This window comes from Meles meles, chromosome 7 (assembly GCF_922984935.1).
Source record: "Meles meles chromosome 7, mMelMel3.1 paternal haplotype, whole genome shotgun sequence".
NCBI lineage: Eukaryota > Metazoa > Chordata > Mammalia > Carnivora > Mustelidae > Meles > Meles meles.
Window position 1 is genome coordinate 105,023,981 of NC_060072.1, and position 133,625 is coordinate 105,157,605.

At 51.4% G+C, this 133,625-nt stretch overlaps 10 protein-coding genes across 16 annotated transcripts; 2 read left to right on the forward strand and 8 right to left on the reverse strand.

Annotated features, from left to right (window-relative positions):
• Positions 1 to 14,282: 14,282 nt before the first annotated feature.
• On the forward strand, positions 14,283 to 17,131 carry SPSB2 (splA/ryanodine receptor domain and SOCS box containing 2). 3 transcript variants are annotated; one of them, XM_046013157.1, is made up of 3 exons: positions 14,283 to 14,384; positions 15,055 to 15,798; positions 16,728 to 17,131. In XM_046013157.1, the coding sequence occupies exons 2-3, from the start codon at positions 15,135 to 15,137 to the stop codon at positions 16,853 to 16,855; spliced, it is 792 nt and encodes a 263-aa protein (XP_045869113.1). In that variant the 5' UTR covers positions 14,283 to 14,384; positions 15,055 to 15,134; the 3' UTR covers positions 16,856 to 17,131. The 3 variants fall into 3 exon arrangements, with proteins under 3 accessions (XP_045869113.1, XP_045869112.1, XP_045869111.1); XM_046013156.1 differs by lacking the exon at positions 14,283 to 14,384 and adding an exon at positions 14,689 to 14,795; XM_046013155.1 differs by lacking the exon at positions 14,283 to 14,384 and adding an exon at positions 14,716 to 14,908.
• Positions 17,132 to 17,232: 101 nt separating this feature from the next.
• Positions 17,233 to 20,772, reverse strand: TPI1 (triosephosphate isomerase 1). Its single transcript, XM_046013158.1, has 7 exons — positions 20,532 to 20,772; positions 19,233 to 19,356; positions 19,036 to 19,120; positions 18,829 to 18,961; positions 18,447 to 18,532; positions 17,924 to 18,011; positions 17,233 to 17,834 (listed from the first exon to the last, which is right to left on the reverse strand). Exons 1-7 carry the CDS (start codon positions 20,755 to 20,757, stop codon positions 17,716 to 17,718), a joined length of 861 nt encoding a protein of 286 aa, XP_045869114.1. The 5' UTR covers positions 20,758 to 20,772; the 3' UTR covers positions 17,233 to 17,715.
• A 755-nt stretch (positions 20,773 to 21,527) lies between these two features.
• On the reverse strand, positions 21,528 to 34,832 carry USP5 (ubiquitin specific peptidase 5). 2 transcript variants are annotated; one of them, XM_046011399.1, is made up of 20 exons: positions 34,449 to 34,832; positions 31,386 to 31,511; positions 31,050 to 31,116; positions 30,721 to 30,854; positions 30,418 to 30,563; positions 29,998 to 30,182; positions 29,412 to 29,506; positions 28,390 to 28,583; positions 27,667 to 27,738; positions 27,293 to 27,380; positions 27,040 to 27,165; positions 26,395 to 26,548; positions 25,930 to 26,104; positions 25,228 to 25,316; positions 24,482 to 24,604; positions 23,742 to 23,885; positions 23,518 to 23,663; positions 23,155 to 23,308; positions 22,817 to 22,901; positions 21,528 to 22,178 (listed from the first exon to the last, which is right to left on the reverse strand). In XM_046011399.1, exons 1-20 carry the CDS (start codon positions 34,656 to 34,658, stop codon positions 22,085 to 22,087), a joined length of 2,607 nt encoding a protein of 868 aa, XP_045867355.1. In that variant the 5' UTR covers positions 34,659 to 34,832; the 3' UTR covers positions 21,528 to 22,084. The 2 variants fall into 2 exon arrangements, with proteins under 2 accessions (XP_045867355.1, XP_045867354.1); XM_046011398.1 differs by having other exon boundaries at positions 24,413 to 24,604.
• A 170-nt stretch (positions 34,833 to 35,002) lies between these two features.
• On the forward strand, positions 35,003 to 37,530 carry CDCA3 (cell division cycle associated 3). The gene is made up of 6 exons (XM_046011403.1): positions 35,003 to 35,516; positions 35,737 to 35,912; positions 36,160 to 36,289; positions 36,534 to 36,827; positions 36,951 to 37,054; positions 37,181 to 37,530. The coding sequence occupies exons 2-6, from the start codon at positions 35,793 to 35,795 to the stop codon at positions 37,337 to 37,339; spliced, it is 807 nt and encodes a 268-aa protein (XP_045867359.1). The 5' UTR covers positions 35,003 to 35,516; positions 35,737 to 35,792; the 3' UTR covers positions 37,340 to 37,530.
• A 1,194-nt stretch (positions 37,531 to 38,724) lies between these two features.
• GNB3 (G protein subunit beta 3) lies at positions 38,725 to 44,312 on the reverse strand. Its single transcript, XM_046011401.1, has 10 exons — positions 44,264 to 44,312; positions 43,929 to 44,015; positions 43,612 to 43,650; positions 42,301 to 42,407; positions 42,156 to 42,219; positions 41,873 to 42,035; positions 41,717 to 41,783; positions 41,421 to 41,622; positions 40,171 to 40,387; positions 38,725 to 39,324 (listed from the first exon to the last, which is right to left on the reverse strand). The coding sequence occupies exons 2-10, from the start codon at positions 43,983 to 43,985 to the stop codon at positions 39,218 to 39,220; spliced, it is 1,023 nt and encodes a 340-aa protein (XP_045867357.1). The 5' UTR covers positions 43,986 to 44,015; positions 44,264 to 44,312; the 3' UTR covers positions 38,725 to 39,217.
• A 1,544-nt stretch (positions 44,313 to 45,856) lies between these two features.
• On the reverse strand, positions 45,857 to 56,103 carry P3H3 (prolyl 3-hydroxylase 3). The gene is made up of 15 exons (XM_046011400.1): positions 55,566 to 56,103; positions 54,468 to 54,620; positions 53,972 to 54,173; positions 53,741 to 53,872; positions 53,152 to 53,288; positions 52,610 to 52,699; positions 51,366 to 51,418; positions 51,172 to 51,239; positions 50,942 to 51,066; positions 48,072 to 48,173; positions 47,587 to 47,737; positions 47,254 to 47,371; positions 47,099 to 47,174; positions 46,165 to 46,305; positions 45,857 to 46,026 (listed from the first exon to the last, which is right to left on the reverse strand). Exons 1-15 carry the CDS (start codon positions 56,061 to 56,063, stop codon positions 45,859 to 45,861), a joined length of 2,214 nt encoding a protein of 737 aa, XP_045867356.1. The 5' UTR covers positions 56,064 to 56,103; the 3' UTR covers positions 45,857 to 45,858.
• Positions 56,104 to 57,070: 967 nt separating this feature from the next.
• On the reverse strand, positions 57,071 to 63,112 carry GPR162 (G protein-coupled receptor 162). The gene is made up of 5 exons (XM_046014025.1): positions 62,672 to 63,112; positions 59,777 to 61,072; positions 58,888 to 59,077; positions 58,116 to 58,273; positions 57,071 to 57,810 (listed from the first exon to the last, which is right to left on the reverse strand). Exons 2-5 carry the CDS (start codon positions 60,641 to 60,643, stop codon positions 57,259 to 57,261), a joined length of 1,767 nt encoding a protein of 588 aa, XP_045869981.1. The 5' UTR covers positions 60,644 to 61,072; positions 62,672 to 63,112; the 3' UTR covers positions 57,071 to 57,258.
• Positions 63,113 to 63,715: 603 nt separating this feature from the next.
• CD4 (CD4 molecule) lies at positions 63,716 to 102,370 on the reverse strand. Of its 3 annotated transcripts, none has more exons than XM_046014039.1 (10): positions 102,214 to 102,370; positions 95,689 to 95,789; positions 95,422 to 95,586; positions 69,099 to 69,257; positions 68,380 to 68,643; positions 67,691 to 68,023; positions 66,705 to 66,905; positions 65,995 to 66,107; positions 65,582 to 65,649; positions 63,716 to 65,210 (listed from the first exon to the last, which is right to left on the reverse strand). In XM_046014039.1, exons 2-10 carry the CDS (start codon positions 95,735 to 95,737, stop codon positions 65,180 to 65,182), a joined length of 1,383 nt encoding a protein of 460 aa, XP_045869995.1. In that variant the 5' UTR covers positions 95,738 to 95,789; positions 102,214 to 102,370; the 3' UTR covers positions 63,716 to 65,179. The 3 variants fall into 3 exon arrangements, with proteins under 3 accessions (XP_045869995.1, XP_045869994.1, XP_045869996.1); XM_046014038.1 differs by having other exon boundaries at positions 65,995 to 66,119; positions 102,214 to 102,369; XM_046014040.1 differs by lacking the exon at positions 65,995 to 66,107 and having other exon boundaries at positions 102,214 to 102,368.
• A 9,984-nt stretch (positions 102,371 to 112,354) lies between these two features.
• LAG3 (lymphocyte activating 3) lies at positions 112,355 to 118,492 on the reverse strand. 2 transcript variants are annotated; one of them, XM_046012591.1, is made up of 8 exons: positions 118,103 to 118,492; positions 117,647 to 117,794; positions 116,985 to 117,268; positions 116,082 to 116,339; positions 115,414 to 115,689; positions 113,325 to 113,567; positions 112,934 to 113,061; positions 112,355 to 112,588 (listed from the first exon to the last, which is right to left on the reverse strand). In XM_046012591.1, exons 1-8 carry the CDS (start codon positions 118,158 to 118,160, stop codon positions 112,412 to 112,414), a joined length of 1,572 nt encoding a protein of 523 aa, XP_045868547.1. In that variant the 5' UTR covers positions 118,161 to 118,492; the 3' UTR covers positions 112,355 to 112,411. The 2 variants fall into 2 exon arrangements, with proteins under 2 accessions (XP_045868547.1, XP_045868546.1); XM_046012590.1 differs by having other exon boundaries at positions 116,985 to 117,271.
• Positions 118,493 to 119,976: 1,484 nt separating this feature from the next.
• On the reverse strand, positions 119,977 to 126,108 carry PTMS (parathymosin). The gene is made up of 6 exons (XM_046011844.1): positions 126,082 to 126,108; positions 124,285 to 124,821; positions 121,238 to 121,309; positions 120,908 to 120,986; positions 120,704 to 120,765; positions 119,977 to 120,533 (listed from the first exon to the last, which is right to left on the reverse strand). The coding sequence occupies exons 1-6, from the start codon at positions 126,106 to 126,108 to the stop codon at positions 120,483 to 120,485; spliced, it is 828 nt and encodes a 275-aa protein (XP_045867800.1). The 3' UTR covers positions 119,977 to 120,482.
• Between the last annotated feature and the right edge of the window lie 7,517 nt (positions 126,109 to 133,625).

A 133,625-nucleotide genomic window follows, 5' to 3' on the forward strand; every position in this document is an offset into this window, starting at 1 on the left:
ATTGTCGTGAAGAATAAGAAAGGAAATGTGAAAACACTCAGGAAGGTTAGAAATGTGAGGCAAATGAACCCAACTGTATTGCTGGAGTGGGAAAGGAAAAGTCCATGTGGTCTGATGTAGCTAGAGGGAAAGACTGTGATTTTCCTTGGCCCATAAGAAAGAAGACATATTAGGTGGAAAGAAAAGATATGACAGAAGGATGAGGGAAGTATCATCGAGCCCTGCTTTTGTTAAGCACTTACTCTGTGCCAGGCTGTGAGTACTGGGCACCCAAGGACAATAAAGGGCAGTTCCTATCATCTGGAGCCTCACAGTCCACTGACAGGGTTAAGTAAACGAGTAATTCAATATAATGAGACAAATGTTATAATAATGATACCCGACACTAGCAGAGCTTTCACTGAGTGCCAGGGGATAATTTCATAGTACATGTATCTAGATAATATCATATATTCAGGGCAGAGATTCCAGACTGAGGAAGCACCTTTGGTAAGTCCTGGAGGAGAGGCCAGTCAGTACCCATGCAAAGAAAACAGTTTGGGGCGCCTGGATGGCTCAGTCGGTTAAGCAGTTGACTCTTGATTTTGACTCAAGTTGTGATCTCAGAGTCGTGGGATCGAGCCCCATGTTGGGCTCCACACTCAGTGTGAAGTCTCCTTGTCTGTCTCCCTCTGCTCCTCCCCCTTCTCTCTCTTTCTCAAACAAACAAACAAATTTTTTTTAAAAAGTGGGTAGTTCTGCTGGATGGAACAGGAGGCTTAGGGACATGAGATAGGAGCTGCAAACAGAGCTGAGCTTACTGAGGAAGCTGGACTTTATCCTAAAAACTGGGAGGAGCCACCAGAGGTTTTATTTTGTGTTTCGTTGACGAGGACTGAATCTACACTGTGTAATGACAGCTAGATACTCCATGTCCTCTCTGATGACATCTTTCCTCTAGAATGGTCTAGATAGAATCTTCTGGAATTATAAAAGTAATATTTAAACTTAAGTGTATATAGAGAAACATACAAGTCCATGAACTCTCAGCATCACTCTAATTTATGATAAATATGTAGAGTTTGGGGCGCCTGGGTGGCTCAGTCGATTAAGCATCTGCCTTCAGCTGAGGTCATGATCCCAGGGTCCTGGGCTCGAGCCCTGCATCAGGCTCCCTGCTCAGCGGGAAGCCTGCTTCTCCCTCTCCCACTCCCCCACTTGTGTTCCCTCTCTCACTGTATCTCTTCTCTATCAAATAAATAAATAAAATCTTTTAAAAAAAGGAAAAGAAAAAAATCATTTCAAATCATTTTTCATGTTCCTGCAAAGTTATTAATATTTTAATTGATTTTAGGAACTTGGATTTGGAGATTAACTGTGGCAAAAACTGCACGTTGCCTACCTGATATTCAGTCTACCCTTCTTCCTTCCTAACTGAACTGTTTTTGAACAGTGTTATTTTATTTTATTACAAGATTTTATTGCCCCTGGCAACCACTAATTTACTTCTTGTCTCTATAGATTTGCCTATTTTGCACATTTTATGTAAATGAAATCATATAACATGGGGTCCTCTGTGACTACCTTCTTTCACCCGAGCATCAGACCTCCAAGGTTTGTCGTGCTGTAGCATCTATCAGGACTTTGTCCCTTTTGATTGCTGAGCAATGTTCCATTGTGTGGTTTATGCCACATTTTATTTTTTTCATTCATCGATTGATGGTTATTTGGGTTGTTTCCTTTTTTTTTTTTTAAGATTTTATTTATTTATTTGGCAGAGAGAGAAACAGCGAGAGAGGGAACACAAGTAGGGGGAGTGGGAGAGGGAGAAGCAGGCTTCCCATGGAGCACGGAGCCCAATGCAGTGTTCCATCTTAGGACCCTGGGATCATGACCTGAGCCAAAGGCAGACGCTTAATCAACTGAGCCACCCAGGCACCCCTGTTTCCATTTTTTGGCTATTATGAGTAATGTTGCTATGAACATTTCACGAACAAATTTTTGTGTGGCCATTTGTTTTCATTTCTCTTGCTTACATACCCAATTGATATCAATACAAAAATAATACTTTTGGTATCAAAATATTGAATTCTGTGCTATAATGAAAGGATTCCAAAGGAGAATATCATCCTTTGCCCTGTGGAGATTTCATTCTAAAATATTTACAGTATCTGGGGTGCCTGGGTGGCTCAGTGAATCAAAGCCTCTACCTTCAGCTCAGGTCATGATCTTTGGGTCCTGGGATCCAGCCCCACAGCTGGCTCTCTGCTCAGCGGGGAGCCTGCTTCCCTTCCTCTCTCTCTCTCTCTCTCTGCCTGCCTCTCTGTCTACTTGTGATCTCTGTCAAATAAATAAATAAAATCTTAAAAAAATATATATTTACAGGGGCACCTGGGTGGCTCAGTGGGTTAAAGCCTCTGCCTTCGGCTTGGGTCATGATCCCAGGGTCCTGGGATCAAGCCCCACATTGGGTTCTCTGCTCCGCAGGGAGCCTGCTTCCTTTTTTCTCTCTCTCTCTGCCTGCCTCTCTGCCTACCTGTGATCTGTCTGTCAAATAAAGTCTTTTAAAAAAATATTTACAGTATCAATATATTCATTTAGTCAAGTATATATATTGAGCACTTACTATGTACTAAGCCTTTTGGTAAGAGCCTAATAAAATATTGTATGCTAATGCTCAGAAGGAAACTATTTTCATTTGGAAAATCTTACAGGGGGGCTTGCCTGGCTCAGTCAGTAGAACATGCGACTCTTGATCTTGGGGCTGTGAATTCAAGCCCCCAAGTTAAGTGTAGAGATTACTTAAAAATAAAAAAATCTGGGGTGCCTGGGTGGTTCAGTGGGTTAATCCTCTGCCTTCAGCTCAGGTCATGATCTTGGGGTCCTGGGATCGAGCCCCGCATCGGGCTCTCTGCTCAGCAGGGAGCCTGCTTCTGCCTCTCTGCCTACTTGTGATCTCCCTCTCTCTGTCAAATTAAAAAAAAAAAAAACTTTAAAAAAAATCTGTAAAAAGTGAAAAAATCTATTACGATTACAACCTGACCTCAGACATGTCAATTTAGTTTATAGGCAAATTTTTCCTTACAAGTGAAATTGCTGTATGGTATGATAACTTTATATTTAACCTTTTAATGAACTGCCACACCATTTTCCAAAGTGGCTGTACCATTTAACATTTCCACCAGCAGTGTCTGAGAGTTCTAATTTCGTCACATCCTGGCCAATAGTTGTTGTTATCTGTGGTTCTTGACTATAGCCATCCTAGCGGATGTGATGTGGTGTTTTGTCGTGGTTTTGATTTTCATGACTCCGATGGCTAAGGATGTTGAGCATTTTTTTATGTGTTTATTAGCCATTTGTGTATCTTCTTTGGAGAACTGTCTATTCAGACTATTTTTTAACTGGGGTTTTCAGTCTTGTTATTGAGTTAACAAACAGAACTTTTATATTCCTGGGGGAAGCGTTGTGCCCAGCTAAAAAAATTTCCCAGCCTTCATTTCTGGTAGGTCAATGACATATTAGTGAAATCACTGGGGGAAACTTTGAGAGGGTCCCTTTTTCCTGCTTCCCTTTCTCTTACTTACTGTCTAAAACAGGAATGTGATGGATGTAGTCCTAGCAACTGTGTGGGACCATGCCATGACCCTGAGAATATAAGCCACGTGCTAAGATTCTAGAACAAATGTAGAGAGCAGCCTGTGAAACACAGAACATCATGAAGCTGTTATACCAACCTTGAACTGCCTCTCAAGATTTAATTTTACAAAAGAGAAAATAGTTTACGCCACTGGGTTTGGGGGTGGATCTATGTTGTCGCCAAATGCAATTCTTCCCTGATGATAACCAGTTATCTCAAAACTTAGTAGCTTAAAATGACATTCATTATCTCAGTTTCTGTGGATCAGGAATCCAAGAGTGGCTTAGCTAGGTTTCATCCAGCTGTTGGAAGGGGCTACAGTTATCTGAAGGCTTGACCAAGGCTGGAGGATTTGCCTCCAAGAAGGCTCACTGCTATGACTGCTGCCAAGATAGTTTCTTGCCGGGGTGCCTGGGTGGCTCAGTGGGTTAAGCCTCTGCCTTTGGCTTAGGTCATGATCTCAGGGTCCTGGGACCCAGCCCCACATTGGGCTCTCTGCTCAACGGGGAGCCTGCTTCCCCCTCTCTCTCTGCCTGCTGCTCTGCCTACTTGTGTTCTCTCTCTGTGTCAAATAAATAAATAAAATCTTTCTTTTTTGTTTTAAAAAGATAGTTTCTTGCCATATGGGTTTTTCTATAGGGCCACCTGAGTGTCTTTACAATATGGCAGTTGGCTTCCCCCAGAGCAAGTGATCGGAGAAAGAGACCAAGATGGAGCCACTGTGCCTTTTATGACTTGGTCTCCAAAGACACGTGCCCCTTCCACTTTATTCTGTTCTTTAGGAGCTAGTTGTTAAATCCAGCCCACACTCAAGTGGAGGGGAATTAACTTTCACCTTTTGAATGAAGAAGTATCAGAGAATTTGTGGGCATATTTTAAAACCTTACCTGGATACAGTAATGTTTTGTCCTTTTTACATGCAGTGTATCTTTTCCTAATTGTCCTTATACTTGGTTTATAGTGGCACCTTACAGAAATTTGATGTTTGTCTGTGCTCTTTACTGCCAACTGCTTCAGTAAGGCTTCTGAATTGTGTGTCTGGTTTAGGAAACCCTTTTTCACCCCCAAGGTTATGAAAAGATTGTATATGTTCTGGTATTTACATTTTTTTAAAAGATTTTTATTTATTTGAGAGAGAGAGTGAGATAGAGCAGGAGCAGGGGGTGGGTGCTGAGCAGGGAGCCCAATGCAGGGCCGTATTTACATTTTTTGAAGTCTTTAATTTTTGTATAGTATATTTTGTATAGTAATAATTTTTGTATAGAGTATAAGGTAGGGATCTAACATTTGCCAAAAGAGGGGCCAATTTTCTCAGCATCATTTATTGATTAATCCCATCTTTCCCTACTGATGTGAAATGATGCCATCTTTATCATATATCTATGTTATAAATGATATATATGTCATATTTGTATATATAGTTTCTGGACTATAAATATCTTCCATTGATTGATTGATATATATATATATATATATATATATATATATATGACAGTACCACACTGTCGTAACTATTTTTTCCCTATATGTCACATATCCTCCTACCTTATTAGTTCTAATAATACAATAGACAGCCTGTCTATTGAATAGAGAGAAGTGGAGGAATACAATAAATTTTAAGATGGGAAGTTCTTAAAATAGAAAAAAAAATATATATATACACACATTTATATATATATATGAGAGCTATATGTAGTTTATCATATACCATACACCACATATATTCATATATATGTTTCCCATTTTTCAGATCCAAATTATATTCTAGAGACTAAGTAACCCCTATAGTTGTAATGTGCTATTAAATGTTTAACAACAGGCACTCCAGGGAGAACAAAAAGCCCTCATCTTTACCATTTGCCAATTTCTCTGGTGTAAATACTCCCACCATGACTAATTTCAAGAAGTAAATAACTTCAAGGGCATAGATAAGAGTAAAATTATTAGGGGTTGAATTTGACCCCCTTCCATCCATATTTTGAAGCTTTAACTGCCAGCACCTCAGAATGTGACTGTATTTGGAAATAGGCCCTTTCAAATGATGATTAAGTTAAAATGAGGCCATTAGGGTGGGCCCAAATCCAGTCTGACTGGTGTCAGTTTGAGAAGAGGAAATTTGGACACACAAGTGCAGTGCACAGAGAAAAAGACTATGTGAAGACATGAGGGGGCACCTGGGTGGCTCAGTGGATTAAGTCGCTGCCTTTGGCTCAGGTCATGATCTCAGGGTCCTGAGATCTCTGCTCAGCAGGGAGCCTGCTTCCTCCTCTCTCTCTGCCTGACTCTCTGCCTACTTGTGATCTCCCTTTCTCTGTCAACTAAATAAATAAAATCTTAAAAAAAAAAAAAAAGACATGAGAAGGAGTCATCTGCAGGAAGAAACCTGCATATTTATTTAAATATTAAATATTCAATATTAATTAAATATTAAATTAATTATATTAACATTAATATATTAAATTAATTAATAAAATTAATATTAAATATTAATTAAATATTAAATATTTAAATAAAAGTATCTTTTATTTTTAAAAATTATAATTTATTTAGGGGCACCTGCCTGGCTCAGTCGGTAGAGTGCGTGACTCTTGATCTCTGGGTTGTGAATTTGAGCCCTATGTCAGGTGTGGAGATTACTTAAAAAATAAAATCTTAAAAAATAAAATAAAATTTATTTAAATTATGAAATTAAAAAATAATAGCTGCCTTGGGCACATGGGTGGTTCGGTGAGTTGAGTGTCTGCCTTCGGCTCAGGTCATAATCTCAGGGTCTTTGGATTGAGTCTGCTCAGCAGAGAGTCTCACTCTCCCTTTGTGCTCTTTCTCAAAAAATTAATAAAATCTTTTTTAAAATGGCTGCCTTTAACATCTGGCTTACAGAATTCATGAAAATTTATTGGTTCTCACAAGCCTGTGCAACCCAGCTTCAGCATACCACTGCATATTCTGCTGAAAATTTCTATTTTCAACCAAGAACTCTTTTCTCATTGCTGGGCTTATATAGCTAACCTCCTACTTCAACATTTATGTGACTCACAGACATCTCAAACTTAACAGATCCAAAAACAAGTCCTGTATCTTTCCCCCTAACTCTCTTTTTCTTCAGTACTCCCTGTATCAGCATTCAGATGTTCAAACCAGAAACCTTGGGGGTCATCCTTGTCTTTTTTTTTTTTTTTTCTCCCTCAATGACTCTTTTCCCCACTGGCCTCCCTGTGAGAAGTGTGACTCCATCTACTCTCCCGACTCCTGGAATACCTTTCTGACCTTCGTTATTGCACCCAGCCACCCTTGGACCAGAGAGTCCTCTTTTCAAGTCTTCACACCATGAAGCCCCCTCCTTCTTCAGGGGATCTCACTCCTCTGTGTGGAAGTCCTGCTCATCATCATCTTGGCCTCAGTTAAATGTGACTTCCTCAGAATGGCCTTTCCTGATCTGGAATTTGGGTTAGGCTCCCCTCTTATAGTTCCTGGCTTGTCTCTGATAGCAGTAAACACGGTTCGTCTTTATGTAAAAATTTGTGGATCCTCAGGTATGCGCCCTTCCAGATGTCATTAGGATTCACTAGGAGTAGACACCCTGAAGGATATAAAGGTGGACAGAAAAACTGGAAAAACTCGAGTCTGTATTTTTAAAATTAGCAAGGATAAACAAAAGCGTATTAGATTTGGCACGAAAGGGTTTGGGTGGCTCCATGGTTAAGCGTGTTCCTTTGGCTCAGGTCATGATCTCAGGGTCCTGGGATCATGCCCCACATTGGGGGGGGGGGGGGGTCTCTGCTCTGCAGGAAGCCTGCTTCTCCCTCTCTCTGCTGCTCCCCGTGCTTGTGCTCTGTCAAATAAATAAAATCTTGAAAAAAAAAAAAAAAGATTTGGCAAGCAAGACATTTGATGACTAATCTAGGCGAGGTTGGCAGAATTAAAGACGTTGTGGTTGTTATAATAGGTGTGTGTGCTCCTTTATACTAGTTTCTAACATAACCTGGGTGTTTCCTACTGCCGGCCTCCCCCCTCCAAGGTGAACAAAAAAATTCTCTCTTGTTGAGGGTGCCTAAACCTCTTCCCTGACAGCTGCAGGAAGACAGATGGGGAAGCAAGGAAAACTGAGGGATGGACAAGTGGACCCTTTACATGTAAAGAAACGGGGCTGTAAGCCTCGATTCGGAAACTGGCAGAAGCACTAGGCCCTCCCACCCCACTCTGGAATCCCGGACCAGAACCGCCCCTCCGCGTCCGGGTTAACAGCCGCTGCCCGCCAAGCCCGGGCTTTCAGCTTCGAACCCTCGCTTCCGTCCTAGGGCCTTTGTTCCGGCGCAGAAAGTTCCAGACGCGCCGGAAGGCGGTTGGCGGGAGGCGGGAGCTGCAGTGCAGGGGTGGGCCCTAGCTTGAGGGCTCTGGCCTCGGAGGTGGTGGGTGGGTGGAAGCGGCTGCGAGACAGCGGATGCGGCCGCTGGGGGGCGCCCGAGCCCTCGTTCAGGCAGCCCCCGCCGCCCCCGCCGCCCCCGCCGCCGCGCGCCCGCTCACATAACCGTCCACATGACCGCGGCGCGTTCGGGTGTCCGCGTTCCCGCCTGCCGCGGGCTCAGCGGCCGCTACCAAACGAGCACCCGGGGCGGTGGCGCGGGGCGGGGCGTGTGGCCCAGGCTGACAGATCTGCGGTCGCCATTTCGTCGCTGCCCCAGTGTTTGGCGAGTGGCTTCTCGTTTCTAAGTCCTGATGCTGCCGTTTACCAGCTCTGTAGTCTTGGGCGGGTCGTTTAACGTTCCCGAGCCGCGGCTTACGAATCTGTAAAAATTGGCATATCTTGGTCGGGAGGACTTAATAACATACAGTGGGAGTTTCATCGTAGACGCACTTAAGTGGACTGGTTAAATAGGGCAGAAGCTTGCCAGCCACTATTCCGTGCGAGTGACAGATGGGAGACGAGACCATGTTCTCTGTGGCTCCAATTCTGCGCTTCTCAGTGCCTTTTACCTTGGGATGCTGACTGAGATTCTAGAATTGTGTTTTTAAAACTAGGTTCTAGAGTTTTCGGATGCCTCTTTTCTAATAGGACCCGTGTGAAGGCAATCTACCAATTTTACCAAGGCCTGGCATGTCCTCCCCCAAAATGGCACATAAAGGACCTCAAGAAATCCACATGTGCAGTCAAGGTTCAAAAAACTTTGGAACCCGGGTCATCAGTTTCTCGCCTACCTGCTATAGTGACAGCAAAGTACATGTGATAAACCTTTAAGGAAGACTGAAAGAGCACTAAACTTCGTGGGAGAGAGGAACCAGGTATGTGAGCCTAACTAAGAATGGCAGTACATGGCGGGAAAAGAAGAACTCTTGGTCTCAAGCCAGAGTTCAAGCCTCCTGCCAGAGAAGACAGCTTCAGACGGAAGGATTTCAAAACCACCCGAGGATGTCATAACATTTAGAAACCACTTCAACTTTTAAAATGTGCAAACCATTGGTGGGGCTGTATCTGTGGAGAACAGGGAATAAAACCCACCCAGAGCTACTAAAATAAATTACTGGCCAAATGGCTCTTTTCTAGAATATGATGAGGCTGGTAGCTTCTGGGGGGAAAGAGCCCAACTGTTTTTATGTTTCCAAACTAGAAACACAAGGCTCTGGATTGAAAACAATGACCTTGTGACCACTTCTGTCTCCCTCTTTCATTGTGGTAGCGTAGCCCAGTATTTAATAAGCCAAACATGTTCCATGGGGATACCAATGCCAGTACCCTAAAAAACGAGAAAACAAACAAAAAAACCTGCTTTCACTGCAGCGATTAAATGCAAAGTGCTAGGTGACCACCGCACTTTCCACGATTGGGATTTACAGTTCTACATTCTAGAAGTCAAGTAGGACCTCATAGTGAAAGGCCTTGACTTTAGTGTGGCTCACAGACTGCACTGCCATCCGACGTACCACACTCCTTAGAAGCGTGCTCCTGAAGACATCAAAGGCTACCTCTCCCCAACATTATCCGTGTCCTTCACTTTGCTGACCTAAGCAGAATCTGCTATTTCAAAGCCACATACATGAGGCTGAGTGAGATTCTCCCCTGACTCCCAGAGCCATGAGTGCTGACCCTAATCTAAATGTGGTAATGAGTTGGAAGGGTTGGACATTCTTCTGTGTTGGCCAGTTACATCACTTATAGTAAACAGTCATGGCAACAATCAAACTTAAAACAGATCATGCATGTTGAGAAGAATGTATTTAGGATTTTAAGGGTTTTCTATTAACAAAGAAGGGAAGGGTGCCTGCGTGGCTCAGTGGGTTAAGCCTCTGCCTTCGGCTCAGGTCATGATCTCAGGGTCCTGGGATCGAGCCCTGCATCGGGCTCTCTGCATGGTGGGGAGCCTGCTTCTCCCTCTCTCTCTGCCTGCCTCTCTGCCTACTTGTGATCCCTCTCTCTCTGTCAAGTAAATAAATAAAATCTTTAAAAAAAAAACAAAACAAAGAAGGGAAACATTGTTGGAGTGGCCTAGCCAGCCGATCGTGTCAGCTTTGTGGGAGAAATTGAAGAACTTCTTGAGAGCGACAGAGAAATACTAAAAAGGATGAGGAACTGATAAAATCATCCCAGAAGACAAAGATATGAGAAACAGGAAGGGAAGACCAGATCACATCTTTGTAAATATATTAAAATTTCTGCAAAACTGCTGAAATACCTGATTTAATCCCCTAGACTCTACACCCAGTGCGGGAGCTGGAACTCACAACCCTGAGATCAAGACCTAAGCTGAAATCCAGAGTTGGATGCTTAACTGACTGAGCCACCCAGGCACCCATGATTGACTTAATTTCTGAATAAAATCTCTCCGTGGAGAGAAACCAGAAAATTAAATGTGGTTAACACTGTATCCTTATAACTCAGCAGTTCAGTGTATAAGTATGCACCCAACAAAAATGTGTGCCCAGGTCCACTAAAAGACTTATATAATACTGTGTGTACATACGAGCTTTTCCTATAACAGCTAACAACCAAAAACAACTCAAATGACCATCAACAGCAGAATAAATTGTGGTATGGCCATACAACAGAGTAATGTAAAGCAATGAAAATAATGAGCTACCGTTTCATGCAACAAGATAGATGACTCACCATCCTAATGCTGAGAAAAATAAGTCAGGCACAGAAGAATATACTCTCTATGGTATTTTATGAAATTGAACAGGCAAAGCTAATCTATACTAAGAGGTCATATAAGAGTTCCCTTTAAGGATGTGTCAGGGAAAGGGCAAGAAGGAGCCTCTGGAATGCTAGAAATGTTCTGGATATTTTTGGTGAGGATCACACAGCAAATGTAAAAATTCATTGAACAATTTAAGATGAATTGACTTTATAGTTGCTACAGCTCAAATAAAAAGTAATAAGATAAAACTACTTGTAGCATTATGTAACATTTGAGCGAGTATCAACAAGTGTTTGAGCAGTTCAAGATTCAGTGGTAACAACTGGTGAATACCATGTTTTAAGCAACCAGCCCCTGAGCAGGGGCACTTCCCAACCTCGAACTAGAGTCAGCCATGGCTATGAGCTTTCCCTTTTTGCCCTAAGCCTTCATCCACCACAGTCATGATGTCCTTTTTGTTATTGTCACAATGACAAGAATATCCAGGTTGGGTGGATGACAGGTTTTAAGGTTCACATCCTCCTTTTGATACGTTTTCTTCGTCTTCAGTTAAAATTACGAAATTTTATTCATGCACCATTGTATGATACTCCTGCTCCTGTATTTTACACAAAACAAACAGCTGCTGTATCTGATAGGTTCAGTAAGGGATTTTCAAGGGTAATTCTGAGACATGGCTGTCACCTTATTTCTCCCAACTCTCTCTCTTTGCCCTCCTGTTTTACATAGCATAGTGTCTGACATACAGAAACTGCCAGGTCAGCCTCTTCGGCCTAGACTCCCACCTCCCACAACCCACATGAGCTCTCCCATCAAAGTTGCCAACGACCGAAAAAATCTCATTAAGTAGTCAAACCTGAATTTTCTGCTCATTCTGTCCTCCTTAACCCTCTGCTCACTCTACATGCTCTCTCTAGGGCCCCTCTCTGATTCTCGTAGTTCAGCTTCTGACTAAAGAATGTCACACCTCCCAAATTTACTTCTCCAGCCCAGGCCCCTTACTACCCCTCCAGACCTGCAATTTTCATGTGTGTGCCGGATGGTTCCATCTGGTTGTTGCTCAGACACCTCAAAAACATGTAAAGTGAACTCACATCCCTCCCCCACTCCCCTGCCCCTTTCCAATGGCTTGTCTTTCTGTCATCTCCATCATCATTAGTGGTACCCCCTTCCAACAGTCTTCCATACTAAACCTTTTCTCTCACTTCAGCATCTAATCAGCCACCATAACTTGCAGTTCCATCAGTGTTTCTTGAATTTTTTTCTTCCTTATTTCTACAGCCTCATTTCAGGCTCTTGACACTCGTCACCCAGGCGGCTGTAACCAGTCTCTTTGCTTGTAGTTCTATTTCCCCCGAAACCACCTTTATGTTGCTGTGCCAGGGTGGTTTAAAAAAAAATTTTTTTTTTAAAGTAATCTCTACACCCAGCATGGAGCTCGAACTCATGACCCCAAGATCAAGTGTTGCATGCTCTACCGACTGAGCGAGCTGGGTCCCCTCATGGTGGTTTTTCTAAAATGAGTATCTGCCCATGTTTCTCTCCTGTTTCCTTTGTATGTGTCTCCATTACTGGCCTGTCCTACAGGAGAATATTTGCATTCCTTAACTTGGCCAATAAGGCCACTGTCATTTGGCACTGACTTCTGTAGGCTTGTCTCTCATGGTTTCTTTCTAGTTGCAGGAACCCTGAAGTCTTCAAACTTCCCCAAACCCATCTCCTGTTTCTGGCTTTTTTCATGCTGACCTCTCGGTCTGGAATGATTTCTTCATGTAGCAACCCTAACCCAACCCCCATCCTGCAGAACTACCTCCTGGGCCCTTTCTTAGTCATTCTTTAAGATTCCGCCCAGTGTAACACTCCAGGACACCTGCCTAACTGCTTGATCCCTGGTTAGGAGTCCCATCCTTTTGACTCCCATAAGACTTTATTCCTCCATAATTTCATCTACTACAAGATAAACTGTTTTATTTTATTTATTTGACAGAGAGAGATCACAAGTAGGCATAGAGTCAGGCAGGGAGGGTGGGGCAGGGGGGCTGAGCAGAGAGTTCGGATTCCCCAGGACACTTGGATCATGACCCGAGCCAAAGGCAGAGGCCCAACCCACTGAACCACGCAAGCACTCCAATAAACTGTTTTATAAATGTCTTGTCACCTCCTTGGGGATTCACAGTTGCATCTTCCGTGCTTAGCACAGATGATTAAATTTGGACTCGAACCTGCTCTGAGCTCACATGTATATAACCTCACCGAATCTTCACTATGGCTTATGCAGTAGATACCAACAGTATCTCCATTTTACAGAGGAAGAAACAGGTATTGGGGAAGTTCAGTGGTTTGCTCAAGGTCACACGCATACTGGCCTTCAGGTATTCACACCTAGTTAGCTTGGCTCCACATTTGGCATCTTTCATCACTATATTACATTGCCCTTTTTTTTTTTTTTAAGATTTTATTTATTTTGCAGAGAGAGATAGCACAAGCAGGGGGAGCTGCAGAGGGAGAGGGGGAAGCAGGCTCCCACTGACGCGGGCCTCGATCCCAAGACCCTGGGATCATGACCTGAGCCAAAGGCAGATGCTTAATGACTGAGCCACCCAGGTGCCCCTACATTGCCTTTCTATGGAGTGGACACCTAGTAAATGTTAACAGTAATAGTTATTCTCAGTGATTGTATAATAGGTACCAGATTCTGCTAAGTGCTTTACCTAGATTATTTCAGTTCCGCAACAATCCTATGAGGTAAGTACCATCATATTTCCATTTTACATAAGAGAAAACAGATTTGGGGCACCTGGGTGGCTCAGTGGTTTGAGTGTCTGACTCTTGATTTTGGCTCAGGTCATCGTCTCAGGGTCCTAAGATGGAGACTCTAGAGGCCCGGGCGGGGGTGGGGGGTGGGCAGTGTCTGTGCTCAGCAGGGAATCTGCTGGAGATTCTCTCCCTCACCCTCTGAACCTTCACCCCTAAAATAAATAACTCTTAAAAAAATACTTTATTTGACAGAGATCACAGGTAGGCAGAGAGGCAGGCAGAGGAAGAGAGAGAAGGAAGCAGGCTCCCGACTGAGGAGAGAGCCAGACGCGGGGCTTGATCCCAGGACCCTGGGACCATGACCTGAGCCGAAGGCAGAGGCTCTAACTCAGAGTCACCCAGGCGCCCCCAATAAATAAATAACAGAAAGAGAGAAAACAGGTTTAAGTTTGTTAAAATCTCCCCCAAGGTCATAGAGCTAATTAGTGACATAGCTTCACTCACAACCAGAGTCTTAACCATTATACTCCGCCATATGAGACCAACAGTTTGGGAACGGACTGACATCCAAGATGAAGACTAAAATAGTTCTGAGCCCTAGGACACCTACCTCTAAAAACAGAGTTCAGAACCTCAGGCATAGAACAGACAGACTCACAAGTGGGGCAGAAAGAGACCAGTCCAGAAATAGTGACCCAGAATCAAAGGGACACAGAAACAGATTTCAGCACACTGAAAGCCCCTCCTTGACCCCATGCCCTTCCTCTCTAGGAGCTCAGGAGTCGGTTGCTCAAGCGGCTCAAAGGTCTCGACGATGGAGAACACACTTCCCGGGATCCCAAAGCGGTAAAGAGTTCACTGGGAGCCTCAACTACCAGGTGCAGACTGGTTTGCGGCCGAGAAGGGTTAACCAGAGGGGAGGGCCTCCCCGCGGGGGTGGGACCTCGGGGCGGGGTCCACAGGTTAACCGCCCTGTATAGGCTTTAGGGGGGCGGGCCCTTGGGGCGGGGCGCGCCCTCCACCCCTGCGGTCTGACTGAGGTGTTAACCGCCGGCGAGGAACACCCCCGTGGGGGCGTGGCCTCGGGACGGGGCGCGACCTGGGGCGGCGACGAGAGGGTTAACCGCCCGGGTGCGGGGGCCGTGGGGGCGGGGCATGGGGGCGGGGCGAGACCGGGGGAGGTGCTGGAGGCGGAAGCTGCCTGCAGTCTGTGCCCAGCGCGATTCGGCCACCTTTGGCTGAGTTCCTATTGAGACCCGGTGACCTCCGGGCCTGGGAAGCCAAGCGAGGTTCGGAGGCGGTGACTGGGCACGGGATGGGGAAAGGAGACGGCCCTGGGGAGGTCCAAAGGGGGCGAATTCTCGAGAGTCTCGGGAGACCGAGACAGATGGGCGAGGGCAAGGTGATGGGCCTAAGGGCTTTGGGGGAGCCAAGAGGGAGGGGAGGGAAGTGGTGGGCAAACATGCGTGAAAGGATGAGGAACCTGGGCGAGGAGCCCCCGCCGGGATACCGCACTTGAAACCCTCATTTCTCCCAACTCCTTTCTAGATCAATCCGGTGCGGGAGCTCAACTTTCAGAAGAGAGGCGCCCCAGGAAGACTCGGGGATTCCTTCAGCTCCTCACCTTCATGGGCCAGACGGCCCTGGCAGGGGGCAGCAGCAGCACCCCCACCCCACAGACCCTGTACCCTGACCTCTCTTGTCCTGAGGGCTTGGAGGAGCTGCTGTCTGCTCCCCGTCCTGATCTGGGAGCCCAACAGCGCCACGGCTGGAATCCCAAGGACTGCTCAGAGAACATCGAGGTCAAGGAAGGGGGGTTGTGCTTTGAGCGACGGCCCGTGGCCCAGAGCACTGATGGGGCCCGGGGTAAGAAAGGCTACTCGAGGGGCCTGCACGCCTGGGAGATCAGCTGGCCCCGGGAACAGAGGGGTACCCACGCCGTGGTGGGCGTGGCCACGGCCCTCGCCCCGCTGCAGGCTGACCACTATGCGGCGCTGCTGGGCAGCAACAGCGAGTCGTGGGGCTGGGACATTGGGCGGGGGAAGCTGTATCATCAGAGCAAGGGGCCCGGGGCCCCGCAGTATCCAGCCAGACCTCACGGTGAGCAGCTGGAGGTGCCGGAGAGGCTGCTGGTGGTTCTGGACATGGAAGAGGGAACTCTGGGCTACGCTATTGGGGGCACCTACCTGGGGCCAGCCTTCCGCGGACTGAAGGGCAGGACCCTGTATCCGGCAGTAAGCGCTGTCTGGGGCCAGTGCCAGGTCCGCATCAGCTACCTGGGCGGAAGGAGAGGTGAGCCCTGGGGCAGGTGTGGGGAGACTGTTCTGTTACTGGTGGCTGTGGCATGGGATGGCAGTTCGCTGCACACCTTATAAGAGCAGAGGGAATGGGCCTTCATCTGACCTGCCTCCTACTTCTCTTCAGTGCCGGGAATGGCAAAAGGGCTTCACAGCTGTTACTTAACTGTATCCCAGCAGCAGTAGAGATGAAAGTGAGGCTCGGGAAAGCCATTTGCTACTTAGTGGTGAGTGCTCAGAACAGAGTGAGGTGCTCCAGGGCTTTCCAGCAGATAACAAGCTCCTGAAGCAAGAGGTGCATATAGTTAAATGGATGCTGGACTAGGTGTAGGAAGAGGATGGACAGTGCCAAGCACCCAGGGTGGGGACCAGATCTCCTGGGATCTGACCTGTCTGTGCTATTTCCTTCTAAGGGGCCTTTGAGGCCCTGGGCAGCTGGAGGGAGAGCAGGGAAGGAGGCAGGGTGTTCGTGTGGGGCCTCCTCTAGAAAGGATGGGGCCCCCCCGGCTTGGGGCTGATGGAACTTCACCCTGCTCTGCAGTTGCATGCTCGGCAGAGGGTGGGTACCTCTCCCAGATGGTGAGTGGATAAGTGCCATCCTTCCTCTCACCTCATTATTCTCAGCTCCAAGGCTCTATGGAATCCAAGCCTGGATGAGCTCCACTCCCATCCAAGCTGCCTTGGCCTGTTGCTTTTTGGGCAGGGGGGAGCTTAGCTAGAGCTTCACCCCCAGTGGACTGGGGATGCATGAGATCAGTGATGCCTACCACCGCAAGAGCAGGTGTGGAACTTTGGGGTGCCTTAGATCCTCCTCTCAACCAACTCTGAGCAGGAAAGCAGAAGGGAATTTGGGCAGGACCCTGTAGTTTGAGGTCTGGCTGGTGGCTACATCCGAACTTACCTTCCCCTCCTTCTCTCTCCCAGTGGAGCCACACTCCCTGCTGCACTTGAGCCGCCTGTGTGTGCGTCACGCCCTGGGGGATACCCGGCTTGGCCAGGTATCTGTTCTCCCCTTGCCCCCTGCCATGAAGCGGTACCTGCTCTACCAGTGACTTCCTGGACACCACAGATGGCGCTGAGGCTTTGAGGCCACCCCTCCCCTAGGGGGTGGGGCAGCAGCACTGCTGGCCTAGACCAGCTGCTTTCAAGCCAGTGAGGCTGGGGAGGTGAGGCTGGGCCCCTACCCCAACCCAAGCTCTGGGGATCCCAAAGCTCCTGAGCCACCCAGAGGGGTGGATGGGAGGGAGCTATTATTCGAGGTTACGGCCTCCTAGTACGCAAGACATTTTTTTCAAGTAAAAACGGTAAGAGATGTGCTATTGCAGAAACCTGTTTGTGGTGTTTTTCTGTACAAGTGTTCTGTGCTGCCTCCGAAAGGAAAGAAGAGATGATACAGGCAAGTACAGCGAAGGAGGACACACCACAAGGCTCAGTGCCAGGTGTTTATTGCCCCCCCCACACGTGGGATTGCTCACATACACAACACACACAGGCGTTGGCATCATGGGAGAGAGCAGCGCCTCTGGCCTCTGGGCGAAGGACAGGGCGTTCTCTTAGCCCGGGCCTCAGGGAGCGAGATGGGAGACGAGGATGGCTTCTCTCTCCTGCCCTCACTGGGGTCTGAGGGGGCCCATGAGCAAATGCCACCCCTTCCATCTCTCAGCCATGGAGAAGCCACCTTGGTGACATGTTTCGTTCCAATCGCTTGTTACGTGGAGAAGGGATTGGCCTGGTCCCAGCCATTATAGGGGAAGGTGTAAACGTTAAGGAAGAGGTATACTTTGGCCACAAAGGGGGCGACACCATCAGAAGCATGTGTGGGGTGGGGGGTGGGGGAGGAGCACTGTTACGAGCTTCTGAGCTATCTAGTCCCTGGCTTAGCAGGAAGAACAGGGAAGACAGCCGGGGGGGCTTATTGTTTGGCATTGATGATATCCACAAACTCTGGCTTGAGGGAAGCCCCGCCCACGAGGAAGCCATCCACATCAGGCTGGCTTGCCAGCTCCTTGCAGGTTGCTCCAGTCACAGAACCTGGGAAGGGAGAAGAAAGAGGGGAATAGTCAGGGATGGGCTAGGAGGTCCGAGTCCACCCTGTATCAGTGGGAGCCAAACCCACTTACCTCCATAAATGATACGGGTGCTCTGAGCCACGGCGTCAGAAACGTTGGACTTAAGCCATCCACGGAGCTTTTCGTGTACTTCCTGGGCCTAGAACAAGAAGCCAGATGGAAGTAAGCCTTTTCCTGCCTCTCACTCAAAGGCTAAAAGACCCTGGGCCCCAGTGAAGAGAGGCAGTGTGGTTTCAGGGCAAGAACCCTGAGATCTGAGTCAGAATGCCACAACTCCAGTACCACCCAGGCCCTGGAACGGATGTCCCTGGACAACTCACTCTACTCTGGACTTGGGGATTCCTGTCTTTACCATTATTATTTTTAGGTTTTTTTTTTAAAGTAATCTCGACATTGAGCATGGCGCTCGGACTCCCGACCCCAAGACAAGAGTCGCATGCTCTACTTACTGAGCCAGGCAGACACCCTGGGGGCTCCTGTCTTTAAAATTAGGGGTTGGCTCAGGGTGATCTCCGTTGCAGTCCAGTCCTGCGCAGGCAGGTAGGGGAGGGGCAGAGCTCCTGGGCTCCGTTACCTGTTGGGGTGTCGCAGTCTTGCCAGTCCCAATGGCCCATACAGGCTCATAGGCCAGGACAACCTTGCTCCAGTCTTTCACGTTATCTGCAGGACAGAGATCACAAATGGAGGGATGAACAGGAAGGAGCTAGCCAGCCCTGCCCAGGGGATCAAGAACGGTGGTGGCCTAGTGCCCCCTGGTGGCTGTTGGAGGAACTCCAAGTGGCATCTATACCATCTGGGCAGGAACAGAAGTGATATGGAGGATGCAAGGGTTCTCACCCTCCCCCTTCCTGTATCAGCATGGGATGGGGATCAAGTCAGGCTGCAGGGCATCTGACCCCACCCTCTGTGCCTCTGTAGCCCTGGTCAGGCTCAAAGGTCCCCTTTTCCAGAGTTACCTGCGATGACCTTGGTTTGCTCAAAAACAACCTTCTCAGTGATGCCAGCTTCCCTCTCATCTAGCTTCTCCCCAATGCAGGCAATTACTCCAAGTCCCTCTGCCAGGGCATGGGCCACTTTCTGCCCAATCAGCTGTTGAGGAACAGATATGGTGACACTACCCTTTTGGAATAAGGCATCTCTTACCTCCCCTCCTGGTTACTAACCTCATCTGACTCCCCAAAGACATGCCTTCTTTCTGAGTGCCCCAGGACTACCCACGTGGCTCCACAGTCTTTGATCATGCCAGGGCTAAAGGAAGAGAGAGAGCCATGTTTCAGCCAAGAGCCCACCTGTGGCTTTCCCCTCAAAAAGGGAAGTGAGGGGAAGGTCCCCACAGGCCCCCCTCCTGCCTGCATCTCACCTGATCTCCCCAGTGAAGGCCCCGTTCGTTACTTTGTAGCAGTTCTGTGCGGCCACAGCAATCTTGGCGTCCAGCTTCTGCCTGGCAAAGTCGATGTAGGCGGTGGGGGGTGCACAAACCACTTCTGGAGAGTGGCAATGATGGCACAAGGGAATGAGGTCACAAGGAAGCCATTCTCCAGGCTCCATCCCGTGTTCTGGAGGGCCCTCGCCTTCACCTTATTTCTCAGTTCTGCCTTCCAGCCCTTTTCACTCCAGCAAGATCATCTTTGTCCATTTCCCAGCCCGGGCTGGGCCATACCCAACTCCTTGAGCCTTCCAGGTGTCCCTAGGAGGCCACCGCCCTCGCCCTGCCCTCTGCTCTTTAACAGCTGTGGTTCTGATTTCCTCAGGCTATTCTGGGCCCAGGCACCTCCTAGACTCAGCATTCTCTTGGAGCCAACCACGCCTCCCTTCTAAAATAATCCATCCCTACCACCCCCAAGCAAGGATTTTTAGCAAAAGCAAAAAGGGCCAACTCCTGGGGTTTGTATTGGGGTCTTTGGGGGAATAAACCAGGGCTCCTTTTGATCAGGTCGGTGTTTCTGTGACTGAGGAGTGGGAGGGTAAGGGCCGAGGACAGCATTCTTTGCCCGTGGGTGGCGGGAGGGTGACAAGCGCCTTGCGTTTTCCCATTTTCAGCCTGCAGAAGGCTGTAGGATCGCTCCTCGTTCCCCAGTTGCCCATCTTGTTTGGAACCTGCTCAGCCCCTTCGTGGGAAGGCAAGCGCCATCCGGGCCAGTGAAGGATAGAGCGGAGAGCTCAGGAGGCCACCGCGGCCCGGGGGTGGGGGGACTCGGCCCGCCCAGCAACGCGCGGGGAGGAGTCGCCGGCTACGTGCGGCGGCGCACGGAACAGAAGGACGAGGGGGCAGGTAGCTGGATCCCCGCACGCAGGCTCAGCCTCCACCTCCACACGGCGGGGCTGTCGCCAGCCTCCAGTGATCGTCCGCAGGGGCTCCGTTCCTATTTCCGGCTCCCGTAGGGTCCCGGGCCCAAGTTCGCCCACAGTGACCCCAGAAATCCTCTCCCGCCCCACGATCTGAGGGCACCCTTACATGTAGCCCGCCTTTCCTCCCCTCGACACACCCCCGGTATTGCGGCTGCGGGGTCAAAGTCTCGACCCCCACTCGCCCTCGCGCCCAGTCATGCATCCAGGTCCACGCGGACACCCGGCTAAGCGGGCTCGGGAGAGGGCGCTGCCACGCCCGACCTCCCCCAACCCCGGCCCCCTCCCCCGCCCCCGCCCGGGCAGGGCTTACCGGTGTCGGCAGGCACCGTGGCTGCGTTCAGAGTGGTGATGAGCTCCCCCAGGTTCTTCTTCCGCCCGTTCATCTTCCAGTTCCCCCCGACGAAGAACTTCCTCGAGGGCGCCATGGCGCTGGATCCGACACCCTGAAGGTCAGAAGCAGCGCGCAGCCGCTGCCACTGGCCGCTTATGTAGAGCGCCGTGAGGCAGAACTCCGCCTCCTCCCCGCCCTCGGCCATGGTTAGGCCAGCCCCGCGCCTGGAAGCCCCGCCCGCCGCCGCCGCCGCCCGCAGCCGCTGTACCAATGCTGGGATGTGACCCCTCCCCCCTTATTGTAGCAACGTTCCAGGGGCGTCCGGGGGCTCGGGCGCTTCGACCCCATCGCCTGGCTTTCGGGGGGAGGTGAGAACCCACCCTCGGAGGAGCCCCACTTCACGACTACAGCCCCCCAGGGGCCAGAGGTGCTTCCAAGAGGAGCCTGGACTCCCGGCTGCTTGGCCTGAGATCGCATTGCTGGACGGGACCGAGGAAGCTCTGAGGGGGCAGGTCTCCAACTCTGAGAAAAGGACTTCTTCCCTCCGCTCCCCCCCCCCCCCCCCCCCGCCCGAGTAGTTGCATCCCTGATTTCTGAGCCGGCACCTTTGACCTATGAGGGGAGGGGGGTAGTCCCACAGCTACGCGGCCAGTAGGAGGGTTCAGAGGGGGAGGGGCGGCCCTTGGTACTTGGGACCACTCTGGTGTGACCGCTGAAGGGACGGCGGAGTTCTTCACCCCCATCTTTGCTCTGTGTCACCCCACTTCACTGCCCCTGATCTGACAGTACCCAGCCCCTAGCTTTCTTGCACTGCCCCGGTGCTTGCTCCCCTGCCCCCATCTCACAGCCCATTTCCAAAGAGCTCTAGAAATAGTGAAATTAGAGAAATAGTGAAAGTAGAGAACGGCCAGCTCTCCTGCTGGCCCCAGACAAGGTCGGTCTCCCTCGACGTACCAAACAGGACACAACTTAGCCATTGTACTTTTTATTCACATCGTGTATTTTGGCATTTTCCAGAGAAGGGCAGGGAAGAGACGGGGTGGGGAAAGACAGGCTGGAGGGCGACAGGGATCCCCATTTCCCTCACAACCCTCCTTGCCTGACCACACAGGGAGCAAACACAAAGAGGGAGGGGAGGCACGGACGCCCCCTCCCCGTGGAAGAGGCTGCACAAAGCGACACCCAGGCGCACACACAAACAAGCCCACCTCCACATCAGGGGCCGGCAGGGTTACACAGAGAAGCAGAGCACTGTGGGTTCAAGGGGCGGGGAAAGCAACGAAGTCTCCTCACAAGACAGGTGGCCGGGCCCCCCCCATCCCCTTCCTGCTCTATCCCCAAAGTCTCTCCAGTGTCCCCCGCTTTGCTTGGCCATTCTCCTGTGGCCTCGAGCTTCTTCCCTGCTGCTGAGGACAAAAAGAAAAAGGGTACAGAGCAGGGGGGGTGGTGGCTGAAGTCCATCCCTCAGCCCCTATCCCTCATGCCAGATGGTCTGTCCCCTGTCCTCAGTGGTAAGGGGTCAGTGCAGGCTCTTAGCTGGCCACTCTCTGGTAGAAGTAGATGTAGCCCAGGTCCTTGGGTGGCTTCTCAGAGGCACACACTTTCTGGTCATTGTAGATCACCCACCTGGGGAGGCAGGCGGGGGGAGGGTGGAGAAGGATGAACAGACTGGGCATCCACTCTGCATCAGCTTAGTCTCTGACACAGCCCCTGGAGTAGATCCCGATGATGCTGGGGCAAAGGTTCCCCACATTCTCAACCTGGGCCCCTGCACCCACAGGTTAGCTGCTACCTGCCTGAAGGGAGCATCCCAATCCCATTCCCTGCTCGGTCCTCAGATCCTCCAGCACCTCTATGGCAGCCCCCACCCACTCCTGCCGGGCCCAGGACCGCCAATTTTTTCTGGAAAGGGCCAGCCAGTAAGTAGTTTAGGTTTTGCAGGCCATCCGGTCTCTGACACAATTACTCAACTTTCCTGCTGCAGTGTGAAAACAGCCACCAACGACATCTACGTGAGTAAGTGTGCTTATGCCAGTAAAACTTTATTGAGAAAAGCAGGTGGCCTTGAGCTCTCTGTCATCAGCTGATCCCTGTGGTCAGGCGTTCTATGCATTTCTGGTGTCTCTGTCCCCTCCGCGCCCCCCCCCCCCCCCCACCGCAGCAGCCCTTTACCTTCTCCCACAAATATCCTGAAGACTTCAGGATGCCCCCACTCTTCCCCACCAGCACTCCCCGGTTCCGAATGTGCCCTGCCAGCCCCTCACCTGCCTTCCTTCTTGATGTGGCAGACATAGTGACCACACATAGTAGAGGTGCCCATGTGACTGATGAAGGCAAAAAGCTGATACTCTAGAGGAGACAACGAGAGGGGTCCCTGAGCGCCAGCCCAAACTCAGGACGCTAGTCTCAGGGACTGGGGGGGCAGCGACTGGGTCACAAGTCTGTCTCAGCCTCCTAGAATCCCAGCTTCAGAAGCCACGTCAGTGGCAAGAAGCTTCTGCCCCCTCTGCTTCCTGAGGGAAGCAGAGCTGCGGGGGAATGAGGAGCTGGTAGTGGACTGGCTAGACTCCACTGGCCCATCCTGCTTCCCAGGGACACTCACTTCCAGGCCCATCCCGGACTTTAGGTCCCACTGGCACAGACTCGGAGATGGAGTCGGCAGCCGAGCGGCCCTCCGAGATGTCCATGGCGGCTTCTGCATCCAGGTCATCAATGTGACTGAAGATCCAGTCCACAGCCCTTTCTAAACTATTGTTCTTGGAGAGGAGGGAAGCGTTACTCTTTCCAACAAGTTCAGGGCAAGAAAAACCACCAGTGAAGGCCTCAGTTCCTTCAGTGCAGCCATAAAAGGGGGGAAGCCTCGGCCTTGGCCATCCCACAAAGGTCTGGCTCACAAAGGATGGAACCTCACCGCCACCCGTTCTTCCCCATGGGCCCCCAGTCCTCAAACAGGGGCAGCCCATACCGTGGCCCGAAGAGCTTTCAGGGCCTGGTCCCGGGAAAAGCCCATGGAAACGATGGTGCTCACGCAGTCCTCCGGTGGGGGGTCAGCTGCTGCACTAGTGGAGCCAGGCCCGCTGGAGCCAGGCAGGATGAGGGGGTTTGCAAAATCTGCGGGGGTGAAGGGGTTGAAGTGTGTGTGTGGGAGGATGGGGGCCCTGTCCCACCCTACCGCCCAGCCCAGCCTACCTGGATCATCCATATGTGACATGACCCAGTTCATGGCGGCCTCAGCCCCACTGTTGCCCGTGTAGTAGACAGCCTTGCGGCAGGCATCCATAGGGAAGCCCATCTCCACCAGCTGGATGATGACCGATTCGTCCAACATGGGTGCTGTGGGGGGAGAAGTGACGGCACGGTGACCCGACTCCCTGGGCCGCTATCTGCCCCTCCTGCCTCCCACGGTCCAGCCCCCCGGCCCCCTCCCAACTCCCCCACCCCCATTCCATGCATTTTCCTTCCATGGCCTGGCACCTTACTCCAGAACCAAAATGGCGGCACGCCTTGATGTGGATCCCGCAGTACTAGAGACACAGAACTGAGGCTAAAGCTCTTCCGTAGATCCCCCTCCTCACCCATTCTCACAGAATGGGCCCCGTTTCTGGAGTATGATGCCTGCCTGTCCCCACCCCCAAGTGATGAGGTGACAAGGGCAGAGAGGCAACTGGCCAGTGCTACTGCCATCCACACAGAGAATGTGGCTGGGAGTGCTCTCGTCAGTCCCCACATCCAACAAGAGGGCAAGGCAGATTCAAAAGGGAGGGCAGGAGAAACACAAAGGACAGGGTCAAGGGGAGGCAGGCAGAAAAGACCCCCATCGGCAAAGAAAAGAGAGATAGGCAGGAAGAAGAGTCACTAACATGTCGGAGAGGAGAAGTGAGGGGAGCAGAAGGAGTCTTCATCTTCGTTGCCATAGAAACCAAGGCTACCTTTGGGCTCATCCGGAGTGACCAGGGGTGGGGCAATGTCAGGCAGCTCCTCCTCTCCAGGCTGCAGCCCTGCACCCCTCAACTGGGAGATGTCCAGCTCCTCCGGCATCTCAATGGACACGTCTGTGATCGCAACAGTGGGAAAAGGGTCACCTTGGCAGCTCCCTGGGGCCCTCCCGGAGAAAGCACTTGGGGTTCCTCAAAGCCCTGCTCCACACCGTGGCACTGCTCTGTAGTAAGGAGCTGCTCAGAGCGGTTCCAGTTGCGGGGACCCCGGTGTCACGTAATGGTGGGCCTGGGAATCAGGAGGCCTGGCCTCTAGTCCTAGAGCTACTTGAGATACGCTACGGACAAGGACGGGGGCCTCTGACTCGTACAGCGCAACGATCTCATACCTCTGTGGGTCTCGACTTATCTAGGACATGAGGTGAAATCAGTAGTTCTCAAAGCCGTTGGGGGCAGTAAGACTTGGGAGAACCGTTTCAAGATTATCTAAATGAGAACCTCTTACCAAGTATAAAAGTAACACCGTGAGAACCGCTTTTGGTTCTGAATCATCAGTGTAAAATCAAGTGCTTTACTATTTTTAGTCCATGCTTTTCAAACTCGGCTCATTTTGAAACACTTAGGGTAATGTTTTCCTCCTTTAGAGGAAAGTTGGAGAAATGCTAGGTTACACATGGTAAGGCCCCTTCTTTTTCTAGCATTTTCTGCTTAACCTCCCTTGCTCATCCCAGCCACCATACCCAGTTTCTTGGGCACCCAGTCTAAGCCGAAGGTGAACTTCTTGATCTGGATGACCAGGTAGTCAGGGAAAGAGGCAAATCGTGTGGTCCTAGGGAAGAGAGAACGTTCTGGTACCCAGAGAATCCCAAAGATCTCTTCTCCTAAAACCCCCACCCTGGGGTTCAGCCTCTCATGGGTAGAAGACCTGAGAGCCCAGAAGACACTTCAGATTCTTATCTTGCCCTGGGCAGACATCAGAGCATCTGCAGACAAGGAGCAGCAGAAGCCAGGGGCCTGTCAAAGGGGTGGGGGTGGGAGGGGGGAGAATGGCTGAAATCCCTTAAGACCAAAGCACTCTTTCAGATCTCAAGCCTATGCCAACGAAAGAATGAGGCTCAAACTCAGGCCATTTGCTAGAAATCCAAACTCTGTCCAAAATGCAGACTATGTGTCTTTGCCCTCACGAGTGGACAGAAGCTGCACTAGAACGTGACCCTGTCCCACAAGAGAAGACGGCGTGACAGGGACAGGACAAGGGGATGTGGCAATCATCCACATCGACTGCTGCTGGGGCCTCTCGCTTCCCTCAGGGCCAGCTCCAAGGGATACAGCCCTGAGGAGCCAACCAGGAAGGGACGGAAGACTGGGAACGAGGCAGAGGATATCTCTGGGATCACCCTGACAGTGGCCCGAAACCGGAGGCGCAGACCACCAGGACTTACTTGACAGCTACGGATTTGGCCTGCAGGGCCGTGCTCCAGAAGTCGTCCACCTGCTCTGGGGCCCCGTAGGCCTCCAGGCAGGAGCTGAAGGGTACCTGGGCCCGGACCAGCTCTGGCAGTGGCAGTTTCTCCTCCTCGGCCTGCCGCTTCTTCTCCTCATACTCGAGAAGCTCCTCTGTGACAAAATTGGTGGGTGAGTTCTTCAGAGGCTACGGCCTCTTGCCCTCCTTTTTGCCTTGCCAGCTTGTCAGCTGCCCCCTACTCTCCAAACCCACATGACCCATGCACGGCTGATCTCGCCTTTTGGCCCCAGCACAGCGCTGACAAGCCAAGGTGCTCCTACCTCCCTGAGACAGCCCTGCTCTGGACTCCCAGCTGCGGGAGCAGGGCACCCCATGGGCGTCCTAGTGCCCCTCCCAGGCCTCACGGCCCCACCACACCCGGGCCTCGCTGGGAGCAACCTGCCTTTGTTAAGGGCTGTGTCCATGGGCACAGGCAGCTGCATGATATAGTCAACTCGCTGGGTGTACTTGACCTTCTCTGTGGCCAGGCACTTGATCTTCTCCTCCACCAAAAAGCGGAACACCTCGTTAGGGTTTTCAGAGCTCCGACAATTCCTCTACAGGAAAGAGGCAGGGTGGGGAGGTCTGCGCGGTCAGGGAGGGGAATAGGGGCCTGAAAGGGTCACTAGGCACTCAGGGAGAGAGAGGAAAGGAAGGGAGTCTGCCCTGAGCAGGCACGCGGATATAATAGTAGATCCTTCCCTAATTAACTGCCCCTCCCCTCGCCCCGGTGCCATCATAGGAGACCGCGGTGGAACGTATCGGTATTTTTCTATGCAGGCAATAAGCATCCTCATCTCATTTTCTCTGGGTGTATCCTGCATTCAGCTGCAAACCCATTGAGCAAAAGGATCACTGCTTAGCTTTCCCAGTCTCCACGGGGGCACCTGCTACTCACGGGGAAGACCCGGTGCACGCAGACCCCCCGTGTCCCGGGGAGGGCCTGGCTGGGGCTGACTGGAAAGAATGGGCAGGAGGGAGACAGGCGAGAGCTGCAGGCAGAGGGAGGGAATGTGGACGGCCTCCTTGCCATCTTGCCAGCTCTTACCTCCACCATGTTGATGAGGTGAAGAAAGAACTCTTGGGCATCCTGCTGCCGGTTGGTGGAGAACTCAGGGTGACCCTTGCCAATGAGGGCCTTGAACATCCGAGGGGCGATGCCATCTTGAACTTCCTAGGCAGAGCCAGCGCAGCGATTCAGCTGGGGCTCAAGAGGCCACAAGGGGCCTTGTTTAGACATCTCCCAGACCTCAGTCTCCCCTTAATTCCAGAGCCTGAAAGGGATAGAGTCCCAGACTCACCTTTTGGTCTGGGACCTGCTCCCCATCGCCTGATTCCGGGGCTGGCTTGGAATACTCTCCCGAGAGCAGGCCGTGGCCCAGTTTGGCCCTGCGTTAACATCCAAGAGAACCATTTAGCTTCAGTCCACTAATGACCATCTGGCCTCTCTCTGTGCCTTTCCCCCTCCCAACTCAATCTCTGCTGATGGCCCTTAGGCAACTCTCTACAATGTGAAAAACCGCAGACTCCCCAGGAGCCCAAGTCAGGGCAGGCAGCACGGCCGGAGGCAAACCCTACACTGCTGCCCCCTCCAGGCGGTGGTCGTGGAGGAGAAAGAAGGCATGGGGGCGGCGAGGCTCTCAGGAGCCTCTGTACACAGGACCTGGCTACATACACCTGGGTGCTGAAGTCCTGGGTAGGGTCTGTCGGGGCATTCTGGAAGATCTTCTCCAGCTTATCCACATACCTAAGAGCCAAGGGAAGCACAATTAGAGGTGCTTTGGCATGCTCCAAGGGAAAGGGGAGGGAGTATTACCCACTTGCTCAAGGAATAGGCTCCCTCCAGAGTGGGGAGTTACGGGGTTGAACCGTAGAGTCCCCCTTCTTCCCGGCAACCTGCCCTTCCTCCCCTTCCCACTGTGCCAGCATCCGTGCACTCCGCTACCTTCTTTCCCGGTCTCCTCCCCAGGAGTGAGCCAGGGGAAGGGAGAAGGCAGCCTAGGAGAAGGGTAAGGGCAGCTCCCATTATCTGGGATGAAACAGGTCTCTCTCCTAGTGTCCCAGGTCCTCCCCTTTCCCCGGGGCTCCCCTATGGCCACGGCAGGTCCTCATCTGCTGTCACTGGTCTCAAGTAGAGAGAGCATCCCCTCCCCACTGAGTCAGGCAGGAGGCCAGGGAGTGCCCTGGGATGGGTGTTCTGCCCTCAGTGGGACCCATGGGGCTGGGGGACAGTGCTGCTCAAACTGACGGGAGTATGCCAGCCACAGTGTCACAGGAATGAAGACTGAGCCAGAACACAGAGGTCCTGACGGTGGCTGAAGGAGTGTGGCCTAGAGGCTGGCGTCCAGCAGAGCTGTGGGGCAGGGGTCCACAGTCATGGGGAGGGGGTGCCACTTACTTCCTCTGGAAGTCGGGGATGCTGAAGAGCACCTGGACCACCGAGTTGAGGTAGCAGCTGTTACCCAGGTTCCGGATGCCCGTGTAGCCAGGCCCAAACAGGGGCTTCAGGGGCACACCCAACTCCTGGATCAGCTCCCATTCACCAATCCGCTGGTTCATATCGATCTCCAGTTCCGTCATCGTCTTGTCCGTCTGCAAGGAAAGGGGCACTTCAGACCCGGTGAGAAACTCAGTCCTGGATTTTTCACACTGATCCCTCACAGAGTCCAGGACAGTCCCCGGCCGGAGCTTCAAATGTGTTTGATTACGGACTCTCATACAGGAGACACACTGGCTAGTCCTAGTCCCAGTTCTCGAAGGTCATGCGCAATTATTCCCTATGCTTTGAGTCATCAGGCCTCTGCCCAGGTGACAAAAAGAAATGAATAGGATTCCCTCCGCTTGAAGTGTTTTTTCCATTCTGAAGTTACCCCTTCTCACCCCTCAGCTCTGCACGTAGGTATCACTGCCTCGATCCCCTCGACCGGCCTGGTCTTCCTGGTGTACACTACTCCTGCAGCACCTGTCGTTCTGTGTTTTGTTTTGTTTTTTTTAAGTAGGCGCCACACTGGGCATAGAACCCAACATGGGGCTTGAACTCACAACTCTGAGATCAAGACCTGAGCTGAGAACAAGAGTCAGATGCTTAACCCACTAAGCCACCCAGGTGCCCCCTAGGTCTCTTTCCCAACACCCCTCGGTTTGTGGTTAGTCACTCATTCACCTGAGCAGATGATAAGTGTCTGCCTTTCCATCTAGAATATGAGTCTGTCTTAGTCACACAGTGCCTAGCGTATAGTAGGTACTCAGTAGTATTCAATGAGTGAATAAATGATTCTAGAAAGCTTTTCAAAGGAAGCTCAAATGTCCTGGGGACTGGGATAACTGTGGCAGCTGCCGCTGACACACCGCTTCAGCCTCAGGCTGGGACGGGCCTGGCAGGGAGGGATGAGGAGCATCGGAATCCGAAGGGGACCTTACCTTCTGCATCTTTAGCATGTCAATGCCAAAGTGGGACAGGTGCTCAGCCAGGTTGGGGTCCAGGACCATGTCATCCTCATCATAGGAGTACACGTCTAGGGCAGGAGGCAGGAGGCAGGAGGAGTGGGGTCAGAGGGGGTGGCCCTGGATTGGCCAGGCCTCCAATCCCACTCCCTGCCCCAAGGGGGCGCTGGTGGGACAGAAGGATGAGCCTGGAAAGTCAGCCCTCTTGGCGGTCCTGAGGGGCAGTGCGGTCATGGTTATGGTCACCGATCACCGGCCCTTCCGAGACTGGCTGTCAGGGATGATGGTGTGAAAGAGAGCAAGGGCTAGAGTTACTTGTCACTCTACTGGGCAGGGTAGGGTGGTAGGCTCAGAGGGGTTTGGAAGGATACTCATTAAACAGATAATGCTGGTAACCTCTAAGAAAAGGACTGGGATTTGGGGGGTTAACTGAAGATTTAGTCTCATCTGCAATATTTTCATTGTTCATCAAGAGAACACACGGACATGTTCTGTCATATGCACCGAGTAACAGTTAAGACACACTCCAGCAGGGAGGAAGCTGGGGGAGGGGCGGGAGTACCGGCTCCATCAGGTGTGATGGTGCCCAGCTTGACAGCTAACGGGTAGCCCGTCTCCCTGTAGTGCTCCACGGCATGGTTGTTGCCCCCGCTGCCGTCGAAGTAGCGTCGGCCACAGAGAATGGAGCCATCTGTCAAGTTGAGCCACAGGTTCTCTCTCATGTCACACTTGGAACACTTCCAGCCACTAACCCGGGGAGAAGAAAGTCACTGAAACAGGGGTCAGGGGTAATGGCATTGGCCCCCTGCCAGTCCAACAGCTCCCTCTTCTCTCCTTTGGACGTCCCTTTGCTGAGTTCATCTCCCCCAGTCCCCCTCCTTAGCCTGCTCCCAACCCTCTCTCCCACCAGATCCCCCGGGAGGGTGGCCTCTCTGCCATGCCCTGGGGGGTTGTACCCCAAGGTGGAGGGGCCAGGCCTCACCAGGGAGGGATTCGAGCTGGGTTGTCCAGCTGCTTGAGGTTGAAGGCATGCTTAGACACCTGTCGTACTTCTCCATCCCAGGCCTGCACCTCCTGCTTGCGGGAGGCTGAGTCAGCTGACAGCAGGGCCTCCACCGCACTGGTCACCTGGGGGAAGCAGAGGGTCAGAGATGGCACCCAGCCCTCCCCCATCCCCTGTCCCTCTAGCCCCTCAGTCTCCAGCTTTCTCAGGGCTTGCCCAAGACTTCACTGCTCGGGCCCTGCTTGCCCTAGAGTCCCTGGTAGGGTGGGATGGTATTCATACCCGATCTCTGACAATGTCAGGCAGTCCCCCCAACCCATCCCGGGCAATCTCCAGGTAATCCGGCAAGATAACAATCTTCACATCCTCATCATATTCAAATTTCTCCTCGCTGAGGTCAAATCCGCCTTCCATGCCTGGTAAAACAGGGAAGAGGAGGGAGGGTAGGATGACCACCACAGGTAAATGTCCCTCCTTCCATACAGCATCTCCTTGTGTCCCCCTCCAGAGCTCTAGGGGCACTGATCAGGCCCATTCTTATGGGGCTTTCCTGGAATGCCTGAGAGCAGGGAAGACAAGTTCAGAAAGAATGGGACCATAATGGAGCTCACCAATAGCCAACCGGGTGGGCTTCTTACGGGGGGGATCTCCAGTGCTTGTAGTAGTGTCCTCTTCCTTCTGCAATCAGGCAGGAAGGGCCAGGATCAGCAAAGAGTACCAGGGAAGGGATAAATGGGGAGGATGGACAGGACAGAGTGGGTTAATCTTAGAAGGGAATGGAATAAAAAAACAAACAAACATGGGTACTGAGTTCTAATGATACCAACAGAAATAGGTGAGAGGGGGAAATTGAGGCCAATAGGAGATCAGAACGAAAGCGACAGATTCAAAATGGAGGTGCAGTGGTGCCTCAATGTCCCCCCACCTCGCCCCAGCCTTGTCCCTACCGGGCGCCGGGTCCTCCGGAGGTGCAGGTAAACTCGCTGGCCCGTCTTGTTGAAATGTCTCTCCACATACTGTTTCCCAAAGCCCAGGAATGTGTTCATGCAGATGTACAGGCCACCCTCAGACTCCTGTAGTACAAGAGGCAGGGGGGAAAGTACAGGGAGGATGCAGCCTGGCCAGGTGGGGAAACCAAGACCCAAGGCCGGACACTGCCGGTTTCCAAAAGAAAGACCCTGTTCTCCAACATCACGTGGCTCTCGGGAAGTCATTTAGCCTTTTAGGACCTGGTATATGGTGAAGATTCTCGCCCCTCTCCTATGAATTTGATAACAACCAAGGATACCGGGGCGGAAAAACATCTGTCATTCACCATTCCTCTTCCTTCTTGATCCTTCTTTGAGCTCTGGAGCCTTCTAATCAATTGCGGAGAAATCCTTTTACTTTTTTTTTTTTTTTTAAGATTTTATTAATTTACTTGAGAGAGAGAAAGAGAGAGTGTGCACAAGCAGGGGGAGAGGGAGAGGCAAGTTCCCCGCTAAGCAGGACCCCAGGTTCATGACCTGAGCCAAAGGCAGACGCCTAACTGTTGGAGCCACTTAGGCACTCCCCTTTTTCTCTTTCCTTGAGGTAAACTGGAGTCAAATACTATGGATTTCCAGGGCCAGTGATTATATTCAGAGGGAAAAGGGGTCCTTTCCCAGGAGAGGAAAGCCCTGCATGCCAGACACAGAACCTAAAGCAGGGACACAATGCCAAACCCTGTCTCATCTCCAGGACTCAGAAAACCTTCCAGACTCGAGGAGCAGAGATGCTAGCACCCAATTCCTGAGCTTGCCAGCAAGCCCAGACTTTTCCTTTACCACATCCTACTAGGTCATTAAACCTTGGTCCACGCTGGGTCTTCTCCCTCCTTTCCTGCTAAAGCCTAGCTCCAGGGTAACAATGCCTTGTCCGGGGCTCACTGCTATACCTGGGTCTCGTTTGGCAGGGACATGAAGACAAGCATTCTCCAGCCACTACCCGGCTGCCTCCCCTCTGACCAATAACTAAAACCCCCGCTGAAGTCCATCAACTGCCAACCTCAAAGCCATTCCCCCATAGAATAATCTAGCAGCATCTGCTAAGACAGCTAAAACACATATAACCCAGGAAGAAAATAGGGAAAAACAAGGGTCCACCCCAAATCACAGCTAAGAAGAGAGGATGAGCTTCTCTAAAATGGAACAAGTCTGCCAGTGCCTTTGTGAATAGTGATGGATAAGGTGGAGGAGGTAATTGGAGAAAACAAGAGTCTTGCCTCAGATCTGAGCTACGACAGGCGTTTTCTGCCTTGAATACACGCCTCAGTGGCCTTGAAAAATTCTCTGTGATATGAAAAATAGGGCACTCTCTAAGGCAGTTCTTGGTCCCATTGATTGCTCTGTACCACTCCCTAGAACAGTGTGGGTTACAATGTTGATGAGCAAACGGGACATTTTTCATCAGGGAGGTCAAATAAGCTCCCTTCCTACCATGAACCCAATCTGAAGATAATCAAACATGCCGGAAGTCAGTTAGGAAAGCAACTAAGCCACACTGGAGATCTCCTGATTTGGGATGAGAGGAGGAAAGTATTACAAGCTTACAAAAACACCATTTGGATTATTTGAAGCAGTCACTAAGAAGAGACAGACAGGAGTGTGAAGAGGGACCCACTGACTTCTACCATCTGTTGGTAATTAAGAAAAACCTTTCCCTCCTGAGAAAGACAGTGCTTCACCCGGCACTTGATGAACTGGGTGGCATGTGGGAGCTCCCCGGTAACCGAACTCCTTGGTTAGAAATAAAATACACTGGTTTCCTCAAGGCTTGGGAACCCTGGGGCTCTGCTCTGAGCCGTCCTCTTTTAGCTTTGCCAAAGCCAGACTCCAGAGAAGCAGGACATTGTCTGAGGCTCACATCAAAGCCTAGCAAACCAAGCAAACCACAAATCACAGTGATGATCCTGAACTGGGCCTTAGATCATGCTGCTATACTCAGCACTGGCGATGCATTAATGAAGCCTTTCCACTCTGACTTGCAGTTTTCCCAGCTATGAGCTGGTCTGGCTCAACACCCTGGGCAGGGCCCAGGGGCCGCTGGTCGGGAGGGGTAGCGAGGGGGGCGGATCCCAACCCGGCTGCTGCCCTCTCAGTTAAGGCTCTGGCCAGGCCAAAGGCTAGTCTCCGCTTGACGGTGACACAGGAAGGCAGAACTGCAGGAAGGGAGGTTCCGGGTGGAGCCTGCAAAACGTGAAGCATGGTGTGGGTGGAGGCTTTGTCTAACTAGTCAAGAGTGGGAGCGGGATGGGAAAGGGGTCTTAGTATCCTCCACGAAAGACACCGTCTCTCTGGGAATACTTTTAAAAGGGTTCCCTCTGCTCTCTGTGACGGGCGGGAAAAAGAGAGGGGGCTGCAGTTCCAGGTCACCTCAGAGAAACGACTAGAGCTTTCCTCCCTTCTTCTCTCTCTCCTCCCTACCACCAATGACCCACCTCCCCGCCCCCTGTCTACATTAACCATGGGTGGAGTCTCTCTAACTCGGCCCTTCTCAGAACCGGCCTTCTTCACGGTCACCTCCAGACTACTAGGCGCCCACAAACTGCAGTCCCCACCCTCCAACCCTAACCCCGGCCCCGGACCGTGCGGGGTCGCCCCATCCCTCCCACACGAGACTACAAAACCCGGAGGGCCGTGCGCGGCAGGCAAGGCCAACTCCCAGGCTTTCGCAGGGGTCCACTTGGGGGATGTAGTCCGACGATCGGATGCGCCTCTACCTTGGAACGGCAATGAGGGGAGAGAGCGACTACGATCCCCACAGTGCTCCACGAGACGGGGAACGGGCGAGGCAGGCGCGGTGGCTTCCGGGGGCGGTAGTCATACGACAGCTCCGGCTAATTAAATGCAACGGCAGGGAGGAGCGCGGAAGACTACAAGTCCCATGGTGCATCGCAGGAAGGCGGTAGCCCAAGCCTTGCAGGCCCCGGCAGAATGACCAGGGCGATGGAAGGAAGTCGTGCTCGCTGCGGGCGTGGGGAATGGGCTTACCGGTGTGTCGAAAGAGAAGGCGCACTCGTCTTTGTGGACCCGGTCTCCAGCCTTAGGAACCCGGATCGTCGGTAATACTGACAGCAGCGCCTCCTCACTCAGCTCCGCCATGACACCGGCAGCAGCTCCTCCACACACAGCGGCTCCCACCGTTCCCAGTCCCCCACCCCCTAGGCTTGCCGTCCAATGAGCACTACTCGTTAGGTGCATGCGCTAAAGGGAGGACGCGCGAGAGTGGCAGTTGGACGTAGCCTGCCTACTAGTGCTCCGCCCTCTGCCCTACTCTTGACTAACGCCAATGAAAAGCGCTTCTAATGCAAGCGATGGTCGAGGGAACCAATCCCACGCTCCCAAGGGCAGAGCGCATGTAGAGCAGCGAGGAGGGTCCCGGAATTTTGGATGCTCGGATTCTGGGACCCCTAGTCCCTTCGCGTGTCTTCTATCAAAGAGCAGGAACTGACGGTTGTTTAAACCAATCAATCCCAGAAACTTCCCTGGGTCCTGTCCAATCGGAAAGTAGAAGGCCCGTAGTACTCTTGGTATTTGAACCGGGGCTGTCCAATGAGGCGGAGTATGAGGGGGGTCGTGCCGAGTGATTGATAACCCCGTCAGCCAATAAGGATGACTAGCTCTGTCGCCTCAGAAAAACCTTCATAACCACATCTCCAGTTGGATCTGTACGAAATCGCGTAAAAACTCATGACTCTTTTTTTTTAATAAAATTCTTTGGGTTTTGAAACTGAAGACGTTAAAAGCGAAGACCGGCACGCCTCAACGTCTCACGACGGACAGCTCGGAACCCGTTGCGGAACAAAAGTCCCCTGAGCAGGGCGGTGTCAACCCTGGGCCAGCCGAGCCGCTGCTCTTTGGCCCCACTGTTCTCATGATAGACGTCGCCCTCGCCCAATGGCGTCCCGCACTGGAGGCGGGTCTCACAAGGAGGCCCAGAGGAGCCTGCGTCGGCTCCACCAATAGAGTCAAAGCAGGGGGCGTGGCGGGAGGTTTGAAACTCGGCGTTGGGAGTTGAGGCTCCTGCTGCGGTGCACCCAGAAGAGGAATCGGGGCCTGGTAAGTGATTTGAGTTCGTTAGCGTCCAAGTTAGCGAGTAAGTTAGAGGGCCCAGCGGAATGAGCCGGCCTGTCAGCTGCACCAGTCATTATCTCCACAGAGGCCTCTGGCCGGGCGGCCGGGAAGGCTCCTTGTCCGGGAACCGGGAAAATCGGGTGGTCTGCAGTCAGAGGTCAGACGTGGTCGCGGTAATGGCTGAGACCTGAGTCATTTCTCACAGGCGTTCCCTCCTCGCCCCCGGCCGGGCCCTGCCCCACCTTATTCCTCCTGGTTGAGATGGGCTCAGCCAAGAGCGCCCCGGTCACCCCGGCGCGGCCTCCGCTGCACAACAAGCTCCTGGCGCGGGTGGCGGACCCGCGTTCGCCCAGTGCCGGCATCCTGCGCACTCCCATCCAGGTACGCCGGGCCGGGTGGGGGAGGCAGAGTCGGCCTTCGTGGGCCTCTGCCTAGCCTGATTCTGAGAAAGCCCTCACGCCCTCCTCTTTCTAATCCGAGGCCCTATTTTCCACTTTCTTAATCCGGATGGGGCAGGCTGAATGCCCGAGGGCTTTGGCCTTGCCTGCTTGGACTATCCACCAGGGCCTAGAGACCTGGGAGGGAAGAAAGAGTCCGGGTCCAGACTTGTAGCCTTTGGTTCTGCCAGGTGGAGAGTTCTCCACAGCCCAACCTACCAGCAGGGGAGCAGCTGGAGGGTCCTGATCAGGCCCAGGACTCAGATCCCCGCTCTCCTACCCTTGGCATTGCACGCACACCTATGAAGACCAGCACTGGAGGTAAATGGTGGGCCCAGGAAACTCTGGTAAGGCTGTCACCTAGGATCCGTGGGTTGGGCTAATAAAGCCATCTTCTCCATCCTCTTGCTTTTAACCAGTCTTACTCTTCTCTCAACGTTTCTCCTCTCACCTTGATTTCTCTCTTCCTGATCCCTTGCCCACCAGGGCATGAATCCTAAAGCTCCTGTATCTTTTCCTCCTTGATGAATGATTTGTCACTATCTCACTTGACTTCTCCCCCCAGAACCCCCAAGCCCACTGGTGAAGCAGCTGAGTGAAGTATTTGAGACCGAAGCCTCCAAATCAAATCTGCCCCCAGAGCCTGTTCTGCCCTTAGAGGCAACTTCATCTTCTGAATTGGACTTGCCTCTCGGCACCCAGCTTTCCCTTGAGGACCAGACGCCACCCTGCAGCCAGACTGAGTTCCCCTCCAAGCAGGTGTTCTCCAGGGAGGAAGCAGGACAACCCTCAGAAACCCCCATGGCCGGCCAGGGCTCGGACAAGCCCTCAAGAGACCCTGAGACGCCCCGATCTTCAGGTACAGAATCTAAGGGCAAGGTAGAGGGAAAAGAAACAGGGATAATGTCCACGGATGAGTGTAGAAAGAATAAACTGTAAGCCCCTAATTTTGGCTTTTGCTTTAACCCCATACCCACCCTAGGTTCTAAGCACAATAGAAGGAAAGCAAATGGCAAGGTACTAGGGAGATCTCCCCTCACCATCCTACAGGATGACAATTCCCCCGGAACTCTGGCACCACGACAGGTAAAGGGGGAGAGGGTGAAAACTTACTGACCAAGGCAGGCTGGAGGGTGGGAGGCCTTTTTACCCGATCTTCCCTCTCCTGAACAACCTCCCTCCCTCCTCCAAATCACACACTGCTTTTGGCAGGGTAAGCGGCCTTCTGCCCTGAGTGAAAATGCTAGGGAGCTAAAGGAAGGGGCCATTCTGGGAACTGGACGACTTCTGAAAACTGGAGGCCGAGTGTGGGAGCAGGGCCAGGACCAGGACAAGGAAAATCAGCACTTTCCAAACTTGGTGGAGAACTAGGTTGAGCGTGGCCCCAGCACTGGCTTCACCCGGGGCCGGGTGATATTGCGTCCCCTCCATCCCATCTTTTCCTGGGAGACTGGAAAGGCTCGTTGCCTTCAACCCCCCTACACTCCTGGCTCGGGGACTCAGCGCTTTCTTGGGCTTTGTGTCTCATGTGTTTCTTGTATATTAAAGAAAGTGGTTTTAAATGATGTTTTTCAGTGTTCTACCTAAACCTTGCAGAGGGCTACTGTAGGTAGAGAAGCATCCTGGGGAACTTGGGTTCCCTGTCCTCCAAGCCACTTTCACACTCTTCCCATAAGTCCTGGTATTCCCCAGAGCTCTGTCCTTGGCCTTTTCCTCTTGCGCTCCCTAGGTGTGCACTTCTAGAGCTTTAACTATCATTTACTTATATTCTGGTAATTTCAGGTTCCTCCAACTAGCCCTGACCTTTATCCAACTGCCCTGTAGGCACTACAGAGTCAGTTTGTCTAAAGTTGAATTTGTGCTCTTTCCCCCCAAACTCTTCCTCATACCCTATTCTCTATCCCTGGGAATAACAGCATTATCCCCCCTGTTGCCCAAACCTGAACCTTGGCCATTATCTTGAATGGCTCTCTCTTAATATCCCATACCCTAGCACTAAATCCTGGTGATTCTGTTATCTTTCATCTCTTCCCCATCCCTTTCCTTGCCCCCCTGTCCTAACGCTCTTATTTTATTTTATTTTTTTAAAGATTTTATTTATTTGTCAGAGATTGAGAGAGAGAGTGCCCAAGCAGGGGAAGCAGCAGGCAGAGGGAGAAGCAGGCTCCCTGCTGAACAAGGAGCCTGATGCTGGACTCGATCCCAGGATTCTGGGATCGTGATCTCAGCCAAAGCCAGCCAGCAGCTTAACCGACTGAGCCTCCAGGGGTCCCTCCGGGTCTAGATTTCTTGCCATCTTCCTCCTGCCTCATCTCCCTTCCCACCATTTCATCAACCTACACTGCCGCCAGGGTGACATTTCTGAGAAACACAACTGACCATGTGACTCCTCTGCTCAGAACTCTTCAATGGCTCCCCACTGCCCTTAGGATAAAGTCTCCGCTGGTATTCAATGTCTGCTGTAATCAGTTTCCTTTTCAGCATAACCTTCCTATACACATGCAGGTGGGCCGGTGGTAGTGAATCATTGGACAGATGCTCTGCTGGCCACCTAGTGAATACCTTCTCCTCCTGATCTGTCTCACGCCTTCTCGATGAGGCTTGGGCTTCCACCTCCCCCCGTACTTTCTGCCCTCAAGCTGTTTGGTACCCAGCCTTTATCACTGCACCTGTAATACCTCATTACTTAAGTTGGGCCTGTGTCTTTCTGCAACAGAAGTGGGGCAGAAGCCAAACATCGCAGACATACACCGGGCACTACGGTTTATTGCAGGTCCTTTAGGAGGGAAATAAAGAAGGTAGAAAGTGGAGAAAACCTGAAGAAGAGGGCCAGGATCCAAATGTATGCCAGAGCCATAGTCACAGGACTGAGCACCCTCTGCCACCCAGGTCTGGACAAAGGTAGTGGCTCTGGGGGGGGCGGAATTCCAGGGTCTGGGGCCTCAGACCAGAAACCTGCCAGGCTCGCCCAGGGCTGGAGAGGGGCCAGTTATCCTTGCTCAGGACAGGAGAAGCTGCAGGACCATGGAGAGGGGAGGCCATGGGAGGAAATGGGGCAGTTCTTTGCCCCTGTGTCCCTGATGCTGCCTCCCAAAGGCATATTCCCCATTTTCCCCACTGCCCTCAAAGGACAAGCTGGGTGGGGATGGCAGCTGGGGCATAGAAGAAAAAAACCTTAAAAGAAAATGGGGCAGGGGAGGGGGCCGCTGATTGTCTTCGTGGCCTTTTACCTCCTCTCCTCCAGCCTCCTTAGTTCCAGACTTTGAGGAAGCTGTCCCAGGAGCCAGTGGCCACAGCCATCCCATCAGCTGTGACCCCCAGGCAGCTGACCCTGTTGTCATGGCCAGAGAGCATGCCTGAGGAAAAGGGAGACAAGTCAGCCTGTTAGCCTATGCTGCTTTGGCAGAGAGCACATGGGCATCCGCAGGAATCCTAGGTTACATTGGCCATGGACTCTCAGCCTTTGGCGGGGACTCAAAGAGGATTACCCTAAGGGGCAGGGTTTCTCTTGAGACCAATCTCTATGGAGGGCGGAGTGGCGGGCCAGGAGGGACAGGAGAGGTCGGCCACACCAGTGTGCTATGAAAAAAGCAAGGAGCACCTTGATGGGCCCTAGAAAAGGGGGAGGTAGCTCTTTTGTCTCATTCCTGAGTTTCCAAAAGAAGAGACTGAGGCCCAGAGAGAAGTGACTTGCCCTCAGGCGCTCAGACTCTAAGCAACACAATTCAGATTTGGATCCTAACTCTCTGGCCAGTGGTATTTTCATTCAGCACCTGGCCTCTCCCAAGAGAAGCCACACGATCTGATTCAGCTTCAGATCAGGGTAGTCCTCGTTAAGCCTTGGGGTGGCCTTGATTCTTATTACAGTTATTACAGTTCCCCGAGATTGCCCCTTCCTCCAGTGGATGGCCCTGACACTTCAGAGGCCCTGGAAATCCAGAAGTGACTGGACATTCAAGGTCCACGGGTCTCGGGTGACACGGAAGCTCCTTTGGCAGAAAGCAGCTAGAGTGCTGGGTGGTGGAGACAGGCCTCTAGAGACGATGGTCCTAGGTTGGGAAACCAAGGGGGACTGGATTCTAGGGGTAGAGCTCAGAGTCATTCAGTAACTAGGGCACAGGGGAAAGGGTCCCAGAAAAGGGAGCTAGTAGGAAGGTCCTTCCCGCTGAGGTGGCAGTGGGGGGGGCGGGGCTGGCCCTTACCCACACGCTCGCACTTCATGGAGTCCCAGACGTTGCAGTTGAAGTCGTCGTAGCCTGCAAAGAGCAGGCGGCCGCTGAGGGAGAAGGCCACAGATGTGATACCACAGATGATACTCTCGTGGGAGTAGGTCGTCAGCTCCTGGTCTGCCCGCAGGTCAAACAGGCGGCAGGAGGCATCGTCGGAGCCTGTGCAGATGGCCTCTCCATTGGGGAAGAACTGAGGATACAGGCGGCAAGGGGGGGTGACCTGAGCTCCAGGGCAAGCGCTTTCCCACAGCCTCTGCCTATCCTGTCCCCGGCACTCTTCACCGATGACATTTGTCCCACACCAGCTGCATGCCAGTGGCTGCCCTACACCCTTCACTCGCCCCTCGCTGCCGAGCTGAGCCGCAGGCAGGCATTATTTCCACGTTGCCAGCCGGAACACGAGGCTGAAGGAGGGCAGGCAGCTTGCCCAGGGTCACATGGCTAGAAGGGCGGAGGCTGTCCCCGACTCCCGGCTCCCGGCTGGATCAGGGTGTGGCTGGATCAGGGTGTGGACGTACAGGGCCAAGGGCAAAGGCATGACCTGAATCTCCTCATGCGGAAATATAAGATAAACTCAAAGGGACGCAAAGCTTCAAGAAAATGGGGTGGCACTCTTCAAAGAGGTCAATGGCCCGAAAGACAAAGAAAGGTAGAAACAAGTTTTTCGGGTTTAAAAGAAAGTGAAAAGATATAATGAGGGAATGCAATGCATGTTCCTAGTCAGAAAAAAACATGGCTTTTAAGGATATTCTTGAAATAACTGGTGAAACGAGAATAGATATAGGCTGTGGACTCTACTGTGTCATTATTCAATCCGATTTTAAGAATTATACTGCGACCGTGTTAGAGAGTGGCCTTGTTTTTAAGAAACACGCACTGAAGTATTTAATGGGTACAGAGGCATGGTATCTGCAACTTACTCTCCAAAGAGGAAAAAAAAAAGATGATAAAATGTATCTAGGTGTCTGTGTCTGTTTCTCCATCCGTCCCTCCCTCCATCTACAGAGAACGATAAGGCAAACGTGGTCAAATGTCAGCAGTGAATATGGGTGAAGGGTAGATGAGAGGTGTTTCCGCGACTCTCACAGCCTTTCTGTAAGGTGAAATTATTCCCATCAGGAAAGTTAAAAGGAGAGGCGGAGGGAACTAGGGAAGGAGTGAAGGATGTTTGTGGGGGGCCTGGTGAGGAGGTCTCGGGAGCTGGGGCGCAGAGGGGTGCTCACGCAGATAGCATTGATGTCTGACTCATGGCCAGTGAAAGTCTGCCGACAGGTTCCCTCCCGCACATCCCAGAGCTTGGCGCTGGCATCACAGGCTCCCGAAATGAAGAGCTTGAAGTCAGGAGAGACAGCCAGACTCATGCAGTCCCCCGTGTGCCCCACAAACACCGTCTTCTGCTGCCCGGTCTCGATATCCCACAGAGCACTGGCGGGAGGAGGGGGGACGCTGTCACCTGTCACAGAAAGGCCAGGACAGAGCCGCACCCCAAGCCCCGGCATCCACAGCGTTCAGTCCTCACCAAGTGGTGTCCCCGGAGCTAGTCACGATGTTGTTGTCATCCAGGAAGCGGCAGCAGGAGAGATAACCTGGGGGTGGTGAGGACAGCGCCCTGGCTGCAGGGCCGATTCCCTGGGCCTCCCCCAAGAGGGATGGGAAGAGAGGGTCCCTCACTCACCTGTGTGAGCAGAGAGCTCCCGGCTGACCTTGACATTGCCCTCACGGGACTTGAGGCTGTAGATGGAGCACATGTTGTCCAGCCCCCCACAGGCCACAAAGTTCCCTGATGGGGCGTAGGCACAGGTCATGACCCAGGAGGAGCGCAGCGGGATGGCATGCACCTGCAGGAGGGCGGGCAGAGGCAGGAGCTGAGCTGAGCTCCCGGATGGGGAGGATGGAGGTGAGGAGGCACAATGTCCCCCAGGAAGCGGAGGGCAATGAGGGGCTGGCGAGGCCAGTACCTTATTGGTGGTGTAGGTGTCCCACACGATCAGCTTCCCGTCTTGCGAGGCACTTACCAGCAGCCTGGGAACAGGGCAGCCCACGTCACCTGAGCATCTCCTTTCTGCCTCCCATCCCCACCCCTGGGTGGCCCTCAAGCCTCACTTGGAGTCAGTGGCCCAGTGCATAGCATAGATCTTGGCCAGGTGTCCCCTTAATGTCCGCCGTGTCCGCATCTGGACTCTTCCCACGACCTCTAGGCCCGACACTAGCTGCAGAAAAGGGGACACTAGAAATCAGGGCACATGCCTGGGTATCAGTGTCATGGCCACCAATCTGGACCAGGTTCTGTTCTGTGCCAGGCTCTGGGGTCAGGCCCCCAGCCTTGGAGAAATATGTCCCTGCCCTGGGGCAGCTTCAGCTGAGGTGGGAGAGACCAGACAGGGCCAGTGGCACATTGCTAAGTGTTTAAGAAGCATCTCTCCAGTGTGGGCTGGTGGAGAAGATGGGGGCGGGAGAGAGCTGTCCATCATGGAAATACTCCCACCTTGACCAACTTCAAGCTGCCAGCATGAAGTCACTGAACACGGACTTGGGAAGAGAGGCACACATCCGCTGTCCAGAGCCCCTAGGAGGCCCGGTCCCACACGACACTGTGGCCTGGCTGTCTCTTCCAACTGGCTTCCCTGGGGCAGCCAGGGCAACCCTGAACTGCACCTCCTGAAATTTGTGGTCCTATGGCCCTTACACTCCACCCAGTCTCTCGATTTAGGCTGGGGCTCAAGTCCATGGCCCTGACTTGTCATTTACTTGCTTTGCTGTCCTGGGCCAGTTGCTTACCCTCTCTGAGCTTGTTTGCTCATCTGTTGAATGAGGTTTATAGCATCAACTTATGGGGTTGTTGTAGAAATTAAATGAAATTATGTATTGAAGCAACTTAGCCCAGTGTGGGGCTCATGGCAACGGTTCGAGGTTCACTCTCACTATTAACGTATTTAATCCGACATGAGATGCTGCCAACCCCACGAAGCACCATGCTTTTAGGTATCGCTGAGAAAGGAAGAAAATGCTGCCAATTCTAATTGTAAGGCATTGCCTATTTTGGGCTGCATCTCGATCTCAGAGATGTCAAAATGTGAAAATATGTGACTTAAAATTGATGCAGTACACTATTAGGAGACTAGAAATCTCTCGTTAAGTCCATCCCTTGCTTCCTCCTCGCCACCCTGCGAGGGGGTATAACCATTCTCTCCTTCTGGTTGAAGACAGAGACAGCATCTGCAACCTTAGCTTCCAATAAGGGGCCTGGCCCAGAGCAGATCTCACTAAATGTTTGTTGAATGAATTAATTAATGCCATTCGTCATGCCAAGGACACACCGTACTAAAGCTCGGGCACCAGGCTGCTGCTGGTCAGGGAGGTCCCCTCCCTTCCCCTCCCCTCCAGCCCTGCCTCAGGGGGACAAGGAGGTCTCACCTCTGCCAGAGTAGTGTCAGCGCAGGCCTTCCGGGCATCCTGGGAGGAAAGTGGCCATCAGGGGGGCACAAGGGCAAGGTGGGGGTAGTGGGTGCATGGGCCTCTGAGGTGGGTGGGCTTGGGCCTCTAGGGTTTGGGGGGCATCTTAAATATGAGATCCAAGTTCAGAAAGTCTTTGGTCACTTCCAGGTCAGGGGTCTCTACGGTGTTGCTCAAGAGCTAATCTAGCCTCCTTCCCCCACCCCCAAGTCCACACTCCCTCGTGTCCCGGGTTCCATGTTTTCTAGGGTCCCCTGGCGGGAGAGTTCTGGGGTTACGGCAATCTGCTTCTTGAGCTGCTCCGCTTCCTGCCGTAGTTGCTCCATCTCCCCCATGGCTGACTGGTTGAGGGGTAGCTCCGGCTCCTGTCAGGAACATGGGGTAGGAGTAGGTGGTCCCCACCCGGCCATGTTCCTGTCCCTTGTGCCCACTCCATACTCAAGGCCTGGAGTCCACTACAAGAAGTAGAGAGATGCCTGGGGCGGGCTGCACCAGCTCCCACGAGCCCCTCCACGTCTGGAGTCCCGTACAGCCAAGCCTGGTCCTGCCCGAGCCCTCCCTGCAGCCTGCAGCCCCCAGGCCCAGCCCCAGAGCCACGCCAGCTCCCCCTTACTTGGACTCTGACTGGACCTCTCCCGGGTTTCCAGCTCTGCTTCCAGGCACTTCTTCACTCCCTCAGCGGCGACGCCAACCTGTCACCTGCCCCAGCTCTGCTGCCAGAAGAGCTGGCCTGGCCTGGCCCCAGCTCTGGGTGGGGGGGTTGGGGGGAGCACTGACAGAGAAGGTAGGGCCGACGACAACGACGTCAGGCAAATGAAATCAGCTGGCAACGGCGGAGGGGGGGACGGGGGGAGAGGGCGGGAAGGGAGGTGTGTGGCTTCTAGAGAGACTTGGGCCCAGCTTGGGGTGGGGGGGGGTGAGTGGGAGCAAGTGTGGGGCTATAGAGAGGAGCAGTCCCCCACCGGCCCTGGGGGGAGGAAGGGTCAAAGGGGTGCTTCTCTGGCCAGTCTCCTCGTAGGCAGAGATAAGAGCATCAGGCCCCATGGGATTAGAGCAAAGCTGTGAGGATTAAAGGTTGGGGTCTGGGAGGGGTACAGAGGAGCAGGAGCAACCACAGCTCCAGTGCCCCCCCAGCCCCAGCCCCCACCAGTGCTGATGACAGTGGCAGTCAGGGCCTGCCTAGCAACCGGTCCAGGAGCCGGAATATGAGGGTGAGAGGTGGCCCATTATCAACACCCAAGATTTTGTCTCTAAGTTCAGGGTTGTGGGGAAGGGGGTTCGGGTGAATACGGGGAGGGTGCAGGAGCTGAGATTAGATGGGACTGATCTGGATAATCCTTCTTCTCAACAAACCCTAACCAGCTGCCCCTGGGTCTGATCCTGGGGGGTTGGGGGGGATGGGGCAAGGTACAGGGGATTCAGAGAGAAAGACTGGACAGGGTTGCCCCTGCTTTGAGTGGACCAAGGGTGGGAAGTGGGGCGCAACCCCAACCCGGCTTCCATCTGGGTTTTGCCCACTCCTTGCCCCCATGACTCACAGAGTCCTGCCAGGGTTGTGAGGCTGGAATCAGAGGATCAGGCTGCCCTACGTCTTGGCTGAGCTCAGAGAGGGAAGACAGGGCTTAAAGTCGGAGGCCCAAGGAGCAGCTGTCAGGGGTTTGGGTCCATTTGCATGTGGAGAGCAGGTGGCCGAGATTTCCCTGACAAATCACAGGCTTTGAGAGGCCCCGCCTCTGGGAGGCCCAGAGACACCTGTCTCCTCCCAGGCCAGCCACAGCCGCTCCCCGCTGCAGACACCACAGAAACCATGATACCCTTGACTGGCCCTTGACTGAGGGATCTTCGGTTCTTTATTACAGGCTGGGACAGGGCCCTGGGTTTAGCCTCCCTCTCATCCTCCACACGTGAAGAAGTGAGGCCCTCACCCCTGCCATTTCTTTCTGGGGGGGGATTGTGTCCTCAGTCTGTCCTAGGTCTTTCCTCAGGATGGAGGTCCATCAGCCAGGCCTGGTGTGCTTTAGGCTAGTCAGTGCAGTGTCCTCTGAGTCCAGGGCTGGACAGCCCTTGTGATCCCCAAGGTAGGAGGGGTGCAGGGACAGAGAGCTCACTGTTCTGCTCCCGTCACATGGGGGCTTCTCATGGGTCCTGGCATCAAGATGGCCCTTCACCAGTCAAGTGGCCACATCCCCGAGTTGCTGGCTCAGTCCCTCACAGTTCCTCTCGGACCCGAGGCGGTTTCCCAGCCTTGTCCTGGGCCCGTGGAAGCCTGCGGCTGGGGGGTTCTGGGGAAGGGTCTCTGCTGGGCATTTCTTCCTCTTCCTCCTCCTCTTCCTCCTCCTCTGGCTCCTTCAGCAACTCTTTGGCTTCTGTCCACTCCTGGGCGGTTGGAAGGAGAGCGTGGCCCAATCCTCTGCGTCACCTTGCCCCCAGGACCCTCCCTGGGACATCCTGGCCCCGCCCCTCATCCTTCACACACCAGGAGGGAGAGACCTTCCTGCTTCCTCTCCTCCTCACCTGCTCCCTGTGCTCAGGTGCCCACGTGTGCCACAGGGCCAGGGCGCAGCGCCGTCCCCGCGTCACAGCCCACACACCGTGGGGATTCTCTCCACCGGAGCTAAAGGCCACGAGGCGTCCGCAGCGAGGACGAACCTGAGCCTAAGAGGTGAGAGCAGGTTCAGTGCCACAGAGGGGGGCTCTCAGAGAACTTGCCCTTGACTCCCTAATGCCAGGGGGCGGGCCAGGGCGCAAAGAGTCCAGCTCTCCTGCCATCACTTCCCAGTCCTTAATTCAGGGACGCTCCTGGGGGGAAAATGGGACGTTGGACTCAACTTGGGAAGCACAAACACCAGACTGAGGCTAGAGGAGTCGGAGCCAAAGGAAAGGGGCCTCCACGAAGGGCCTCCCAACACCCTACCCAGGCCTTGACTTTTCCTGCCCAAGCTTTGAACCCCGGGTGTGATGCAATCTGAGGGCACGAACGCGGTATCAGGCTCTGGGGATTGAGGATAAGGATCTTGGGGACATTCTTCCACCTCGGGGAGGCCATGGGTCATCGGTAGCTGGTGGCAGTTAGCAGAGAAGGAGGTGGCTGGGTAAGACAGAGCAGTAGATGACAGACAATCACTGCCCCACTCCTTCTGTCCAATTCCAGCCCCTGGTTTCTACCTGGACTAGGGTCTTGGGGACATGTGTGCTTTACCCACCCTCCTTGAGGGAGTTTGGAGGGGCTTTGGAGGGGCCACTGCCATCTCCCGGGGAGCTGTAATCCACCTCCACCAGAACCCCCAAACACAGACAAGTGGTGGAGAGGGCTGGGGAGGCCAGAAAAGGAAAGGGTTAAGGGGGACCCAGCCATTTCCCTGTATTTGCCTCTGGGAAGCTTCTGTTTTGAATTCAGAGCCCACAGCTGGGCTCTCCACCAAACCCCCATGCCCCCCTCCCGGCTTACTGTGACCGTGAGGGCATTGGGCTGTGTGAAGAACAGGTCCCCACCGTGGAAGTCATCGTTGAGGTAGAGAAGCCCACTGCAGAGGGAGAAAGGTGGCAGGCAGTGAGACCCCAAATCGGGTCCACCTGCCAGGCCGCCTGGGGGGGGCTGCCCACCTGTAGTCTCGATAGGTGTAGGCTGGGGGCTCCCGCCAGCACTCCCCAGTGTCGGGGTCCAGGACGCAATTGTCTGCATGGACCGGGTGACTGAGGTCCATGCGCTGGTCTTGCTCGCCTGGGAAGCAGAGGCGCCTGGTGAGTGCTCCCGCGCCCATCCACTGCCGCTCACACTCGCCCTGCACCTGCCGGGACGGCAGCTGGCTGGGGCGATCGCCGGCCCTCACCCGGGCAGGGGAGTCAGAGAGCCCACCAAGGGTGGACGCGGAGAGGGTGCAGGGCCCAACCCGGGGCCGGGGCTGGGGAGGAGCATCTAGGCTCCCTGGTAGTCACCTTCTATGGCGCTCCGGCACACCAGGTGGGTGAAGGAAAGATGCAGGGGCCGCTCCGGGGAGAAGTAGGCCTGTGTCAAGGTCCTCACGCGCTCGCTCACCTCCAGAAGGAGCTTAGCCCCCTGACTGCCCACGGCCCCAGCCTGGGCCAGCTGCAAGCCAGGAAAGGAAGGGCAGGAAAGGAGGGGGCCAGGGAAGGGCGGCCCTGCCCCAGCCCCTGCCCTACTTCCATTGCTCTCCACCCACGGGTTTGGTCTCAGCGGCCAGCTCTGTCATTCACCCCGAACTGTTCCTTCCATTGGCTCTGCGACCATCACCCAGGTCCCTAGGTCTCAGAATACCTCCCCTCCCGCCGCCCTCGACTCTAGGCAGGGGACTCAGGCGCTCTCAGTCCACAGGAGATGCCCAGGCCTGGGAGCCCAGCCTCCTGCCTACCCTCTTCTCTGGTTCTGGGCATCAGCCCAGGGCACGGGGGTCTCCTCTCACCTGTGCAGCCTTGAGCACCGTGAGCCCCTCGAAGCGCTCATGGGGGGTGTGAGGGGAGCGGCGGCCACGATAGCCAGACCTGGCTCCCGCCTTGGCAGCGTCCTATGGAGGGAGAGAGGTGGCCGGGGTGTCTCACTCTCTGGGTCCTAGGCCATCCCCCACCTCACTGTCCACAGGGCTGCAAGACCTTCCTCCAATCCCCCAACTCCCCAGAAGAGGCTAGAGGCCCCCAGGGTTCTCTGCTGGCTCTCTTCCCTGAGCTGCTGCCCCTTCCCACAGAGCAACTATTTCAGGCCTATATTGTCACTCTCTGGTAAAGACCTGGAAGCCCACTGGCCTAGGGGGCTGTGCCCAGAACTCTGGAGAACTTCCTACAGCAGGGAAGGGGTCTCTGAGAGGGTAAGGCCAGTTGGGGAAAGGGGGCAGGAAGGGCTTGATCATTCATTCCCGATGACCCAAGGATAGAGGAGTCTTTCCAGAAACAAGGCCCCAGCAGGAAGTTTGACAGGCCGGATCCTGGTTGGCTCAAGGTGGGGAGACAGCATAGGCCGAGGTGCCTCTCTCTGACACCCTTGACACACTCTTGGAGGATGTGAGAATCCTTGATTCTCAGCCCCAACTACCACCTGCATGAGTCTCATTACATGGGTGTCTCCTGGTATTTGAATGTCCCTTTCCAGACACCTATTCTTTTGGCTGCTTTTTGCAACCACTACCCAGTTACCCTGTGTATAAACCCCATCTCTGAGAGACCACCTACTCACCCAAACCATCTAACCTTCCATTCTTATATTTATTCATTCAATAAATTTGTACTGAGCACTTCCTATATGCTAGGCACTGTTCTAGGCACTGAGGACACAACCGTGAACATGCTCTCACGCAGTTTATATTCTGAGTAAAGAAACAAACAAACCAGATTTAAGGAGCCACTTGAATACGTGAGAGAAAAAAATGTTTCAGGCTGCAGAAACCACAAGTGCAAAGGTCCTGAGGCCAGAATGAATTTAGTGTGATGAACAGAAAGGAGGGCCGATCCTTGGAGTTATCCCTGACTCCAACCTTCCATTGTCTTCCACTTAGATTTAGCCCTGAACTTCTCTATATTTGACTTTCTAAATATTTCTCATCTGTCCACCTCTCTTCACTCCCTTGAAATGAGGACCTAACCTAAAGCGGTGGCACTCCAGCATCACCCCAGAAGCCTCTCCTCCTTCCTTTCCCACTGCATTCTCCACAGTGCCACTAGAGGGATCTCACAGGTTCCTCAGGATGGTGACCCCAGACCCTACTCCATCTAATGCATGGGGATAGAAAACCTAAACCCTTCTTGAATTCTCTTATGAGCTGTCCACCGCCGACCAACTCCTTGGGAGGGGACAGAAGGCCCTTTGTCACCGCGCCTGTGCCTCCACCTCTGGCTTCTCTCCCCTATACTTTCTCTGGATAACATATAGCCTGAGGACACAGCAAGCGCTAGTCCTGAGCACTTTTTATATTCTCCAAAAGTGTTACCCAGGACTACCTGGGTAATAACAACCCCAAAAGAACCCACTGTAGTTAACCCCATTTTACAGATGAAGGAACGAGGCTCAGAGACATTAAAATACGTTGCACAAGGTCACCCAGCCAATCACTGCTGGGGCTAGCACACGTTCTTTACTCCCGGGCTCTGCCTCAGGGGTCAGCGGCCCCTCCATCTTCTTCCTTAGGGCCTGGCTCTCCTCCCCTTCTCTGCCTTGTTAACTCATCCTTAAACCTGAGCTCAAAGGGTGCCTAGGAGACTCAGGCGGCAAAGCATCTGCCTTCGGCTCAGGTCACGATCCTGGAGTCCCCAGAATCAAGTCCTGGGATCAAGTCCCGTGGCTAGCTCCCAGAAGGCCAGGTCCCCCCGCTAAACGGGGAGTCTGCTTCCTCCTCTGCCCCTCCCCCACCTGCATGCACGGACATGTGCACTCGTGTGCGTGAGTGTACGCCCCCTCTCTTGCAAACAGATACATAAAATCTTAAAAAAAAAGACAGTTCAAATGCGCCCCTCCAATGCCCCCCACCCCCAGGAAGCTTTTTGTGACTGGGCATTTCAGCACTTATATTTGGCTGGGTACATGCTGCTGCTTTTTTTTAAAGATTTTATTTGACAGAGATAGAGATCACAAGTAGGAAGTGAGGCAGGCAGAGAGAGAGCGAGCAGAGAGCCCAACACAGGGCTGGATCCCAGGACCCCGAGATCATGACCTGAACTGAAGGCAGAGGCTTAATAACTCACTGAGCCACCCAGGCACCCCAAGGGTACATGCTTCTTGTAGCAACCCCCCCCACCCCCGTCTACCAATATGTCTCCGTGTCTGATGCCTCCTCCAAGGAGCTCCTGAACGCACATCTGAGCTCACCTACCTCCCCCCGGAACCCAGCAGTTCTGAGTACACAGCAGATACTCAGTAAGTGTGTGTAGAAGGCAGGCTAACCTAGAATGAAGTTGGAAGCTTCCTGAAATGGCGGACTCAGCCTGGTCGATATGGATCATTCCACCCAAACTCGCAGGGGATTCAACGGGTGGGGAGAGTAGCCCGTATGTCCCCTCAGCCGCTGGCCAAGCTGTAATTAAACTCTGGCCAACCCACCAAGGAATCCTCACCTGCACACTCACTCTATTTTATGCCCTTCTGTTTTGTTTTGTACTTTCTAAGAATTTCTCGCAAAATCCTTCTGTAAAGAGTGTCCATCCACCCTATGCCGGCTAAGTTGAGAGGAACAGAACGTGTTCCACCGCGGTGGGGAGAGGGGCAAGCACAGTAGCCGCCGGAGAACCAGAGAGGGCGGGGTTGGGGGAGCTGTGCCAGAGGGCACCACCTACTCACAAGTCTTCTTACCTTGGCCAGCTGCAGCAGGACCCCGCACTCGGCCGGCGTGAGCAGCCCGTCCAACACCACCCGCTCTGACCCATTCAGCTGTCTTGCATCCTGGGTCAGGGTGACTCCCTCCAGGAGGAGCACATCTACAGGGGAAGGGACAGGGCAGAGGGGGGTTGAGCGCCCCTTGAGGGCAGACCCAGCAGGGCGGACCCTCGAGGCTCCTGCTTCCCGCTCTCCCAGGGACCTACCCTTCCAGTGAGTCAAGGGCTTCGGCTGTGGCGGCTCATGGTCCCAAGGCCTCTTCTCTTGATCCTCTCTCAGGGGTGAGAGATATGCTCAGTGCGCGCCCCGGTCTTCCAGTCCCATCTTCCCCAGACCTCCCAGGACCCCTCCCTCGCCTTCAGCTCAGGCCAGGCCCCTCCTACCATAGGGCATCTCCTACCTGAGCTTTTCCCTAAGTGCCTCGGGGATGACAGCTGCTGGGGTCCAGGGATCCTGGGAGAGCCAGGAAAAGCGCCATCACCCACCAAGTCCAGCCTGAATCCCTGACATTATTCGACTCCAAACTACCACACAGAGGTCCTCCTGCTTCCAGGGAGGAAGGCAGAGGTGGGAAAAGCCCTGGCCTCATTGTCCGGAGCCCTGGGAGCTGGGCCAAACTCCACCAACATCTGCTCGCGTGGCACTACTGATCAGTGGTTTTCTAACAGCTTCGTCCACAGAAGCGGAATGCATGGAGATTTTTCATGTAAGGTTCACAACAGTCTTACGAAACAATTGTATTAATGTGCCCATTTTGCAGTGGAAGAGACTCAAAGACACAGAGAGGTAAAGTAACACGCCCAAGATCACACAGCTAGCAAGTGACAAAATTGGGATTCCGACTAGCTTTCGAGGGGTACTGGGGTCTCAGTTGGTAAAGCATGTGACCTTGATCTTGGGGTCCTGGGTTCCAGCCCCATGTTGGGTGTGGAGCCTACTTAACATACACACATAGATACATAATAAACCAGCTTTAGAGTCCACACTTGGAACCAGCGGTTCTCAACCAGGGAGAATTTGCCCCCCAGGGTTAGGCGATGTCTGGAAATATTTTTGATTGCCACGACTCAGAGAGTACTATTGACATCTACCCAGCAGAGGCCAGGGAAGCTGTTGAACGTCCCACAAAGCCCAGGCAAAGAATGATCCCCTACAAAGAATGATCAGGTCAAAATGTCAATGGTGCCAAGAAGGTCAGGAAAATGCTTTATGTTATCGTCCTAGCAGAGAATAAACCCTCTGCCCTTCAGTTTCCTCATAACAACAACAACAGTAACCAAAGCAGTAGGAACAGAGCCTTCCCTACTATGTAGCAAATGATATGGCTTCAATAGCGCTATGAGAAAGGTCTGATGCACCCATTTTACAGGCAAGGAAATTGAGGCGGAGGCAAGTGAAGGTTCAGAGCTTATTTATGGCAGAAAAGAGACCAACATTTAGGCCTGCATGACCCCAAAGCCACCCTCTACTGCGGGCACCCGCCTCTGTCCCTGAGACACTGCAGACTCCTCTCCAAGTGTCCCAGGGGTGTGGGGACTGGGAAGCCTTGTTGCAAACTGCAGTGACACAAATGTACGGTATCATTGTTCCCTTCCTCCTGGGGGAGCACCAAGTGGCAGGATGGGGACAAGGGGAGATACTCACAGGATCCTTAAAGCTGGCCCCCAGGTGCTCCATGGCATAGTACAGCTGTCTCTTCTCCCCCAGGGATCGTAGAATGAAGCGCTGGATGTCCTGAGGTAGGGTGGGCGTCAGGGGGAAAGGGGTGAGGCGAGGAGAAGTCACGTGGAGCAGGGAGGTTAAAGCATGGCAGGCCCAGGTTCTAGGGGTCAGCCTGCACGCTCCTAAACCCTTCCCTGTGCCTTCCTGTTCGAAAGTTTCAGGGCATCTGTGCTCAATGTGTGTGTGTGTGTGTGTGTGTGTGTGTGGTTGGGGGAGGGAGTGCCTGTGGCACAGGAAGGCACATGAGGGAGGGCAAGTAGGGGTGAGGTGAGGGCAAGGGGGGAAGGGCTGGCACTTGGACTCAGAAAGTCAAGTCTGCAACGGGGAGCAGGGAGGGGAGACAAGACAGATGCTGGGCTTGGGGTTGCCTGTGGTGCCTAGCTGTGGGGACAGAGTCCAGGCTTCTGCTCAGTTCTATTTGATTTAGGGTTACCTCATAGGGTAAGCATGGGGCAGAGGGTTACCTCTCGTGGACCGAGGCCAGGTCTCGGCTCTCCCAGCTGGGCCTGGTACTCATTCAGAGCCTTCTTGGCAGCCTCGTCCTCCGGGTAGAAGAGCAGAACACTCAGGACATTTTCCACAGCCTGGGACAGATTCCCCACTGGAGACAGAGCAGTAGGGCGGGGTGGGGCACGGAGATTGAGAATGACAGTGGTCCCCGGGCAGAGGCAGGGAAGACGGGTGGACAGAGGCAGAGCCAGAAAAGTGGTCTCCCGATGCCAAACAACTCCAAAACCCCCATCCCACCGGGCCGACGCACTCAGCCATCGCTTCTTTCCAAAGCTCACTCAAACATACCTGGGCAGGATAGGCAGAGTTCAAAGGGAAGGAAGAGAGGAGGGAATTAAAGAAGATGAGAAGCAGCAAGGGCAGAAGGACCTTTCCATAACGGTGCCAAAGGAGAGCCAGTGAGAGTCCTCCTGACCAGCTACAGATCCAGAGACAGGTGGGAGGGATGGAGAGAATGAGGCTCAGGATATGGACAGAGACAAACCTTCACTTCCCCTGTTTCCAACCCCGGTCACCCCCAGGGCTCACCCTTCCCCAACTGACCCTGAGCATGGGCCTCGTGCAGCCGCCTCAGCTGGCTGGGAAGGAAGTCAGGGACAGGGAAGCTGCGTCCAGGACGCGTGGCCATGTCTCCCACACAGCGCTGGCGGCACTGCAGGACCCGAGTCCAGTGGCCTGCAGACAACACACGTGAACCATTCTGCAGACAACACACGTGAACCATTTGGCTTGCAACGCTCTTCTCCGTGGGGCCATGAATCCCCAGCTCCTTACCGGCAATGGTCTCATAGAGGCCCCCCTGGTTCCCAGCTCCTTCTTCCTCTTCTTCCTCCCTCTGCTGCTCCTCGGGCCCCTCACAGCCAGCCCGGCAGCTCTCCATCTGGGCCAGGCTCTCCTGCAGGGCCTCCTCCAGCCTAGGCAGTGCCAGTCCTGCCTCCTGGCGCCCCAGTAGCTCCAGACCATCGTCATAGGCTGCCTGTGGGGGGAGGGGAGTGGACAGTCACCCGAGCTCCCGGAGGCAGGGTGCCAAGCAAGACTGGGAAGCAGAAAGAAGGGGAGGGGTATTGGTCACATCTGGGACATGGACTCCAGGTCCCACTTCACCTTGGGGAATATAGGGCCTCAGGATCAGAATGGGCAAACAAAGGACTTTAGGGATCCTTGGGAAGAAAACTAAGGCCCAGAGAGGGACTCTCCAGGCAGGGTTACCGAGGACAGTACACAGGTCCCAGTCCAGTGAGTCCTGTCTACCTGGCCAAAGGTGTCTCACCCAGTGTGGCGGTGTCTCCAGGTCCCGGAAGCTCTGTGGCCGCACCCGGGACATGCGTCTGTACTTAGCCATGTCCTCCCGCATCTGCAAGTGTGTTGGGTTTGCTACAAAGAAGGTGTGTGCTGCAGCTGCTGCCAGGTCCAGCTTCTTCAGCTGAGAAGCAGGAGGATGAGGGAGTCAGTGCCCTCCTGCAGGGGTGTCAGACCTCTGCCCCACTCACTGGCCTCCCCCCACCCCCGCGCCACACACACACACACACACACACACACACACACACACCTGGAAATGCCCCCAGAACCTTCTGGAAGACTTGTCAGTCAGAACTGATCACTTCCCAACCTCCAGAGCCCCCAGAAACCAGTACACTGGGGAAGCTCAGGAAAGAAGGGTTTGAAGACTTTAGAGTGGGTGCCATACCGCAGAGGCAACTCGGTGTCTCCCTTAGGGGACAAGGCGCAAGTGATGGCTAAGTGATGTGGGGAAGTGGGGGAGACCCGAGCGACCGGCAAAACCCGCAGGTCTCTAGGACCCTGGGCTGAGGTGTGTGTGACCAGCCCCCCCAACCCCAGCCACGTAGGCAAGAGCTACCCAACTGGTAGCTGCGCAGTGTCCACTGCCCGCCCAGCACATGCCCGGCCTCGGCCTCGGGCTGAGGAGTCGTGCCCCTGCCCCGCAAAGCCTCACACTCAATTCCCCCCTCCCCGTGCTTCCCGTGCCGCCGCGGGGTTCCTCCATCCCCTCCACTTCACTCCTAGGAAGAGGCGGCTATCATTCCACGTAGATCTCCGGAAGACCTAACGTTTCAGGCCCCTTCCCTCCATCTCCGATCTGGTCCCCCCCCCCACTCAGGACCCCATCCAGCCCCGCTCCCACTCTGCTCCCACTCTCTCTTAAGCTGTCCCTCGGCGACCTCAGTGGGTACTTGACGCCGTTTGGATGGGACAGACTCAGAAGGAGAGCGCCCGCTGGCCGCCCCCACCTCCCAGCCCCACCCCGAGGCCCGGGCGCCGGCATTCCGCCCCCTCCCGGCGAGCTCCGAGTAACAGCGCAGCATGGGTCAGGGCAGGACCCCCGAAGGGGCCCGGGCCGCTCCCGCACCTGGTAGTAGGCCCTCTGCAGGTAGTTGTAGGGTTCCCGGCGGCGGAAAGCGTCCCGCAGCGCGCTCCCCACGCGGAGCCGCGCCGCACCCCCGGGGCCCAGCCTCTGCGCCCCGCACTGGGTCAGGCACTCGGCCCGGCGGAGCGCCGCGCGGAGCAGCAGCCGCTCCCAGGCCCCCTGAGCCGAGCCGGGCCCGGAGTCAGGCCCCGGGGCGTCAAGCCACACGGCGGGGAGAGCGGCCCCCGGCTCGGCCGCACAGCGCGCCCCGCAGTCCTGCCGCGCGCGGCCCAGCGCCGCCTGGCTCCGCAGCGCCTCCCGCAGCAGCGCCACCGCGGGCGCCCAAGCCCCGGCCGCGTAGGCGCGCAGCCCGTCCGCGTACAACAAGTCGGGGGCCTGGGGGGGCGCCCCCGGGGACAGCGGGACCAGGCCCGGGGGCTCGGGGGAGCCCGGCGGGGGCAGCAGCAGCAGTAGCAGCAGCAACCGGAGGAGCCGGAGCATGGTGCCAGGGACGCCGGCGGGCTGCCTAAGCAGAATGCGGGAGCCGAGAGGGAGAGAGGGGGAAGGGGGGAGGGAGAGGGAGGGGAAAGGAAGGAGAGATGGAGAGGAGGGAGGAGAGGAAGAGAGAAGGAATGAGCGGGGCCACGAAGAGCTGATGCGGCCCAGACTCAGCCCTGGGAGAGGCCAGGATGAGAGCCAGAGAAGTCGGGAAGCCTGGCACAAAGTGGAGAAAGCAGTGTTTAAGACGAGGGACAATGTGGGACGAGGAACAGGCCCTGAAGAACAGATGGCAAACGGCTGGGACTGGAGTGGGACTGGTGCTGTGGAAAACATCCTGGGAAACCTCTTAGGACCCTTGACTCCGTCTACGGCCATACCACCCTGAACGCGCCCGATCTCGTCTGATCTCGGAAGCTAAGCAGGGTCGGGCCTGGTTAGTACTTGGATGGGAGGACCCTTGACTCCAGCCTCTGGGCTCATGGGGTCAGAGTAACTCCTGCAGCTGTGTTCCCCTCTGTTCTGTGCCTGCCCTACCCCCACTCTTGGGTCCAAGACAGGGAGAGTGGATGCCTCCCCCACACCCACCCACACACACTTTTGGAAAAAGAGCCTTAGAATGCAGCATGAGATGCGGGCCTGTGACACCAGCTCAGGCCCAAATCCTTTCCTGCCTAGAAAGTGAGGCCTAGGTGGATTTGGGGGAAGGAGGAGAGTTGGGGCATGGCACATGGAATCACACTCTGAAGCTACTTCCCAAATCTGGACAGAGATCCTTCACACCCCAAAGCAGCAAACTCGAGTGTCTCCCCATGCCCACGTCCGTGCCCAGCACAAGATGTTCTTATAAGCATGTCCCTCTACATGTCTTCATGTTTGAATTTGTCTTTGTCCGGGCATATTTCTGTGCCTCTAGTCACTGCCCCTGCTCTATTTGGTCCTCTATGAGCCATTCCACCCCCGAGCCTCCCATCATACCTTCTACCACCCTAGCACACAGCACACCGAGGTTTCCATGGTAACACTTCAGGCTTTAATACATTTTGCTAAGAATGATGGAAGGTGAGTAGGACATCTGGTCACTGAGATGGGAGACAGCAGTGGGCACCAGGCCCCAGATCCGATGCCCATCTCCACGGAGTCTGGAGGTGTTACTCACCCAGGGCCCCTCCTCTAAGTCCCGCGGGCCCACTTGGGCTCAGAGGGTCAGCTGGGGGAAAATGGGGCTACCTGGGCCCCAGGATCCTCCCCAAGGTCTTGCACTCCCCTCACCTCCTGTCAGGGAGCAGCGTCTCCCTGCACTCAACCCCAAAGGAAGTCCAACGGCTCTACTGTCAGGGGACCCAAGGGAGAGCCTGCGGGGTGAGAGGCCCAGGGGTCTGGGCCGGCGAGGAGAGGGCCCTGGCGAAGCAGTCGGAGAAGGCAGAGGTGTCTCATCGATGAAGGTGGTGATCTCTTCCCGGAAGAAGCCAGGACCCCGTGGGGGTCCCCCACCTGACCCCAACATCCCACCCTCCAGGAATTGGCGAAGGCTGGCCAGCCCCCCACCTTCAGCTTCTTCCTCATCCTCCTCATCCTCCAGCCTTTGTCTTCGCCCCAGGTACTCAGGAGGGCCCCCCAGGGCTCGGCTCTGGGCTGGGAGGACCCGGATGTCATCAGAGGATGACCACTTATGCAGAATGGAGCCTGGTGCCCGAGGAGTAGAGAAGATGTTGGTCTCATCGTGGGACAGACGGCGGGACAGAGGGACCTGGGGAGAGGAGCAGGTAGACCCAGAGGTGCTATAGGGACAAAGGGGGGTAGAGGCAGGAACCAAAGCGGGGACTTGGCAAGATGCCTCCACCTCCTTAAAATTTCGCAGAACATCCTCTGATGGGCAAACCTGGTTCTGAGAGGTCTGAAGGGGAGCGTCTCTTGCCACACCTTTCTTTCACCTACCCCTTAAGGGCCCTGCAGGCCAGAGCTAGGGAGTGGGGAGTCAGGATGGTCAGTAGAGACTGGAGACAAGTAGTAAGGGGGTACCCAGAGAAGGAGGTACACTCCCTAGCCCCATACCTGTAAGTAGTGGACCCTCTCAAGAGGGGGAAAGAGCATGTGCCTTCCAGGCAGCAGCTTCACCTGGGAAGGGTCCCTGCCCCCTGGTCCTGTGGCACCATTAGCATCAAAGCGCACTTTGCACACTCGGCCGTCTGCATAGTCATCACAGCCTCCATCTAGGAGAGAAAAGGGGCGGCGTGGTTACAGACAGGGAATGCCCACGCCCTCCCCGGCCCCCTTTAAAACCTCCTGCCCCCTTATAAGCTTTCGGGAGAATCCTGTTCCCACTAGTCTGTAAGCTCTAAGAGGAAAAGCAGGAGTGTCTAAGGTCTGCTGCTGCTAAGTCCCTAGTGCTTCATACATATAGACAGATTCACTGAAACAGTTACAACCCCGCCCCTAAGAACTGTCCCTATAGCTGGTGGGTTCTCTGTCAGGGAGCTTAGCCTCCCCTTTGTACCACAGCCTTCCTTTAGGGTTGTCTTAGGACTCTGGACTGTTTCTCAGGCAGTCGACCTGGAGAGCGGAGGCAGAGCTGGGTAGTGTGGGCTTCCGGAGGGAAGCCGCCGCCGGGTGCAGGGAGCCCTCGGTACAGGAGGAAGCAGTGGGTGCACATCGGGGTGCGTGATTAGGGCAAGGGGGAGACTGGAGTCAGCCCAGGGGCGGCGCAGGTTCCGTCCAGCAGGGGGCACTCCAGGGCAGCCCGTCCCCGCGCAAGGAATGGCCGGTAGAAAAGGGCAGGAAAGGGAGCCGAAGCCGGGGAAAGCCAAAGCCCAGGCCCTCCTCTGACCGTCATCGCCATCCTCTTCGGACATGATGGCCACGCACTGCTCCCACACGGTGCGCACGTCAGCGCGGTAGCGCTCGCAGGACCAGATGAAGGAGGGCAGCAGCAGCGTCTGTGCCATGGAGCACCACAGCACCGCCAGTACCATCCAGGGCGGAGCCGAGTCCGACTTAAGGGAGAAGAAGCTCACCACCTAGCGGGAGGATGGGGAAGGGAGCGGGTCACCACCGGGGGCACAGAGGTCCCACTTGACCCCAGATCCAGTATTCTAGTGCAGTGGGTGGGCAGAAGGGAAAGGATCGCCCAGTTCTCAGAGGATCATGACAGAAGCAAAGTCGGAGGTGGAGATGGGATGAACAGAGGGGAAGGGACTGATTCAGAGGAAGGTCAGGGGGCAGGGACCGGAGACAAAGCCCTGAGGTCCAGAGGGATGGAAGCAGACGTGATACAGAAAACTTGAACACAGACAGAAATTCGGGAATCGGGACTAGACAGGGATGCAAAAAGCTGGGGTGGTGGCGGAAGCTCTCTGGGTTTTCCACTGGAGTGCTCAGAGTGCTCAGAGACCCTGTGGTTCCTCCCCTAGAGCGTTAGGGACTGGGGACTGGAGCTGGGCTGCTGGATGGTAGGTCCGGGGGCTGAAGTGTGGAGCCACAGGATAGATGGAGGACGGGTGGCGGTGTGAGCACTAGAAACCGGAAAACAGACGACGAGGCTGGGGGTAACAGGAATGAGGAGTTGGATGATAGAGGTGGGGGGGCTTACGGATGTGGGGGGGCAGAAGAGAGGAAGGCGGATGGCTAAGCTGCTGTATGGCTGATGGGCTGGGAGGTCAGGTGAATGTGCTGGGGCCTGGATATCGGGGAGAGCAGGTGGGGGACCCCAATCTCACCAGGATGGGCACCCCTGTGAGCGAGTCATAGAGAAAGACGATGGCGCTGACCAAGTTGGTGACCTGCAGGGATGTCTTGGCCGACTCGGAGCCATCCAGCGAGGACCGCCGCTTCCCTCGGGCATCCTCCACCACGATGGCTGGCACCTCGAAAGCAGGCCGGGTCCCCAAACCCCCGGCCCCACCCCCCTTGGCCCCACCCCCTGCCCCCGCTCTCCGGGCCAGCCGCGCCCTTCGGGGCCTGGCCCACAATGTCTGGTAGAAGGTGATGGCCACGCAGACCAGCCCCATGACAATGCCCCCCAGGAGCAAGAGGCTGAAGCAGACGCCAAAACCCAGGCCAATCTTGGAGACTATGAACTGGCAGCCGCGGGCGTAGTAGCGCTCGCCGTTGTTGTGCCAGCCAATGGAGGGCAGTGTAGAAAGGATGAAGCTGACCATCCAGATGCCCATGACTGCGTGCAGCGCCTGCTTCTTGGCGTTGCTGAGGCGGTAGTTGACGGGCCAGCGCACCATCCACATGCGGTGGTAGGAGAGTGAGGCGACTGTGAAGCAGGTGGCCAGAGCCAGGGTGTAGTAGGTGGACACGAACACCTTGCAGATGCTCTCATTCCAGTCGTAGTCGGAGGAGGCCTGGCGCCGCAGCTGCACCACGGCGAAGGTGGTAAGGGGCACGGCCGCCATGAGTATGTGCGTGCCTGCCAGGAAGCAGAGCAGTAACTCCAGCGGCTTGTGCTTCTGCTGCTTGGCCGAGATGCTAAGAATGATCCAGGCATTGGCCAGCAGCGCCAGGAGCCCGCAGGCCAGCCAGGACAAGGCGTTTGAGCGCAGGGAGGCCTCCTCTGCCCCTGCCCCTCCCCGAGCCATCCTATCCTCGGCCCCCCCACCCCCCTTTGGACTCCTGGGGGTCTCACCCAGGAGCCCCACTCACACGCACAGCCATGATGTGTACAATCCCTGCCCCTTGGTGAAGCAGACCATCCCTGGGTCTACCCGGCTGCTCAGCATTGCATGACTGACCCAGCTAAGGGGCAGTGTGGAGGGCAGGGTTGGGGGGAGACTGAGGGTCAGCAGAGGTGGTCCTCAGCCTCCATAGTGGGTGGGAACCTTCCTGAAGTACCCCTGCCGTTGATGCGGGAGGCAAGCTGATTGCTTTCCCAGCTATGAGGCTGGCTGAGCGGCTCTGGTCCCCATGCCGGGACTTCTGGGTCTCTTCGTCCTCTGATTCTTGACCAGTCAGGGATCTTCCGCGTACTCCAAGGGATGTGGGGGGTGAGGCTCAGCCACCCGGACAAACTACAAGGGAGAAAGGACAGGTGGGAGAGGAAGGGCAAAGGCAGGGCCTAGGCTGGTCTCCAACAGATGTCTTGTGCCCCCTTCTCTGGAAACTACAGAAATAACTGATTACTAGGGGTCATGGGGCCATTCAGAACATTCTCCTGCCTTAAGTTGGATGGCCAGTCACACAGCCCACACAGAGCAAGAGCCCTGCTTTCCAAACCAGCAGGAAAGAAGGTATTCTGACCTCCTGTCTCCTATCCCTTTTAACCCCTTTTCCTCCCTCTGGCATTCCCAGGTCCCTTCTTATATCCCCTGCTCGGTACTATTCAATCCCTATCTCCATGTCCCTGAGTCTCTCTTCAGACCTACTGCTGGCAGGTGCATGACTTGTTTCTTTTTTGAGGTTCCTGGTAAACTGGGATATGTATGCTATCCCAGTTCTTCCCCAGAGTTCCAGCTCCTGGGCCCAGGGGTCTTGGTGCCCAGCCCCATGTCCCCAAGCCTGTGTGACCCCCCTCCAGTTCATGGGGGATCTGGGAAGATGGGAGAAAGGAGGCTGGGACCAAGGGGAGGGGGGGCTAGGGAACCCGAAGGCGGGGAAACCGCTGACATCAGAAGCATCCAGAAATGGAAAGATGGGGAACTAGGGGGAAGGAGGAGAGTTTGAGCAGAAGAGAAAGAAAGAGGGGGCAAAGTGATAGTATCTGAAAATAGAAGGAAAGCCCCAGAGACCCCAGGAGAGGAGGCTTGGGGAGGAAGAGGGGCTGTGTGAAAGGAGGGAGCAGGAAACAGGGAGGCTGAGAAGAAAAGCCCAATGTTCAATAAGGTGCTGACTCCCACCCATAGACCTCTGCTCTTTCCTCCCCTGCCCAGCCTCAGTTTCCCTCTGATAGGAAGAAAGATAGTCCTGAATTTTGAGAAGCTGAGCTTCAGTGATCCCTGGGGAGGGGGCGAAGAGGAAATCAGGTGAAACCCTGAACAGAGTGGAGGCAAGAAGGATAAGCTAACGACTTTGGGGGGAAAACAAGGGTAAAAATGGGGCACAGCAGTAAGAGGGTCTACTTCCTGTGGAAGCCCTCAGATCCTTGCCCTCCCTGAGAAGTCCTAGTCCGCCCCCCACCTTTGTTCCCTCCGGAGCCCAGTACACCCTAGTTGCCATGGCAATGGCCAGCCGGAGGGAGGTGGAAGGAATTGGTCAGAAGCGCCCCCCCCCACTACTCTCCCCTACAGCCTCGCACCCCTTTCCACCTACCCCCCAACCAGGTCCAGCGGGTGGGCTGTGGAAGAAAGAGATGGGGAGTCAGAGAGGAGGGAGGCAGGAAGGATGTGAAGGACAGAGAGGAGGTGAAGGACAGAGACAGATCAGAGGACGGTGGGAGGAGGATCTGGGGGACTCCACAGCGGACAGGGGTCCCTCGCCCTTCGGGGTGAAGGGGTAAGGTCAGGCGGCTCCTCCCTCCCGCCACCCACCGTGTACTCCCGGGCAGTGACAGCAGGTGGCTGGGGAGGAGGGGCCGGCCGGAGGAGAGAGGAGGCGGGTGGGGAGGAGGGGGCTGCGGGGATGGGGTCCGCGGGAATGCCGGCCGCGGGGGGACAGGGCCGGGGTCGTCTTACCTCTGTCTGAGCCCGGCACTGCCATGGAGACCGCACTCCCGACGCGGCTCGCCCGGGCTCCCGCCGCCTGCCGGCTCCAGCCCGCCCGCCCTCCTCCTTCCCTCCCTCCTTCCCTCCGGGTCTCCCTGCCCCCCCCACCCACCCTCGGTCCCAGCCTCCCGGGCTCGGTCCGCCGCTCACTCAGCCTCTGCCTCCCACCCCAGGTCTTTCGGAGCACCCCCCACCTCCCGGAGGCACGCCGCCCGTGAGCCCCGGGTCAGGGGGCCTGCAGGCAGCTGCTCCGGGGGCGCGGGGGCGAGTGCGGGGCGGGGAACTGGACGGCGGCGACTTGGAGGGGGAGGGGCAGGGAAGGCGCCGGCAGGGAGGGGGCGAGGACGCTGGCGGGGAACCGGCTTCATTGGTGAGACGGTTCGTGTCCTGCCCCCACCCCACCCCGCTTTTCGACACGAACACCAGCTCAGAGAGGCAGCTGGTGGTGCTCGGGGAGGAGGAAGCGTGTGTGTCACTGTGTGTATCCGTGAGGGCTGCGCCCGCCTGGAGTGTAGAGCGGAGGGGCAAGTGCTGGAGCGTTTGCTGAAGCTTGGGCTGCTGGGGCTGCTGGGGCGGGGGCGCGACACAGGTCTCAAAGAATGCACCCCCCCCCGCCCCCATACACACACATACCGCTTCCTCCTCCTGGAACACAAACTCTCACTTCTCTTGGGGATGCACACAATTGGCAGACATGCATTACAGTTTCTCTTGGTCCTTTTTCTCCAGCACACACATATGTGTGTAGAGCACACACAACCTTGCCGCGTCTCCCCCAAAGTCTGGGCCTCCTGCACACACAGGACCCTGTGGGGTGGGCAGTGGGGAAATCGGGCTCCAAAAAACCCCCTTCCCCCCCAAGGGAAACTTCACCTCCTTCCTCTGGAAAGCTTGGCAACCTCTCCTCTGGGCCTGATCCCAAAGATCAGAAGATCCTGGTCCCCAGAGAAGAGTCTGTCTGTCTGCCTGTCTCTCTCACATACACATGAACACACAGAAAAGAGCATCTTCTTTATAGTAAGTTTATTGTATTTTTCTGTGGCAGGGGCTGGAGTGGGCAGGAATACCAAGCAAGCAGTGGAGAGGGAGTCCTCCTGGAAGGGGCAAGCTGGAAAGAGAAGACTAGGGAAAGGGGGTCAGGACTGAGACAGGTGGTGAGAAAGGAAAGGAAGGAGAGACAGAGGAGGCTGGGGATCCTGAGAGAAATGGACCAAGAAGAGGAAGAAGAAGCCTCTTGTAACCCCAATTTTCCTGTATCCTGGATGGTTTGGGGAAGGGATGAAGGAAAGTACAGGGCAGGGAGATGGTAGCCTGGCTCTGTCACCCTTTACAGGAGTCCCTCAGAGGGTTCCCTCTCCAGCCAACTCCCTGCCCCCTTCCCCTGACAAAGCTCACCTTCCAGAAGGTTCTGCAACAGGGTGAATGGTAGGTCACTGGGTACTCTCTCTCCCACAGGGCCTATGGCTCCCAGCCTGTGCTCTGATTAGGAGAACTAACAGCTTTGTCCTCTGGTAATAGGATTCTGCCACCGGCAGGTGAATTGTGGAGGGATTTCAGACAGGGGGGGCTCCTTTTCCGTGTTTCTGAACTCTCTGAGGCAAGCCCTGTCTGGGGTGGTGTGCTCTTATGAATCCAGAGCTGGGTCCTGGGTATCAGTGACTAATCAGCTGCAGACATCTACGTGGTACTTGTCTCTGTGTTTAAGGCATAGCCCTGGAACTAGGGGTTAGAAGACCTGGGCTGGTCCTTTGGCACTGACTAGCTGTGTGACCTTGGGCAACCATCTGACCTCTCTGAGTTACATTTCTGGTCTATAAATTGGTCCCAACACTCCCAGCTCTACACTATCTTCTTAAGGTTTAAACAGACAAAGAATGTGAAACCGGCTCATAAACTGACACATACGGCTTGGGGCATAAGGAATTGTGTCAGTGCACAAGTACACTCTGTACACACGTGTGGGTCCAGGGGTGCCTGTTGGTGCACAGGTCACGATGTGAGTCTGTGTCCTGCCAACATGGATTGAGAAGCAGACCAAATGGAGCTGTGGAAGCTGGCAGTCAGGAGCCTTCGGATCTGGATCTACCCTCCTCTGGCTGTGTGATCTAGGGCTGGGGTCTGCCCCCTCTGGTCCCAAGGTCCAGACCAGTAAAATCACAGTTTCATGCTTCAAATACCCAGCCTTGCCCTCCAAGCCAGGCAGGGTTGGTCCCACGTGATTCCCCAGGGGACCAGTGGGCCATGAGGGAGAGAGCTGGGAAGAAATCATCCATAGGGCTAGGCTTGATATGAAGGAAACCGGGAAGAAATGGTATAAGCCTCAGCAGGAGGACGCCCAATGCCAAGGAGAACGGGAGAGGGCCGGAAGTGCTGGGGTCTGCTACATTCATCTGCTCCACAAGCCTAGGAGCCAGGCAGCAAAGGCAAGGGAAGGCAGCTGGGGAGGCTATGAGCCGGAAACTCCCTTGGCCCTGCGCCTCAGATGAGATTGCATGCCTTCTGGAGCCGGCTGGAGGAACAAAGCAGAGCAAGTTTATTCGTCTCCAGACTCCTTTGTATCCTCGAAGCCCACGGCTCCCAGTCTGCACTCTCCCTTCTTGTGCACTGGCAGCCAATGGGCCCCAGCTGCAGGCTGGTCTCCAGAAAGATCCCCGGCTTGCTGCCCTCTCGCCTCTGCTCTCCACCCTCTCCCTGCTCTCTACCTCCTCAGCCACCCCTTTGCACCCTTCTTTGCCCTCTACCACCTCCCTGAGCCCCCATCTTCTCACCTCCATCCCACCTCTCTTCCCTCTCTTACCCCCAACACCGGCCACCCTCCCCTTTTCCTCCCTCTCCGCACTCCCCCCCCCCCCCCCCCCCCCCCCCCGCCAAGTTCCTTACTGGGGACATTGGCAGGTCTTCTTCTCACTGAGGAGTCTCTTGATCTGAGAGATCCGTTCTGCCTGCCTCTGTCCAGGAAGAAAGGAGAGTCGTGAGGGTCCCAGGCCTCCAGAAGGGAGGCGCCCCTTGGAGGGGGGAGTGGGGAGTGGTGAGAGCTGGGAGAGAAGAAGCAGTTACTGTGGCTGAGGCCATCTGTCCCAGAATTAACTCTTTGCTCTTTCCAGTCTCTCCCTTGGCATGGGATCTGGGACAGGGCCCAGTCCGCTGTGAGGGAACCGGCTGGGCAGGCTGAGGGACCAGGGCAGGAGTGGCTCACATGTTCAGGATACTGTTGTTATTGCTGTTGTCTACAGGCCCCAGGTGCTCGGATGCCCTATGGGGAGTGCAAGGGGAGTCTGGGGCGGCTCACTCACCCTGCGGTGCTGGCACTTAACACAGCAGAAGATGCAGAGCCCAAGGAGAAGCAGAAGACCTAAGATCCCGCCCAGCACAATGGCCAAGAGCTTTGGCCCGGCCTTGGTGAACACTGGGGACAAAACTGAAAGCGAGAGGGAGAAAGAGAGAGAGATGTTTCAGCTCACTGCCCTCCATCGGGGCACCGGCCATTCTGGAGGGCCCCAGGAAGGCCTCACTGCCCAGCTCCACTTGGGGCTCAGCCTTGGGCCGGGAGAGCAGGGTAGGGTCCACAGGGTTCTCACAGGCCGCCAGGGCTGAAGGGGAAGGGCTGGGGCAGGGGTTTTAAGGTTTAGAGACTCCAGGGCCCTCTGGGGAACTGGAAGCAGCGGTTTCAGGCTGTGCACGGGGCATGCGTGTGTGCATGGGTGAGTATGTGCGCGTGTCTGGGTTTGGAAAGGAGCCAGCGGAGGCGGAGGCTCTTAGTCAGAGGGGCCCCATTCCCGGGCTGTGCATCTCAAGGCGCAGGAACTTGTGGGGTTACGGGTAGGAACCACACCTCGCCTTACCTCGTTCGCCCTGTGTGTCGGGGCAGCAGGAGAATAACCCACCCCTCTCGGAGGCACTGGGAGGCCGGGACGCTGGGTGGTGTCCCCTGACCCAGGGAAGGTCCCACAACTGAAGAGCAAGGGGCTCGGGGTTAGACCACGGAACCTAGGTCCTCACTTACCCTCAGCCTTGGAGGCCAGCAGGACTTTGTCCTTGTCACTCAGTAGGCACTGCCACGTTCCGTCCTCAGGCTCCACCACCGACACCAGCGTCTGTTGCTTCGAGACCCTGGCAGCCTGCTCTTCCAGATTCAAGCTCAGCGTCAGCTCTGGGGAGGTGGGTCCCATCACCTCGCAGGTCAAATTGTTCGGAAACCTCATCACTACAGAGGGACAAGAGCCTGAGGCTGGGAGCCTGGATCTCTGAGCTCCCCAACACCCCCCATGTCCTAAGGGGCTTCAGTAGAACAACAGTCAAAATAGTCCACATGAATCCCCCTCTTTGAGCCTCTCAGAGCACATTTTCAAGCAGTTACACAAAGACAAGACAGGTTTCGAGGCCCAGGGTCTTGGACTTGAATCTTAACCCCAATGCTTACTATCTGTGGGTCCCTGCCAGTGACTCGACAGCCCAGCCCCAGACGTTAATTAAATACACAGTAAATTCACAAACACATGTAAAGCTCTTGAATGGGTCTGGTGCGGAGGGAGCATCCAGATTTAGCCATTATTATTTGTGGAGTCACGGTGATGGGGGAGATAAGGAAGTGAAGAGCTCAGCACAGAGCCTGACATTACGCTGTCGTACTAAGAGCAGATTCTGTTCTCCTCGTTAGGAGAAAGAGGCCGGCAGAGGCAGGGGGCTTAGGGAGAGCCACAGAGGGCTGGGCAGAGGCAGAATTAGAGCCCCGGTTCCCAGCTCAGGCCCTCTGGGGATTCTCAGCAGAGCCCACCCCGGGCTGGCTCACAGATGTCAAGGAAGGACATGTGGCTTCAAGTCTCAGTTCAAAACCAGCTCCAAACCAGAAGGCCCCGGATCAGCTCCATCAGGGAACTAGGGCCAGGGCCGAGGCCTCCCTGTTGGGGCCAACCCTGCCTCAGAGGCAACCCTGGGCCATGCCCCTCCACCTCCCACCCCCGTCCTCCCTTTCTCAGTCTAGTTCCTCACCTCGCATCACCACCAGATTCACTTCCTGCTGCAGTGTCCCCTTGGCAAGACTCAGGGTCAGGGTTCCAGAACCAGCACACTGAGACGAAGCCTGGGGCAGGATAAAGCTGAGTGGGAGCGTTTCCTTCAGCTGCAGTCTGGGGTGGTGGACCTCTTTGACAATTAGCTTCTTGTTCTCCAAGGTGAAGGAGCTCCAGAGCAGGGAGGATGGAGTGCCCACTGCCTGCCACCTCAGCTCCCCGCTCAGGTTTTCAATCTCGAAGCTAAGTGGGAAGGAGAACTTCACTTGCTCCCCTTCTCTTGTATAGACTGTGTTAGAGACCTTCTGGAAACCTGGAGTTGGGAAGAGAAAGAAGCTGGGTCCGGAGATAGGAAGATGAGGGTGTATGGGCTAGGGTAGGTATGGGCTGGGGACAGCCAAGGGATGGAAGGGGAGGGACCATGAGTCTAAAACCCTCAGGTCGCCATCTACCTCTCCCATCCTCTCTGGTCTCTCCACCCAAGATTGTTCCCAAGGCAGCACCTCCTCCCCCTTGGAAGTCCTCTTAGAACAGTCTGGCTCCAGAGGGGACTGGAGCCTCCCTCTGTGGACCAGCAGCAGACCCAGGAGCAGAGCAGTGGGAGCAGCGGGCGGTTGTGTCTGCCACTGAGGCAGAGGGGAGACTGCAGGGGAGAGGCGCCCCTCGTACCCAGCACCAAGATGTTTATGTTGAACACCACTGTCTTCTGGTTCTGGGAGATGGTGCATGTCCAGGTCCCGCTGTCCTCCAGGTCCAGCCCAGACAGAGAGAGTCTTTGGCCGCTGCCCTTGCTTTTATTCCCTGGACCTTTCCATTGCACGGAAGGGCTGATACCAGAGGGGGCCTCCACGGTCAGGGTCAGCTGCTGCCCTTGCAGCAGGCGGATGTTGCTGCTGCCGCCGCTGCTGCTGCCGGTGTCCCACTTGGCAGTCACTGTGGAAGGAACAGGCCACCTGTGTCACACACACGCTATCCCCAAGGGGAAGGAAGAAGCCAGGAAACCCAGAGTGTCTCTCCATTACCCCCACTAAGACCCAGGAACCCAGCCCTAGCCCGAGGCAGAGATTCCCTCTCTCCTCCTCAGGCGGGCTTTCTTCCCTGCTGTTGTTGCTTTCTCTCCTTCCTCTGGCTCCAGCCCTTCTCCGCACCCCTCCACCTCCCAGGTTTCTTCCTTTCCCACTGTGAGACCAAGACCAAGACCAAGACCAAGACCAAGACCAAGACCGAGACCACGACCCGAAGCCTAAGGAGGGTTTGAGGAGACGCGGGGGCCAGTCTGAGCCATCTCAGGACTGTGGAGGAGCCCCGAGCAGCTCAGGCCTGGTTTTGGTGGCGGACTGGGAGTCAGGGAGGAAGGCGGTTGGCAGGAGGGCCCCTCATCTACTCACGGTTGAACACCAGCAGCTCCACCTCTTGCTTCTTGCCTTCTACGTCACAGAAGTAAACCCCTGAGTCTGCTGCTTCAAGATCCTTGATGATCAGAGGGAAGGATCCTTGGTCCCACAGGTTTTTTTTCGATTCCACACGATGCTTCAGCTTGGAGGCACCTGGGAGCAGAAGTCAGATGGAGGAGGCTGGGGTAGCCTGAAGGCATGACATCCCTGGGGAGGGCAAGGCCCACGACTTTTCTGATCTCAGTCCCTAACTTCTTGCAGAATCAGAAAACCCCAGACCCGTGAGGCGGTCCCATCACCCTCACTTAACTGGCCAGGACAGTATCGCCTTAATCCGAAATAAAATAATATCCTTATTTCCAGAGCGCCACCTCCTACAGTGCCCAATACTTTACGTGCATCATCTCAAGTAATCTTCACCATTCCAAGAAGTAGGCGCCGTTTTGGCTTGTTTTGTAAGTTGTGTAGCTGCCTCACCTCGTACTTAGGCCTTGTTGGCAAGAACATGAACCAGTCCAATTTCTTCAGAAGGTAATTTACAATATCTACCGGAATTACAAATGCACGCACAAAAATACCCTTCCACCAAGAAAGGATAGGTCAAGTGAATTATGGTTCACCCCTTCAGTGGAATGCTGTACGAGAAGGAGGAAGCTATCTGCTGAATGGAATAATAGCTAAGAAACATCATTAACTGAACAAAGCAAGATATTAGACAGGCTACCATTCGCCTACAAAGGAGGGAGAAATTTACCTATCTATAGCTATCTCTTCGCAGATGCTGGGTATAGGAACACGTATTTCTAGAAGTAAACAGAAGAACAGGGTAACTTTGGGTGCCCCTGGGGAGAGGGAATGAATACCCCCCAGGACAAGTGTTGGGGGGGCTTCTCACTACATGCTGTTTTCTACCTTTTGGATTTGTTAATAGGGTACAATATTAGACCAAAAAAAAAAAAAAAAGTGATGGCTGCGTGGTGAATGTCTGGCAGAGGGTTCTAGGCCAGGTCCAATGGACTAGGGGCTGACATGTACAAAGCAAGGGTCTGGAAGTCAGTATGGAAGCAGGTGGAAGAGAAATCCAAGTAGGAGGGACTGGGAACAGAGAGAATTGCCCAGAGGCTTCCTCTGTAATCCAGGTGGGGGAGTTCTGTGGCCAAGCCTAATGAAGGTGCCATTCGCACAGGAACAAAGAAGATTGTTAAATAAAAATTCTGGTGCCTGGGTGGCTCAGTGGGTTAAGCCTCTGCCTTCCGCTCAGGTCATGATCTCAGGGTCCTGGGATCAAGTCCCGCGTTGGGCTCTCTGCTCAGCAGGAAGCCTGCTTCCTCCTCTCTCTCAGTCTGCCTCTCTGCCTACTTGTGATCTCCGTCTGTTTGTCAAATAAATAAATAAAATCTTTAAAAATATAAATAAATAACAAAAATTCAACTGAATGAATTGTAGAGATCATTGGCTTTATTAATGAGCTCATGAATTGGACAGCATCCCATCTTGCAAGTAAAGGGGAGCTCTGAAGGACTGCAGAGAAGGAAAGCATTTGTTTGTTTTAAGGTTTTTATCTATTTGTTTGAGAGAGAGCATGGGGTGGGGGACAGAGAGACAAGCAGACTCCCCGCTGGGCAAGACTCTGTTCCGGGACCCTGAGATCATGACCTGAGCTGAAGTAAGACACTTAAGCTTAACTCATCGAGCCACCTGGGTACCCCTGAAAAGGAAAGGTTATTAAAGGTGGGGAGGAAGTGGAGAAAAGGGAATTATTAGCAAAGATCACCCTCCTAAGGGAACCAGAACAGGTCCATCAGTAAATTTCCTAGTGCTGACCAGGAAATTCCCATGTTGACTGGTTAAATGTCACATTTCTGGGGGTTGAAACTGCAGTTAGGTTAGGTATTAAGTCTTGGTTTACTGACTTGGGGCCTTAACATAAGTGACACCATTTTAGGCCTGTTGCTTTCATTTTAACAAGATGAAAGAGAAACACACTTTCAAAGGAAGGAATAGCCATCATGGGTGACTGATAGGAAACCAGGGATTGAAGTAGAGGAAAAAAAAAAAAAAATCCTGACTCTCTGGTTCAGAAATTGGGGGAGTCACGGGAGTCAGGAGAGTCAGGGATCAGGAAGTTGAGAAGGCGAGCTGTTCTGGAGGAAAATCAAATCCTAGAAACAGAACAAAAACACTGACACAAAAGGTGAGAATTTTTAGAAAGGAGAACAGTGTTTCAACCTCACAGGCAATCAAAGAAATGCAAATTAAAACAACAATGATATATTTTTCTTTTTTTTTCTTTTGAGATTTTATTTATTTGACAGAGAGAGAGATCACAAGCAGGCAGAGAGACAGGCGGAGGCGGGGAGGGGGGAGCAGGCTCCCCCGCTGAGCAGAAAGCCCAATGTGGGGCTCGATCCCAGGACCCTGAGATCATGACCTGAGCCAAAGGCAGAGGCTTAACCCACTGAGCCACCCAGGCGCCCCAACAATGATATCAAATTAGCAAAAAGAAAAGAAAAAGAAAGGAAGGAAGAAAAGTGTTAAATAATACTACTCAGGGCTGGCAAGAGTGCTAGTGGAAAAGGCACCGTTAGCTAGACTTAGTGTAAATGGATGGAACCTTTCTGGAAGCCATCTTGGCAGTATATACTATCTATTATTAAAAACTTATACCCAGGGGGCACCTGGGTGGTTCAGTGGGTTAAGCCACAGCCTTTAGCTTAGGTCAAGATCCCAGAGTCCTGGGATCGAGTCCCACATCGGGCTTCCTCTGCTCTGCAGGGAACATGCCTCTCCCCTTGCTTGTGCTCTCTCTCTGTCAAATAAATAAATAAAATCTTAAAAAAAAAACCAAAACCCGTATACCTTTAATTTCATTTCCAGAATGTTATCCTTAAAACAATAATTAAAAAATGCAAACCAAAATGTAGAAACAAATATAATAGTATTGTTAATAGGGTACATTAGACAAAAAAATAATGTTTGTATATTATAGTATATTAATTTGGAATATTAGGTTGCAAATGACATATCTGATTAAGAGTTAATATCCAGAATATATTAAAAATATATATAATATATTATATATAATATATAAAATAATATATAATTATAAAATATTTTATAATTATAAATTTTAAACATAATATATAATATATAAAATATATAACTATTTATGTAAAATATATACAATATATATTTATGTATATATATTTATAAATATATAAAAACCAAATAATTTTTTTTCCTTCTTCCTATTTAACCCATCCCCCTACCCCTACCCACCCACCACCTCTGGTAAACATCAGTTTACCTATAATTTAGGTTTATAAACATCAGTTTACTCTATAATTAAGAGTCTGTTTCTTGATTTGTCTCTCTTTCTTATTTTTTCCCCTTTGCTGATTTGTTTTGTTTCTTAAATTCCACATATGAGTGAATTTATGTGGTATCTGTCTTTCTCTGAGTTATTTCACTTGACATTATACCCTGTAGCTCCATCCATGTTGTTGCAAATGGCCATATTTCATACTTTTTTATGGCTGAGTAATATTTCATTGTGTGTATATGCCACACCTTCTTTAGCCGTTCATCTATCGATGGACGTCGATGGCTGCTTCCATATCTCGGCTGTTGTAAATTAATGCTGCAGTACCTATGGGTGCCTGTATCCCTTTGAACTAGTGTTCTTGCATTCCTTGGGTAAACAGTTAGTTGTGCAATCCCTGGGTCGTAAGGTAGTTCTAGTTTAAACTTAAAAAAAATTTTTTTTAAACATTTTATTTATTTATTTGAGAGAGAGAGTGAAAGAGAACATGAGAGGGGAGAAGTTCAGAGGGAGAAGCAGACTCCCCATGGAGCTGGGAGCCCCATGCGGGACTCAATCCCAGGACTCCGGGATCATGACCTGAGTCGAAGGCAGTGGCTCAACCAACTGAGCCACCCAGGTGCCCTATTTTTAACTTCTTGAGGAATCTCTGTAATGTTTTCCTCAGTGGCTGCACCAGTTTGCATTCCCACCCACAGTGCAAGAGGGTTCCTTTTTCTCCACATCCTCACCCAACTCTTGTTGTTTCTCGTGTTGTTGATGTTACGTTTAGCCATTCTGACCGGTGTGAGGTGATAAGACATTGTGGTTCTGATTTGCATTGATTTGCATTTTCCCCATGATGGGTGACCTTGAGCATCTTTTCATTTGCGTGTTGGTCATCTGTCTGTCTTCTTCAGACAAATGTCTGTGGTCTTTTGCCCTGTTTTAGAAAGGATTATCTGCTTTTTGGGTGTTGAGTTATATCAGTTCTTTGTATATTCTGGATACTAACTCTTAATCGGATATGCCATTTGCAAATACCTTCTCCCATTCCATAAGTTGCCCTTTGGTTTTGCTGATGGTTTCCCTCACTGTACAGAAGCTCTATTTTGATGTAGCCCCAATTGTTTATTTTTGTTTTTATTTCCCTTGCCTCAGGAGACATTCTTGAAAGAAGTTGCTATAGCCGATGTCAAAGAAGTTACTGCCTGTGTTTTCTTCTAGGATTTTTATGGTTTCAGGTGTCACATTGAGGTCTTCAAGCCATTTTGAGTTTTCTTTCGTATGTGGTGTAAGAAAGTGGTCCAGTTGCATTCTTCTGCACGTGGCTGTCCAGTTTTCCCAGCACCGTTTGTTGAAGAGACTGTCTTTTTCCAATTGGATATTCTTGCCTTCTTTGTCAAAGATTAATTGACCATATATTTGTGAGTTTACTTCTGGATTTTCTATTCTGTTCTATTGATTGATGTGTCTATTTTTATACCAATACCATACTGTTTTGATTACTACAGCTTTGTAATATAACTTGAAATCTGGAATTATGATGCCTCCAGCTTTGCTTTGCTTTTTCCAGATTACTTTGGCTATTTGGGGTCTTCCATGGTCTATACAAATTTTAGGATAGCTTGATCTAGTTCTGTGAAAACTGCTGTTGGTGTTTTGATAGGAATTGCATTGAATCTGCAGATCGCTTTGGGTAGTACAGACATTTTAACAATATTTGCTCTTCCCATCTGTGAGTGTGGAATGTTTTTCCATTTCTTTGTGTCATCTTCAATTTCCTTATCAGTGTTTTGTATTTTTCAGTGTTTTGTATTTTTCAGAGTACAGGTCTTTTACATTTTTGGTTAGATTTATTCCTAGTTATCTTATTATTTTTGGTGCAATTGTATTAAAACAATTTTTAATGAAATGGAAATATTATAGTAATAACATATTTTATATAACATATTTTAACATATTTTAAAAGTAAAATAACATATTTTATGTGTATATGTATATATAAAATAAAATATTTTATATGCTATATAAAATAACATATTTTGTGTTATTATAAAATAACATTTTATAATAACATAAAATAACATATTTTAAAAGTTGCATGAGAATAGTCTTTACTTTTTAGTTGTGAATTACAAAATTTATACAAGCTCAGATCTTCCCTTTTCCCTTGCCTACCCTTCTAATATTACTATAAACAGTTTTGTGTGGATTCCTCCATACTTTTTTCTTTGCTCATACAGACATATGGAGTTTTAAAATTAGAATGGGATTGTTTTTGGGGTAACTGGGTGGCTCAGTCAGTTAAGCATCTGACTTTTTTTTTAAAAAATATTTTATTTATTCATTTATTTGACAGAGAGAAAGAGCACAAGCCGGGGGAGGGGGAGCAGCAGGTAGAGGGAGAGGGAGAAACAGACTGCCCACTGAGCAAGGAGCCTGACACAGGGCTCTGTGTCAGGACCCTGGGATCATGATCTGAGCTGAAGGCAGTCACTTAACCAACTGAGCCACTCAGGTGCCCCAAGCATCCAACTGAGCGTCAGCTCAGGTCATGATCACATGGGTCATGGGATTGAGCCCTGCATTGGCCTCCAAGCTCAGCAGGGAGTCTGCTTGAAGATTCTCTCCCTCTGCCCCTCCCCCCACTCTCTCTCTTTCAAATAAATAAATAAATCTTTAAAATGGGATTATATTAACATACACTCACTCCTCCCATTTAAAATATGTTAGATATCCTTCTAAGCATATACATATGGAGCTTCATTTTTTGTTTGTTTTATTTTGAAATTATGAGAGCTAATCTTTTTATTCTTTTGATCTTTTAAATCAAAATTTTTATTTCAATATAACTATAGGAAATAATACAGAAATCTCAAGTACCCTTTACCCAGGTTATCGCAATGGTAACAGCTTGCAAAATTGTAGAACATCACAACCAGGATATTGGCATTGACACAGTCAAGATACACAACATTTTCAACACCACAAGGATGTTGCCTTTTTCTAGCCATATCTCCTTCCCTCAAACCCAGACCCTAGATTATCTGTTCTCCATTTCTATAATCTGTCATTTCAAGAATGTTATATAAATGTATTACACAGTATTTTACCTTTGGTAGTAACTTTTTTTTTTTTTTGGATTGACTTTTTTTTCAGGTTGCTGTATATATCTATAGTTCATTCTTTTTACTGCTGAAAAGTACTCCATTATATAAATATAGTCATCCACTGAAGGACATTTGGGTTGTTTCTACTTGTTGGCTATTATGAGTAAATCTGCTATAAACAATTATATACAAATTTCTGAGTCAACATAAATCTTCATTTCATTTCTCCAGGATAAATGCCCAGGAAGGCAATTGTTGGGTTGTTGCATGTTTAGCTCTTAAGAAACTGCCAAACATGGGGTGCCTGGGTGGCTCAGTGGGTTAAAGCCTCTGCCTTCACCTCAGGTTGCTATCCCAGGGTCCTGGGATCGAGCCCTGCATCGGGCTCTCTGCTAGGCGGGGAGCCTGCTTCCTCCTCTGTCTCTGCCTGCCTCTCTGCCTACTTGTGATCTCTGTCTGTCCGATAAAATAAAATAAAATCTTAAAAAAAAAAAAAAGAAAGAAACTACCAAACTTTTTTTCCAGAATGGCCGTATCATTATATACTCCCCCAACAATGCCAGAGTAAACCAGTTTCTCTTCATCTTCACCAACATTTAGTATTGTTACTATTTTTTATTTTGGTCATTCTGTGTAATGATACCTCATCATGGTGCCGATTTGCATTTCCCTAATGACTAATGATGTTGAAGACCTTTTCACGTGCTTTTTCTCATCTCTATATCTTCTTTGGCAAAATATCTGTTCATATCTTTTGGCCATTTTCTAATTGGATTGGGATTTGTTTTTTGAGGGGGGGGCTTGGAATTGAGTTTTGAGAATTGTTTACATATTCTAGGTACTAGTCCTTTGTTGGATAGGTAGTTTGCATATATTTTCTTACATTTAATAAATTATCTTTTCCTCTTCTTAGTAGACTTTTGCAGAGCAAAGTTTTTAATTTTGATGAAGACCAATTTATGCATGGTTCCTTTTAGGGATTGTGCTTTTGGTATCAAGTTTAAGAACTCTTTGCCCAGTCTAGGTCCTGAAAGTTCTCTTGTATGGGCTATAACTTTACATTGAAATTCATAGTCCATTTTGAGTTTTTAAATATGGGTGAGACTTAGGTCAAGGGTTTGTTGTTGCTGATGATTGTTTTTACCTATGGATGTCCAATTATTCTAGCACCATTTGTTGAAAATGCTATCTTTCCTTCAATACACCTTTGTATTAAAAAAAAAAAGTCTGCTGGATGTATTTATGAGGATCTATTTATGGGTTCTCTATTTTGCTCCATTGATCTATGTGTCTATCCCTCGACCAATACCACATAACTTTGATTACTCTAGGTATATAATAAGTCTTGAAAGCAGATAGACTGAGTTCTCCTACTTCATTCTCCTTTTTCAAAATTGGCTTAGTTCTTTGAGTTCTTTGGTTTTTCCCTATAAATTTTTTAATAATCTTATTTATATCTACAAAAGAAATCTTGCTGGGACTTTGATAGGAATTGTGTTAAACCTGTATATCAATGTGGGGAGAACTGACAAATTTACAGTGTTGAGTCTTCCACTTATAAATATGGCATGTCTATTTGTTTAGATCTTCTTTGACTACTTTCATCAGTATTGTGTAGTCTTTAGCATACAAATGTTGTGCATGTTGTTACATTTACCCAAGTATTTTTTGAGCATTTGTAAATGGCATTATTTTTAAAATTTCTGTGCACACATATTCATTGCTAGGATACAGGAAAGCAATAGATTTTTGTATGTTTCTCATCCTTTGTTTTTTAAGATTTTATTTATTCACTCGACAGGCAGAGATCACAAGCAGGCAGAGAGGCAGGCAGAGAGAGAGGAGGAAGCAGAATCCCCTCTGAGCAGAGAGCGCAACGTGGGGCTTGATCCCAGGACCCCGAGACCATGACCCAAGCTGAAGTCTGAGGCTTTAACCCACTGAGTCACCCAGGCACCCTGCTCATCTGTTCTTCTTTTTTTTAAGATTTTATTTATTTATTTGACAGAGAGACACAGCAAGAGAGGGAACACAAACAGGGGGAGTGGGAGAGGGAGAAGCAGGCTTCCCACTGAGCAGGGAGCTGGATCCGATTGGATCCCAGGATGCTGGGATCACAATCTGAGCCCAAGGCAGGCACTTAACGACTAAGCCGCTGAGACGCCCCTCTCTTAACTTCTGTAACCACACTAAACTCATAGGTTGATTCTAAGAGTTTTTTAAAAAATATAGATTCTTTGTCATTTGCAAATCAGAACAGTTTTATTTCTTCTTTTCTAATCAGTATTTCTTTTGTATACTTTTTTTTGCCTTATTGCACTGGCTAGGGGTTGCAGTACTATGCTGAAGACAGGTAGTAAAGTAGATATCTTTGTTCTGTTCTGGATCTTAGAGGAAAGCATTCAGTCTTTCATTATTAAGTATAATATGAGTTGTAAGATTTTTTTAGATGCTTTTTAAATTTTCACTCAGTTTGGGGCCCCTGAATGGCTCAGTTGGTTAAGCATCTGACTCTTGATTTTGGCTCAGGTCATGATCTCAGGGTTGTGAAACAGAGCCTCCTGTGAGGCTCACTCTGGGCATGGATCCTACTTAAGATTCTCTCTCGGGGCGCCTGGGTGGCTCAGTGAGTTAAGCCTCTGCCTTTGGCTCAGGTCATGATCTCAGGGTCCTGGGATGAAGCCCCAAATTGCATCAGGATCTCCTCAGTGGGGAGCCTGCTTCCCCCTCCCCCTCTGCCTGCCTTTCTGCCTACTTGTGATCTCTCTCTCTGTCAGATGAATAAATAAAATCTTAAAAAAAAATAAAGATTCTCTCTCTCCATCTCCCTCTGCTCCACCCCCAATTTCCTCCCTGCTCTCTAAAAAATAAATAAATACAATCTTTTAAAAAAATTTTTTTTACTCAATTTGATGTGCTTTTCTTTTTCTCTTGAGACTTTACTACTGACCCACGTAATACTAAAAAGGTGTTGTTTTCAAGTGTGTGGAGATTTTCCTGTTATATTTCTGTTATTGATTTCTGGTTTGATTCCATGTGGTCAGAGAACACATTGCACAATTTCAATTATTATTATTTTTTTAGATTTGATTCATTTTTACTTGACAGAGAAAGACAGCGAGAGAGGGAATCTATAGGCTAAATATCTTATCAAATTTGGGACATTTCAGCCATTTGTTTTTCAAATGTTTTTTCAGCTCCATTTTCTTTTTCTTCTCCTTATGGGACTCTATTGACACAAATACTAGATCATCTGTTATAGTCCCACAGGTCCCTAGGCTTTGTTCATTTTTTTCCTGTTTATTTTCTCTCTGTTGATCAGATTGCATAATTTTTTTAAAAGATTTTATTTATTTGCCAGAGAGAGACACAGCGAATGAGGGAAAAAGCAGGAGGAGTGAGAGAGGGAGAAGCACGCTTTCCGCTGAGCAGGGAGCCCCATGTGGGGCTTGATCACAGGACCCCGGGATTATGACCTGAGGGGAAGGCACACTTAACGACTGAGCCACCCAGGCACCCCCAGACTACATAATTTCTTTTATTCTATTTTGCAGCTCACTGGCTCTTTCCTCCATCCCTTTCATTTTGTTGTTGAGTCCATCCACTGATCTTTGTACTTTGGTTGTTATATTTTTCAGTTCCAAAATTTCCATGTGTTCTTCTTTTATTATATCTTTTACTTCTTTGTTCATTGGTTTCAAGTATGTTTGTAATTGCTTGTTGAAGGATCTTTTACTGTGACTGCTTTAAAATCCTTGTCACATAATTCCAATATCTCTTTCATCTCAGTGTGGACATTCACTGATTCTTTTATTCATCCCACTTGAGATCTTCCTGGTTTTTGGTATCATGAATGATTTTTTAAAAATAACTTTTTTTTTTAGTTTATTTATTTTTTTAGTAATCTCAATACCTAATGTGGGACTTGAACCCATGGTCCTGAGATCAAGAGTCACATGCTCCTCTGACTGAGCCAGCCAGGTGCCCTTCATGAATGACTTTTTATTGGAACCTGGACATGTGAGTGTTATGTAATGAGATTTTGGATCTTATTTGAGCCTTCTATGTTAACTGGCTTTCTTTGACATCACTCTGACAAGGGAAGAGAGTGGTGCCAGCTTACTAATGCCAGGTAGAGATAGAAATCTAGGTTTCCCTCTCATTCTCCTTTGCCACTAGAAAGGGATGCTCCTTATAACTGGGCAGGGGTAAAATTTCTAGCTGCCTACATGGTCTCCATAAATCCTATGATTGTGGCTTTGTTATTGCTGAGTGATGGTCAAAGTCTTGACTCTCTACTAGACCTCCTCTGAAAACCATCCGACAAGGAGGTGCCCCATGACTGCTGGGTGGAGGTGGAAATCCAGGCTTCTTATGTGATCTTTACTGACTATGCAGGGAGTTGAGAAAACTTGCCACTGGCTGAAGGGATTAATGGCCCAGGTTTCTACTGGGACCTGTGGGGGTATTGGGGTGCCTCAATCGTCCCAGGAAGGTAGAAGTTTAGGCTCCCTACTCAGCCTCTTCTGGATGGGAAGGAGCCACTGTTTTTCTTCTGGTGATTGACAGAAGGAGAGCAGTTATTATCTAAAAGTATTTTGTCTTTCTAGGTTGTTCCTTTCCTGGTCCCCTGGTTAGAGAGAGCAAGCAGGCTTTTTGTTGAAGCTTATTTTTGTCTGTGTCCATTGAGGTTTCCAAGCTGCTGACTTCTTTAGCTCCAAGATTCGAATATACAAGGCAAAATAAAACACACCACCTTGTTGTTCCTCAGACACTGGGGTCTCTACTAGTCTGTCCTCTTCTCTACAGCTTCCAGAGTCTTCTTAAGTTAGTTCTGTGTGTAATGTCCAGGGCTTTCTGTTGTACTTAGTGTGCTTAGCACAAAGTAAGTTACTATGGACTGCATTGTATCCCCTGCCCCCCATTGTAGCTTGAACACTCAGTGTGCTGGTATTTGGAGATGGGGCCTTTGAAAGGTAATTAGATTTAGATTTATATGAGGTCATGAGGTCCTCGTGATGGAATTTGTGCCCTTATACGAAGAGATGCGGGAGAGCTTTCTTCCTCTCTGTCTCTGCTATGTGAGGACACAACAAGAAGTCACTACCTGTAAGCCAGGAAGAGAGTTCTTTCCAGAACCCAACCGTGTTGACACCCTAATCTTGAACTTCTTGCCTATAGAACTGTGAAAACATAAATTTCCATTGTTGGAGCCCCCTAGTTTATGGTATTTTGTTATGGCAGCCTAAGCTGACTAATATATACGTCTACTCCATTCTCCTGAAAGCCCTTATTTTTTCATTACCTGAATAATTTTCCATCATTGTACCATAGTTCAATTCTTTCCTCATTAATGGATATTTAGTTGAACTTTATTCTTGTATATTATAAGCAATGCTTATAACAACATCCTTGCACAAATATCATGAACTATTCACAATTTTATTTCTGTCAAGTAAATTTTCCAGAGTAGTTATTACTACATAAAAGAGTTATAATTTTGTATTTGTTAAACTTTGGCAGATTATTTTTAAAAATTAGTCTAATAATTGATTGTCCCATCGTGATAAAATGTTATGGAGGAGTAAGATAAAAGGTAATACAGCATGATATCATCTATGTAAAAATATATCTATTACATTATCCACACTGAACAAAGCTTGGAAAGAAATACATCAAAACATTAACAGAAGATATCTCTGAATGGTGGAAGTATGCATGCACTTGATTCTCTTCCTTATTCTTTTTTGCATTTGCCAAATATTCTGTAATGAGTATGTAATACTTTTTAAATGTGGAGGAAAAAAAACCAGTAACATCAATAAAATTTGCATAAAGGAAGTAATGTATTGGAAGGTGCAAATTAATATATAGTCAAATTGTATAGCAGATGCCATTTGAAAAAAATTTGCATAACACAAAGATATCTAAAGATGAAGCTGAGCTGGTCCACCAATTTCACTTCTAGGAATTTATCTTATGAAGACACATTTGCATATGTGTTCAGAGATACCCAGTTTGATTCACTGTTTGTGATAGCAATATAAACTGAAAACAGCCTGAATGTGCGACAATATGGGTCAGTCAAATAAATCATGGTATAATTATGAAAAAGAACTACGCAGTCACTGAAAAGAAATGAGGTAGAAATAGAGACAGACAGATGTAGATATATAAACACACACGCATATGAATGTAGAACAACCTTCAAAATATCTGTCTAATTTAAAAGAAAGAAAGCAAGGTTAGAACGACTACCTGAATGTCTCTTTTGTTTTCCACTATATTATGTCCCCAGCATCTAATATAGAACATTACTTGGTACTTGTAAGCACTCAATACATACATATACATATATACATACATGTATATGATGAATTTATTATTTTATGTAAGAGAAGAGGGGACTGTGTACATATATGCATATATCATCTCTTGAAGGAAACACAAAAACTGGTTAAAAGTTGTTTCTGTGGGGCACCTGGGTGGCTCAGTGGGTTAAGCCTCTGCTTTAGGCTCAGGTCATGATCTCAGGGTCCTGGGATGGAGCCCCGCATCGGGCTCTCTGCTCAGCAGGGAGCCTGCTTCCCCCTCTCTCTGCCTGCCTCTCTGCCTGCTTATGACCTCTCTCTCTCTGTCAAATAAATAAATTAATTAAAAAAATCTTTAAAAAAAAGTTGCCTCTGGAAAAGGTAACTGAGAAATAAGATCAAGAGTAGAGAAAGATTTGGGACGCCTGGGTGGCTCAGTGAGTTAAGCCTCTTCCTTCAGCTCAGGTCGTGATCTCGGGGTCCTGGGATCAAGCCTTACATTGGGCTTTCTTGCTCAGCAGAGAGCCTGCTTCCCCCTCTCCCTCTGCCTGCCTCTCTGCCTACTTGTCATCTCTATCTCTCTGTCAAATAAATAAATAAAATCTTTAAAAAAAGGAAGAATAGAGGACAATTTATTATTACTTATTAAAAATGAGACAAAAGGCCCAAAACAGAGTCACTTAAGCCTAATCCTCACATCTGCCAACCAAGACTCTCCTAGGAAATGTAATCTTTAACTAGTCAGTCTGGAGTTACCTGGTCAGCACTAGTAAGGAAGTCTGCCTGATACACCCTTTCTGTCCCTCTTAGGAAGGTGACCTTGCCTGAAACTTGCACTCTCTGCTAATAAACTTTTTTTGCCCACTCTCTGCCTTTAAAACCTATCCTTTTGTATAGCTCCTTGGAACCACTTTCTTTCTTTCTTTTTCTTTTTTTTTTATTTGACAGAGAGAGACACAGCAAGAGAGGGAACAGAAGCAGAGGGAGTGGGAGAGGGAGGAGCAGGCTTCCCACCCAGCAGGGAGCAGGATCTCAGGACCCTGGTACCATAATCAGAGCCAAAGGCAAACGCTTAATGACTGAGCCACCCAGGCGCCCCAATCTTAGGTTGTTTTTAGTAAGATTTGGTCACTTTCATAAACATGTATGACTTCTGGATCATAGGATGTTCACTCTCACCCCTTTTATTCAACATAGTACTAGAAGTCCAAGCCAAAGCAATTAAACAACCTAAATAAATAAAAGGCATCCAAATTGGTAAGGAAGAAGTAAAACTATATGCAGATGACATGATGCTATAGATAGAAAAACCCAAAGACTCCACCAAAAAAAAACCCACTAGAACTGATAAATGAATTCAGTAAAATCATAGGATACAAAATCAATGTACAGAAATCTGTTGCATTCTTATATTCTAATAAAGCAGCAGAAAATGAAATTAAGAAAACAATCCCATTTACAACTGCACCAAAACCAATAAAATATCTCAGAATAAACTTAACCAAAGAGGTGAAAGACCTGTACTCTGAAAGCTATAAGACACTGATGAAAAAAATTCAAGATGAGGCAAAGAAATGGAAAGACATTCCATGCTCATGGATTGGAAGAACAAATATTGTTAAAATGTCTATACTAAGGCATCTGGCTGGCTCAGTCGGGAGCATGCAACTCTTGATCTTGGGGTCATGAGTTCAAGCCCTATGTTAGGTATGGAGATTACTTAAAAATTAAATAAAATAAAAAATATTTTTAAATAAAAAATAATAAAATTTTTTATTATTATTATAAATTTTTTATAAAATATAATAATTTATAAAATTATTATAGATTTTTAATAAAAATAATTTAAAATTTTAATGAAAAATAATTATTTATTTATTTATTTAATAAAAAATAAAATTAAAAATTAAATAAAATAAAATAATTAAATAAAATTACTTAAAAATTAAATAAAAATTAAATAAAATTAATAAAATAAACAAAAATTTAATAAAATAAAATGTCTGTACCACCTAAAGCAATCTATAGATTTAATGCAATCCTTATGAAAATACCAACAGCAAATTTTACAGAGCTAGAACAAACAATCCTAAAATTTGTGTAAAACCACAAAAGTCCTCAAATAGCCAAAGGAATCTTGAAAAAGAAAAACAAACCTGGAGGTATCACAATACCTGACTTCGAATTATATTACAAAGTGGTAATAATTATAACAGTATGGTACTAGCATAAAAATAGACACACATCTAAAAATAGATCAGTGGAATAGAATAGAAAACCCAGAAATAACTGCAATTATATCCTCATTTAGCTGGCTCAGTCAGTTGAGCACCTGCTTTCAGCTCAGGTCATGACTCCAGTGTCCTGGGATTGAGTCCCACAACAGGCTCCTTGCTCAGCAGGGAGCCCGCTTCTCCCTCTGCCTGCTGCTCCCCCTGCTTGTGTTCACTCATGCCCTCTCTCTCTTTCTGAGAAATAAATAAATAAAATCGGGTGCCTGGGTGGCTCAGTGGGTTAAGCCTCTGCCTTTGGCTCAGGTCATGATCTCATGGTCCTGGGATCGAGTCCTGCGTCGGGCTCTCTGCTAGGCAGGGAGTCTGCTTCCTCCTCTCTCTCTCTCTGCCTGCCTCTCTGCCTACTTGTGATCTCTCTCTGTCAAATAAAATCTTTAAAATAAATAAATGAATAAATAAAATAAAATCTTAAAAAAAAAGGTCCTAAATGTGAGACTTGAAACCATAAAAACCCTCCCCTCCTAAATTTTAATTTAAATTCTAGTTAGTTAACATATAGTATAATATTGATTTCAGGAGTAGAATTTAATGATTCATCAGTTACATATTACACCCAGTGCTCATCAGAACGAGTGCCCTCCTTAATGCGCATCACCCATTTAGTCCATCTCCCACCCACCATGAAACCATAAAAATCCTTGAAGAGAGCACAGGCAGTAATCTCTCTGACCTTGGCCATAGCAACATTTTTCTAGAGATGTCTCCTGAAGCAAGGGTAATAAAAGCAAAAATAAACTATTGGGACTATATCAAAATAATAAGCTCTGCACAGCAAAGGAAACAATTAACAAAACTAAAAGGCAACCTATGAAATGGAAGAAGGTATTTACAAATGACATATCTGATACAGGATTCATAACCAAAATATATAAAGAACTGATACAACTCAATGCCCAAAAAACAAACAATTGAATTAAAAAATGGGCAAAAGACATGAACAGACATTTCTCCAAAGAAGACATACAGCTGGCCAACAGACACATGAAAAGATGCTCAACATCACTCATCATCAGGGAAATGCAAATCAATGCAAATCAAAACTACAATGTTATCACCTCACACCTGTCAGAATGGCTAAATCAAACCTCAAAAACACAAGAAACAAGTGTTGGTGAGGACATGGAGGAAAAGGAACTCTCTTACACTGTTAGTGGGAATGCAAACTGGTGCAGCCACTGTGGAAAACAGTATGGAGTTTCCTCAGAAAATTAGAAATGCAAGTACCTTCTGACCCAGGAATTGCACTACTAGGTATTTACCCCAAAATACAAGAACACCAGGTGCCTGGCTGGCTCAGTTAGAAGAGCATGCGACTGTTGATCTCAGGTCATAAGTTTGAGTCCCATGTTGGATACAGAGATTACAAAAAAATAAATAAATAAATACAACTTTTAAAAAATGCAAGAACACTAACTCAAAAGGATTCATTCACCCCTATGTTTACTGAAGCATTATGTACACTAGCCAAGATATGGAAGCAGCCCAAGTGTCCATTGATAGATGAATGGATAAAGAAGATAAAGAATGGATAAAGAAGAAAAATGGAATATTATTGAGCCACAAAAAAGAATGAAATCTTGCCGTTTGGAACAACACGGATGGAACTAGAGAGTATTATACTAAGCAAAATAAGTCAGTCAGAGAAAGGCAAACACCATATGATCTCACTCATAGGTGGAATTTAAGAAACAAAACAAACAAGCAAAGAACAAAAGAGAGAGAGAGAAACCAAGAAGTAGGCTCTTAACTAGAGAGAACAAACTGATGGTTACCAAAGGGAAGGGGTTTGGGGGGTTGGGAGAACTAGGGGATGGGATTAAAGAGTACACGTATCATGATTTAAAAAAAAAGTTTCAAAATTCCAAAATGCCTTCCTTAAAAGGTATTCCTAAAACAAAGGACTGTAAGAGTGATGTAACTCCTACTGCGTCCCTCGGTCCTTTATTTGAGTGCTCATTCTAGTAATCCTCCGCCTGAACTGGCTTTCCACTCTGAAGAGACTACAGGATCGTAAATAAAAGTCGGCCAGCTGAGTGACCTTACAGACACCCCCATACTACCCTGAAAAGGAAGCCCCTCCCTTTTGTCTGTCTGGACCCCTCCCAGAGTCGTTGGGACTCTATGGGATTTTTTTTAGTAAACGGCTATGTTATTCACTTCAAGCAGCCAAGGGAAAACTAAAATTAAAGCTTATGGAAAACTTTGCCAAATTCTGGTAGATACCCAAGCTCCATACAGATGGGATCCTGGAAAAACTGGCAGAAGCCAGCTCAAGGTGAGAACTCCTACCAGAGTCAGCTCTTCGGTATCTCTGAGTGTAGTGCCGAGAAGGGAGAGAAAATAAAATATCTTTTGCACCCTCTTTGTGGCTACCTCTGGAGTCCAAGGAGCTGTTCAATACTGCCAAGAATAGGTACTGTTTGTCCCAGCTGAACACTGACAAGATATTTAAAAGGATTTTTTAAAAGATTTTATTTATTGATTTGACAGACAGAGCGAGCCCTGGGGGAGGGGTAGAGGGACAAGCAGATTCCCTGCTGAGAGCTGAGCCTGCGGGCTCCTTTCCAGAACCCTAATATCATGACTTGAGCTGAAGTCAAATGCTTAACCGACTGAGCCACCCAGGCAATCCTAAAAGGATTTCTTTTAAGTTTTTCAGCCTTCTCTCTTATGCTAAGATGAAACTTTGTGTCCGGAGAGGGTTCAGGAGCAATTTGAAGATAACATGATTGGATGGCCAGGTGGGTTTCTTGCTATCGTTTAGGCTACAACCCAGTTCCTTGGGGAATTGAAAGCAGCTGCCTTTACCTTCTCCAGAAATAGTGCAAAATCCACCTATTCTTATATCAATCCCCAAACCTTCCCTATTTATCTCAAAAGGCTTGTAAGTACTGTAAAAATTTTTGGCCTCAGGACATAAAAATTCTTTTAGGGGAACTTGCATTCTTTCCCTGTGCCTTTGAGATGTAAGTATTCTGCCTAGTCTATAAACTTTAGGGAGGTAATTCTTCAGAAGAAAAGCAAAAGGGGGAGAAATGTGATTCGAGACTTGGACAAATGAAAAATATTGTGTCTCACCACTAATATATTTTTTTAAGATTTTATTTATTTGACAGAGAGAGAGAGCTCACAAGTAGGGACAGACGCAGGCAGAGAGAGGGGAAAGCAGGCTCCCCACTGAGCAGAGAGCCAGATGCGATCCCAGGATCCTGAGCCCATGACCTGAGCCGAAGGCAGAGGCTTAACCCACTGAGCCACCCAGGCGCCCCTCACCACTAATATTTATAAAAAGCTTTAGCCCTCCAGGGGCACCTGGGTGGCTCAGTGGGTTAAAGCCTCTGCCTTCGGCTCGGTCATGATCCTAGGGTCCTGAGATCGAGCCCCACATTGGGCTCTCTGCTCGGCAGGGAGCCTGCTTCCTCCTCTCTCTCTGCCTGCCTCTCTGCCTAGTTGTGATTTCTCTCTGTCAAATAAATAAAATATTAAAAAAAAAAAAAAAGCTTTAGCCATCCGAGCAGGTAATCTTAACTTTTTCCGACTGTTCTTTTATAAGCTAGTAAGTTTTCCATCATCATACCCATCTCATGGAAGTAACTGAAAATTGCAAACGATAAGGTCTTTGCATCTGTATGGATGTTTACATGTGTCTATATATATGTGTGTGTATTATAGATGTGTGGCATTTTCTGCCTCCAGATGGCATTGTCAAAATTAATTTGTGGAGGAACTCTATTTAATGGGGCTAGAGAAAATTAAGTGCCTATATGAATTATAGATTCCCAAAGTTCTTAGAAATTGTAGTAAAAATGAAACCAAACACTTTTCAGGTTCACATGATCTGAGGTAATCTTTTGTAATTAAAAGCTAGTTTACAATTGTTGGTTTAATTAAAATAGACATGTCTGTAGACCTATCAACATTAAAAAGAGTGCAGGGGTGTCTGGGCAGCTCAGTCAGTTAAGCGTTTGCCTTAGGTTCAGGTCATGGTCTCAGAGTCCTGGGATAGAGCCCCATGTTGCAGGGGCAGGGTGGGAGGTTGGAGGGATGGAGTGGGGAGGGGAGGGTCTCTGTTCAGTGGGGAGTCTGCTTTTCCCTCTCCCTATTCATACTTTCTCTCTCGTTCTCTCTCTCTCTCTCTCTCAAATAAATAAAATCTTTTTTAAAAATTAAAAAAATAAAAACAGGGCACCTGGGTGGCGCAGTCCTTAAACATCTGCCTTCAGCTCAGGTCATGATCCCAGGGTCCTGGGCTCGAACCCCGCATCAGGCTCCCTGCTCAGCAGAGAGCCTGCTTCTCTCTCCCACTCCCCCTGCTTGTGTTCCCTCTCTTGCTCTCTCTCTGTCAAACAAATAAATAAAATCTTTATTTAAAAAAAGAAAGCATATATTTCTAGAAATTATAAAATGTATTTGTACCTCTGCCAAGCCAGATGTACATCTGTACATCTGAGACTCTTAATCTCACAAAACAATCTGAGGCTTGCTGGGGGGGAGGTGGAGAGAGGGTGGCTGGGTGGTGGAGGGTATGTGGAGGGAATGGGGAAGGTATGTGCTATGGTGAGTGCTGTGAATTGTGTAAGACTGACATTCACAAACAGGTACCCCCGGGGGAAATAACACATTCTATGTTAATAAAAGTAATGAATAAAAAAAAAAGGTTGACTTTATGGAGCCAAAAAAACCCCTTGAAAAAACTGAGCTGGCACCTTATTCATAAGGTTCCAGCAAAGCAGTCTTTAAAAAAAAAAAAGTTTATATGGTCAATCACTATTCATGCAGCACTTATGTAAATAATCAGACCAAGTTTAATGCAAACACATTCATTTTATTGTGATTATCTTTGATAAAAATGGGGCTAACTATGGAGACAAAAATTATGTTTGCACTTTTGTCCATATTAGATTCAAACCCTGTTAATTTTCTTTGAGGTTTTCTTACATACCTGTATACTGGACTGGGTCCTGAATTCTTCTAGTGTCCTCAAACATCTGGCTGCAACTCTCCAAACTAACATTTCCAATTTTCTTTCCTCCTTTTGATTTGGAATCACTGAGAACAAAGACTGCCTTTGAATCTCCTTGGATGGTACTAAATCAGGTCCTCTTTGCTACCCAGATGGCAGCCAAACCTCAGGGACCTGAGTCTTGGGGACATGTCTTACAGCTGAGGAAGTCTCCACCTACCACCTGGCCTTGTGCATCTCAAAATCTTTTAGCTGGAGACCTCAAAATCAAATTGTCTAAGAAGAGAAGTAGCAGACGTTGAGATAAATTGCTCGTACCCAAGAAGCTAGATCAAGACTTCACACTTCAGCTTTCTCCTTCTTCCTCTCTTTCCTTTACTCTGGCATTGGTTTGGAAAGATTGGCATTGGCTTGGAGATCATCTGGATCTCCCAGGTCGTTGCTAAACGGGGTAACCCTTCAGGCTGCTGGATTTGTCATCAAAAATTCTGATCTGTCCATGATGCTAGAGAGCCCCTGGCCCATTTCCCTGTCTCTGGTAAAAAACCCCAAACCCGGGGAAGAGACACCAGGCAAGGGTAATCAGAAGAAAACCACCCATGTGGTCTACAGACCCTTAAATTTCACTGGTCTCCATGATAGTCACCTTTCCGGTCCTGAACCACAGACACAAACATGAATTACCAATAGGTATCCCTGATTCAAAATTAGTTTCGTAGATCAGTGCTCCCCCAGCTAGTATTAAATGCAAATGAGAACACAATCAGGAACTTCTTCAACAGAATCCACTGCTAAAATAATAGCTGACCAACAAAAATCCTTAGATTCTCTGGCCAAAGTGATTCTTGATAATAAGGCCGACTTTAATTCTCTCTTTGCTGAGTAAAGAAGTGTCTGCACTGGCCGGTACCACCTGCTGAGCCTGGATTAACAGTTCTAGAGAAGCTGAAACTCAGTTACATAATGTCACTGAGCAAGCTACTTGGCTTGAAAAGGTGACTCTTTTAATGCAGTCTTTCTTTGACTTGTTTGATTTTTATTGGTTTGGGTCTTAGGGATCATGATTCTCAAGTACACTCCAAACACTGGGAATTTTCCTGCTTATAATAATCATAGTAGTCTCCCTGGTGCACTATATCTTCTTAAAGACTTTACTTTGTTGCTGTTGTTTTTTTTAAGGTCTTATTTATGTATTTGAGAGAGAGAGAGAGAGAAGGCATGAGCAGGGGGAAGGGCAGAGGGAGAGGGAGAAGCAGAGTCCCTGCTGAGTGGGGAGTCCAACCCAAGCCAGAGCTCAATCCCAGGACCTCAGGATCATGACTTGAGTCAAAGGCAAATGTTTAAGGGACTGAGCCACCCAGGTGCCTCTCTCTCAAAGGCTTTAGATGCCTTTGAAAATGGATGTCTTTTCTTCCTGCCTCTGTCCAGTGGGAGAAAAGACCTCCATTTTTGGCAAGGAGGTTCTTGCTGGGGCCCCCAGAGGGACGATTCAGACATGCACACGTGTCCACTCTTCGTGTTTGGACATGAAGAAAAGGGCTGGATCTTTATTGACCCAAATAAAGTTTATTGACCCAAATGTTTCCTGTTGCTAACCACCAAGCAAATGATCTCCCTAAGATTGGAACATCAGAAAAGGAACAAAAAGAACCACCAACTTCAAAATTGTAAGCCTGAAGTTATAAGCTATGAATGTCACAGAGATTAGGGGGGAGAAGTCATGACCTGTGAGTACCAGACAAAGAATCAACAGAAACTTCAACAGAAGTTGAATCAACAGAAGAATCAACAGAACTTCAGAGCAGTAGCTAATGTCACTCTCAGTTTGACTGAGAGCTGTGATCAAAAGACGGGAACTGTGAAAAAAGAGCCAACAGGACCAAAATGGCGTCAGTTATGCTAACCCCACATCGGCAAACCAAGACTTCATACCTAACCTAATGCAGTTTCAACTTTTCCCAGCAACATAATCTTTAATGAGTCAATCTGGAATTACCTGGTCGGCTCTAGTGAGGAAATCTGCCTGACAGACCCCCTCTGTCCCCTCAAGCAGGTGAACTTGCCTGAAACAATGCACTCTTTGCTAATAACCTTCCTTTTCCCACCCCTTTTCTGCCTTTAAAAACCTTTCTTCTCTACAGCTCTACAGAGCTCTTTTCTGTTTGTTAGACAGGATGTTGCCCAATTTACGAATCACTGGAAAAAGCCAATTAGATCTCCGAATTTACTCAGCTGAATTTTGTTTTCAACACACTGGGTATCGTTTGCATGGTTTTAAATGTTTACCATGTACCTGTGTTACTTTTTCAACTCATTTTAATGTTAAAATTAATAAAAATAAAGTCTCAGCTGAAAGTCTGCCTATTTCAAGCAATTCAGCAGAATAGAATTCTAGGACAAGAAAATCACTTGCAGAGTTTGTGGGAGTGTTCTGAGCTCTGCCCAGGAGTGAAAATTACATAATGGGCACCAGGAGCCCACAGGCCAGGGGAGGACACAAGTTACTTTGATCACAGGGTCCTCTTATTTATTTATTAGATTTTATTTATTTAAGATAGAGTGAGAAAGCATAAGCATGGGGGAGGGGCAGAGGGAGAAGGAGAAGCAGCCTCTCCACTGAGCAGGGAGCCCAGTGTGGGGCTCGATTCCAGGATCCCTGATCATGACCTGAGCCAAAGGCAGAAGCTTAACCGACTGAGCCACCCGTGCGTCCCCCATAGGGTCCTCTTTAAGCAGCTGTTTAATGGAGAGGACATGGGCAAGCCAACGGCCATTAACCTGCTGATTTCTGCTTTGTGTGCCTGTATCAGAAAGAGATCAGAGTTTGGGGTTTTGTTAATTTTAGGGAATGGCTTTGGGTCAATAAAGATCCAGCCCAATATTCTCTTTTTTTCATGTCCAAACATGAAAAGTGGACACAGTGGCGGGGTGGAGGGGTGTCTGAATCATACCTCTGGGGCCCAGCAAGAACTTCCTTGCCAAAAATGCAGGATTTTCCTCCCAGTCCACAGAGGCAAGAAGAGGAAATGTCCATTTTCTTTTCTTTTTTAAAAAAGATTTTATTTATTTATTTGAGAGAGAGAGAGAGACAGAGTGAGAGAGCATAAGAGGGGAGGTCAGAGGGAGAAGCAGACTCCCCATGGAGCTGGGAGCCTGATGTGGGTCTCCATCCCAGGACTCCAGGATCATGACCTGAGCCAAAGGCAGTCACTCAACCAAGGCACCCAGGTGCCCGAGAGACGTCCATTCTCAACAGAGGTGTTTTTCTATACACAGTGGCCAATTCAGTTTTGATTTCACCTAGGATAACTTTCCACAGGAGAGCCTAGGCCTGAGAGTTGAAAGACCAAAGCTCTAGCCCCAGCTCTGCCTTTAACCCGGCACAAACTCGGGACAGGGACTTCTCCCTGGGCCTCAGTTTCCTCACTAGTAAAGTCAGAGTCCTGGACAAAAGCCAGGTTTCCCAGACTTCAACCATTCACACATCTACATGATTTTGGCCAAATCTACCTATCTTATTAATGTAACATCTTTAAATGCATTCACTTTTTTAGAATAAATACATTCATTTTACAAGGACAGTTTAGGAGCACCTGGGTGGCTCAGCCGGTTAAGCATCCGACTCTTGATTTTGGCTCAGGTCATGATCTCCGGGTCGTGAGACTGAGGGCCACATCCAGCTTCTGCACTGAGTGTGGTCCCTGCTTAAGATTCTCTCTCTCTCTCCCTTTCCCTCTGCCCTCTCATCCCTGGCTCATGCTCTCTTTCTTAAAAATAGATAAATAAAAGGAAAGTTGTTACCGCTATACTAAACAGTAGCATTTGACATAAATGGAAGGCAACTATAAAAAAACCTAAAAAACAAAAACTAATGTTTTTATAATTATCACTTACAGCTAACACTTGAACCTATCAATTAATCTTAATAGCCCAAAAAGAGTGATAGACATTACATAGCTCCTGATGTGATGAAATTGGTACACCTATGAGGTGTTCTTGTCAAAAAATTACTGGGACGCCTGGGTGGTTCAGTCGGTTCAGCACCTGCTCAGATCATGATCCCAGGGCCCTGGGATTGAGTCCCACATCAGGCTCCTTGCTCAGAGGGGAGCCTGCTTCTCCCTCTGCCTGCCACCCCTCCTGATTGTGTTCGCTCATGCCCTCCCTCTCTCTCTGACAAATAAATAAGTACAACCTTTTTAAAAAATTAAATGTGAACTTAATCAAGTCTCTAGATTTAAGCACCAGTCTATAGGCAATACAAGGGACAGAGGAATGTTAAATGGCACTGTGGGAATGCAGCCAGCTCCTATTCAAACGTGCAAAACTTCATGAGACAATTGCTTCATTTCTTCAACCAATCATTGATAAGAGGGAAAAAAATCTGGGGGAGTAAATACACAAATTCAAAGGGATTTAATGGACGTATCCACCAAATATCATGCATAAGTTTTTATCTGAATCCTGATTCAAATAAAGTAAATGTAAATATAATATGAGCAGCAACTGGGAACATTTGAATACTGCCTCGATATGTATCATCATTCGTGGATTCTTCTTTTTTTTTTTAAGATTTTATTTATTAATTTTGACAGAGAGAGATCACAAGTAGGCAGAGAGGCAGGCAGAGAGAGTGAGAGGGAAGCAGGCTCCCTTTAGTGCAGAGAGCCCGACGTGGGACTCGATCCCAGGACCCTGAGATTATGACCTGAGCCGAAGGCAGCGGCTTAAACCACTGAGCCACCCAGGCGCCCCTCTTCTTCTTTTTTTAAAGGTTCTGTTTATTCATTTGACAGAGAGAGAGCACAAGCAGGGGAACAGCAGGGAAAGGCAGAGGGAGAAGAAGGCTCCCTGCTGGGCAAGGAGCCTGATATGGGACTAGATCTCAGGACTCCGGGGCTGCAACCCGAGCGGAAGGCAGATGCCCAACTATAGGAGCCATCCAGGCACCCCGGATTATTCTTCATTCTTTTTAAAGATTGTATTTATTTATTTGATAGAGATCACAAGTAAGCAGAGGCAGGTGGGGGGCGAGGGGAGGAAGCAGGCTCCCCGCTGAGCAGAGAGTCCGATGCGGGGCTGGATCCCAGGACCCTGAGATCATGACCTGAGCCGAAGGCAGAGGCTTTAGCCCACGGAGCCACCCCTTATTCTTCATTCTTAATGGTGATAATGATACTGTGGATATGTTTTCAAAGAGTCATTACTTTTGGGGCACCTGGGTGGCTCAGTGGGTTGGGCATCTGCCTTCAGCTCAGGTCACAGTCCCAGGGTTCTGGAATCAAGACCCACATCAGGCTCCCTGTTTGCTGGGGAGCCTGCCGCTCCCTCTCCCCCCCTCCCCTGCTCTTGTTCTCTCTCTCTCTCTCTCTCAAAAAAAAAGAGTCATTACATTTTGGAGATATGTACCGGATTATTTACAGACTAAATGATACAGTGTTTGGTATTTGCTACAAAATATTGCGGTGGTGGAGGTTTGGGGATGTAGACGAAAGGAAACCATCAACTGACCATGAATTGGTAATTGTTGAAGCTGAGTGGGATATATGGGGGTTCATTATCTAATTATTCTACTCTTCTATGTGTTTAAATTTTTCATAATTAAAAAGATATTAAAAATAAGCAATGAGGGGCATCTGGTGGGCTCAGCTGGTGGAGTGTATGATGCTTGGTCTTGGGGTTGTGAGTTCGAGCCTTACATTGAGTGTAGAGATTACTTAAAAATAAAATCTTTTAAAAAAACAGTAAAAAATAAAAATGAGCAATGAAGTACAAACAATGGTAAATCTAACAAACTTATAAAATAAAAAACATATTTACAAAAACACATTTCATGCTGATGAGGTTTCCTCATATGGTGCTTCATGTTGAAGATTCGAGGCCATACACACAAGAAAGAAGAATTATTTAAAGATGAGCATGAGGGCAAACCTGATTGTGACAGTAAAACTCCTTTACTGCAAAATATGTTCCTAAGAAGTATAAAGATCTTAATTCCTCTTTAAAAGGCTAGAGAAAAAATCATTCTGTTGCTTTTTAATGGAAGCAAAAACATATCATCTAGGTCTGTAGCAATAACATCCATGAACTTACAGGTTTTATATGATCGTTATTTCTCTAATATCCACTAAAATAAGGCCATGGACATTGAAATTCTGAAATTGTAACAGACACGGAGAGCCACTCCCAGGGCCACCGCAGTTGGCACAGGGAAACCCTGGACTGGGAGCGCGCACCTGAGCGGTCAACCAGACCCCTCTGGGGATCTCAGAGTTTACCAGGCATGTTCAGCGCATGGTGTCTTCCTCCCTGGACGGGGAGCTGGGCCACCCTACCTGTGATCCAGAAGTTGCCCTGACGCCCCAGGATCTTGACAGTGGAAGACTGTATCCAGTTGAAGACTATGTTCTTCCGCGCGGAAACATTGCACGGCAGCTCGGCTGTGTCTCCCACCTTCCCGAACACCACTTCTCTCCCCTGAGTGACAGCGGGGAGCATCGCTAGGTGGCAAAAAAGGAGCTCAGGCCTCAAGGCCAACCCCTCACCTCTGCATCTCCCAGTCAGCCCCTCCTCCCACAGGGACCCCAAGTCTGAGCACTCACCCAACTCCAGCACCAGGAGCAGATGCCTAAGAGCAGCTCCTGGATTCATCGCGGCCTTGCTGAAGCAGGGACCTGGGCCTTCCCGGCACAAGGGGCGGGGCCTGAGGAGACACCAATCATCAGTCAACAGGCATTTATTGGGCCTGGAGCACAAAGGGGTTCGAGGGGGTGACAGGCAATCGCACCCACACAGCCCAGCCAGGGACCTAACCACCCTCAGGTGCCACACAGGGCTGTGCCCAGGCCAGAGTGGGTTCTCGAAGTGGCCTCAGAAAAGGATTCACAGAGAAGGTGGCAAACTGGTGGGGCCAGAGACAGGGGCCAGGTCAAGCTGTGAAGGTCCTCAAATGCCATGTTGCCATGAGGGGCCATGACCCTAGGCACCGGGGAACCAGTAAAGGACTTTATGTCAAGAAGGACATGATTTGGTGTGCAGAGTGGCTCCCTTCAGTGACTGTGAGGGGGAGGAGGAGACAAGCTGGAGGCAGCCAAGCAAAGGAAGCCAGGTGGTGACCACCCTGGTGAGAGAAGACAGGCCCGAACTGAGACAAGTCAGAACTATGGAAGTGTGGAAAAAGACTGCCCTGAGGGGCACGACTGAGGACAAATTCCCAGGACTTGGGGCCAGATACACTGTGAGCGGTGACGGAGAGAAGGAGTGGAGGGTAACTCCTGGCTTACTCTCAGACTAACCCTGTAAGGCCTCTCAGGGAAAGCAGAAAAATACTGTTTCAGAGTTGGTTTCTGTGAGTTCCGGAGATGGTGGCGGCTGGGGCGGGGTGGGGGGGGCCTGTGTAGAAAGGCTCTGAATGAACCCAGCACAATGAGCAGTGTGAGGTTAGAGCTGCGATTCTCTCTCTCTCTCTCTTTTTTAAAGATTTTATTTATTCACTTGAGAGAGATAGAAAGAGAACACCAACAGGGAGGAGAGGCAGAGGGAGAGGGAGAAGCAGACTCCCCACTGAGCAGGGAGCCCAAGATCACGACCCAAGCCGAAGGCAGACACCCAACTGACTGGGCCACCCAGGCACCCAGAGCATCTGTTCTCAAAGTATGGTCCTGGATCAGCAGCAGCTGTCAGCTAGGTAGAAATGTAAATTCTTGGGCCTCACCCCAGTCCTGCTGAATCAGAAACCGGGGGTGAGGGGTGGGGGGGGGGTTGTCTAGCCTGCTGTGTTTTCACAACCCCACCCCTCTCCCAGGTGACTGGCGTAGGCTCAAGTGTGCAAACCACAAGTTAGAGGGAAAGGGGGGAAGCCCACCGTGCCACAGCTAGGTTAGGCAGCCTGTCAGCGGGCAGGGCCCAGCTCCCAGCTGGGAGTCTAGAGAGGAGTCAGGGAGGACGGGGGTGGGATGTGAAAAAGCATCTGAGCCTGGTTGAGAATCTTGCCAGGGAGGCTAGAAGCTCAGGGCTTTGCTCTGCAGACGCCTGGGAACTGCTGGATTTTGAGCAGAGACGGGACAGGGTCTGTGTAGAGCTTTGGGAAGGGGACCAGATGACATGGAGGGAGTGGGGATGGGAGGAAGGCCACCAGATCATGTCTGGAAGGCAGGTGGGAACACGGCTGGTATCTTTACGCTCCAGGCCCAGACTGCAAGTAGGCCTCAGAGGGGTGGCTGCCTTGGGGGGCAGTGTCAGCGTGAACTTGGTCCAAAGCTCGGCAAGAGGAGACTGCGTGTCCAGACCCATTTCTCTGTCCCCCGCCCCGTCTTTGCTGACTGAGCTCTGCAGCTCCAGTCCCACTCCCACAGGCCCCTGCTGATGCCCTCGCGGCCATGTCCGCCTTCGATCTCACGGTGCAGTGTTTGGGAAGCTTGATCTCCTCCAAGATGAAGATGAGGGTCCAGCCAGCTCTGTAGGGCCCAGCACCCGCTGGAGCGTTGAGAAGGGATTTGGGGTGTGTTTGATTAACTTAGACCAAATTGAATTGAATGGAGGAGGGAAAATCACTGACTTCTTTCTGTACTCGACATAGTAATTGTGTTACTAAAGTGGGTCGTTTAAATATGTGTCTATGCCCACCCTGTCCTGGATGAAGCCGACTCACCCCGATCCATGTTGCCTACTCCTGTGCCCCTCCCCCCACTCCCCCTCCTCCCCACCCCACCCCCAACCCCTGGGCTGTTCTCCAGCCTCCCTGCCCTGCTCTCTACAAGGAGGTTGATCTCCACAGACTGTACCACGAAGGCTCCCTTGCTCCCCTGCTACTAGCTGGGGTTGGCCAGTGGGACGCACCCACGAGAGACAGGCCTCTTCCTACTCAGGCCTACTTTCTGGCAATTGCTATACTCCCTCCCTCCCCCTTCTTCTCCCCACACCCTGACTGTAGCTCCTGTCAGGTGGCCCCCGATCCACAACTCAAACCCTCCCTAGGTTCCAGAAACATCATTTCACCCTTGCTCCTTCCTTAACATCGGGTGTGCCTCCGTGCATTGGCTGATTCCCTCTTGCCAGCTCTGGGAAGAACCCCTTTCTGCAGTCCCTTGAGCCATCGGAGGCAGATTCTGTTTCTCGTGGGGCATTGACCCATGATAGGGATGTTGTTCTCAGATGGGTGCTGGGGACATGGACCTCCCAATGAGGAGATATATATATATATAGCAGATATGATATAAAAACGCCATCTCCAGGGAGATGAGCCAACTGGTGGCTCAGTTGGTTAAGCGACTGCCTTCGGCTCAGGTCATGATCCTGGAGTTCCAGGATGGAGTCCCGCATCAGGCTCCCTGCTCGGCAGGGAATTTGCTTCTCCCTCAGACCCTCCCCCTTTTCATACTCTCTCTCTCTCAAATAAATAAATAAAATCTTTAAAAAAAATGCCATCTCTAGTCACTTCATCTTTCTGAAAGAGTAATGTCCCAGAGCCTAACATAAGATAGGAGCTTGACAGAAATTTTTTTTTAAGTTTATTTTTTTTTTAGTAATCTCTACACCCAACGTGGGACTCAAACGCACGACCTAAGATCAAGAGTTGCATGATCTTCTGCCTGAGCCAGTTAGATGTCTCTCACAGAATTTTTTTTAACCAGGGAAATAGGAAGTGAAGAGATCAAGAAGGTTTCCAGAAACAGAGGGTGGAGGCCGGTCACGGGGGCAGCTGTTTACAAGCTAGCATGGGGCATGGGGTTGCTGAGGGGAGAGAGTGCGCTATGGTCGCTCTTATGTCTGAGAGTGGTTCCCACTGTCCCCACCATCCCGGACTTGTCCCCAGCCATGTCCTTGGTGAGCGGAGAGTAAAGGAGTCTCCATTTGGAATATCCCTTCCCTAGGGTCCAAATTCAGTATAGATGCCTGGGGAAGGCTAGGGACACTATTGACCCTCCCCCAAGTGGTGGTCATTTCTTCTTCCTCACGCCATGATCCTGGGGTCTGTGCCAAGGGCTACTTCCCCACCTCCAGCTCCTTATACTGCCCCAAATCACCCGGTGCTCAGCTAGGTGGAGGAGGCTAAGGGTTTCCAGCTGCTGCTTGCTTTGGTGACTTGGGCTTCCGCTGCCGCCCCAAAGAGCAGGCTTTTGATTCCCACATCCTCATCCTCCCCAGAGGCGCTCTGCCCCAGTACAGTAGCACCCTGTAAGCCATAGCGCCTGAGAGAGGCTGGGAGGGCTTGCTGGTTCCCCAGGCTCTGGGCCCCCCATCTCTCTCTCTCCCTCCCTTTGTCTCTCCTTGTTCCTCTGCTCACATCTGTGTATTTCTGTATGTGTGCCTCCCCACACTGATGGCTTCCATACTCAACTCCCCACATCTGTACCTCTCTTCCTCATGGCCTCGGACGCCAGGAATCAATTCCGGCTCTGTTGGTCTGGCCCGGAGCACCCCTTGCCTCTCTCCTCCTTTTTCATCTCCACCTCCAGCTGCCACTAAGCTCTAGCCCCTTCTTGCCAGTAAACAGGCATCCAGGCCTCTGGCAGGAACACGGGCTTTCAACAAGCTTTGATGTGAGGGGAGCCCGCAGAGCACAGCCTGGAACCGAAGGTGGGTGAGAGGGAGATGTCTGCAGGGTGGACGAAGGGAAAAGGACAGATTCCAAGAAGCACCAGAGGCCCCAAGGGAGAATGAGGGAAGCTGGGAGGGAGAGACCCAGAGCAGCTGGTCAAAGGCACCGCTACACTTCTCACAATCCCTGATCCCACGCCAAGCCCAGGGTAGTCCAGACTGGGCAGTGTCAGAGGGAAAGGGATGAAGACATTCTGAAAGGCAGCACACATGCCCATAGCTGGAGACCAAAAAAGAGATCAAAAGGGACCAAGAGAACGGTGAGACCAAAATGGCAACAAACACTCGCAAACTCTCTGAGCTCTTGAGGTTCCTGTTCCCCTTGCCCTGGCCCCCCAGATGGGATGAGGAGCAAGACTGGGGAGAGGAAGAGGGCACAGCCCCACCACAGCAACAGTGTGTGGTCCCACAGACACTTTCATCTTCTCCCCGGAGCCCCCAGGCAGCCCCTCAAGCCCCATCGCGGGACGGGCCCCCCACCGCATACACGCTCTCTACTGGCTTCGTATACACTTCCCAGTGACCCTCTAAGAGACCCTTGTGGTTCAGTGGCTGCAACCTCCGCCATCCTCTCCTTTGCCTCAGACGCCCACGTGGAGGGTGCTGTGCCCTCCTTCCTTCCTTCTCCTCTATCCCCCAAAAGGTGTGGAACAGAGCTCAACCTTAGAGCCCTACAAACCCAGGCCCCCATCTGCCCCTTTCCCATCACCCACCCTCATCAAAGTTATTTCATTCAACATTTGTTGAGTGTCCAAAATGTGCAAGACCCTTGGTCTACTGAACTCCCTTGTTGCCGCCACCTCACCATTATGGCCCAGATCAGGGCCTAAGCCGCTACAGCCCTTCTGCCTAGAACCAGTTGGTCGGGGGGAGTTTTTATTTCAAGGTAGACCTCTTCTACACAAGTGCCCCCCAACTGAAAGAGGGAAATCATGTCGGGAGTTCTCTCTGATCCTGTCTTCGGGGAACTCCTTCATCCGAGGTTAAGAAGGCGGCCATTTTGTATGAGCCCACAGAATCTAACACAGCACAAGAAATTATTTATCAAAATATGAAACGGGGTGATCTCCCCCATCAGGTTCTACTGTCAGCCTCGCACCCCTAAAAATTTGCCCCACAAGAAAGGGACTTTCAGGAAGAGCTATCCCACCCAGAGCAAAATGTTTGAATTAGCGATAGTGGGGTCTTTCTATTTGGAGGACTCTGACCATACCGAGAAGGTCCCTGTCCCAGAATATGTCTAGAAGGGAAGGCTGAGGACACCTGGGGGACAGCGCGGCAAGGCTGTGGAGGTCTTAGGAGAGGGGAAAGGACAAAGAGTGTGGAGGTGGGCAGCAGGATTATACAAGACATTCCATCTTGAGGGGTAACACCTCCTGCATCCCCCCACACCACACCAAGCCCAGGAGGGACCTGCAGATCCTTTTCTAAACTGCCTTGCCTCCTTTTCTAGAGCAGCTGAGACATCTAAAACTTTCTTAGAAGTTTTTCTAATGACATATTTACCTAAGAATATGTATCTATCATGTTTACAGCATTGCATATCTAAGAGCTCAGTTTTAACCTTTTCAGAGAATTTCGTTAATCATGAGATTTAAGCTCATTAAAACAGAAGCACCCTTAGACATAGTGTTCAAAAATCCTAAGGGGCGCCTGGGTGGCTCAGTGGGTTAAGCCTCTGCCTTCGGCTCAGGTCATGATCCCAAAGTCTTGGGATCGAGCCCCGCATCGGGCTCTCTGCTTGGCAGGGAGCCTGCTTCCTCCTCTCTCGCTCTCTCTGCCTGCCTCTCTGCCTACTTGTGATCTCTGTCTGTCAAATAAATTTAAAAAAAAAAAAAATCCTAAAAGTGCCCCAAATTAGACAACAATGTACAAATAAATATAAGCAGAAAAGATAAGTAAAGGAACCTACCTCGGTCATAGGGCTTATGACATGCTGCAAACAAATATGGTTTCTGGTGTGAATTTCTGGCAATGGCGTCATTTGGAAAATTGACCTGGGAAGACTTGTTTCTAGACTAAATTTCGCTTGTCCTTCTATTTTCTTGCTTTTTCCTTTGTTTCCTCTTTTCGTTTAAAATTTTTTATGGGCATCCTTCCTCCTTAATATGTATTTATTCTTTCTATTCGTTTCCCACCCCTTCTTCTGTCTTTTCTCCCTCTTTCCCCTCTTCCTATCCTCTTCTCCTCCATGGCCCCTTGGCTAGTTGTCTCCCACCGCCTTTCTCAGCCTGGGTGGCCTCCAGTCTCTGTGCCTTCTCTGACCTTACAATCTAGCTCAGCGCCACTCTGAGGAGCACCGTGTGCTCCAGGCACTGAGCTGTGCACAGGGGGATGTGGAGAGAAGTTTGCCATAGTCCCAGCCTCTTGAAACTCACAGTTCATTCAGTGTGAAACACAAGAGAAGATGACCAGAGTGGTAGGCAGAGAACTGGGAGTCCAGAACATTCCAAAACGCATCTGCCATCACATTCTCCTCCCCTTCCGAAACCCTTGGAAAGAAATGAAGCTGACCGTATCCATCTTACCTCGGGACTTGTGTCTTCCCTCCCTTCTGCTTCTCACACAGGTGTGTCTACGTGACGGCTGGGAGTTTGCGGCCAGGAGGCCCCTGAGGAGAGTGCTTGTTACTTCTGCAGAGACATATGTAAACGAAGAGACAGGAAGCCTGGTGGTGAGGCTCCTCCACACTCCTGGCCTGGGCCAACCCCCAACGTCACCATCTGGGGCTGGGGTCCCCACCCCCTGCCTCTCAGGGAAGATGTCAAAGTGAAAATGCCAAAGTCAAGGGAAAAAGTTGAGCAGAACCAGGCTGGAGTTCGGAGTGTCCCTGAACTTCTCACATAACAGGAAAAAAGATGGCGTTGATGACTCTGCAGTTTGGTTTGGGCTTCAAGGGAAGAAGTGAGAGGGAGGTGGGGGACACATGAGGGCATTTGGTAAGCCCCACGCAGTGCCTGACTCCAGAGTCTTGAGGGCATTTGTTCAGCAAGGAGGGACAGGAGGCATTACTGGTGGCGCAGCGTGGCAGAGAGGGCCTGAGCTGAGACCTGCAGAGTGGCCCCCAGAGTGACCATGGACCAGACCCTTTTCCTCCAGCCCTTCATCTCTGGCCAGCCCTTGAGTGTTTCTCTAGCCCAGGTCTCTCTCAGGCTCCAGATGTGTAGATCTATCTGCCCATCGGACTTCTCCACTTGGACACTCCCCGCACAGCAAACCCAACGTGTCCCACACACCACTTCTCATCGGCTTACCTCCAGACCCTCCAGACCTCCTTCTCCTGCAAGTCCCTGCCCAGCTAGGGCTTCGCCACCTCCCAGCTGCTCAGTCCAGATCAACTGCGTGTACTCTCCGACTCCTTCTCACCCAACCACCTTCGAACTCTCTCAGAAGTCTTTCCAAGCCTCTCTGCCCCACTACCACCATTCCATCCATTCCGACCCCAGGTGCCTTCCCCATCCTGTGCCAGGACGACAGCCCCTGCCTCCTCGCTGGTCTCCTGGCTTCCCCATTCTGTCATCCTCTAGGCCATCCTCCACCAGCAGCCTGAGCGCTGGTGCCCTCAATGCTCTTTAAAGGTGCCCATGTGACCACACCCTTTCCCTCTCAGGAAAAGAGCAGCTCCTTGAGCTCCCAACTCCAACAATTCACGCAGACATTTCTACTGGAGACAACCTTGTGATTCATTTGCGGCAGAATGGCATCGTGCTGCTTCTCGTTTTATAACACGGTGTACTCAACGTTTGAGATGTAATAACATTAATATTCACTGCTTCATCAAAGGCATTCTTAAGTGCAAGTGGCATTAATATTTTTACTCTTTTTTTACTGCAAGGGCCTGGCGGTGAAGAACAAAATGACAAGCCCGGTTTGGCTCTGCTGCCTTGATTTGTGCTAAGGCAGCAGTCTAACCCAGATTGCTTTTGCAACATCATTGCAATGTCAACATAGTGACAAAAGCCAACAGCGTCTTACTGTTTTTATGAAGGTAGCCTGACTTCAAACTCTCCCTGAAAGGGTCTCGGGGACCCATCCCCCCATGGGCCATACTTTGAGAACCACTAACGGAGGAAATTTTTGTTCATTCTTCAGATCTTCACTATTTCTCTGCAAAGACTTTCAGTTGTCCCCCAAATGTTGTCTCTTTCTTCCTTAATAATAGAATGCTCCCTTCTTTAGCTGAGCTCATGGCTGCCCAGAGTTAATGTCTACTGGATCCCAGCCTCCCTTGCAACTGGATGTGGCTAAATGACTCAATTTTGGTTAATGGATATAAGTGCAAGTGTTCAGTGCAACCTCTAGGGCTATCCTTTACAGAGAGGGTGTGTGTCCTTCTCAGGCTTCATCCCCTTCCTGGGCACCTGTTTACAGCCTGCCTGCTTTTCGCACATACATTAACTCACAGGTCCTAACAGGCATTTAAGTTTCTAACCTCTGATCTAACCCAGTTCTGCCCGTTCATTCATATATTCAACAAGCTGTGTTGTTTTTGTGGGTTTTTTTAAAGATTTTTTTTTAATTCTTAAAAAAAGAGAGAGAAAAAAGATTTTTTTAATTCTTTTTTTTTAAGATTTTATTTATTTATTTGACAGACAGAGATCACAAGTAGGCAGAGAGGCAGGCAGAGAGAGAAGAAGTGAAGCAGGGAGCCTGAGGCGCTGCGGGGCTCAGGATCATGACCTGAGCCGAAGGCAGAGGCTTTAACCCACTGAGCCACCCAGGCGCCCCTAAGATTTTATTTTTAAGTAATCTCTGCAGCCAAAGTGGGGCTCAAACCCACAACCCCGAGATCAAGAGTTGCAGGCTCTACCAAAGGAGCCAGCCAGGCCTCCCCATTCAAGTATCTTCTATGCCCAAGGCCCTCTGTGGGTGCTGGGGATGTAATAAGTAAGCTAGATGTGGTCACTGCTCCAGCCTCCGTCATAGACACTAAACAATTAATAATGCCATCACAATTGGACACATGCTACAAAAGAGAAGCCCAGAGTGCTGGTATCTTATTATAGGGAGCCTTATTTCAACTGGGAGATCAAGAAAGTCTTCCCTGCCAAGTGTGTATCAGGGAGCGTTGGGCTCTGCAGCAAGTGAAAGAAAATTCAACATAATAGAAGCTTAGCTGTGACTGAAGGTGATTTCTTCTTCTTTTTTTTTTAAGATTTTATTTATTTATTTGAGAGAGAGCATGAAAGAGGAAAGGGTCAGAGGAAGAAGCAGACTCCCCACGGAGCTGGGAGCTGGACTCACAGATCATGACCTGAGCTGAAGGCAGTTCCTTAACCGACTGAGCCACCCAGGCACCCTGAAGATGATTTCTTACCTGAAAGAAATCTGGAGGCAGGTGCTTCAGAGGTAAGGGAGACACGGGAGCACCCCACACACCCCCCACCCCCTACCCTGCTACAGGATTTACAGGATTTTCTGGACCTTCTTGCTTCCGCTATCCTCTGCACATGACCCTTCGTCTCAAGCTCCCTGGTTGAAACTAGGTTCCGTTAATAAAGTAAGATGGGCCAGTACCCCATGCTTCCTCTCCCTTGCAAACACTCGTCCGGGTGTAATCGTTACGAAATTACTGTTTAGTGTCTCTCTGGCAGGCTCAAGCTGTGACCATGTCTGTCTGTCTGTCTTAGCACCCAGCAGAGTGCTTGGGCCTGGTAGACCCTTATTACTATTGAATCCTTTATTAAATATATTAATGGGCGCCTGGATGGCTCTGTCAGTGAAACGTCTAACTCCTGATTTCAGCTCAGGTCATGATCTCAGTGTCCTGGGATTGAGCCCCACATTGGGCTCCGTGCTGAGCATGGAAACTACTTAAGGTTCTCTCCCTCCACCCCCACACCAACCCCCACTCGGACATGCGGCTGCACTCTCTCTTTTAAAAAGAAATTGAGGGGCGCCTGGGTGGCTCAGTGGATTAAGCCGCTGCCTTCAGCTCAGGTCATGATCTCAGGGTCCTGGGATCGAGCCCCGCATCGGGCTCTCTGCTCTGCAGGGAGCCTGCTTCCTCCTCTCTCTCTGCCTGCCTCTCTGCCTACTTGTGATCTCTCTCTCTGTCAAATAAATAAATAAAATCTTTAAAAATAAAAAAATAAAAAAATAAAAAATAAATAAAAAGAAATTGAGGGGTGCCTGGGTGGCTCAGTGGGTTAAAGCCTCTGCCTTCGGCTCAGGTCACGATCTCAGAGTCCTGGGATCGAGTGCTGCATCGGGCTCTCTGCTGAGCAGAGAGCCTGATTCCTCCTCTCTCTCTGCCTGCTTCTCTGCCTACTTGTGATCTCTGTCTGTCAAATAAATAAATAAAATCTTAAAAAAAAAGAAATTGAATTGTGTTGATATTTATTGGTATTAAATTTGTTGTGCTAAAATACGCATACTGCGAAAATTACCATTTTAAAACCATTGGGTGGGGCGCCTGGGTGGCTCAGTGGGTTAAGCCTCTGCCTTCGGATCAGGTCATGATCTCAGGGTCCTGGGATCAAGCTGCGAATTGGGCTCTCTGCTCAGCAGGGAGCCTGCTTCCCTTCCTCTCTCTCTGCCTGCCTCTCTGCCTACTTGTGATCTCTCTCTCTCTGTGTCAAATAAATAAATAAAATCTTTAAAATAAATAAATAAATAATAAAACCATTTGGAAGCCTACAGTTCTGTGGAATTAAATACATTCATGTTATTAGGCAGCCATCATCGCCATCCATCTCCAGAACTTCTTCGTCCTCCCCAAATGAAACTCTGTACCCTTTAAACACTTACTGCCCATCCTCCTCCTCCAGCCCCAGCTGTTGAATATGTTATTCTTATTTTATTTTATTATTATTATTTTTTGTAAAAAGAATTTATTGGATGCCTGGGTGGGTCAGTCAATTAAGCTACTGCCTTCAGCTCAGGTCATGATCCCGGGATCCTGGGATGGAGTCCTGCACTGGGTTCCCTGCTCAGTGGGGAGCCTGCCTCTCCCTCTCCCTCTGCCTGCTGCTCCCTCTGCTGTGTACTCTGTCAAATAAATAAAAATCTTAAAAAATTAAAAAATAAGAGTTTATTTATTTGAGAGATTTATTTACTGAGAGAGAGCCCAAAAGCAGAGGGAAAAGCAGGCTCCCTGCTGATTAGGGAGCCCAACACCAGGCTCCATCTCAGGACCCTGAGATCATGACCCGAGCCAAAGGCAGACGCTTAACGGACTGAGCCATCCAAGTGCTCCTATTTTCTTTGATTTGATTGAAATTCCTGTTGAATACTTTTTGAATGAATGAATAAATGAATGGAAAGCCAAGGATCACAAAATCGAATGACTACTACAGGAGCCTGCTCGGTAACAGGAGTGAGAAAGTAGGCTGGCGTAAACAGTAGGGAGGGGTGGGGAAGGAGGTGCGTCAGCTGGAGGGAATGCAGCTGAGATGATAGGAGAGGTGCACCAGAACGTGGACGCAGACTTGCCTGCCTGTTCTACCAAACTTCCAAGGAAAGGTGGAATACCAAACATTTATATGAGAAGATAACAGGAGGAGAGAGGAAGTTTCTGCTGAGCAGTTAGGACTGCTGTGTACTTTATATGGTTGCGCATTTTATTTAATTCTTATGACAATGATGGGACATATGTGCTCTTCTTCAGATCACACAGATAAAGGAAGTGATGCTCGAACAGTTTAAGAGCTAGCAACCATATTGGTAGAACTGGGGTTCCAACTCGGCTGCTGGGGACCCAGCCCTTGATGATTTCCCCCCACCCTGGCCACCCCACGTCCCCTCTGCATTAAGAAAGGCCAATTAGGGCGACTGGGTGGCTCAGTGGGTTAAAGCCTCTGCCTTCGGCTCAGGTCATGATCCCAGGGTCCTGGGATCGAGCCCTGCATCGGGCTCTCTGCTCAGCAGGGAGCCTGGTTCCCTTCCCCTCCCTCTGCCGGCCTCTCTGCCTGCTTGTGATCTCTGTCAAATAAATAAATAAAATCTTTAAAATAATAATAATAATAATTTTTTTAAAAATTTAAAAAAGAAAAAAGAAAAAAAGAAAGGCCAATTAATTAATTAATTAAAAAAGAGGAAGTCCAGGCTGACGGCTAAGAGAAGTCTTCTTCCATGGTGACAGAGGAGTATGAGGCCGACAAGCCCATCTGGGGCCTTCTGAGGCTTTGCACTGCTGTGATCCCTCCCATCGACCAGGTGATTTTCCACTTTCCAAGTACTTTCACATACATTAGCACATGCTAAGCATTTTTGGTAGATATTACTGTCCCCCTTTTACAGAAGAAGAAACTGAAGGGAAGCTGTTTGCTCCATCACAAACTGTAAGCATGGAGCATGGGGATTTCCAGAAGGCTCCTGCTTCCTGGTAGAGAGCTACTTTTGCTGTGTGCTGTTTTGTCTCCAGGCTGGAGGAGGGGAAGGAGCCCGAGGTGGGAGAAAGACGGGGAGAAGAGCAAAGTCCACTTGGTGACCTGCTTGCTGATGGAGTGTCGGGGACCAGGCTGTTGGAGAAGGGGTAGGGCAACCTGTGGAGTAGGGAGTTAGAAGCCCCAGGTGCAGGCTTGTGGTGGCCTCTTTACCAGAACCTTCTGCAGCTGCATCGACACCTTCAGCAAAAGGGGTTGGGGGCAGGGCTTGGAGATGGGGGAGGTGGGGGAGGGGGGGACCGAGGCTGTTGTTCGGGAAGCAGAGTCTTAGAGGGCTGACCCACCTCCACCCCAGCCATATTGTCCCTAACTCCCGGACCACATTTGGCAACTCGGAGGGAGGCTCCTGGGCCTCTTGCCTCCCATGGGAGGTTGGAGCAGGCAAATTTCAGAGCTTGGCCTGGGCTCAGCCAGTTGGCACCTGCAGCCCTGGGAGGAACTGTCAGCCACAGCAGCTAGAAGCCATGCCTGCCCCAACCCCACTGCCTTCAAAGTCAGGGGCGCACTGGCAAATGTGATCTGAATGAGCACAATATGGCCTCTTGCCTGACACACTTGACTTGGCAAGACCCTGGAATTCGTTTGGCTTCCAGAAACTCTGGCCGTAGACAGTGGAGGAGGCTATCAGGCCCACTGCAGGGCTAGGGATGGAGGAACACAGAGATGCTCCTTCTCTTCATTTGGCCTTTCTCCCTTTCAGGCACTGTTCCCCCGTGAGAGACAAGCTATCAAGCTATCATCAGCAAGATGGCCCCCAGTGATTCCCGCTACTTCCAATTCACACCGTGTGTTGTCCCCTCCCATATTGTACAGCACTGGTCTGTGTGACCAATAGACTAGGGCAGAGGTGATGGTATATCCCTTTCTTGATGAGGCTATGAAGACTCGATAGCTTTCTTCTTGGCCACTTTCTCCCCGTGAGGAAGCCAGTTGCTATGTCGTGGGCAGCCTTAGAGAGAGGCCCACTCAGGGAGGAACTCCAGCCTCTGACCAGCCACCACCCGAGAAAGCCTTTTTGGAAACAGATCCTCCACCTTGGCCAAGCCTTCAGATGACCACAGCCCTGGGCCACATCTTAGCAGCCTCACAAGAAACCCTGCACCAGAAACACTCCGCTAAGCTGCTCTTAGCTTCCTGACAGTGTGAGATCATATGTTTATTGTTTTAAATTACTGACTTTTGGGGTGACTTTTATGTGGCAATAGAGCACCTTTTTTTTAACTTCTTTTTTTTTTTTAAGATTTTATTTATTTATTTATTGGGGTGCCTGGGTGGCTCAGAGGGTTAAGCCTCTGCCTTCAGCTCGGGTCATGATCTCAGAGTCCTGGGACCAAGCCCCACATCGGGCTCTCTGCTCAGCAGGGAGCCTGCTTCCCTTCCTCTCTCTCTGCCTGCCTCTCTGCCTACTTGTGAGTTCTCTCTCTGTCCAATAAATAAACAAAATCTTTTTAAAAAGTAAAATAAATAAATAAATATTTTTATATTTATTATTATTTTATATTTAAATATAAAGATATTTATTTTATTTATTTGTTTGTTTGTTTGACAGAGAGCCAAAGAGAGCCAGAGATCACGGGTAGGGCGGGGGTGGGGTGGGAATGGCAGAGGGAGAAGGAGAAGCAGGCTCCCTGCTGAGCAAGGACCTGGGATCTTGACCTAAGCTTAACCACTAAGCCACCCAGGCACACCGCTTCCTTCCTTTTTTTTTTTTTTTTAAGATTTTATTTATTTATTTATTTGACAGAGAGAGAGAGATCACGAGCAGGCAGAGAGGCAGGCAGAGAGAGAGGGGGAAGCAGGCTCCCTGCCAAGCAGAGAGCCCGATGCGGGATTCGATCCCAGGACCCTGAGATCATGACCTGAGCCCAAGGCAGAGGCTTTAACCCACTGAGCCACCCAGGTACCCCACTTCCTTCCTTTTTAACAAGGGTTTAAGATGACCCCCCCACCCCAGCCCCCACTGAAGTTTTCTGAGCTCCCTGCCTTCTTCATGTCCCTTCCCCTCCAGGACCCCAACCTGGAACACTGGTTTGCCAATGAATTTGGAGATGCAAGATAAATTCAGCTAGCTCCCTGGGGGGTCTTAAGCAGACAGTAAAATTGTCTGAGGTTATCCTGCCAGATGGGGAGTGGAGCTTTGTGGGGAAAGGGGAGGAGCAGGAATGTGTCACCCCTAGGAGAGACCCCACAGAGAAAGGAGTAAGAATGAAAGGAGGAGCCCTATATACCCAAGCCCCATGCCCTTTCCTCCTTCTACCCTTTGCTCTTTTTCTTAGAGGGTAGAGGAACCAGTTGGCCTTTCATTCTGCCTTTGTCCCCTCCCTGTCCCCTTGGTTCAGGAGCATGGGGAAGTTCCCACAGACGACGGTGAATCCTTGATCTCATCAGCCCAAAGGGCATAGGCTGTTACCCAGTAGAGAGGAAAATTGCCACCCACAGAACTTTCCAGGAAACCTCTGCCCCATTAAAACACGGGGGCCCCCACCACACCCTAAGGAGAGCAGGGTCACAGGGCAGACCTGAGGTGTCTCCTCAGCCACTGTCCCCAGCCCACAGCAAAGGGTGGGAATGATGCTTTCGAGGCTTCTCAAAGGAACTTCAGGACCTAAACTTACAGCGCGATGATCTCTGGTGAGTGTCAGAGCCTCTCTCTGTGCCACTGTTTCTGTGACAAGGCAATGGTTACCACCAACCTAAGGCTCAGAAACTCAGGTTGTTTTAAATGGTTCATGACTCAGGCTTCAGAGGGCGCCCCTCGCCCTCTAAGGCTCTGCCCAAAACAAAGGTGTCCCTCTGTCCCCAAGTCGCGGGTCACTGTGTCTCCACAGGGATACCTTCAGCCTCCGGGTTTGTGTCACTGGGCACGTGGCACCCAGGCGCAGTGGGATACCTAGTCTCTGCCATAGTGCGTGTATGTGCCATCTTGTGCCCCCCGCTCCTGCAGGCTCACTCCCACTCCCTTCCAGTCTTTGTTTCCTCCTGTCCATGGTTAAAATGCCCTGGCAAAGCTGTGTGTGGCTGAGCCCTGCGTGTATCACAGAGGGACCTCTAGGTTCCTGGGGGTGGGGGGGTTGCTGGGGGCAGAGGCTGTGCGCTCCCTCTGCAGAAGGACAGCTCAGGTGAATGTTCTCTTCAAGACAGAGACAGACAATGAGGGAGGCAGGCAGGCTGGTGGCGGCTTCTGTACCCTTCCTGGCATGACCGGGACCCGCCGGCTTCCTCCTTCACAAATGGGTGATCAGACAAACAAATCACATGCACGAGGGCACCTTGGTTTTCAAAGCCCTTTGACCATTCAGTACTCACAGCAACCCGTTTTCATGAGTTATTATCATTATTCCATGTAATAGGAGGAAACCGAGGCTGAGGCGATCAGCAGAGATAGGATCAGAAGCCAGGTCTCTGGACTCCTAAAGCTACACCATCGCCAGCAGTCTTGCCGGCCATTTTTCTCCCCACATGGGGCCTTTGTTCACGGCACTCCCCAGGGCCGGGGCTCTGTGTCCTGAGGTGGGCATGGTTCAGTCCCTCTCCTGGAGAGTGCCCCAGCTAGGTGACCGTGGCTTGGTGCACACGCATACACAGACCGTAGAAAGTGAACCCCGCCGAGGTGGTGCCTGCACGCAGGGATCGGGGCCCGTCTGGACCACTTGAGCGGTTCTCCTCCAGCCTGCGCCCGCCTGCCCAACGACCTCCCATGCTATGATAAGCAGTGACCACCGGGTGGCAGTGTGTTCTCGTGCCTGGGCCCAGACAAGTTGCCCAGAGCCAAGGACCATGGGGGTGGGGAGGAGGCAAGCAGGAACCTCAGCCAGCTGCCCAGAAAGGTTGCAAGACCTGATCCCCTGGAGGACGTGACATAGCAGGGCTCCTCCGTGTGTGTGTGTGTGTGTGTGTGTGCGCGCGCGCGCACGCGCGCGCACTGCAGCAAAAGGGCCAAGGACAATGTGAAATGGAGCCAAGTGTGGGATGGGGTGGGCCATGGGAAATACAAAGGAAACCAGGGCAGCTAGCATAATACAAGCGAAGGACACAGAAGAGAGCTGTAGAGGTAAGGAGTGAGGGCTTTCCGAGCTTCAGAAAAACGACCACCTGGGGAAAGAGAGAGAGAGCAAGAGAAAGACCAAGGCAGAAAGAATCACGAAGAGGCCAGGAACAGAAAAGAGGAAGATAAGAGAGATTGGCTGGGGAAAGTAGGTCGGAAGGCTGAGGTGGGAGAAGGGAGCCCCCAGAGGCTGGGCAGAGACAAGAACCTTCCCTGGACAAGGAGTCAGACTCGGGCTTGCTGCTGATGGGGAGTTTATTTGGACCTAGTTGTGCAGATCTGTGGGCTTCCAGGTCAGAGTTTCTCTGGCTCCAGCTCCAACTCCGGTTCCGGCTCTGGCTCCAGCTCGGGCTCTGGCTCCAGCTCCAGGTCTAGGTCCAGCTCCGGCTCTTGCTCCAGCTCCCCTAGCTTGCTCTCAGCCTGAGGTGGGTGAGTCCCATGCTCCAAGGCAGAGAATCTTCTCTGAAGCCACTGTGGGAAGCCGCGGAGGGCCGGTGGGGAGAAGGATGAAGGGACAGAGAATAAGGAGGATACCGAGTGTGTCTGGGTATCCAGTCCCCTGCCCTTCCCTATCCCGTCCCAGGCCTTTTCTCAGCCCCTTCAAGCCTCCCTTGGGTCCTCCAGGCACAAGGAGTCCCTAGAGAGGCTTAGGAAGGCGGGGATGGGGGTGGGGGTGTAGGGGGTGGGGGTTGGTGCTCTGAAGGCAGGATGAGGAGTCCACTTGGGTCATCTTCCCTGAGCAAGGGGTGCCACTCAGAAAACTGAAGAGAGGAGAGGCCAGTGGCTGGTGGGGGCTGAGGGGTGTCCCCGGCTCACCTGTCTTCTCCAAAGGTGAAAGCCAAAGGCTCCAGTCATCAAAAGCAGAGAGAGGATACCAAGGATGAGAAAGAGAGGGAGATGGCCTGTTTTGGGGGCACCTGGGGCCCCCCCAGAGCGCCGGGCACCTAGAGAAGAAGTACATTAGGCACAGGGTCAAAGGATATCTCGCCACCCCTCATATGTTACAGAGGCAGACATTGAGGCCCCCAGTTTGGGAACTTATCAAGGATCATGAGCTAATGAATGGCGGAAGAGGGCTGGGGCCTGGACAAGAGCTGGAGGTTAGAAAGAAAAGATCTGGAATGCGGGTGGGCAGGGAGGGGTCTGGAAAGTGGGATCAAGAGGACTGGTCTGGAGCAGGTGCCGTGGCACTGTGGGGGTCTCAGACCTGGGCCAGCCGGCTCAGAGAGGTACACCGCTGTCCCGAGAAGCCTCTCCCCCTGGTACACCTGGCACTGCCAGGGCTGGGAAAGGAGTCTGGCTTCCTGTATCTCCAGCCAGGGTCCCAGGGAACCTCTCCAAGACTGCTTATCCGGGGGGCTCCACACAAAGCGCTCTCGTCCCGATGCCGGGGTCATCTCACAAAGCAGTTTTCTCAGCTTGCCAGATAATCCGGAGGATTTGGGAGTCACTGAGAAAATCAGAGGGAAGGGAAATCAGAGGCCCGACCCCCTTACTTGAAACCATAGACTCAACTTCCCAGTCTCTATCGCCTGGCTCTCACCTGGGCTCTGATTGGGTGAGGTTGAGAGGAGGAGATCAGGGTTCAGGGCCAAATTAATCTTATCAAGACCAAGCTCTGGGCAGATCACTCTGCAGTTCAAAAGCTGTCCAGGCTCTCCACTGCCTTCGGGGACTATTCAAACTCAAGCTGGCCCGGAAGGATCACATAACAAATACCATCTGGGATTCTCTTACTCAACTTTCTACTCAAATGCTCAGAAACCTCAAGATCAGTCAGGTGTGTTGGGCCCCCCACACACACCTTACACTTTTTTTTTCTTTCATGACTAGGCTCACATCGGTGCCCCCTGAGTGAACTGTGCCCCCTTTTCTCAATGTTTAGAGAACAATGAACTGACCCACACATCTACACACAGAGCATCTCAAAGCTGTAGAGTGAGAAGAGAGAGGACAGGGAGGGGGACACCAGTGGTGAAGGGTCTTGAGCTGAGCATAGCAGTGGAGGCACCTGAGGGTTTGGTGACACAGACACCAGACCTTAGACCCCAAGGCTGGCACTTCCTGGCCATGTGACTTAAGCAAAATCGCTTCTCTATAAAACAGGGGCAACAATCTGTCCCGGTGAGCTGTAGTGCAGAGAACCTGGACAAGTAACACAGAACAGCTGACCCTCAAGAAGACCTTGGATGGAGAGAATTGGGAGGCTTTGCGGGCTGACTGGATGTGGAGGAAACAGGAGGCCAGTTTCAGGGGGAGTGGGATGCAGTTACCGACAGAAAGGCTAAGTCAGCAAGAGGACACATGGTGTGAGGAAAGGATGGGGCTCGGAGTGAGGCTGGGCTGTGGGTATGACATATAAGCAGAGCTCTCCTGGAGCAGGTGGAAAGTCAGCATTGGCCCCAGGGAGATGTAAGACCTATTAGTGTATTCACTGATTCGCTGAACCAATGTACTTTTTTTTTTTTTTTAAGATTTTACTTATTTGACAGAGACACAGAGAGAGGGGGAACACAAGCAGAAGGAGTAGGCGAGGGAGAAGTAGGGAGCCAAGCTGGGATCCCGATATGAGGCTCCATCCTAGGACCCTGGGATCATGACCTGAGGCCCTCAAGCACCTCTAATGTACATTATTGAGCACCTACTATGAGATGTTACTGTTCAACGACCACAGGTGAACACTAAACACACAGCCCAGCTGTCGTGGCTCATAGTTACCAATCCATCAACACATACTTTCTAAGTTTTTGGGTTTTGTTGTGTTTTTTTTTTTTTCCTGTGTTTATGTTATACTCTCTTAAAAAAAAAAAAAAAAGAAAGAAAGAAAGAAAGAAAGAAAGAAAGAAAGAAAGAAAAAGCCCTTGCTCTGTAAATATTTGCTGACCAAGGGACTGATTTATTAACTCCTCCCAAATCCAAACCACTTTCTGCAACTTGAACCCAAGCACTGGTCCCCAAGTAGAGGAGGATTCTCGAGATAGAGTCCCCCTCTTTTGAACCATTCAAACTTTCTCACCACCTCTCCTTCTAACTTCTCAGACCCTCCTCCCAATTCACAGCAGGGGAGTCCCTTAGAGGAGAGTGGAATGTTCACCTAGTGACTCAGGGGAGATTTTCAGTTTCAGTTCTTTATGTGGGGGCGAGACAGGAGGGGGCCACCAGGGCAGCCTCTGCGACTTGTCCCTACTGGCCTAGAGCATCACAAAGCGGATCTGCCAGGTCTTGGCCCAGCCAAGGCCTGGCCTCCCTGTCCCAGCTCCCCTGTGATGGGAGTTCCTTTCCCACCTGGGGCTGACCTGTGATGACTGCCAGAGTGACCGTAGCACTGAGCTGCTGTCCCTGCAGATGGATGCGGCAGGTGTAGGCCCCCGCCTGGGCCTGGCTCACAGCCTCCAGTTGGAGGGTAAAGTTGCCATTGTCTCCAGCCACCAGGAGGTCAGGGCCTCCCCCCGGAGGGCTCCACTTGGCAGTGAGAGAAGACTGGGTCCCCACACCAGGGGGCAGGTGGCAGGGTAGGTCCACCCTGGAACCGGCTCCAGCGTATACTGTCAGAGGCCCTGAGGGCTCCAGACCTGGGGAAGAAGGAGAAGCTAAAGTTGAAGCAGAGAGGGGAGGTACAGAGAGGCTGGAGTAGGGAAGCGAAGCAGAAGAGCAAAGGGGGGGTCTGGCTCTGGAGAGCCCAAGGGAGCAGAGTAATGTGGGTGAACTGAGGATGCTCAGAGCCCCCCACATGGGCCAGCAGGAGACCAAAGGCTGCCAGTGAGACTGGATGGCCCAGGGAAAAGCCGGGAGTGGGGAAGGCAGCTGAAATGTTGCAATGCGAAGTAAAAGTGAGGCCCAGAGCATTCATGGTGGGCGCTAGCTAGCTGCCAGAGGCCTGGTCTGGGGACCCAGAAGTCAGGGTGAGGAGATGGCAGGCAGGGAGGGGTTGTGGCCAAGGGTGAAGGCAGCCCGAAGAAGTTACCCAGAACCATGAGGCTGTGCGTGAGGGAGACACTGAAGCCATCTCTGTAGGTGAGGATGCAGCCCCACAGCCCAGAGTCTGAGGGGCTGACTTGGGGCAGGAAGAGGAAGCTTCCAGCTAAGTGGTGATGGGGGGACTCCAGAACAGGGACTCTGCCCCGGAACCAGTGCACAGAGGCTGGTGGGTCGGGGCGGCTGAAGGAGCAGTTCAAAATGACCCAGTCGGAGATCCTGAGGGTCCCTGGGGGGCTGGCAGTCACTGCTCAGGAATAAAGGAGGTTTGATTAGCCCTACCGCAAACACCTGTCTTCTCCTAGAAGACAAGAGGCAACCCTCCTCCCACCACCACTCTGCAAAGCCCCCTTCCCCGTCCCCCCACCCCACTTCAGTCCAGTGCCTGGTACCTGGAGGTGCTTAAAATGGATGCTCCGGGACCTCCTGCCCTCTTCCCCTCCCCCTGCACCTCTGCCCGCACCCACCCCCCCCCCCCCCCCCGCCCTTCCCTTTCTGCAGACCTTGCCTGAGGATCCCCACTAAGCCCACCCCCTGAGCAACAGATGTCTGAAATGAGTCACTCCAGCCCTGCACTCTCCCCCCAACCCAGGGGTGCCTCCCCTCCTCCACCCTGGCACTCCCAGTGTGGGTGGGGGAGGGGAGCTCCAGGGGTGAGACAGTCTCTCCGTAGGGTCCTCTCCCCACACACGTGCTCCCCTGAGGGGGCCCCCTTCCATTCTGCTCCCCACCCCCTCCCGCTCCCCTCCTGGGAGCTCTCGGCCGGGGCCCCGAGCACCTCCTGGGAAGCACAGCCCCTACCCCCGGGCCCTTCCTGCCTCGGGGCGACGGGGACCGCGGCGCCCGGCCTCAGCCCCGCCAGCCCCGCTCCCCGCGGCCCGCCCCCACCTACTGGAGGCCTGGCCCACGCGCAGACGGAGGCTGCAGGCGAGGGAGCGGTCCCGGAGGTGCACCGCCGCGCGGTAGTCCCCGGCGTCGGCGCGTCGGGCCGGGCGCAGCCACAGCGAGAAGTCCCCGCGCTGGAGGCCGCGCTCTTCCAGCCGCACGCGGGGCTGCAGGGGCGGCCTCCCGCTGCGCAGGCCCCCGGGCGCCAGCATCAGCACCACGTAGCGGCGCGGCCCGGAGCCCCGTGCGGGGGGCGCGGCGGGGCGCAGGCTGGGCGCGGGAGCCGGAGGGCTGCTGGGCGGGAGAGAGGGACGGGACTGAGAAATTCGAGGGGGAGGAAGCCTCCGCCACTTCGAGGAGGAGGAAAGCCACCCAAAATGAGATCTCTTGCCCGCTAACCGTCCCCATGCCGGTCTCCCCTTGGGTTGGGCCAGCGCCACCCACTCTCTGGAGAGGCAGGTGTAGAAGGGATGCAGGTGTGAGGGGAGCAGTCTTTCCCAGGAAAGGCAGCGGGGCGGGCGGGGTGGGGGGCAGCTGAGCCACTGGCTTCAGAGGGACTGACAGCTCGGAGGAGGAGACCGATGGCTAGACTGGGCCTGGGGTTATGAGTCGGGATGCCAGTGCTGTTGGATTTGGGGAGATCCTGTTTCCCGAGTTACGGATGCATACCTGTCTGGTAGATGGTGCCAAGTGACCCCTGCGGTTCGCAGAAGGCTGACATCCTGGGGAGGGATTGTGGGCCTGCAGGGGAGCTGAGCCGGAGCCCCCTCCTGGGCCCACACCACCGGGACCTCTGTCCCAGACCCTGGAGCCTCCACTGGGGAGGAAAAAAGAGGCCAAGGGGAGGAGCCATGAGCCAAAAGACTTAGGAGTAGAGAAGGAGCCTCAGTTACATGAAGGAGACACAGGGCTGAGGAAGACCTTGAGTTTCTGTCCCTTCCCCACCCAATGGGAAGACTAAAGAGAGGCTTTGGGGGCAGAATGACTGCCCCAAGCAAAGCATTAGAAGAATCCACCCAAGCTAAGGACCTTGGCATATGTGAGGTCCAGACATCCCTGCTGACCACCCCCTCCCCACCCGTGGGTCTGGAGGGCAGCCCTCCCAGAGGGTCAGCCCCATCTTACCTGGAGCCACCCACCGCAGTTGCAGAAGCAGCAGAACCCGGAACTGAGCCTCCCACATCTCCCCTTGGGTCTGGGCCACGCTGAGCCCCCAAAGGGAAGAGGTCAGAAAGAAGGGAGGGACAGATGGACAAAAGAGAGTTCTGCAAAGATTTGGGGTGGAGGAAGGGAATCTAGAAGAGGGACAAGGACAGAGACCTAGAGATAGAGGGAAGAGCCAATGACCGGAGGCTGGAATCTAGAGGCAAGCTGGCCAGATCAGGCAGCAGGAGATGGGGGTGGGGGGAGGGGAGGTTCCCAGCAAATGGGCAGGGCAGTGGCAGAGAGTAGAGCGGAGGCAAGGTGGCTGTCTTGAGCCGGGAGGCAGTTCTGCTGCTCCAGGGCACTTGCCCCTGTCCTTCTGCCTTCCCTCCACCTTCCCCACTTCCCCTCCCCGTCGCCCCCCCCCCCCCCACACACACACCCCAAGGCTCACAGTTTCGCTTCGCAGTGGAAAGTCTGAGGGGGTTGATTCCCAGCAGCATTACCCTCCACTTCTGTGGTGGCGCTCCCCTTGTTTATTTCCTCAGTCCTGGGTGTCCCCACCGAACCCTCCCCCTCCCCCACCCATCTGACTATTCCTCCTACCCTAGGCCTTCTGTGTTCTCTCCAAGCCATTTCTTCCTGGACTACCGGCTTGCCCAACTCTAAGCTGCTACTCCAGTCCCAACATTAACACTTTCTTCTTGGCAAGCCCTTCTCTTGGTACTCCTCTCCTCCCTCATTCCCTTAACCTTCCAGGACTTTCACTCAGCCTCCCCACCCATCCCATGGCTCCTTGGGAATAAAGCAGACCTAAAAGATGGCAGGTGTGGGGAGGGGCACCCCAAGTCCCCGAAAAAGAAAAGCTACATTATAATGAGCCTTCACTATATACTAGTGAAGATATGGGGTGGAAGGACTGTATTGGATACTTTACGGACAGTAACTCATGAAATGTATCCCCCATTGTACAGATGAAGAAACTGAGGCAGACTCAAAGATTAATTGACCAAGGTCAGTTAGAGAGTATGAAGCCAAAAGGTGTCTGTAGTCCAGACTCTGGGTGTTCTGCGCGTCCTCTTGAAGAATGGTGGGGTCAATGTGTGTCACACCCACACACAATCCTCCAGTTCAAGACCCTTGTGTGCTCAGCAGCTTTTCCCAATCCACAGGTTTTAACTAACAAAGCAAGGGAGATAAGGAGAAATGCAGAAATTCTCCAACAGAGACCAAACTCAAGAAAAACTGAGACAGAACTAGAGAAGGAAGTCTGACGGACAGAGGGGAACTCTTGCTCCCCACCCCACCCAGTCGGAGGAGCCTGGCCCAGAGAGCTGGAGGATGAGTGCGAAGACCTTGCATCACACCTGGGAACCACAAGAGGCCCTGGACTTCTCCGCTGCCCAACCGGAGTGCTCACTTCCTCCCTGCCTGGTGGAGGACAGGTTTGATGCCAGACAACTCGCTCTCCAGGTCCCAGGAGGCTGAGACCCAGGCCTCCCATCCCTCTCCCACTTCAGGGGCGGGACTTCCTGTTTCTGAGGCTGCTTCTTTGCCTGGTTCAGCACAACAGAGCTGGTAGCTTTCCACTGGGCTCAGCAGTGTCTAGACCTGGTGTGGGCTAGCAGGGAAGTGTGTATGTTCTGCTGGGGAGGAGCATCCCCAAGAATCCAAAACCGGGAAAGAAGTTCTCAAAGAAGCTGCGGGCTCCGCGTCCACCCCTGGAGCGCTGATCTTGTCTTCTTGAGTGGTGGCCGGTAGCAGGGCTCGGCTGTTTTTTTATAGAAGGCAAGGGTCCTGATGGAATGTGCCTTCTGCCACCCCCCTCCCTCTGTCCCGGGAAAGCAGGAGACAGGTTAAAAACAGAAGCGCGACCGTTTCTTTATTAAATTATACAAAAAAGGGAGGGGAGGGGAGGGGGGCAGCTGTGGGGCTCGGCCCCAACCCTGGCCCCACCCCGGCCTGGCGCTGTCTGAGAGAAGGGGATCTGAGGGAGACCCAGGGATCAGGCAGGGTAGGGATGGACAGGATATGAGGATGGAATGCAGAGGTGAGGAAGGAGAGGCTACCGGAGGAGGGGTGGGGGAAGGGAGGAAGAGAGCAAGGACAGGGAGAAGAGCAATTGGGACCAGCTGGGGAGCTCAGATGGAGCAGGTCAAGAGGTGGAACAACGGCAGAGTGAGGATAGAAGGGGCAGTGTCTGGAGAGGCGGACATGAGAAAGGCTGGGGACAAAGAGGGTGGCAGCTCTGGTGCAGGGTCCAGAACCAGGAGCCAGGTGGAGAGTGGCTGCACTCGTCTGTTCCCACCCCCACCTCCAGGCCCTGAGGGGCCTCCCACCCCCAGCCCATTGGCAGGGGGGCTCATGCTGACGCCCCATTTTCTGTCTTCTGCCGCTTGGGATCCGCTTCATCCTGTGGAAGGAGAGTTGGGGTAGCTGCAAAATCGGAGCGGGACCTCCCCCTGTCCCTGCCCTGCTCCAGTCCCACCCCACGCACCACAGGGATCCAGGTCCAAGTCCAAAGGGCTCCCAGCCCCTGCTGCATCCCTGACAGCCCCTCAGGCCCCACAACCCAGCCCAAACCTCCTCTTCAGCAGCTCTCTTCAGCGCGGGCCCTTCGTCGTCATCTTCTTCTTCTTCCTCATCTGAGGAGCCAGAAACGGGTCATTGGGGAAGGGCAGGAAGGTCTGGCACAGACCCCCTGTGGTTGCCCTCAGCCCTGCTTCAGGTCTTCAAACCCACCCTGACTCAGTTCCTTTGAGCCCAGCCTCCCCTGCTCCTCCCCACCTTCTTCTTCCCCTTCATCCTCCTCCTCTCCGTCCTCAGCAGTTTCTTCTTCTTCCTCCTCGGCTCCGTTCTCCTCCTCCTGTGAGGACAGAGAGAGGGGAGAGGGAGCAGCGTCAGGCAGGTCAGGCTGGTCAGGCTGGTCAGGCTGCCAGGTGCCGTGTTCCTCCACCACCACCAATGGCAGGGGCGTCTGGAGGGGCCAAGGGTTGGGCAGGGAGGGTGGGAGGGGCCAGAGCCAAGGCAGGACCCAGCGCTCCCCAACCCAGGGAAGTGGAGGGGAGCCCCGAGTCTCTTCCCCCAACCCCTCCAACCCCTCCGACCCCTCCGCACCTCCACCACTTCTTTCTTTCGCTCTTTTCGGCTGGCTTTCTCCTCCACCTTCTCTTTCTTCTCCTTCAGGTCCTGCAAGACAGAAAGAGGTCACCTTCCTCTCACCACAAATGAGCTGCAGCCGGTCCCTCTCGCCCCGTTCTCCCGCTGCAGTGAGCTTAGAGGACTGGGAGAATGAAGGAGTTGGCTAAAGCAGCTTAGAGGCAAAACAGAGGTCCCAGGGTCTTCAAGGCCACAAGGGGGCTGGGACCAGACACCTGCCCCAAGACTCAAGAGAGGAGGGAGAGTGATGAGAACAGAGGAATGGATGGCTGAGGTAACGGCTCTTCACTGGCATCAAGTTCTCCAAAATCTCACTGGCTGAAGAGTTCAGCTCAGCAAAGCAAATCCCCTCCATCTGCTCGCAGCCCCGATGCCCCACCCCCTCTTGAGGGCCCTCCGCCTTCCTGGCCTGCCCCCTCCTGCTGCCTGCCCTGCTCTGTCTTTTGTCTACCTCTTGGGGCCTTTTCCTGAGTACTCTCTCCTGGGCATCCCTCCCAGCTTCCCCCTCAGCCTCCTTGAATGCCTTTGTTTCTCTGTCCATGTGTCCCCCTACTCCTCAGGCTCCTCCGTGCCCAAACACCACGGGAACAGGGAGAGCGCCCTAGCAAAACACACACCTACTTCAAACCAGTACGAGTAGTTTCTTCCTCCCTACACCCGACGGGTGGTGTGGTGTGCTGTGCCCCTGGCGCTGGCGCTGGTGTGGTGAAGGGGTAGAAGTGACCATTTCCAGGGGCAATGTCGGTAAAGGAAGATAAAGGAAACGTGGAAGGGAGAGGGTACTGGACATGGTAGATGAAGAGAGACAAGGTCTGTGTCTGGGCTGGGCCGAGATGAGACTGTAGATGGAGAAGATACCTGTCTGGGGTATCCTCCCTCCTTCATCCCCCCCCAGGAGCCCAGCAGGCGCACATGTAACGTCCCATTCTGCTGTGACAGATGGAGATGCTCCTGAGTCCCTTCTCTCTGGATACCACCCAGTGTCTTCCAGTTTAGATTCCAGCCCTCTTCCCTCGACAACCCTCCCCAACTGCCTATGGCAGGCACTGATCAGCTGTGGGTGTCCCTGTGTGATCTGATCTGGTGTTGGCGTACAATTCTGTGTATCTGATTCCATGTGGATGGAAGTTTTCTGTGCGAGTAGATCACCCTAGAGGGTGTGTCCTTTCTGGACCAGGATCAGGGACAGCAGTAGGGGTTGGTGCAGAACGGCTCACCTGGAGGGACACTCAATTCCCTTCTCCCTTTAAGAGGAAAACACGACACCAGACCCTCTCACTCCAGCTCGCTTCCTGCCACTTCCCCGTCCTCATTTCTTTGCCCCATGGTTGACAGGGCATCTCTACCACCTGGTGGGCTTTCCCCAGCATCTTGGGCCTGGAGAGTTGGGGCTGGCTGGTCGGCTTCTCTCCAGGGGACCCAGTACCAGGTCTGTCTATGCTCCCCTGGCCCGAGTTTCCCATCTGGGCTGCCCAGACAGAGGGAGGGAGGGAGGGAGAATTCTAGGAAGGGAGGGAGGGAGACTATGAGAGACCAAAGTCCAAGAGGCCGGGCCCTCTCCTCCCCTGTCCTGTCCTTCTGGTCACTGTCCTTCCATGATCCCTTTTCCAGGAGGGTATGTGACCTAGGTCTTGCGCTAAGCAGCTCTCTGGCCTCATTTACTCAACACAGGCACACACACTGACACAGACTGACATCGATTCAAGCACGCAGCTACAGAGGAGGGCCCATGAGATCCGGAGACACATGGCCCGGGTCTGGGCATTCTGGCACACACTCCTGAGACACACCAGAGCGCAGGGGAGCCACTCGGCACTCACAAAGCAGCAACATGGCTCCAGCACATCCGCGTCTCCACATGCACACATGTAACTGACACGGGCAGTCCCACACACTCGCTGGATTTCAGACATACAAAGACACCTACTCAGCGGAGTCACATGCCACCGCACAGCCCACCGGAGGGCCCCACGGCACACCTTATCAGCTCTCACACGTAGCCCCTCGCTGCCACTGCCTTTAATCCCACTGGTGGCCCCCTTTCACTTCGGGGGCCTCTATGAGCCCTCTGTGACCTCCTCAACAACCAACCCCCCCACCCCAGCCAAGTCGGGCTCCCAGCCCCCAAACGCTGGCCGAATTAATTTCCCAAAGCGACACTCAGCAGGTTCCCTAGGGAAATTAGAGGAAGGCTGGAAGCGAGGCAAGGGCAAAGGGATGGGGCCAGGAAAGGGAGCCGATGTTAACAAGGACGGCTCGAAGCAATGTCTCGCAACGCTGAGCTTCAGCTTTCTCGAAGGCTATTCCCGCCTCCCTTCATGATTTTTAGGAATCCAAGACTCTTTAAGTCTGTCTGTGTTGGGGGGGAGGGGGAGAGGCTGGAGGGGGCTATGGAGAGAAAAGAGAGCTGAAGGCCAGTAGGGGGAAGAAATGGATACAGACGGAAGAAAAGGAGAGGAGAAGACAGACAGAGACACCAGCCGTCCGAGGAGAGAAGCAAGAGGCAGTCGGGCCTCGAGGGGAGGGGCCCGAGAGCAGCAGCCTCCCGGGAGACTCCTGTTTACTCTGGAGGATCTCAAACCGCTTAGCGGAGGAAAGGTGAGGTCAGACTGGAAGGAGAGACGGGGAAAGGGGGCGCGGAGAGAGGCAGCGGGGGAGGGGCACGGTAAAGTGAGCCGCGGCGCGCTCCGACGGGAAGCGGACGGGGTAGAGGCGCGCGAGCCGGAGCCGGAGAGGGGTGGGGACGGCGGCGGGGGCCGGGCGACCGCCGAGCGGCAAGGCCGGAGCGGCGGCGTGCAGCGCTCAGGAAGCTAGAGGGCGCTGGCGGGAGCCGCGCGAAGCGGGGTAGGCAGCGCCGGGCAGGGGAGCGGGGGGGAGGGCGGAGAGGGGTCCGCCGGGACCCGGCGCCGGGGCAGCGTGGGGCCGTCGGGGACGGCGTGGGGCGCAAGACCGCGCGGAGCCCGGGGGTCGCGCGAGGTCCGGGCCGCTGCCGTCCCCGCCCGTACCTTGGCGCTCAACTCGGCCGCTGCCTCCACGCTCTTCTCCGACATGGTGCCGGGGCCGGGGCCGGGGCTGGCGGGGAGCCGGGGTCCCGGGGCCGGGACGGAGGGGCCCTGGACGGCGGAGGGTGGCCGCGGCCGGAACCTAGCGCGGTGACGGCGGCGGCGGCGACAGCGGCAGCGGCGGCCGCTCAGCAAGCTGGGTCTCTGGAAGAGGCGGCAGAGGCGCGCGGGGTGGGGCGGGGGTGGGTCTGAAACGGAGACCCGCAGGGCTGCGGCCGTCCGGAGGGCGGGCGGAAGGGCGGTGCGGGCGGTGGCCGGCGCGCTCCGGCCGCGGTGCTCGGTCTTCGGCTCGCCGCCCCCGCACCAGCAGAGCTGCCGCCGACCAGCCGCTGCCGCCCCCGGGCAGGGAACCCGCTTATAAAGGCGGCGCTGCCCGACGGGAGGGGCTTCCCAGGGGTGGGGCTGGCGGGAGCGGGGAGGAGAGGAGAGGGGAGGGGGATGAAAGCGGAGGTTGGCGAGGTGGGGATAGGAGGATGAAAGCTAGGGGAGGGAGCGCGCGAGAGGCGGGAGGGAGGACAGGACCAGAAGGGGGAAATGGAGAGACTGACGGTCTCGGAGAAAGGAGTGGGGCGAGGAGGTGGGAAGGGGTGGGGTTCCTGCGGGGAGGGACCTCTCCGAATCCCGACCTACTGCCTGCGAAAGTGGAGTCTGTCTTTTGGGGGCGGACTGGAGGGATGGCCAGAATCCTTCTGACCCTCCCCCTCACCTCCCAAGAAACCCTGAGATTTTGCCAAGGGTTGGGGTGGGAGAAGCAGATGGAAAGGCTGGTCAGGTATTTGAGAAACCAAAAGCTTAAAGAAGAGGAAGAGGATGGCGGAGCTACTTCCACATCACGCTGGCGTTCTCCTCTCGTCTTGAATCTTCTTTCTCTGGGTGGCCTTAAGAGGGGATGGGAGGGCCAAAAGGGCAGTCCACCCTCTGTCCCCGCTGGAGGCTGACTTTTGTGAACCCTACTGGGTTCCGCCCTTCCTGGATCTTTCTGGAGATCTAGAGGAGTCAGAGGCCCTCTAGGCTCCTTCCTTCTCTTCCATATTGGACCTCTCTGATTTCGCCCATCTCATCTCACTTGTCTTTGCCTGGTCTTTTTCTCTTCATCCCAGCTCATTCACCTGGACCCAGACCCCTCCCTCACAACCTTTTATCCCTCGCATCTCTCATACTTGTGTAGCCTCTTCCCCGCTTCTCATTCCCCTCTTCTTCCCTTCCATCTCTGATCTCCCTTCCCCCCTGTCCCAGACCACACTGTTCCTGTCTCAACTGAGTTTGTCACCTGGCCCTGTACCCTTGCTGATTCCCCCAACTTCTCTCTTCAGGTCCTGATTGATTTACATTTTCAATTTGCCTTTCTCTTTCCTCTCCTGCCATCTTCCCCAGCCTTTCTGGATTGTATCTGCCTCCTTTGCAAGGGGTTCAGGCCTGGAGTTCCAGCCCCACCCCGTTCCACTCATCCTCAGTTCCTGGCCCGCAGTCTTGGTATCTTTGGATCATTTTGAGAAGCTTGGGGGTTTCAGGAGCTGGATGTATTAACGGTCAGGAAAGTGGATGGAATGGAAGGCTAGGGTTTGGAAAAAGATATCCTTGGTGTGTGCGCACTTCTGTATTTGTCTATCATTATCATTATTTGTCTTTTCATTTTCTTAATAAAGACACTGATCAATCATCATCTTTTGGTATCTGAGTGCTTAAATATACCATCTTTTGGTCCTACGGCGTACACAACTCCCAATTTCTCTTTCTCACTCTTCCCATCAGTTTCTCAGTCTCCATCTCCTCAAAAATCTTGGAGCCCCACCCAGGTTTTTCCTTGCCGGACTCTGATCATCTTTCTGTGAGACCTTCCCATCTCTATCTCAGTCTGTTTCTCTGACTCACTCACTGATGTCTTTAGCGATCTGTGACCCTCTCCATCTCTGTACTCTCCTGCTTCATTTCTCTCCCTCTCCCCTCTCCTTTACCCCCCACCCAGCCTCCCTGTCTCGCTCCCTCCCGGCACTCTCTTTCCTCTCCCTCCCACCCTCCTTTCCTCTTCCCCTCCTCCACCTCCGAGCCCCGCCTGCCGTCTCGGACACCCTGCTGGGCTCTTACCCTGTTGCCCTGGTAACCGCCCCCCACTCCGGTCACCTCCAATCCCCTCCCCCCCTCCAATCACCGCCACCAACAACCTCCATCCACCTTCCTCCTATTTTCCCTGAGAGCCAATAGAAACCCTGTTGCCAGGTGGAATGCTCATTTGAATCAGCCAATCCAGGAGGCTAACTGCTTGTCCTGCCTTATATGGGGATTTGAGGAGGGCCACTCCCCCCACTCCAGCCCCACAGGGGACCAGCCCCTCCACTGTCCTTTCTCCCCGCCCTGGAGAGAGCCTGGGACCCTCCCTGTCACCCTCGAATTGGGGCCTGGCCTCCCATTTCTCTAACTGGAACCACCGGGGTTAGTGTGGGGAGTGGGCCGGACTGTGGGCTGGGCCTCTGGGCTGGGGGTGGGAATGAGGTGTGATTAGGAAAGGGAGGCGGAGGGAGCCGGGAATTTTGCCCAGGGAGGGGTGTCTGGGAGCGGAGGCAACTGCAGTGGAAAATTCCAGGGAGATGGAGAGGCAGAGAATGGGAATCCTGCCCCAAGGCCCAAGGGAGTGCCTTGAGAATCTAAGAGTTTGGACACTAGGGTCCCCAGGGACCACAGGAAAAAGATCCAGGAAGCAGAAAGCCTAGATCTAATTCCCTTCCTGCAAGGGAGAAGCATCTTTTATCCTTTCCTGTGGTTGGACAGCAGACCCGGCCTCCTGACGTCTTGGCTTCATGAGAAAGAAGCTAGAAGTGGAACTTGGGATGAATTTGGAGCAAGTGGGATGCTGAAAGCCTAACCCCATAGTCCTTAGGGTTAGTCTCTGAGCCTCTGGGGCCAGTGGTGTTAAATGGTGCCAGCTAGTGTTTGCTCCTTCCAGAGAACTACGTCTGAGACCTTGTAGAGGCTTGCCTATTCCTAGAGTTCCACTACTCCTCAGTCCAACTGAGAATTTCTCCCACTAGCTGAATGGGGAAACCTGCTTCTTACACATTTTCTGGAGGTGGGAAAAAGGAAGCCAGGTGAGAACAAGAGAGGCATGAGCCCCCTAGAAACCATGGCTGCTGGCCTGACATCCTAGAGATTTACCTCATTACTGTGTGAAAGGTGTTCAGTTCCAACTCTTACCATCTGATTCTTAATTCTTTCTTGTCTCCAGCTTCCTGACTTTTTTCAGCTTGTCTGTTTCTCTAATAAGTTAAGTGCTAAGGAAGGCCTGGTGATCCCTGTGGGCATTAGACAACAGAAACCTGAAAGTTGAACCTCCCCACTCCTCACTGTACTTTTTTATCCCCATTCCAATTGTAGGATAACTCATTTTCTTTTCCTCGTTTTTCCTTTTTTTTTTTTTTTTTCTTTTTTTAAATCTTTTCAAAACTCAAGTCAGTGGAGAGTTGAGAGAGAGGGACTCCTAGAAAGAGACCTAAACCAGCCTAGGTTTGATCATGTTTGTTGCCTGCAGGAATGTTCCTTAAGAAAGCTTCTTCACAACACTCAGGTGCATCCATCAGGAACACTGCCCGTCACATCATATCCATCATCACATTCCATGCACTCTTAAGTAGAGGTAAACCTTTTTCATTCTAAGTTTTCTTTTTGCCCTCTTTCCAAGCTTGAACTCTTGCCTTCAACAAACTTGGGCGGGGGGGGGGGGGGGGATGTGGCACCTGGGTGGCTCAGTGGGTTAAAGCCTCTGCCTTCTGCTCAGGTCATGATCCCAGGGTCCTGGGATCCAGCCCCACATCAGGCTTTCTGCTCAGCAGGGAGCCTGCTCTCCCCGCCTCTCTCTCTGCCTGCCTCTCTGCCTACTTGTGATCTCTCTCTCTGTCAAGTAAATAAATAAAATCTTAAAAACAAACAACCAAACAAACCAAACTTCCTCCTTGGTTCCTCCTTGGTGTCAGACACTGTGCTCTGTGATGGAGACACAAAGCTGAAAAAGAGATGGTTCCTCCATTCAAGGAATAGATGGGGATAGCTCAAAGTACAGCCTGAATAGGGACATGCAGGGACTCCTGGGTGGCTCAGTTGGTTAAGCCTCTGACTTCAGCTCTGGTCATGATATCGGGGTCTGGGGATGGAGCCCACATTGGCTCCTTGCTCAGCAGAGAGCCTGCTTCTCCCTCTCCCTCTGCCACTCCCCCTGCTTGTGTGCTCTCTTGCTCTCTCTCTCTCTCTCAAATAAATAAAATCTTTCAAAAATTAAAAAAAAAGTCCTTTGGAAAGGGACAGGCATCCAGCACTCTTTCCACTAGGCAGATAGCACACTGTCTCCATGGGTACACTTTTCTAGAATGTCTCCTGGAACTCTCCAGATTTTACAAATCCTTACCCATTGTTCCCAACTCAGAACTGGCTCCCTTCATTCCTCCACCCTGTTCCTCCACCCTTACCGATTGTCTCCTTCTCCGGTGCCGAATACCTAGCACGATGCTAGGCACCAAAGAGGAAGAGCTGAATAAATCATTGACTTCCTAGGCCTGACACACCATTTTGGCCTCATTCTCAGAGCCCTTTCAACCTTCTTTCTTTGAGTAGGCTTCTCTCTGACTTGGAATCTTCTAACTACTGATGTCCTGGCGGCCCCTGTCTTTTATGCTATCATCCTCACAACCAAAAGTTGTGTGGCTTTCCTACTTCCCCATGAATGTTCTCCCCAGCTAGAAGAATTGGTTTTACCATCCTACGTCTCCTCCAGATTTTCTGATTGGCTTTGTAATTCTCCCTGCCCTCTTCCTGACCTCCTTCACTTTTGCCACTGCCCAACCCTCTACTGCCCTCCTTTCTGTTTCTCCTCCTTGCCTATGCTTTTCAGAAAGCCTTCACAGGCATTCAGAAAAGTCTGGAAGGAAGATCACATTTATAGATGGTTTCTGGGTCTGCCCAATAAATTTTTTTTTTAAAGAAATACATTTACTTTTTTTTTTTTAAGATTTTTTATTTATTTGACAGATCACAAGTAGGCAGAGAGAGAAGGGGAATCAGGCTCTCCACCGACCAGAGAGCCTGATGTGGGGCTCCATCCCAGGACCCTGAGATCATGACCTGAGCAGAAGGCAGAGGCTTAACCCACTGAGCCACCCAGGTGCCCTGCCCAATAAAATTTACTGTGATCATGGAAGTGTTCTATATCTGCACTTTCCAATACAGTGGTCACTAGCCACGAGTGGTTATGAACCCTTGAAATGTGGCTCATGCAGCTAAGGTCCATGCAGCTGCATTTCTTAAGGTTATTTAATTTTAATTACATTTAAATAGCCACCTATAGCTAGTGGCCGCCATATTGGACAGCACCACTTTATACCTCAGCCGTAAACTGTCTCTTCTTCATCCACCTTCATGCCCTTCTCCATCCCCGGTGTTCCATAGGTAGAATGGCAAGAGCAACTCTGGCTGCCATGCTGAAGGTCATCTGGGCTGTTGTCATGTACTTTACCATCGGTGCAAGTCTATTCAGGGTTCCCACACTTTTACAGGTTAAACAGACCATGTGCCTGAGGCAGGGGACAGAGAGTAGAAATGAAAAGTCTAGAAAAGTCTAGGGGAAATGTTATGGAAGTGACAGCTAGAGACTCCTTTTGCCCACAGGGTAAAAGACAGGAGGGAGGACCCAGGAACCAGAAGGAGGCAAGGACAGTGGTGCCTGAACCCTCCCAGGTGACTGGTCTCAGAGGTCCTGTTCTTACTCTTCACAGTCTCCCTTCCGGTCATCAATCCCTCGGTCCTCTGGAGCTCCTCAAACCCTGCATGATCCCACTGAGATTCTCTCGCTTTCTGGTTCAGTTAAAGGTACTGTCCTCCACCCATTCATTCCTGCCAGGGGGTCATCCAAGACCACCTTTTCTTTCCCTCCCCAGCTCCTCCACTATCTAAAGATTCCTGGAGTGCCTCCCCTTCTGTCCACATTCAGTCCTGTCTCTGCTCCAGGAGTCAAGATCATGTGCTGACTTCCTTCATTAGGGTTTTTGACCATACTTTAAGAATTTGTGTATCTTCAGCACTCACCTCCCTACCTGGTATACAGCAGAAGCTCAAAAATGTTTCCCGAAATGCATAAACTGACCTTCTACCTAAAATACAAATTGACTAAAGAATAAATAAAATAAGGGGCGCCTGGGTGGCTCAGTGGTTTAAGCCTCTGCCTTCGGCTCAGGTCATGATCTCAGGGTCCTGGGATCGAGCCCTGCATCGGGCTCTCTGCTCAGTGGGGAGCCTGTTTCTCCCTCTCTCTCTGCCTGCCTCTCTGCCTACTTGTGACCTCTCTCTGTCAAATAAAATAAATAAAATATTTTAATAAAAAAAAGAATAAATAAAATAAAATAAAATACAAACCGACTATTGCCATTTCCCTACATAAAACCTTTTGATAGCTTCCCTAGGCCTATAGGATGAAGTCCAGAAGAAAAGAGGGCCCTTCGAGGAGTGGTCCCTTTTTTTTTTTTTTTTAAAGATTTTATTTATTTATTTGACAGAGATCACAAGTAGGCAGAGAGGCAGGCAGAGAGAAAGGAGGAAGCAGGCTCCCTGCAGAGCAGAGAGCCTGATGTGGGGCTTGATCCCAGGACCCTGGGATCATGACCGGAGCTGAAGGCAGAGGCTTTAACCCACTGAGCCACCCACGTGCCCCAAGGACTGGTCCCTTTAAACCTAACCTATGTACCCTTATCTCTCAGCACTGTTCCCTCAAAAGTTTTGCTTCACCAATGTTTCTACTCCTTCCAATCCTTCCCGAATGCAGTATACCTCTGTGCCTTTGCACTGATCACATTTCCTGCTTGGAAAGCTCTCCTGGCTTACCCACCCCCGTCCTCAAGTCACACTCCCTCTTCTGAATGGCTTTTGCCCTCTTAATATACATCTTTCTACCGCAGCCTTCATCACAGGATTATAATCAATTCCATGTTGCCCCCTCTCACTAGGCTTTGAAATTGCCAGGGCAGAGACCGCATCTTCCTTGCCTTATTATCTCCAGCCCCTAGCACCACACCTAGCAGAGTAAAAGCTCAGTAGATCTTGATAAAAACCGTCACACATGGAGCTCAAACTTCAACCCTTAATGTCCATGTTAATCACAAGGTGTTCTGACTCCTTCTGGATATCTTCTTGAGAAGATCAGACAATAGGAAGTTCTTAAGATTGAAAACTTCAAATTCAGGGCCCCTGGGTAGCTCAGTAGTTAAGCATCTGCCTTTGGATCGGGGCATGGTCCTAGGGTCCTGGGATTGAGCCCCACATGGGGTTCCCTGCCCAGCGGGAAGCCTGCTTCTTCCTCTCCCTCTGCCCCCTGCTTGTGTTCCTGCTCTTGCTGTCTCTCTCCCTGTCAAATAAATAAATAAAATATTTTAAAAAACAAAACCCTTCAAATTCTAAGCTGACCATTCACATTAGCATATCCACTCAAGATGGTCTAACAACTAATATCTTGTGGTCAAGCTGCCTATGGAATTCACTTATTTCCACATCTCCTCCTACTTGGGGTAGTCAGCTGCAGAAGGTAAGACCGTCTGGTCAGTTACCCTGTGTATCCACGTGGTTAGGATCTTACAGCTGGACATGATTTAAGTATATTCTTAAACCAATACTTGTCTATTCTCAGTTAGCGCGGCAAGCAGGGTGGTCATTTCCTTCTCATTCAGGTGCCCAGGTCAAAAAAAATCTGGGAGTCATTCTTGACTCTTCTCCATCATACCACATCCATCTATCAGCTGATTCTGTTGGCCCCATCTTCAAAATCTATCTAGAATCTGACCACTCCTCTTCCTCTGCTATTTCGAATCTACTCTTAAGACATCATAGGGTCGGGGCGCCTGGGTGGCTCAGTGGATTAAAGCCTCTGCCTTTGGCTCAGGCCATGATCCCAGGGTCCTGGGATCGAGCCCCCCCCCCCCCCCCCCCCCCGCATTGCATCCGGGCTCTCTGCTCAGCAGGGAGCCTGCTTCCTCCTCTCTCTCTGCCTGCCTCTCTGACTACTTGTGATCTTGGTCTGTCAAACAGATAAATAAAAATCTTAAAAAAAAAAAAAAAAAGACATCACAGGGTCTCACCTGGATTATGGCAACAGCATGCTAATGGTCTTTCTGTTCCTGCTGTTGTCCCCCCAATAGTCTGTTCTCCATACAAGAGCCAGAGTGATTCTTCTGTAGGTCTTACAAAGTCCCACATGATCCAGCTTCCTTCTTTCTCTGTGACCTTGTCTCTTACTACTGCTCTTCCTTTCATTCACATCAGTCTAGGCACACTGGCTTCTGTGTTGAACATACTAAGCATACTTCTGCCTCAGGGCCTTTGAACTTACTGTTTCCTCTGCCCAGAATGCTCTCACCTCAGCTTTCCTGAGCTTGTTAGGTCTCTGCTTCAATGTCATCTGATTAGTTAGGACTTCCCTAGTTACCCTAAAAAGCAACCACCACTTCCCAACTACTTGCTTATTCATCTGTCCCCCTTCTCCCGTGCTTTATTTTTGTCTTGTCACTACTGTATTTCCAGAGCCAGGAATTTTACCTGACACACGATGGGCATTCAATATTTGTTGAAGGATATGGAGATGAAAACAAACTGAAAAGCTGATTTAAAAAAAAAAATGCTCGAGTCACTTTTTAATCTTACTCTGACCTGATGTCCTCAGTACAACTCTATCTATGGCAACTTAAGCACTAATTTTCAGGCTTTTTCTCTTTTCCCCAAGACATATGCTCATACACATACATACACACACACGCACACACACACTCAGTCATACCCATTCACTTTGGCTCTCCAGGCAGGAAATCCAGTCTCCCCTAAATCACACATCATTGCCCCAGCCCCACTCTGTTCCAATATCCTACTGTCCTGGGATTACCCCAAATGTATGACCTCTCATCTAAAGAGGGTCCCTTTCCTGGCCCAGCTCTACTCTCACAAGGACTTTCTGACTGTGGCTCTATCAGACAGAGGAGCAAGTATAAGAACCACATTGTTTCTCTTCCTTCCCCACTATCCTACTTGGGCTAAACCTCACTCCTGGCAGGGCCCACTGTCCCTCCTACATCTTATCATATAAAGGACACTCCAGTGACTGAGAAATTTCTGTTCTTCAGAGTTCATTGGGCAGAGAAGGAAGGAGGGAAGGGAAGGGAAGGGAGGAAGGAAGGGAGGAAGGAAGGAAAAAAAGGGAGGAAAGGAATGGGAGGGAGGGACAGGGAAGGGAAGGGAGAAGGGAGACAGACACAAACTCTGGTTGT

Coding starts and splice junctions, on each gene's coding strand:
- USP5 (XM_046011398.1), bottom strand. CDS start 34,658: ATGCACCTAACGAGTAGTGCTCATTGGACGGCAAGCCTAGGGGGTGGG. Junction 26,105..26,394: donor GGACACAGCCCTTAACAAAG/GCAGGTTGCTCC, acceptor ATTTTGTCACAG/AGGAGCTTCTCGAGTATGAG. Junction 24,605..25,227: donor CTGGGTGCCCAAGAAACTGG/GTATGGTGGCTG, acceptor TTGCGATCACAG/ACGTGTCCATTGAGATGCCG.
- GPR162 (XM_046014025.1), bottom strand. CDS start 60,643: ATGGCTCGGGGAGGGGCAGGGGCAGAGGAGGCCTCCCTGCGCTCAAAC. Junction 58,274..58,887: donor CGAAGAGGATGGCGATGACG/GTCAGAGGAGGG, acceptor TTTCTCTCCTAG/ATGGAGGCTGTGATGACTAT. Junction 57,811..58,115: donor AGAGGGTCCACTACTTACAG/GTATGGGGCTAG, acceptor TCCTCTCCCCAG/GTCCCTCTGTCCCGCCGTCT.
- CDCA3 (XM_046011403.1), top strand. CDS start 35,793: ATGGGCTCAGCCAAGAGCGCCCCGGTCACCCCGGCGCGGCCTCCGCTG. Junction 35,913..36,159: donor TCCTGCGCACTCCCATCCAG/GTACGCCGGGCC, acceptor TGGTTCTGCCAG/GTGGAGAGTTCTCCACAGCC. Junction 36,828..36,950: donor TGAGACGCCCCGATCTTCAG/GTACAGAATCTA, acceptor TACCCACCCTAG/GTTCTAAGCACAATAGAAGG.
- PTMS (XM_046011844.1), bottom strand. CDS start 126,108: ATGGAGACTGAGAAACTGATGGGAAGA. Junction 120,766..120,907: donor GGATGAAGGGGAAGAAGAAG/GTGGGGAGGAGC, acceptor CTGGCTCCTCAG/ATGAGGAAGAAGAAGAAGAT. Junction 120,534..120,703: donor AGAGAGCTGCTGAAGAGGAG/GTTTGGGCTGGG, acceptor CTCCTTCCACAG/GATGAAGCGGATCCCAAGCG.
- GNB3 (XM_046011401.1), bottom strand. CDS start 43,985: ATGGGGGAGATGGAGCAACTACGGCAGGAAGCGGAGCAGCTCAAGAAG. Junction 42,036..42,155: donor ACACCTACACCACCAATAAG/GTACTGGCCTCG, acceptor GCCCTCCTGCAG/GTGCATGCCATCCCGCTGCG. Junction 39,325..40,170: donor CATGAAGTGCGAGCGTGTGG/GTAAGGGCCAGC, acceptor CCTTTTCCTCAG/GCATGCTCTCTGGCCATGAC.
- TPI1 (XM_046013158.1), bottom strand. CDS start 20,757: ATGGCCGAGGGCGGGGAGGAGGCGGAGTTCTGCCTCACGGCGCTCTAC. Junction 19,357..20,531: donor CACGGTGCCTGCCGACACCG/GTAAGCCCTGCC, acceptor GCCACTCTCCAG/AAGTGGTTTGTGCACCCCCC. Junction 18,962..19,035: donor TCTTTGGGGAGTCAGATGAG/GTTAGTAACCAG, acceptor GTTCCTCAACAG/CTGATTGGGCAGAAAGTGGC.
- SPSB2 (XM_046013157.1), top strand. CDS start 15,135: ATGGGCCAGACGGCCCTGGCAGGGGGCAGCAGCAGCACCCCCACCCCA. Junction 15,799..16,727: donor CTACCTGGGCGGAAGGAGAG/GTGAGCCCTGGG, acceptor TCTCTCTCCCAG/TGGAGCCACACTCCCTGCTG.
- LAG3 (XM_046012590.1), bottom strand. CDS start 118,160: ATGTGGGAGGCTCAGTTCCGGGTTCTGCTGCTTCTGCAACTGCGGTGG. Junction 117,795..118,102: donor ACTGCGGTGGGTGGCTCCAG/GTAAGATGGGGC, acceptor TTTCCTCCCCAG/TGGAGGCTCCAGGGTCTGGG. Junction 113,568..115,413: donor CACTCTGGCAGTCATCACAG/GTCAGCCCCAGG, acceptor TGATTTTCTCAG/TGACTCCCAAATCCTCCGGA.
- P3H3 (XM_046011400.1), bottom strand. CDS start 56,063: ATGCTCCGGCTCCTCCGGTTGCTGCTGCTACTGCTGCTGCTGCCCCCG. Junction 51,419..52,609: donor GGGCCAGCTTTAAGGATCCT/GTGAGTATCTCC, acceptor TGGCTCTCCCAG/GATCCCTGGACCCCAGCAGC. Junction 48,174..50,941: donor TCCTGCTGCAGCTGGCCAAG/GTAAGAAGACTT, acceptor CTCCCTCCATAG/GACGCTGCCAAGGCGGGAGC.
- CD4 (XM_046014038.1), bottom strand. CDS start 95,737: ATGAATCCAGGAGCTGCTCTTAGGCATCTGCTCCTGGTGCTGGAGTTG. Junction 65,650..65,994: donor TTAAGTGCCAGCACCGCAGG/GTGAGTGAGCCG, acceptor CTTCCTGGACAG/AGGCAGGCAGAACGGATCTC. Junction 65,211..65,581: donor AAGACCTGCCAATGTCCCCA/GTAAGGAACTTG, acceptor TTGTTCCTCCAG/CCGGCTCCAGAAGGCATGCA.